The sequence below is a fragment of the Crotalus tigris genome, unplaced genomic scaffold (genome assembly GCF_016545835.1).
Source record: "Crotalus tigris isolate CLP2741 ecotype Arizona unplaced genomic scaffold, ASM1654583v1 scf7180000023772.879304, whole genome shotgun sequence".
NCBI classification, from domain to species: domain Eukaryota; kingdom Metazoa; phylum Chordata; class Lepidosauria; order Squamata; family Viperidae; genus Crotalus; species Crotalus tigris.
This window is the reverse complement of record NW_024100175.1, coordinates 626,335-770,513: the sequence shown is the minus strand read 5'-3', so window position 1 is coordinate 770,513 and position 144,179 is coordinate 626,335. Positions and strand designations below refer to the sequence as shown.

General features: G+C 38.0%; 1 protein-coding gene across 1 annotated transcript; it reads left to right on the top strand.

Annotated features, from left to right (window-relative positions):
- The first annotated feature begins 28,168 nt into the window (after positions 1-28,168).
- Positions 28,169-143,583, top strand: LOC120298189 (parkin coregulated gene protein homolog). Its single transcript, XM_039321643.1, has 3 exons — positions 28,169-28,368; positions 35,548-35,697; positions 143,115-143,583. The coding sequence occupies exons 1-3, from the start codon at positions 28,185-28,187 to the stop codon at positions 143,273-143,275; spliced, it is 495 nt and encodes a 164-aa protein (XP_039177577.1). The 5' UTR covers positions 28,169-28,184; the 3' UTR covers positions 143,276-143,583.
- The last annotated feature ends 596 nt before the right edge of the window (positions 143,584-144,179 follow it).

Here is a 144,179-nt window from a genome sequence, read left to right as displayed (position 1 = left end):
TAAATAATTTAAGAATAATATACACCTTGCAGCAATAGATTATAGGGACATACACATCTGCCATATGGTTTTGAAATGGTTTCTATAAACCACCAACTTGCTGTTTAAGGCAGGCAGTGATTTTTTGAGGCTTGAAATTAAACCTGCTAATTTTATTTTATTTATTTATTAAATTTATATGCTGCTCATCTCACAGTTTGAGGCAACTGTGAATGGCTTACAGTGTAATTAAACATACGGGTATAATAACAATTATAAATATAAAAATAGATTAAAATTATATGAGATGAAAACAAACTAATGAATAGCAGAGAGATCCAAACAATTTACTATTATTACTTTCAAAGCATGCACAGCCTAGTTGTCTAATGCCAAGTTAAACCATTGATTCAGCTAATTCAGAATTTTTTATGAGGTCCAATTGCTTACACTGATTGGCTTTACATATTATGCCAAGCTGTACTTTGCTTAATCAAAGTTTAGTGAATAAAGCATAGTAAGTTCAGATCATATAACACATAATGTAGGCACACTAGCTGGAAGTGCACTACATGCTAAGCCAACAGAAATTAGCCATAAATATGGTTTAGCATGATGTATGAATGGAGCTGCTGATTGGCAGTAATTCTTTAGATTTTCTGGTGGCAAAGTCTACCAAACTCATGAAGATAATGCAAACTGAATGTGCAACTTCTGCATACAAAGTTGATATTCATTGAGTTAATAACTTTCTTATAATCTTAACAGGCATTAAATTGAAAATAAGCACCATGTTTCCAGCAAGGTTCCGTCTTGACATCAACATAAGTGGTTGATTATCAAAATAAACTACCAACTATAAACTCTCTAAGCTTTCATATAATCTTTGGAAAACAAAATACTGTGCTTGCACGAGAGACAAGCTGTTTTTTTATATATAAATAACCTTTGCCAATTTTTCTTTGATTGCTATCTCAAAGGTTTCCATTATGCAAAAATAGGTGCTGCAGCTGTACGTCTCTAATTTAGAAGACTGGGTTTTAAAAATATCTACACTTTGAGTGCCTTAATAAGTTCCTTATTAAGAATACAAGGATCCAGTGCTTCTTCAGCAGGGAGTCCCTTGTATGAATGAAAGGTGGAGGTGATGATACAAACCATGTGCAGTGTTCATATATAGATAGGGATAAGATGGAGTTTTACCCCATCAACAGTTGTTCTGGAATCATCTCATGGTGGCAGAAGATGGAAAGAAATAGAACATCTCTCATGTCAAGAGGTCTCTGGTATTGCTTCAGTACTAACAGCCACTTTGTAGTTATAGGTGCTGGCCTAGAAACCAGGAGTTCTAGTCCCATTTTAGGCATAAAAGCAGGATAACCTTGGGTCCATCACCAGGAGACTGTAAGTTCTAGTCCTGCCAGTCACACCTCATAGGGTTGTTACTGTGGGGAAAATAGGAGAAGGAAGAAACATTAGGTATGTTCACTGCGTTGTGTTACTTATAAAGTAATAAATAGACAGACAGAGCGGCCTATTCAGCATACTCAAAACCTGAAGATGGTCAAGGCAAAGCTGAATGTAGTAAGGAACAACTGCTTAAAATCCTCCTATCCAAAGAATGAGGGCAAAATGATCAAGTTAGTCTGATTGCTTGGTCTTCTAGACAGATTCTATTCCTACATGCCTTAAAGAAATGTTCTTTTACAAAGAGTAATTTTTCATGATTCATAGCAAATTACTTTTAAACTCGGGAGAGTTTTAAATTTAATTTGAGGTTCTTTTCAGAGTTTCAATCTTGGTGAATAAATGTTTTTGACTGGGGAGAGGGTAGTAGCTTCATAATAGCAAACTTGTTCTAATTGCATGCATTGAATTGTACAATACAGAGGATATTCATGTACAGTGTTTGGTGCATGAGGCAATCTTCAATAATTTTTTAGGGTCTTTATGCACTTGTACTCAGTTGAGAAAGAGGCAAGAAGAACTCTAAACATAAAAAAGCCACAGATGGGAGAGGAATTCTAAATTGTCATTTTCTAAATGACAATTCATTCCAGGCTGGAGGAAAAGATTCAGATTGTTGACCAAGACTTCACCTTAATGAACATCTTGATAAAAATGGCTGCTGGTTCTTATTGTGATTTCCAAGAATTTGTGTATTAGTTCCCATTTGTTCATTAAAATTCCTTATTGAAGTCCATTTGATTCTTGCTTCCTTGATCATGCCTTGTGGCATATGGCTTGACCCATCAGTTGGACGAAGACACCTCAGCTGAGTGCTGCAGTAGGCAAAGTATTCAATTTTGATCCTTTCCCCCCCCATGCCTGTTTATTCAAGATGTTTGAAATTCTCAAAGGAGTGAATGTTGAATGGCAATTATCATGCAAAATATAACAATGCTCAAATTTTGCAGGATTGGTGATGATGCACAGAAGCCTTGGGGTATGTATTTTTAGACTAACTTAGCTCTGAAGAGTGACTATTCTTGGCTGATTTGTGTATCTCTCATGGTTCTGATAGATGAAACCGTTAAAAGAATTTCAAGGCAAGAATTCTTCCTTAAAGAACATTTTATTAGGAAACAAAGTATCAGCACTTACATAGTTGAACCCAAAACTGAGATTCCCTCCCCTCAGATACAAAGTAACAAGTTGCGATTCCCATCCCACAGATGCTGTCATAAATCACATTCCCCAATTAATGCAAAATGCGGGCTTTTCTCACTGATTCCTCAGCCTGCCAAAATCATGTCCTTGAATTCCCACATTTCTACATTGTTATGGCTAACTAAACCCTCAAGCATTTGCCCCATCCCCCCTTCTACATCTGAACTCTAAAAGAAGATTAAAGGCATGTTAGAAGCAAAAGTAAAAATGGCTGCTGATTCTAAGTTCTCAGAGCGACAATATCCATTGTCACAGCGTTGACAGTATCATTTGTTGAATATTTTTCTAATGTTTGCCTTTTCAAATGAATCTTATCACCTGCTGGCCCTGCACCAGTTATCACATGTTTTTCAGTCCAATATTTCAGCACACAAAAATATTCGTCATGATTATAGAGTTCCCAATATTGTGACAAGAACATGATTGTATTAACACAGGCATCCCTTTACATTTAACACACAAATATGTGGGAAGGCAGGACCAGCAGGCATAACTTCACTCCTTCACCACATATCAATTTATGCTATATTTAAATAAAGGTCTCCTGGATCTTTAATAGTTATTAGACTAACTGTTAATGCTGCATTTCTTCTGGTCCTCTTAGCTGCACCCCGAAGTTCATTTCAATTTCTAAATTCTGAATCTGTCACAACTTTATTTGGAAATCGTATAATACTCCCCCCATTTTGTTAGGGTAGAGCTTCTTTTAAGTTTAAAAAAGCAGACATAAAAGACTAAGTTGGCTCATTTGGATGTAAACCAGGAGTAAGATGCTGAGACTCTAGAAAGAGTACAGAGAGGAGCAACAAAGATGATTAGGGACTGGAGGCTAAAACATATAAGGAACGGTTGCTGGAATTCGGTATGCCTAGTTTAATGAAGAGAAGGATGAGGGGGCACATGATAGCAGTGTTCCAATATCTCAGGGGCTGCCCCAAAGAAGAGGGAGTCAAGTTATTCTCCAAAGTGCCTGAAGGCAGGACAAGAAGCAATGGATGGAAACTAATCAAGGAGAGAAGCAACCTAGAACTAAGGAGAAACTTCCTGACAGTTAGAACAATTAACCAGTGGAACAACCTGCCTCCAGAAGTGGTGAATGCTCCAACACTGGAAGTTTTTAAGAAGAGACTGGACAGCCATTTGTCCGAAATGGTGTAGGGTTTCCTGCCTGAGCAGGGGGTTGGATTCGATGACCTCAAGGTCCCTTCCAACTTTATTATTATTATATGGATCATCGCACAGTCAGCCAGATGTTCAGACTGGATTTGGCATTTTGTCTACCTATATTATTATTATTGATCATCGCACAATCAGCCAGATGTTCAGACTGGATTTGGCATTTTGTCTACCTATCGAGTCCTTACCCAGGACCTGGGATAGGCAGATGTGGATGTTTGATGGTATTACAGATATCGTCGCAGGATGGAAGCAGTTCCTAATAAGGCCGCCTTTTGCAATTGACTAATAGCGAATTTGTCAATGCCAATGGTGTTCAAGTGGTGCTCCAGTTGTTTTGGGATTGCACCCAAGGAGCCTATGACTATTGGTACTACCCTTGCTTGCTTTTGCCACAGTCTTTCTATTTCTATTTGTAGGTCTTTGTATTTTGTTATCTTCTCCAGTTCTTTCTCGTCTATTCTGCTGTCTCCAGGCACTGCCACGTCCACTATCCAGACTTTTTTGTCTTTCTTATCGACAATTGTTAAGTCTGGGGTGTTATGTTGCAGGTGCTTGTCTGTTTGAATTCTGAAGTCCCAGAGCAGTTTAATTTTATCATTTTCTATGACTTTCTCTATTTTATGATCCCACCAGTTTTTGCTTACAGGCAAATGATATTTTTTGCAGATCTTCCAATGCACCATTGTTGCTACTTTGTCATGCCGCTGCTTGTAATCAGTCTGTGCAATCTTTTTGCAACAGCTTACCAAGTGGTCCACTGTTTCTTCAGCTTCTTTGCATAGGCGGCACTTACTGTCTGTTGCTGTCTTCTCAATTTTGACTTTGTATGCATTTGTCCTTAAGGCTTGGTCTTGTGCAGCCAGAATTAGTCCCTCGGTCTCTTTCTTCAATTTTCCTGCTCTTAGCCATTGCCAGGTTTTATTATTATCTGCTTTCCCAGCTATTTTTTTCATGTATTGGCCATGTAGTGCTTTGTCTTCCCATGCCTCTATTCTGTTCTTCATTTGGTCTTTCTTGTAGGCCAGTTTGGTCTCTCCAGTAGTTAGTAAGCCTTCCTGATATACTAATTTCAGTGCATCTTCATCATTGTTCTTCAGATATTCTTCCAAAGCCATTTTTTCTTCTTCAACCATCTGATGTACTTGTAGCATTCCACGCCCACCTATTTGCCTTGGTAGATAAAGTCTATCAATGTCACTGCGTGGATGAAGGGCATGATTCATTGTCATTATTTTTCTGGTCTGCCTATCCATTGCTTTTAGTTCTGCTTGAGTCCAGTCCACTATTCCAGCTGTGTACCTAATGACTTGGATTGCCCAGGTGTTGATTGCCTTTATGGTATTTTCTCCATTGAGTTTGGACTTTAAGATCTTCTTCACTCTCTTGATGTATTCACCTCTAATCTTTTCTTGACTTCAGTGTGCTTGATGTTGTCAGCTTGAAGGATACCCAAGTATTTGTAGTACTCTTTCTCATCCAGACTCTTAATGTTATTTTCGTGGGGCATCTTGATTCCTTCAGTTTTCATTATTTTTCCTTGTTTGATAGTAAGTGTGGCACATTTGTCCAAGCCAAACTCCATTACATATCTTGGCTATATATACGGACAGTGTTGAGCAGCGATTCTATTTCAGATGATGTTTTTCCATACAGCTTCAGATCATCCATATAAAGGAGGTGGGATAGTCTGGCAGATGTTTTTGATGTTTGATAGACATGTCCTGAGTTATTCAGTATTGTTGACAGAGTAAACAGTGCAATAACAAATAGTAATGGTGATAATGAATCTCCTTGAAATATTCCTCTCTTGATATTAACCCCTCCCAGCTTTTCACCATTGATCTGCAACTGTGTCTTCCATTGTGCCATCGATTTTTGCACAAATTTTCTGATGTTTCTACTTACTCCTGTTATTTCTAGGCACTTTCTTATCCAATCATGGGGCAGAGAGTCAACATGCCTTTTGTAGTCAATCCATGCCACATTCAGATTGGTCTTCCTTCTCTTGCAGTTTTCCAAGATCATTTTGTCTATTAGGAGTTGATCTTTTGTTCCTCTTCTATTGGGGCGGTTTCCTTTCTGCTCAGGTGGAAAGAGATTGTTTTTAACTAGATGCTGTTGTACTGCATCAGCTACCACACCAGTTAGTAATTTGAAAGTTGTTGGTAAGCAGGTAATTGGCCTGTAGTTACCTGGTGTTGCCCCTTTTGCTGGAGTTTTCATTATTAGGTAGGTTTTCCCAGTTGTTAGCCACTTTTCAATTTCTCCTCCTTGTAGTATATTGTTGAACTGTTTGGCAATGAGTGGGTGTATAACAGTTAGATGTTTCAACCAAAACCCATGCAGTTCATCTTCACCTGGTGCTGACCAATTTTTGATTTTCTTTGCTCGTTTTTCTACCATTTTTTGTTGTTATTACTAGTTCTTTCATTTCAACTTCTGTTTTATTTGCATCCACCTCTTTTAACCAAGCCACATCCTTGTTGTATTTCTTTGGGTTATCCCATATCTGCTTCCAGAACTGCACTGTTTCTTCCTTGTCAGGTACTGACTGATTCCTTGCAGTTTCTCCATTGATTGATTGGTAGAAACATTTCTGATTGGATTGAAATTGGAGGTTTTGCCTATAGTTTGCAATTCGAGCTTCATATCTACTGATTTTCCTGGCTATAGCTGTTATTTGTTCCTTTATTATTTCCAGTGCTTCCTTGATCTTCCTTGTTTCTAAGTGGTATTTCTTGATTAGGTATTCTTTGGTCTTCTTGTTCTTCAGCTTCTTTTCTTTCATCTGTTCTAGCTTGCTTGCATGTGATCTTAACTTGCTGATCTTATTTTCTAGTCTAACCTTCCATTTTCTGGTGCACTGTTTGTTTGTTTTTCTTTTTTGTTGATTTTGCATCCCAGGTATTCTGTTATAACTGCAGCTGTGCTGTACATTAGTTGGTTTGTTTTTTGCAGTGAATTGGTGCTTATACTTGATATTGCAGTATTTGCATCTTTTAATGCTTTTGCTAGCTGTTTCTTTGGAACAAGCTTCAATGCAGGTAGCCTTATTCTGTTGTTTTTGTGCTGTTCTAGATGCTCATTTATTCTTTGTTTCAATTCTTTTATTTCTTTAGTTAGAGGGTTTTGTTCTTCCTGAGGAAGAAGTGCCTGGTTTCCAAATGAGAACAGTTGTATATCTCTGCTGGATTCCTTCACTGCCAACTCCCCCTGGTTTGCCTCTACATTCTTAATTACTTCTGATAAGTCTTTGATTTCTTTGCCCTGGGTAAACCTTTGCAATTCGTCCAATTCTGTTTCTGTGAATACTTTATTTCGTATTATAAATCTGCGTTGATCTGCTAGTCTCTGTTCTGTTATTTCTGATTCTGGATGTTGTTCTTTCCAGAACTGGTGCATTCGTTTTAGATATCCTCTTCTTGTTGGACTTGATCTGTAGTAACAGATCATTATTTCTTTGTTTTCAATCACTGTGTATCTGTGACGGGTAAACATCTTTTCTTCAGTAGTTTCTGCGCTCTGGTCTGGTTGCCAGCCACAGTCCTGAGTCCTGTAACCCATTTTTCACCAGATATCCAGGGAACTCCATATCTAGTGCGCGACCTTGTTAACCCGGGCGACGTCCGCCGGATGGCATTCTGCAATTGTACGTCTCACATTTTTTTATGGTGAAGAGACACTCTTTGTCTGTCTCCTCTGATGAGACCTGTCCAGTATGGTTGAACCTCTGGCATAGCTCTCATCTTCCTCAGATACACAAGCCCCACAACCACGTCAAGGTGGTGGTATTATTATTATTATTATTATTATTATTATTATTATTATTATTATTATTATTATTATTATTATTATTGTGGATCATCGCACAGTCAGCCAGATGTTCAGACTGGATTTGGCATTTTGTCTACCTATCGAGTCCTTACCCAGGACCTGGGATAGGCAGATGTGGATGTTTGATGGTATTACAGGTATCGTCGCAGGATGGAAGCAGTTCCTAATAAGGCCGCCTTTTGCAATTGACTAATAGCAAATTTGTCAATGCCAATGGTGTTCAAGTGGTGCTCCAGTTGTTGTGGGATTGCGCCCAAGGAGCCTATGACTATTGGTACTACCCTTGCTTGCTTTTGCCACAGTCTTTCTATTTCTATTTGTAGGTCTTTGTATTTTGTTATCTTCTCCAGTTCTTTCTCTTCTATTCGGCTATCTCCAGGCACTGCCACATCCACTATCCAGACTTTTTTGTCTTTCTCTTCGACAATTGTTAAGTCTGGGGTGTTATGTTGCGGGTGCTTGTCTGTTTGAATTCTGAAGTCCCAGAGCAGTTTAATTTTATCATTTTCTATGACTTTCTCTATTTTATGATCCCACCAGTTTTTGCTTACAGGCAAATGATATTTTTTGCAGATCTTCCAATGCACCGTTGTTGCTACTTTGTCATGCCGCTGCTTGTAATCAGTCTGTGCAATCTTCTTGCAACAGCTTACCAAGTGGTCCACTGTTTCTTCAGCTTCTTTGCATAGGCGGCACTTACTGTCTGTTGCTGTCTTCTCAATTTTGACGTTGTATGCATTTGTCCTTAAGGCTTGGTCTTGTGCAGCCAGAATTAGTCCCTCGGTCTCTTTCTTCAATTTTCCTGCTCTTAGCCATTGCCAGGTTTTATTATTATCTGCTTTCCCAGCTATTTTTTTCATGTATTGGCCATGTAGTGCTTTGTCTTCCCATGCCTCTATTCTGTTCTTCATTTGGTCTTTCTTGTAGGCCAGTTGGTCTCTCCAGTAGTTAGTAAGCCTTCCTGATATACTAATTTCAGTGCATCTTCATCATTGTTCTTCAGATATTCTTCCAAAGCCATTTTTTCTTCTTCAACCATCTGATGTACTTGTAGCATTCCACGCCCACCTATTTGCCTTGGTAGATAAAGTCTATCAATGTCACTGCGTGGATGAAGGGTGTGATTCATTGTCATTATTTTTCTGGTCTGCTATCCATTGCTTTTGTTCTGCTGATTCCAGTCCACTAATTCCTGCTGTGTATCTAATGAATGGGATTGCCCAGGTTTTGATTGCCTTTAGTATTTTCCTCCATGAGTTTGGACTTTAAGATCTCTTCACTCTCTGATGTTTCACCTTAATCTTTTTCTTGCTTCAGTGTGCTTTGATGTGTCAGAGCTTGAGGATCCAAAGTAATTTTATTACGCCTTCCTCAATCCAGACTCTTAATGTTATTTTCGTGGGGCATCTTGATTCCTTAAAAAGAAACGCGTCCCTGGGTTTATTATTATTATTGATCATCGCACAGTCAGCCAGATGTTCAGACTGAATTTGGCATTTTGTCTACCTATCGAGTCCTTACCCAGGACCTGGGATAGGCAGATGTGGATGTTTGATGGTATTACAGATATCGTCGCAGGATGGAAGCAGTTCCTAGTAAGGCCGCCTTTTGCAATTGACTTATAGCGAATTTGTCAATGCCAATGGTGTTCAAGTGGTGCTCCAGTTGTTTTGGGATTGCACCCAAGGCGCCTATGACTATTGGTACTATCCTTGCTTGCTTTTGCCACAGTCTTTCTATTTCTATTTGTAGGTCTTTATATTTTGTTATCTTCTCCAGTTCTTTCTCTTCTATTCTGCTGTCTCCAGGCACTGCCACGTCCACTATCCAGACTTTTTTGGTCTTTCTTATTGACAATTGTTAAGTCTGGGGTGTTATGTTGCAGGTGCTTGTCTGTTTGATTAGTGATTATAATATTATTATTATTATTATTATTATTATTATTGATCATCGCACAGTCAGCCAGATGTTCAGACTGGATTTGGCATTTTGTCTACCTATCGAGTCCTTACGCGCTGACCTGGGCTAGGCAGAGTGGATGTTTGGCTTGTATTACAGGTATCGTCGCAGGATGAAGGCAGTTCCTAATAAGGCGCGCCTTTTGCAATTGACCTAATAGCGGAATTTGTCAATGCCAATGGTTGTTCAAGTGGTGCTGCCAGTTGTTTTTTGGGATTGCCACCCAAGGACCTATTACTATTGGGTACTTACCCTTGCTTGCTTTTGCACAGGCTTTCTATTTCCTATTTGTAGGAGTCTTTGTATTTTGTTTATCTTCTCCAGTTTCTTTCTCCGCTTCTATTCTGCTATCTCCAGGCACTGCCGACGTCCACTATCCAGACTTTTTTGTCTTTTTTATCGACAATTGTTAAGTCTGGGGTGTTATGTTGCAGGTGCTTGTCTGTTTGAATTCTGAAGTCCCAGAGCAGTTTAATTTTATCATTTTCTATGACTTTCTCTATTTTATGATCCCACCAATTTTTGCTTACAGGCAAATGATATTTTTTGCAGATCTTCCAATGCACCATTGTTGCTACGAACAAGAAGACCAAAGAATACCTAATCAAGAAATACCACTTAGAAACAAGGAAGATCAAGGACGCACTGGAAATAATAAAGCAACAAATAACAGCTATAGCCAGGAAAATCAGTAGATATGAAGCTCGAATTGCAAACTATAGGCAGAACCTCCAATTTCAACCCAATCAGAAACGTTTCTACCAATCCATCAATGGAGAAACTGCAAAGAATCAGTCAGTACCTGACAAGGAAGAAACAGTGCAGTTCTGGAAGCAGATATGGGATAACCCAAAGAAATACAACAAGGATGCGGATTGGTTAAAAGAGGTGGATGCAAATAAAACAGAAGTTGAAATGAAAGAACCAGTAATAACAACAAAAATGGTAGGAAAAAGAGCAAGGAAAATCAAAAATTGGTCAGCACCAGGTGAAGATGAACTGCATGGGTTTTGGTTGAAACATCTAACTGTTATACACCTACTCATTGCCAAGCAGTTCAACAATATACTACAAGAGAGAAAATTTGAAAATTGGCTAACACTACTTAGACAACTGGGAAAAAAACCTACCTAATAATGGAAAAATCCCAGCAAAAGGGATCACTCCTAATAGACAAAATGATCTTGGGAAACTGCAAGAGAAGGAAGACCAACCTGAATGTGGCATGGATTGACTACAAAAAGGCATTTGACTCTCTGCCACATGATTGGATAATCAAGTGCCTATAAATAACAGGAGTAAGTAGAAACATCAGAAAATTTGTGCAAAAATCGATGGCACAATGGAAGACACAGTTGCAGATCAATGGTGAAAAGCTGGGAGAGGTTAATATCAAGAGAGGAATATTTCAAGGAGATTCATTATCACCATTATTATTATTATTATTATCATTCAGTCAGCCAGATGTTCAGCCTGGATTTGGCATTTTGTCTACCTATCGAGTCCTTACCCAGGACCTGGGATAGGCAGATGTGGATGTTTTATGGTATTACAGGTATCGTCGCAGGATGGAAGCAGTTCCTAATAAGGCCGCCTTTTGCAATTGACTAATAGCAAATTTGTCAATGCCAATGGTGTTCAAGTGGTGCTCCAGTTTTTTTGGGATTGCGCCCAAGGAGCCTATGACTATTGGTACTACCCTTGCTTGCTTTTGCCACAGTCTTTCTATTTCTATTTGTAGGTCTTTGTATTTTGTTATCTTCTCCAGTTCTTTCTCTTCTATTCTGCTGTCTCCAGGCACTGCCACGTCCACTATCCCAGACTTTGTTTGTCTTTTCTTTATCGACAATGTTAAGTCTGGGGTGGTTATGTTGGCAGGTGCTTGTCTGTTTGAATTCTGAAGTCCCAGAGCAGTTTTAATTTTATCATTTTTCTATGCCTTTCTCTATTTTATGATCCCACCAGTTTTTTGGCTTAGCAGGCACAATGAATATTTTTTTTGCAGATCTTCCAATCCCATTGTTTGCTACTTTGTTCATGTCGCTGCTTGTAATCATTCTGTGCATCTTCTTGCAACAGCTTACCAAGTGGTTCCACTGTTTCTTCAGCTTCTTTGCTAGGCGGCACTTACGTTCTGGTGCTGTCTTTCTCATTTTGACTTGTTTATGCATTTGTCCTTAAGGCTTGGTCTTTGTGCAGCCAGAATTAGTCCCTCGTCCTCTTTCTTCAATTTTCCTGCTCCTTAGCCATTGCCAGGTTTTATTGTTATCTGCTTTCCCAGCTATTTTTTTCATGTATTGGCCAGGTAGTGCTTTGTCTTCCCATGCCTATATTCTGTTCTTCATTTGGTCTTTCTTGAAGGCCAGTTTGGTCTCTCCAGTAGTTAGTAAGCCTTCCTGATATCTAATTTCAGTGCATCTTCATCATTGTTCTTCAGATATTCTTCCAAAGCCATTTTTTCTTCTTCAACCATCTGATGTACTTGTAGCATTCCACGCCCACCTATTTGCCTTGGTAGATAAAGTCTATCAATGTCACTGCGTGGATGAGGGCATGATTCATTGTCATTATTTTTCTGGTCTGCCTATCCATTGCTTTTAGTTCTGCTTGAGTCCAGTCCACTATTCCAGCTGTGTAATCTAATGAACGGATTTGCCCATGGTGTTGATTGCCCTTGATGGTATTTCCTCCATTGAGTTTGGGATTTTAAGATCTTCTTCCTTACGCTCCTTGATGTATTCCACCTCTAATCTTTTTCTTGACTTCTGTGCTTGATGTGTCAGCTTGAAGGGATACCCAAGTATTTGTAGTATTCTTCCTCACCAACTCTTAATGTATTTTCGTGGGGCATCTTGATTCCTTCAGTTTCATTTCACATATTTTTTCCTTGTTTGATAGTAAGTGTGGCACATTTGGTCCAAGCCAAACTCCATTACAATATCTTGGGCTATATATACAGGACTGTGTTGAGCAGCGATTCTATTTTCAGATTATGTTTTTTCCATACATCTTCAATCATCCATATAAAGGAGGTGGGATAGTCTAGCTAGATGTTGTTTGGGATGTTTGATAGCCATGTCCTGAGTTATTTATATTGTTTGACGAGAGGAACAGTGCAATACAAAAGTAATGTTGATAATGAATCTCCTTTAAATATTCCTCTCTTGATATTAACCTCTCCCAGCCTCTCACCATTGATCTGCAACTGTGTCTTCCATTGTGCCATCGATCTTTGCACAAATTTTCTGATGTTTCTACTGACTCCTGTTATTTCTAGGCACTTGATTATCCAGTCATGTGGCAGAGATTCAAATGCCTTTTTGTAGTCAATCCATGCCACATTCCGGTTGGTCTTCCTTTTCTTGCAGTTTTCCAAGATCATTTTGTCTATTAGGAGTTGATCTTTTGTTCCTCTGCTATTGGGGCGGTTTCCTTTCTGCTCATGTTGAAAGAGATTGTTTTCAACTAGATGCTGTTGTACTGCATCAGCTACCACACCAGTTAGTAATTTGAAGGTTGTTGGTAAGCAGGTAATTGGCCTGTAGGTTTACCTGGTGTTGCCTTGCCCCTCTTGTTGGACTTATTATTATTATTAATTATTAATTATTTTATTATTATTATTATTATTATATTATTTATTATTATTATTATATGGATCATCGCGCACAGTCAGCCAAGGATGTTCAGAACTGGATTTGGCATTTGTCTACCTACCTTAACCCGGACCTGGGATAATGCAGATGTGGATGTTTGATTGGTATTACAGAATATCGTCGCAGGATGGAAGCAGTTCCTAATAAGATAAGGCCCGCCTTTGCAATTGACTAATAGCGAATTTGTCAATGCCAATGGTGTTCAAGTGGTGCTCCAGTTGTTTTGGGATTGCACCCAAGGAGCCTATGACTATTGGTACTACCCTTGCTTGCTCTTGCCACAGTCTTTCTATTTCTATTTGTAGGTCTTTGTATTTTGTTATCGTCTCCAGTTCTTTCTCGTCTATTCTGCTGTCTCCAGGCACTGCCACGTCCATTATCCAGACTTTTTTGTCTTTCTTATCGACAATTGTTTAAGTCTGGGGTGTTAAGTTGTAGGTGCTTGTCTGTTTGAATTCTGAAGTCCCAGAGCCCCAGTTTAATTTTACATTTTCTCAGACCTTGCTCTATTTTTATTGATTCCCACAAGTTGTTTGCTTCACAAGTGCAACTTGTATTTTTTGGCAGTACAGCATCTCAAATGCACCTGTTGCTACTTTGTCATATGCCGCCTGCTTCACTGTAGTATTCTGTGAATCTTCTTGTCAAACAGCTACCAAGGTGGTCCACTGTTTCTTAGTTCTTTGATAGGCACGCGGCACTTACTGTCTGTTGCTGTCTTCTCAATTTTGACTTTATATGCATTTGTCCTTAAGGCTTGGTCTTGTGCAACCAGAATTAGTCCCTCGATCTCTTTCTTCAATTTTCCTGCTCTTAGCCATTGCCAGGTCTTGTTGTTATCTGCTTTCCCAGCTATTTTTCAATGTATTTGCCATGTAGTGCTTTGTCTTCCTATGCCTCTATTCCGTTCTTCATTTGATCTTTCTTGTAGGCCAGTTTGGTCTCTCCAGTAGTCAGTAAGTCTTCCTGATATACTAATTTCAGTGCACTCACATTGTTCTCATATATTCTTCCACAAGCCATTTTTTTTCTCTTAAAACCATCTGATGTACTTGTAGCATTCCACGCCCACCTATTTGCCTTGTAGATAAAGTCTGTCAATGTCACTGCATGGATGAAGAGCATGATTCATTGTCATTATTTTTCTGGTCTTCCTATCCATTGCTTTTAGTTCTGCTTGAGTCCAGTCCACTATTCCAGCTGTGTACCTAATAACTGGGAGTGCCCAGGTGTTGATTGCCTTTTATGCTATTTCCTCCATTGAGTTTGGATTTTAAGATCTTCTTCACTCTCTTTATGTATTCACCTCTAACTTTTTCTTGACTTCAGTGTGCTTGATGTTGTCAGCTTGAAGGATACCCAAGTATTTGTAGTACTCTTCCTCATCCAGACTCTTAATGTTATTTTCGTGGGGCATCTTGATTCCTTCAGTTTTCACTATTTTTCCTTGTTTGATAGTAAGTGTGGCACATTTGTCCAAGCCAAACTCCATTACAATATCTTGGCTATATATACGGACAGTGTTGAGCAGCGATTCTATTTCAGATGATGTTTTTCCATACAGCTTCAGATCATCCATGTAAAGGAGGTGGGATAGTCTAGCAGATGTTTTTGATGTTGATAGCCATGTCCTGAGTTATTCAGTATTGTTGACAGAGGAAACAGTGCAATAACAAATAGTAATGGTGATAATGAATCTCCTTGAAATATTCCTCTCTTGATATTAACCTCTCCCAGTCTCTCACCATTGATCTGCAACTGTGTCTTCCATTGTGCCATCGATCTTTGCACAAATTTTCTGATGTTTCTACTGACTCCTGTTATTTCTAGGCACTTTATTATCCAGTCATGTGGCAGAGAGTCAAATGCCTTTTTGTAGTCAATCCATGCCACATTCAGGTTGGTCTTCCTTCTCTTGCAGTTTTCCAAGATCATTTTGTCTATTAGGAGTTGATCTTTTGTTCCTCTGCTGTTGGGGCGGTTTCCTTTCTGCTCAGGTGGAAAGAGATTGTTTTCAACTAGATGCTGTTGCACTGCATCAGCTACTACACCAGTTAGTAATTTGAAAGTTGTTGGTAAGCAGGTAATTGGCCTGTAGTTACCTGGTGTTGCCCCTTTTGCTGGATTTTTCATTATTAGGTAGGTTTTCCCAGTTGTTAGCCACTTTTCAATTTCTCCTCCTTGTAGTATATTGTTGAACTGCTTGGCAATGAGTGGGTGTATAACAGTTAGATGTTTCAACCAAAACCCATGCAGTTCATCTTCACCTGGTGCTGACCAATTTTTGATTTTCTTTGCTCTTTTTTCTACCATTTTTGTTGTTATTACTAGTTCTTTCATTTCAACTTCTGTTTTATTTGCATCCACCTCTTTTAACCAAGCCGCATCCTTGTTGTATTTCTTTGGGTTATCCCATATCTGCTTCCAGAACTGCACTGTTTCTTCCTTGTCAGGTACTGACTGATTTCATTGCAGTTTCTCCATTGATGGATTGGTAGAAACGTTTCTGATTGGATTGAAATTGGAGGTTCTGCCTATAGTTTGCAATTCGAGCTTCATATCTACTGATTTTCCTGGCTATAGCTGTTATTTGTTGCTTTATTATTTCCAGTGCTTCCTTGATCTTCCTTGTTTCTAAGTGGTATTTCTTGATTAGGTATTCTTTGGTCTTCTTGTTCTTCAGCTTCTTTTCTTTCATCTGTTCTAGCTTGCTTGCATGTGATCTTAACTTGCTGATCTTATTTTCTAGTCTAACCTTCCATTTTTCTGGTGCACTGTTTGTTTGTTTTTCTTTTTTGTTGATTTTGCATCCCAGGTATTCTGTTATAACTGCAGCTGTGCTGTACATTAGTTGGTTTGTTTCTTGCAATGAATTGGTGCTTATACTTGATATTGCAATATTTGCATCTTTTAATGCTTGTGCTAGCTGTTTCTTTGGAACAAGCTTCAATGCAGGTAGCCTTATTCTGTTGTTTTTGTGCTGTTCTAGATGCTCAGTTATTCTTTGTTTCAATTCTTTTATTTCTTTGGTTAGAGGGTTTTGTTCTTCCTGAGGAAGAGGTGCCTGGTTTCCAAATGAGAAAGTTGTATATCTCTGCTGGATTCCTTCACTGCCAACTCCCCCTGGTTTGCCTCTACATTCTGAAGTTTTTGGTAGGCTTTTGATTTCTTTGCCCTGGGTAAACTTTGCAGTTCGTCCAATTCTGTTTCTGTGAATACTTTATTTCGTGTTATAAATCGGCGTTGATCTGCTAGTCTCTGTTCTGTTATTTCTGATTCTGGATGTTGTTCTTTTCCAGAACTGGTGCATTCATTTTAGATATCCTCTTCTTGTTGGACTTGATCTGTAGTAACAGATCATTATTTCTTTGTTTTCCATCACTGTGTATCTGCGACGGGTAAACACCTTTTCTTCCAGTAGTTCTGCAGCTGCTGGCCCTGGTTGCTCAGCCAACAGTCCTGAGTCCTGTAACCCATTTTTCACCAGATATCCAGGAACTCCAATATCTAGTGCGGACCTTGTTAACCCGGGCGACGTCCGAGCCGGTATGGCATTCTGAAATTTACGTCTCACCATATTTTTTATGGGAGAGACACTCTTTGTCTGACTCCTCTGATGAGACCTATCCAGTATGGTTGAACCTCTGGCATAGCTCTCATCTTCCTCAGAGTACAAAAGCCCCACAACCACGTCAAGGTAGTGCCTCACTGGGGGTGTAGTGCCTCACTGGGGGGTATTATTATTATTATTATTTAGGACAGTACAGGACTTTGGATTTAAAAACAGAAAGAATGTGCAGAAATGCATTCTCACAGAGTTCTGATTTATAATTCCTTCAAGTAGCAGCATCTTTTTTTTTTGCCTTTGAATTCAAAGAACTGCCCAGTCCCAAGAGAGAGAGAGAAAGAGAGAGAGTGTGTGTGAAATGATAGTCAATTAAAACTAATTGCTTGTAAAAGAAGTTACCCCATTTATAAAATTAATTGATCCCATTATCTACTTATGACAACCGTTCTCTTTTACGGGCAAAATGACAGTGTGCAACCACATGCCATCCCTTTTCTCCTTTCACCAGGAACAGAAAAAGAAATATTGTGATGAAATGAGGTAAGGGAGATGGAAAGGGAAGGAAAAGGGAAAAAAGGAGAAAGGGCAGAAACTAGATGAAAATGACTAGAGGGTGAAAGGTAAGTAAATAGCGAAGGAAAGAAAAGAGAACACTGATAGCAGTGTTCCAATATCTCAGGGGCTGCCACAAAGAAGAGGGAGTCAAGCTATTCTCCAAAGCACCTGAAGGCAAGACAAGAAACAACGGGTGGAAACTAACCAAAGAGAGAAGCAACCTAGAACTAAGGAGAAACTTCCTGACAGTTAGAACAATTAACCAGTGGAACAACCTGCCTCCAGAAGTGGTGAATGCTCCAACATGGGAAGTTTTTAAGAAGAGACTGGACAGCCATTTGTCTGAAACGGTATAGGGTTTCCTGGCTGAGCAGGGGATTGGACTAGATGACCTCCAAGGTCCCTTCCAAATTTATTATTATTATTATTATTATTATTATTATTATTATTATTATTATTATTATTATGGATCATCGCATAGTCAGCCAGATGTTCAGACTGGATTTGGCATTTTGTCTACCTATCGAGTCCTTACCAAGGACCTGGGACAGGCAGATGTGGATGTTTGATGTTGTTGTTGTTATTAGTCCAATCTAGCATCTCTGAAAAGGGTTAAATTCACCAGTCAAGCAGCTTTCCCAAGCAATAACTAAGCATTAAGCTAATTTTCAAACGCATCCTATTAAGCAGCAAGGTTTACAATTGTATGGAACACTTCTAATTAACTTGGCTTTTTCTCTTCCTCTGAGCAATGATAAGAGTACATCAATTTGCAAGTAATTATTTGGAAAACAAGTTTTGTTCGTGTCAGATACAATAAATACAATATATCAGTGACCCCTGTTAAACTGGATAAAATGGATCAGATTTTTATAGTTCCTCATATTTCTATTGCTCTTTGATATACCTCTGTTTGAAACTGCCATCTTTGTATTAGTAGAATAACATGAGTAACCTTCCCTGGTTGGATCCCAAGATGGAGGCTGTATTGATTCATATTTCTATACTTATTTATTTGGTTTTTGTCTTTTCTTGGATGTGAAACTCAAACCTACTACTGTTACGAACCTCACGTTTGTTTCACAGACAGATTATTGATGTGGGATCTTTAACACTCTTAAAGAATTTGAGGGTGTAAAGTAAGGGACAGTTGCATTTCATTTGCACATAGATGCTTCCAGAATATAGCATTTTGGGAATCTGGATTAAGAACAGATAATACGCCTCTTCTGTTTGGGGTATGCTTATGGATTGTACATGAAAGAGATGCAAAATTTATTAAATGGTATCATTGGGACATTCCTGTCATCTCCTTACATCAATGTTTTTATTCATTTCCTTTAATGAATAATATCAATTGGAAAAATGGCTGTAATTCCAAAATCTTTGGTAGTTTCTGATGTTACTGTGTCTATACTATATGCTAGGTATATTTGAAAAATGCATAAATGAATCAAAAATCCACTCTTTATCTAGGTACTATTCAGATAATAAGAATGGGGAAAGTTATGAAGATTCTTAATGAAATCCACAGGAATTTCCCCACTCCTGAAAGTTTCCAAGTGTTAGCTGAGTCATGACCTCAGTAATTAATTCACTGAAAATACTATCATAGGAGTCTGTTTTCTCTCTCTCTCTCTCTCTCTCTCTCTCTCTTTCTCTCTCTCTCTCTCTCTCTCTCACACACACACACACACACACACACACACACACTCTTTCACACCTATCAGTGGTTCTCGTTGCTCCATCCTCTAATTTAAGCATTACTCAGGATGAGCTTTATATGTGTTGTGAAATGTGTCAGATATGGATTTCTTCACCCTCTTCTTAGAATGTGTGCTGGCAGCCAAAACAGTTTTTGGCTTTTCCCTTTCAGACCCTCAGCAGCAGCAGGTCTGTGTCTTTATCTCTACATAAACCACACTCCGTTCCTAGCTTTTAATGAGATCCTCAAGTGATTTTAAAGAAAATGTAAGCACAAAATTAGCACTTTTTCTTTAAGGCATTGACATAGACAATACAGATTAACATATGAATACGTATTCTCATAGATGATAACAGAAACTCTCTGCCAAGATGAACAAATGTTAAACAATTCAATCTATATTTATCACAAGCAATTCAGTGGGGCTCAAATCACGGGATTAAGTTTGCATCCCTATTCTTTTGGTTAAATGTAGTCGTATAATATTTTTATGCAATCTGTGTCTAAATCACTATGGCTTTAGAAAGATACGGAACTCAGAACAAAATGAGTTTGCCTTCTTTGTTCCAGTATTTATGCCAAGACAAAACGCTAAGTTTAATGTAGCAATTGCATCCTGGAGAGATTCCCATGAATGCATCAGTGTGAAGACAAATAGGCTATTCATCTAGTTGGACTTCAGACAGTGACATCAACGACAATTAGCCAGGAAATCACCTCCAGGAAGTTGCATGAAAGAGCCATGCCAATGAACAGCTTTCAGATGTACAGACCTGGAAGAATAATTTTGGGAGCCATCCCGTGGTTTCAGAATGCTGCATTGGAAGGCTATGTTGCTTTTCCATTAGTATTGTGTGCTCAGTTATAAAATCTACATACACTCACGTATTTAAAAGCAGTTTTCTTAAGCATAGTAAGAATAAGTAAAGACGCAGATCCAAATGGGAACAAATAAAATATTGTGCGACTGTTTCAAGAAATATGTTCCTAAATTTCCTCAGTTAATATCCACTGTTTCTTGCTGAATACCTTCAGAATTTTTACATATTTAGTGTAACAGAAAAAGCCCTCCGAGTTTTGTAAGTTTTGATGGCCCATTCTCCTAGCTCAAGTGTTACAAGAATTTGCCTAATGTTTCTCTCCAACTAGCATTACATAATTAGGCTATACAGTAGCGTGTGAATTCTTTACTGAACATGAATGTCCTTCATTTTTTTTTCTGAACTTTCTTCCATTTTCTCTTTTCCCTTGTGAACTCTCACGCTATTTTTCATTTGTTTCCAAACTCACTAAACTTTAGTAGAATTTTATTTCATTTTCATTTATTGAAATAATTAGCCCTGGAATATTTTGTTGTTGAGTTTCTTTCTTTCTCGTATTCAAAAGATCCTTAGTTCATTAGAACTAAACCACAAGTAGCAGAGTTGTTGTCTTTTAATTGCTTATTTACTTATTTATTTATCTAGTCAGTCAACATACAGGGTTAGTCAACATACAGGGGTCCTGGTTTCACTTTAGACAGTGTACAAAAATTAAAAACCCTAATATAAATCACATCAGTTTTTTCTTTAAAAAAAAAAAAACTATCACTGGGATCAAAAACCATGCCACTTCAGAGCTCTGAACCAAAACAAAACACTCAGCAAAAGGGACTCAATCTCCCAGCTCAAATTACTATGGGAATGTCCAAATGTTTAATACTTTATGAAAGGCCAACAGAGCCGGGCCATCCAAATCTCTGGGGATGCTATTCCAGAGAGCAGGTGTAGTAATGGAGAAGACCTGGCTCCTAGATAAAAGATGATAATGTCTAATAGACAGGACTTAGAGCATGCCAACTCTGCCAGTTGGGATGAGCAGAGACAGGTAATCCCATAAGTAAGCTGATCCTGGTTCAAACGGTTTTATAGGAAAAACAAAATCCCAGTATATTTGATTATCCACACAAGCCCATTAAGAGCCAGTGCAGTTTACCAAACAGCATTCATGAAATACCCAAAATGTGCCGGTGCATTTTGGACTGGTTGCACCTTCTAAATGCTCTTCAATGGCAACCCTATTTGGGGGGGGGCATTACAGGTAGTCCTTGTTTTATGACCACAATTGAGGCCAGAATTTATCCTGTTAAGCAAGGTAATAGTTAAATGAGTTGTGCTCAATTTTATGACCTTTTTAGCTATGCTTGTTAAGCAAATCACTGCAGCTGTTAAGTGAATCATGCGGCCATTAATCAAATCCCCCCACTGACTTGGTTGTCAGAAGCTGGCTGAAAAGATTGGAAATGGAAAACATGTGACCCCAGGACACTGCAATTTTTATAAATACATGCAGATTGTTAAGCACCCAAATTTTCATCAGGTGACCATGGGGTCAACTATCTCATAACTCCCAGCTCCTTAAATCTACCAAGAATAAAGCAGAAACAAAGTCAGCTCTGGGATTTTCCCACAAAAACTCCCATAGATAAAACCCCTTTCTCCCATCCAAGCTACCCACAGTTCATAGTTCACCATGCATTCCATAGTCTCCCCCCTCCCTAGGAATTCACTGTCCTCCCATTCTGTTTGGCAGAATGCGAGCTGGAGTCAGGTGCAGGCAACGATGGAACCAAGTCACTTTTGACACATGGGGTTGCTGCATCGATTCTACACACAAGGACCAGTTGCAAATCATTTTTTTTCAGTGCGGTTGTAACTTTGAATGGTCATTAAACGAATGGTTGTAAGTCAAGGATTACCTGCACAGCAATACAAGTGAGAGTTGATCTAAGACTACGAGAAAGGCCACCCAATCCAGAAACGGGTGGAATTGATATAACACGGAAACCTGTGTAAAGACTTTCCTAGCCATGACTGCCACTTGCAGAAGAACAGCCTGCCTCCTGGAGTTGTGGGTGTTCTGTCATTGCAGGTTTCCAAGAAAAGTTGAAAAGTTTCTCTGGAATTGCTATCCTAATGAAAGGGCTAGGCCAGCGGTGGCGAACCTATGGCACGGGTGCCAGAGGTAGCACTCAAAAGCCCTCTCTGCAGCTCCCTTCTCACAGGAGAGTTGCCCCCGAGCACAGCCCGTGCGGAGCAGCACAGTCAAGGTCATGGCAGCCGGGCAGCAGGGATAAGACTCTGCCCTCGCGTCCCATCGCACACAGATGATACTGCGGTGCACAGGCAGAGGGTGTGGCCATGGCGCTGCTGGTCTGTCTGGGCGATCTGCAACGTGCCATGCAGGCGGTGAATGGCCCTGCGGACAGGCAGAGCAGGGGTAAAGTGGGTGGGATGGGGCGGGGCCAGTTTTTGGGCACTCGGTCTCTAAAAAGTTCGCCATCACTGGGCTAGGCTTACTTTACTTCCAGCCTATGTTTCTATAAAAATGTGGAATCTCAAAATTTAACAATAGGTTTCTGGCTATAGGTAGCCCTCATTTATTGATACCAATTGGGACTGGAAACTTTATTGTTAAGTAACATGGTCTTAAGTTGAAAAACCATCTGACTGTGCAGCTTAGCAACAGCAGTTCTGCAGTCCTGGTTACTATTGTCAAGTGAGGACCATGCAGCTTTTTAAGCAAAGAGCTCACCTGTGTGCAACTTGCAAATTCCTGTCAACTTCCCTGTTGACTTGGCTTGTCAGAAGCCAATTGTAAAGGTCACAAATTGTGATCACCTGATGTGGGATGTGGCAGTGGCTGCAAATGCAAGAAACCATCACAACTACCATTTCTTTAGTGCCATCATAATTCAGGTTTGCTGAATGAGTGGTTTATAAACAAAGACCTCCTGAAATGACAACTTTCTAGCTTTGTTATTTTTGGAAGAGATAGCAGACTAATAGCTTGGCCTACTAGTCAGCCATTATTTATAGCCAGTGCTGCACTATGAATACTTTGAAGGGATGATAGGTTGAAAGATATCTGAAAAGCCCTGAGATTTTCTGGTGCTCGCCCACCTGGATACTACTAAGCAGGCAGGGACATCCGCAAGGGACAAATTATGAAGCATGTGATATGATGTAAATTCTGCCCCTTATGGCATATGGTGGTGTGGCACAAATATAAAATGTCAAGAGTTTGTTTTGTGAAATCATGAGGCCCATTTCATTATTTTGGTGTCATTGTAGAGCTAACTGAAAGCGCCTATGTAATCAGGTCCACCTTTGCTTAAATTTTTGAGATCAGTGAAGCTCAGCTAGGGCTGCCCTCCCAGATGCACTGACCAAGTGCACCAGGTTTCTTTGATGATAAAATATCTAAGTAGAAATTCCTTTCCTAAGTGGAGGGAAGACAACTTTACCCTCCCCCAAACATGGACTCATCGTTTGTTTGTTTTTTTAATTGACTTTATAGCAAAATCAACAGATTTGGAAGGGAAAGATCATGTTTTACCCAGGAAGCATTTGGGAGCACATAAGAATTAACTTGAGTTTCTCTAACCCCCTCCCTCTTTTGCCATGGCCATTTGTAAGTGAAGAAAATCTGTTAACGGCTGCTATGCCTTTGCCCAGTTTCTGTTTTGAATGAAATCACAAAGCATTTATCGAAACTGACATGGCAAAATGCTCCATCTGGTTGGCTGATGTAGAGGTGTTGCTTTATTCAACTACTGCTGCATAAAGAAGGTTGTAGGACCCATGAGAGAGATGCATCATTTACCCTGGCTTGAGCTGAATTTCTGGTTTCTTGCTTCTTGCTCTCACCTTCCCTGTTGTTTTTTTTCCCTGTCTCCACGAGAAGCAGGTCCATTGCTGTGCTTCCCACACATTACTTCAGCTGTTTCAATAGTGTTTAGTAGGTTGAAAATCTTTTTTTGATATTTTATTTTATTTATATATGTGTGCATACATCATGATGTATTCTGTCAGCATACTTTGCAGAAATAACTGCTGAAGTAATGGAACATTTACTGGATGGTACAGCATCAGACTGCAGATGGGGAGGCAGGAAGCATTGAATGTTCCTGCGCAAAATCCCTGTGGTTGGGTATTGTGTTAAGGAAGGCATGAAAGAATCTTTAGATACACAAGCCCTTGTCTAATTTCAGAACTATTGCACAGAAAATAATTCTTAATCAAGCTGCTCTTTAGACTCTAAGTTTAGTAGATTATACCAGTGAAAAGCAATGAAAAAGCAAGCCAGAATGGTAGACTAACTGTAAGATTCTACCACAGGTTTTGTATATCTTCAGAGACTTGGCCATCTATGGTATTTATAAGCAAACTTCTTCTCCCTCCAGTTTTCCAGTTATCAGCTGGAAAAAAAATCAGATCTCAAACTTAGGAAAACAAAGAGAAACCTGAAAACTTGAAATTTCATCTTTCTCCATTATTATCCAAGGAATCAGTATGATCCTGTATTTCAGTATCTTAGCCAATTACTGAAACCCTTTATATATATATATATATATATATATATATATATATATATATATATATATATATATATATATATATATTGATACCAGCTATCTGGATAAAGAATCTCCTTGTTCTTGCTATACAAGGGTTAAGATTATTTATTATCCCATAGAAAAACAAACAACCAAACAAACAACAAAGAACTGCTATTTTAACGTTTGGATAACTATGTGTCCCAAAAATAAAAATAAGAAGCAGCAACAAAGGTACAATAACCTCTTAATTCAGGTCTTAATTCCTTCGATTCTCCTGCAGTTAGTAAAATGTTTTCAAAACTCACTCTAGTATAAGTGTAGATATACTATTTACACTTCAGCTTTATATGTTGCATTGGTTGCCAGTTTGCTTCTAGGTGCAATTCAAGGTGCTGGTTTTGACGTTTAAAGCCCTACGTGGCATGGGACCAGGTTAATTCGGGAACTGCTTCTTCCTGGCTATATCTATCTCCCCCAGCAGATCCGGCAGAAGCGGTATGCCCCAGGTCCTGTTTGATAAGTAGGTCCATCTGATAGGACCCAGAAGACACACCTTTTCTGCTGTACTCCCTGCTGTCTAGAACATCATTCTCTGGTGGTGAACCTAGCCCCATGGAATCAGGCAGTCATTAAATGAATTTAGCTTCCCCCACTGGCTTTGCATGTGGGAAGGTTGCAGATGGTGATCACATGACTCAAAGACACTGCAAGTGTCATAAATATATGTAATTGCTAAGCACCCAAATTTTGATGATAATAATAATAATAATAATAATAATAATAATAATAATGATGATGATGATGATGATGATGATGGTGGTGGTGGTGGTGGTGTTGGAAGCGACCTTGGAGGTCATCAAGTCCAACCCCCTGCTCAGGCAGGTAACCCTATACCATTTTGGACAAATGGCTGTTCAGTTTCTTCTTAAAAACTTCCAGTGTTGGAGCATTCACCACTTCTGGAGGCAGGCTGTTCCACTGATTAATTGTTCTAACTGTCAGGAAGTTTCTCCTTAGTTCTAAGTTGTTTGATCATGGGGATGCTACAATGATCATAGGTATGTGTGTGTGTGTGTGTGTGTGTGTGTGTGTCTGTCTGTCTGTCTATCCACACACACATAGATGATATATTAATAGGGCTCCTCTCACTGAAAAATGCCCATGTTTAAGCATTAAATAATAGTAATAATTTGGAATATTCCATCTTTTGGGGTTGGTAAAGATATTTCTTTCTCATTCCTGTTTTGAGTTGCTGCAAAATAGCTATGTTTATTTGAAATAATTTTATCTCTGAATAATATGTTTATTAAAGATAGTGGTAAAGAGCATGCCCGAATGTCTCTCTCTTGAAATAGTTCAAAAGCAACTCATAATATAGTTTAATTTCCTGCATGATCTTGAGCTATAAATAAAGCGAGAAAGTTCAGTGCAGCTGTTCCAAAACCATTATCATCTGGTACTTTCATTGTATTATATTAATAATCTGAGTCTTTATTTTAGCAGCTGTTTGATCAGGTGTTCACAATATGTCACATATAATCATTCCTAGACAGTGTGAAAGGTCATTGTGTTTTGAATCTAACATACTCAGGGAAACTTCAAAGTGTGTTGTCCATTTTCTTTAGTTAAAACAAAAAAAGTAAAGGACAGAATGACTAGATAATAGCATACTGTCCTTTGTGTACCTTTATCAAAATAATATATTTTCCATTGGAGCAATACCTTGATGTGTTGTTAAAAAAAATCAGGAAAAAGGGAATAATCAATTCTCTATTACCCTTTTGCTTTTGTAGATCATATAGTGTTGCATGTGTTTGATTCATAGTTATTCTTGATATTTTTTTAGAGGAAAAAGGAAAAATACACTCAACGAGTCAGTACCAATGTCTCAATAAATTCAGTTGAATGCAGCCAGAGACTTTTAGTTTTGATTCAGAATACTTTTGTGGGAGGAACTGAAAAATTTAGAAGCATGTTATGGATGTAAACAACAACAAAAATCCTATTTATCTTGAGCTATAAACTTTTGTATAATAGTTACTGTTCAAAGCTAAGTCATAAACAGAGAAGCAAAGGGTTTCACGCTGTGAAATGTAATACTAAAATATTTCTGGATTCCATGTGGTGGGAGGACATTTAACACTGTAAGAACAGTTGGTTTCACACCCTCCCAGCAGATTCTTCAAGAAAACCAATATCGTTTTAAATTTTTTTCCAAAGTAGCATGAGTTGCCAATGTCTGCAAGTTTTTGAAACAGCTGTACTTTAGAAACACAACTCTCAGCTGGGTTTTTTCAATCTGTTCCAAAGTTAATGATATTGCGAGAAAAATAGTGCTCTGTCAATTAAGCCTTATAAAACAGAAATGTATTATAAGTTCCATTAATGAAGGTTACCTAGGAAATGAGAATACATAGTAATTGTCAGGCACAGGAAGTCAGGAGCCAGGGTTGAATTCAAAAACTATGAGTTTATTCCATCATCTATCAATGATCAAGGAAAATTGGCGCTAGATAAAAGTCAACAGACTTCAAGGAAGGGGTTGACATAGGCCTCTTATGATGACACAGTGATTCCAAACTGATGATACATTTGACACTGCCCTTGCACTCAGCCTGGTAATCTCCTACAGTAATAACTGAAAATTATATAAAACAAAATTTAACTTCACTCAGAGTTGTATAAAATAAGATTTGTTGTCTCAAATAAAAAATAATCAAGAAGAATATCGGGATATTCTTACCCATCGGAATTCTTTAAAATACATTTTACAATATGATGGAATAAATACTAGTAGGACGATGTTCCTCATGATTGAAATGCTTAAACTATCATTAAAAGGCCATGAAAGTTCAATAAGAGTATAAAGTTTTTTCTCACTTTTTGTACTCATCATCATTTCAAAATAAAGGGATTGACTTTATATCATCAGCATCACAGGGTTTGTTTTCTCCTGTAGAATGCTATAAAATGCATTTTGATCATAAATTAATCACATAATTCCTTTGATCAGATAATTTCCTTGATATATCACATCAAAGTGAACTCATTCAGATTTATATGATTAATGTTGTTTTCAAAACTATTTGAGTAAATTCAGTTTAATCTTTTGTTTTTAGTAATGTCAGTAATGAAAAAAAAATGTATTATGGTTATATATAACTAGGATAATTAGAAATTCTGCACTAATGTAAATGCCAGTTTTATTATTGGTAATATATAATGTTGGAAACCACTCCTATTTTCAGTTTCAGCTTTACAATATACATTTTGATAGTCTTCCATAGTAGGTTGTTTATTAGACTCAGCTTTATTCCTCACCAGAAGGATCTATCCCTTCAGAATGAGTGGATGCAGCATATCAAATAATACTTGGAAATACAAGCATCAAATATCAGTTTCCTTTTTATTTTCTGCTTTGAAAGAGAATAACCATCATCAAGTGATATCCTAATGCAGTGTTTCCCAAACTTGACAATTTTAAGGCATGTGGACTTCAACTCCCAGAATTCCACAGCCAGCAACGCTGGCTGTGGAATTCTGGGAGTTGAAGTCCTCATGCCTTAAAATTGTCAAGTTTGGGAAACACTGTCCTAATGGATGCTAACATTTGTCTTGCTCAATAGAACATTGCAATGACACTTTTAGATTATTGTAATAGGACAACATAGTTGATAAATTTTGACTTACTTCTTTTTCTGCATGGATTTCCAGGTGGAGATTGAAAAATTGGACTACCACCACTATTTGCCACTGTTTTTCGATGGATTATGTGAAATGCAATTTCCTTATGAGTTTTTTGCTCGGCAAGGCATCCATGACATGTTGGAGCATGGTGGGAACAAGATCCTTCCTGTCATTCCTCAACTCATTATTCCAATAAAAAGTAAGTCTGAAGAATGAAATAGGGTCTAGGGTTTGGAGGCTGCTAATTAAGGAATAAAATATGGCAGGCCTTGTATTTCTAGTAGATCAGTGGTTCTCAACCTTTGGGTCGGGACCCCATTTGGGGTCGAACGACCATTTCACGGGGGTCGCCAAACAAGGCTGTCCGCCATTTTTTCCCCCTTTTCTTTGGCCACGCCCCTGGCACCCGGTGATATATAAATGGTTGGGGGTCACCACAACATGGGGAACTGTATTATGGGGTCACGGCATTAGAAAGGTTGAGAACCACTGTAGTAGATGATAAACCTGAGTCAGTTGTAAGGCCATCACCAAGGCCCAAAGAACTGTGCTGCCTGAGTTGTTCTTTTCTTACTCTAATGCCAACCATGGTACAGTATATACAGTAAGTTGTTAAACTTCTTTTCACTCTTGTTTTTATATTCCTCAAACTAAGATATGAGAACACTGTAAAAGAAATAGTTTGCAGTACCTCAACTTTTTTATTTTGCTATTTTGAGTAGCTTGGTTGTTTTTCTTTCTAAGTCAGGTTTTCCCGCATCAGGAGATCATTTTCTATTTCTGTTAAACATCTTTGTGCTCCTTAATATAGGCAGGAGCCACTGCCTGAATGCATTATTCTTGCATACTCTTCCCTTTTTCCTTCTTCAATATAATGCAAATTGATAAATCTTGGTGTTCACAATTATATTTGAACATCAAACTATAATTTCAGGACACAAGCATTATTTGGGGGGGAAATAGTGAAATGACCCTTCCTTCTTTTGAAATACGCCAGGATTTGGATTCAGTATAGGTAGTCCTCAACCTACGACCAGAATTGGGACTGGAACTCCTGTTGCTAAGTGATATATTCATTAAGTGATGCAGTCATTACGGGAGTTGTGCTGGTTTTACCTTTTTTGCCATAGTTTTTAAATGAATCTGGCTTACCCCATTGACTTTGCTTTTTGGAAGCTGGCTGGCAAGGTTGCAAATGGTGATCACGTGGCCCTCGGCATCTACAACCATGATAAATACACACCAATTGCCATGGGCCCAAATTTTGACCACGTGACCACAGGGACACTGATGGTCCTAAGTGCAATATCACATCATGTCACCCTTTTCAGTGTCATCATAACTTTAAACAGTCACTAAACAGAGGGTCTTAAGTTGAGGACTATTTGTAAAATGGTTAAAACATTTTAAAATATTTTGGCCTAAAAAGAAGCATATTGTTGTGCTTATGTCTGCACAGCTCTTATAAATGCTAATAGATCACCCCATTTTCTACGCACAAGCACAGAGCCTCTCTCCAAAGACAATTTCTCAATCTTATAATTTAAATAGGCAAATTTAGAATGGTACCTGGCTGGTTTGGTCTGCCTCTTGTGAACAAGTTACTACAATGCTCTGCTACACTTTTGATAATAGCCAAGGTTGCTGTTAGAGAAAGAAATGCACGGCCAATCAAATAGGTACCTGGGATATTAGGGCTCTGAAAGGGGAAAACCATGGCATAATCTATTCTCTCCCATAAGGGCAACCTGCTGGCATCTTACCACACAATGGGGCTCCCTCTGGCAGGAATCCTTAAGAATGCCAGATTAGTCTCTGCTACCGCAGCCAAGGCAATGAATTTAGGAATAGCTAACTAGGCTGAAATGGAACTGCAGTGGCTGCAGTGAGGCTGCCTCATCCTGTTTGCTTGTTGTAGGTGCACAGAAGTGGGCTGATGTTTTTGTTTCAAGACAGCACAGTCCATTCCCTTCTCTCTATTGAGAGACCTACTATGCACACATGTGGGTGTTAAGCCCAGAAAACCTGAAGCTGGAGAGGGCAGTAAGGCAAGAGCCTGCTAGAACAGGGGTCCCCAATCCCTGGTACGTGGACCAATACTGGGCCGCAGCATGCCAGCAACTGGGCTGCACAAACAAGGAAAGCCCCATCTGTGGGATGCAGGCAGCACACAAAACCACACCCCCTCTGGCCTGCAGAAAAATCTCTCTCCAAGTAACCAGTCCCTGGTGTCCAAAATGTTGGGGACGTCTGTGCTAGAACAAGCCTGCTGCGCAGATCACCAGTGGGAAATCTTATTAAGAGGAGAGTGCTTTGAACAGGCCTCCACAAAATCCATCTATTGACACTTCAGAAGCAAAACTCAAGAAACTTTTACAATAGTCTGGGCTACCAGGAGAGCTCAACTTCCCCAGTCTGGGGCCTGTAGATATCTTTAACAATAACACTCATTGTCTCAGCCGGCATGGCCATAATTTCTCCCTAGCATAGCCCTTTTATGATTCTACTGACATGAAAAATGATTGTCAGAACTGCTTGTTGCCTTGTTTAGATAACATACCTGATAAATAACTTGGTGATTTAATTAGGCAGCTTATCAGGCCTATAGCAGAGTATCTGGAGTTTTTGATAAATGCTAGTTTGTACAGACTATAAACTTTTGCCTTGGATTTTTTTTAAAAAACCCCCACTTTGTAATATATTCCTGATTTAGAAACAATATTTTGAAATTTATGGTGCTAATTGTAATATTTCTGATGTGCAGTGCATTGGATTATTATTTTTATTATTGGTTAATTAAGCATGAGAGCAATCTAGTTTTTGTTGTTTGTTTATCTTGGGCTGCCTGTATATGCTGGAATTACTGTAGACTCACTAAGATTAGTTCTTCTGGATGTCTCAGTAAAATAAGTGGCAGAAAATCCTACTCCTGACTCTAGTGTCTTTGCTACTGGGTATAAGTCACACAACATAAAAATGGTTTAACGTCATTAATTTCTCTGTATTTAAATTCTTTTTATTTTCTTTTGGTTCATGTACTTCGTTAAATGCGTTTTTAGTATACCTCAGTTCAAGAACCGACCAATATTTTGTATTAATTTACCTAATGGCAAAATACTTTGTTTTCCTAAAAGTCAAATCATTTATTCACTTTTTTAGATTTTAAGGCCACTTTTTGATTCTGTAAATAGAACCAAATTTGGGGTTCAGTTAAAGGATTAGTTTCATGACAGGTATCTTGTGTTTATGATATAGGCTTTATATCAACACAATATAATGCATGTTAATTGTACAGTATAAGAAAATATTTGCTCACAGGCGAGTAACAATGAGGCAAAGGTGCAGGACAATGCAGTAGGTTCCCCCATGTTGTCTAACATCTAGATTAATGATTTGGAAACTGCATTACTTCAGGTTGATAGCCATTGCCCATGTTTAACCAAAAGGAAAATGTGTACTTTGCTTTGCCCAAATGATATTGTTCTTTCTTCCATGTAACAAATAAGATTTGAAATACCAACTTGAACAATTAGTCAAGTATTGTCAAGGTAGCCAACTACAAATGAACTGTGATGAAACTAAAATTCTGAGGGGGAAAAAAGTAACTGGAAGATTCAAGATCATAGGATAACTCGAGAATTTTATCTATCTGGGCATTTTGGAGAAATACCAAGGCCTAGTAGTGGAAGAGAGGAGGGTGTTGGAGGAAAAGGCCAAAGCACTGGTGGCATAAGCAATTGGGGCTGTGACGTCTAAAGTGGGAGAGAGGCTCCAACAGATCCCAGGAATAACATCAGAGCTCTCTATCCAGGAAGAATGCAGTGCTAGGAACAGCTACGATCCTGCACAAAACCCTCAAATTCCCAGGCCTCTGGTAGAGGACTCAAGATTAAGGAACACACATACTACCTGAGGCTCTAGTTCTCAATAGATGCTTTACTCAATGTAAAGCTATTACAAGTTAATTCAACCCAGTCACAATATTTCAGTTATGGAACATGCAGCAGTAACAAGGCTTTGTGAAGAACAAAATAGCAAAATTTGACCAAAAAAAGGTAACATTTCTTGCCTATTGTTCCATTGTTAGACTAAATCACACAGGTTTACACAATTTCTCAGACACATGACTTATATAAATGTGTTTTCTTTTTTGATAATTTATTAAAAAGGGGAATTAAAGTACTATGCATACTTGTCACTATAATATAAAATATTAAGCACTTCTTTAATTACATTTGATAGAGAGGAGCACCAACTAGAATACATAAAAGAGATACATTCAAATTCAAAGGGCAGTGTAGGTGTAAAATTCATGCAAATATTAAAGATGGCATAAAAATGTGGGCTTATCCAAATGTTAGCACTGAAGTAGAAAGATCTTTCCAGTCCCTCTATGACATCTGTTTTTTGGCTCCTCTTCCAAATTAATCATTACTGTACTCCTTTAGTCTCAACCCAAGCTACAAATTTTAATGATCTGGCACCTACAGTAGGGGTTTCCAGCTTGCAGATGGGCATAATTTCAACTACATAGCCATCAGTGGTGCAGAAGTGACCTTGTTGCTTGACCAGGACAAGGAACCAGATGTACTCATTCTGTGATCATTAGCTATAATTGAGCTTAAGTCAGGTTGTTGGAATTTTCTGGAATGATCAGTTCCAGGGAGTATTTAAAATAATCTCTCACATATAAGAATTTTTTATCTGTGACAATATGTTCTATTTTAATGTCTTTTTTGTTTTAATGGAAAATGTATATTTTCTCTTTCTCTTTCTGCCCAACAATTGCCTGTAAAGTATCTGATAAAACAATTCACAGAGTAAATTTAAGAGCATAAAAACAAACAAAATGGTATCTGATGAAGCTCCTGTCTAGGAGATTGGTTTTAACTTGTCTTCCTATATTAATGCTGCTGCTTGATTAACTGATGCTCTTTAGAGATTCTGAATCTGCGTCAGCCATGGGAGAGATTCCAAGGCTGTCTTAGAAGAATGCTATACAGCAATTTGGCTGGATAAAACTTACATCCAAGAAATGCAGGAAGGGGGAGATGTGCTTCTCATTCATGTAGCTAGATATTCTGTGAGCTTCTTTCCCTACCACGCAGTAACAGTGGGAAGCCATGATTTAAAATTGCCGGCTTCTCCAGTTCATAGATGTCATTGCTGTTGTTTTTTTTTAAAGAAAACATAACAAAATGCGCATTTCATTCATTTTCAGTGTTGCTGGAAATAAATCCGAGTAGTCACAGTAATAGAAGGTATTACACTGCACTTTAATACTGTCTAAGGAAACGGAGCTTCATCACAATTTCAAGTAGTGCAATATAGGAAATATAGCTTTATTGCATTTTCAACAAGCACAATACTTACTTATTGAGTTAGAAATGAACCAGCTTTATTGCAAATAGCTGACTGTTAACCTGCGCCATGTTTTGAAATATTTCTCCTGCAACAGGGTAAAAACTCAGTTGAACTGAAAGGGAGAAAAACAGTTATTTTAAAGAGATTGGATATAAAGAAATGGGTGAGCCAAAGAATTCAACGTCTTTAAAATATTTTCTTAATGTCTCTGAATTAATTTAATGCAGCAGTGCACAATTGTGTTTGAGCCAAAGGCTACATTAACCTTTCAATATTATACAAGAGGCAACACTACAGAAAATATTTCACATTGTGTATTTGAATTAAGTATTGCATCCACCAAACTGCTTAGAGCTTTCTAGTTTTCCATAATGGAGATCTAGAGGTTTCCTATTGGGACTATTGGCAAGAAGCATAGTCCTGTTCCTTTAACTAATGATCTCTAGCCTCTCTCCAAAATGATGGGTTTGAATGAAATCATTGAGAACCCATAATTTAAGGGAAATTGGGTAAAGGGCAACTCCTCTTCCCATTTCCTAAACTCTGTGTTTTTCCGAAACCATGGCATGTTTTCCAACATGGAAAACTGCATTTATATCATTTTTAAAGCCAGGGGTAATTGAGAAGTTGTTAGTCCAGACTTTTTTGCTGAACTAATTGGGAGGAGGCACTCAAAAATCTTCAGATATGTACAAATAAACAGGCTGCATGTAGTAGGATGGTTGTTAAATAATCAGAAGAGAACTCCCGCAGTTGCAGCTTCGCTGGGGTTTTGTCAGCCTGTTTAACTGATTGCTGAATATGGGAATGGAATCCTGGCAGAGGGAAAAACTCGGGCAAGTGAATAAAATTGTGCAGAGAAAGAGATTGCTTAGCTAGGCTTGCTACTGTTTTGCAAGAGAAGAAGAGGTAAAAAAGGAAGAAGGATGAGAGTGAAGAACAAGCAAAAGGGGAGCCTGGGAGCTGGAGGAAACTTGGCAGTTCTTCCTTTCCATCCCATTCTATATTCGCAATATTCATGCTTATCCATTTTTGCATTATTTCCCCCTTCTAGTTTCCTTTTGGAACTTGACATCTGTAATAGATAGAATGTGGTGAAAGTTTTTGTTTGTTAGTTGGGGGCTTTGCACTTCGCAACTGTGCAACTGTTCTCTGTAATGGAGCTTTTCATAACAATCTACAGCTGGTGACCTTTACTCCCTTACTATATCACTTTGGAGTGGGGAGCAGGAGCATGAAGAAATTTTAATTTAAATTCACATTTGAAAGTATAATTTTGAAATATAAAGGAGAGTACAACATTATTTTGTTTTGAATGAAACCTGAAATGGAACAGGACAAAAGGTGTTATTGATTTCAGTAGCAAATTCCAGCTGCTTGACACTACACAGAAAATTCTCAAGAAGGCAGGATAGAATCCTTTTTTTTAATCAGTTAGATTTTTTTTTAAAAAAAAAATAAAGTTTATTTTTTGTAAACATTTTCTTTGTAAACATTTCTATCATTGTTCTTTTCTCCGAATAGTACCAATTGTTAATTGAAAAGAATAAAATGATTTCTAAGCAAGCAAAAATAAACAGGCTAATTGTTAGAGTAGACTGTCCTGTCAACCTTCATCCTTTTGCCTTTTCAATTCCCTTAGTCCCACTGCTACTGGTGATATGTTTCCCCCCTCCTTTTTCTTTCTTCTCTTTCTGGGGGTGGGGTGGGGTGGGGGTGGCAGGAACCAGTAAGGCAGGCAGCAAGAAGGAATAATAAACTTCATTCTTGGGGTTACTGAAGAGTCAGCACAAATTGTGGGAACAAATAACACTCAGACAAGGCAGTGTTTTATAACATTGGGACTGCAATCCATCTCTTGGTTCCTTCAAAGCCAGGCTAATAAAGGCCCACTTACAATCCCCTACAGAGTACAGTTTAATTAAATTTGTCTATTAGAGAATTTCTCCCCTTCCCAATACGTTCTTGAAATTAATTCTTCTGTTTTCTGCTTGTCTCTTTTCCTTCATCCAAGATGCGCTGAACCTTCGAAACCGACAGGTCATCTGCATCACGCTCAAAGTCCTTCAGCACCTGGTGGTGTCAGCTGATATGGTGGGGGAAGCTTTAGTGCCCTATTATCGGCAGATTCTCCCTATTTTAAACATCTTTAAGAATAAGAATGGTGAGTGATCCTAGCAATGCCGTGTCTTCAAATCCTTCAGTATAGAGGGGCTCAAGGCAATGTAGTAAGAATTTACTATAGTATATAAACTAAGATATATTTGGCACTTTCTTCTCTTTTATTCTCCAGGGAAGCTGTGAAATTAACACCAGCATTTATTACTTCTTATGTATACAGCTTATTTAACACATTACATAACCACTGGAGCAGTTCTATGATTTTCCAGTAATTAAAATTACTGTAGCATTCTTTAAGTGGATTGATAGACTGTATTTTTTCCCTTTTTAGTAAACAAATCAAGCATTGGCCTTTTAATTTGTCATGAAGGTTGGATACCTCCGCACAAGAATTCTGCACAGCTCTGAATGCCAGTCTTGAGATCTGAATTGATTTATTTGCAGTTCTTTTTTATTAGCTGAGTGATTATAAAACTAGTTTGAAAGGCTTCTGATTGGAGGAAACCTCTGTTTCAGCCCCCACTTCAGTGGGCTGAATATAACCAGCAGAACCTTCAAGAGCAAAGTGCCTTGTCAGCTTTGCTGCTCCCCATAGGAATTTAGCAAGACTGAAACAAGCAGGTTCTATCAATTTTTTGGTTCCCCCCCCCCTTCCATGTTCATTCCCCCATGACTGGAATGAAAGGCTTTGGTTTTCTTCATAATCTGCATTGATTAGGGTAGGACAGGATGGCGATTTTCAGCTTTATTCAGTGTTCTCAGTGTTTCTGAGTCAAACCATTTCCAAGTTGCATTTGTAGTTTAGAGTAGAAGCAACTTTGATGTAATACCATTACAGTACTTGCAATTGGTTGATTCAGTTTCAAGGGCAATGTGCTCATTTAAAATTTCATTATAAAATGGTCAAGCGGTTTGGTGATGTGGGTAAACAGAACAGTTCGGTAAACAAAAAAATCCTGTTTATCACACTCCAAGTGTGTATTTTTTTAAAAAACGTCTTGACTTCTTAAAATGAAGGAAACTTTGCATGCATGCACCTAGCAGCTTGCCTTTTATCATTCTTGTAAAAATATTTATTATATGGCATATAATGTGAATGGGTTGAAAGTTGAAAAATTATTCTGTGATTCTCTTTGCATATTGAAGCACATTAAGGTACCATGATTACAAAGCATGCTAATCAATTATATGATTTGGCAGCTGTCCATAAAATCTCTAGTGTTTCAGTAACAAGTTTAGAAGCTTTAATAATAACTACATTGGTCATTACCCTTTAAAACTCATATTGCCACAGTATACTTTATTCCTTTATTCAAATTTACTTCATAGAATTAAAAAAAATGATTGAGGGTTATAAAAAATGGTTGATGCATTGACAGTAGTTATGAAGAAAAAGCTTCTTAATGAACCCGAAACTCTAGATTTGTGTAACATGTCCATTAGAGAATAATTTCTGATATAGCTAAAAGAATGTGAATTAATGCTAGCTATGTGCAGCAATAATCTCTTTAGTTTTGAACCATACACTGAATGACTATACAAATAGTTTTCCTATTCCCTTGAACGAATGTTACAGTTTGTTCATTTCTTATTACATTTGTGTACTTTGTGTTTGTTTTTCTGAAAAAAACATGTTTTCAAATAATTAGTGCCTATTTATTGGATCTTACAGGGAACAATACTAATATTTTTAGGTCTTGCACTACCTTCTGGATTTTATGAATCAAACATCAGATCCTAACCGGCTCTTCTGAAACTTTTAACCACCAAGGTTTATGCTTAGAAATTAATATTTCAACCTATAATACAGGTTTGCTCTGATCAAATAATTATAATTATGCAAAAAAGGCACTATGGCTTTACAATAGGTATATCTTTGTTGTATTATATTGCTATATTATTTATTATCAGCTAGTCAAAGCACAATAGCTACCCTTCCTGGTTTAATATTCGCTTTTCATAGGTTTGTACCTGAGGCATGAATTAAAGCTGTTGTCAACAGTATGATATTATTCAGTGTCTTTCTTGAAATTAATAGGGTATAACCTGTGAGCAGTTTTTCTTAAGATCTCTTCATATTTGACTGTATCATGACACAAGTATTTGTTACCATCTGTTGTTGTTACTACAGTAGTAAAAGTTATGTTATTCATATTTTAAATGTAAATTCATGAAGTCACCTAAGTTAAAGGTAAGAAGGTAAAAAGAAAAAGTAAAATATGCTTTACTGTTTTGTATGCAGAAAACAGAAGATGAAAAGAGATCAAACAATATCTTCAAAGCTTAACATAAAATTCCATCAAGCCTCATGCTGAATGGATATTAACATCAGCATAGGGAGCAGAAATTACTTTGATAAGTGTTAGATAGCTGTGCCAAATGTATGTGTTTTTAAATGTAATGTTGTCGGATGAATGAAAACATCGGCATTGTCCTTTAGCAACTATAATATGCTGCCAAATAAAAGCAGTCATAATGTCTTTATGAGCTTTTAGAAAGCAGAAACATTTTGTCATCAGTATATTTTATTCAAAAGTGATCAATAATAGCTTGTGAAGTGCTGTGCAGATTAAATGATGCAGAATTTTAAAACAAAGCCCTATAAATCTCAACTGCAGGCAGAAAACAACATAGATGAAAATGGAATGAATTTGATCATTTTGTTCTTGTTCTCCTCAAACAGACACTGTTGATGAATTTGATCATGTTTGTTCTGCTTTCTTGATCTCCTCAAACAGACACTATTGGTCAATAAAATGGTGGCTCATTCAATAAAAGTTCAGTGTCAACAAAGTAATGTCCATTGAAGATAAATAAGCCAGAGGGATGATTCAATAAATGCTGGATATATATATATATATATATATATATATATATATATATATATATATATATATATATATATATATATATATATATATATATGTCTTCCACAAATAAATTTATGAAATCTTTACTATGAAAATGTGTATGAATATCCAGGTATTTCATTTGTTAGGTTATGGGAGACAGCGACAATGTTCATACACAAGTTAAGCATGAAATTGTTTCATTTAGTGGATCCTTTGAATATGTGCTACTGTAGAGTGTCTCAGTTATAACCTACAAGCACAACTTAGTAAACCCCACTCTAATGTGTTGCTTAAATCTGTATGAGATCTCAATCTAGTGCAGGTAAAAACATGAAGCAGATTCTCCCTGAAGGTATCTCTGCTCTTCACTTTGTTTTCACCCCTCCCAGATATGTGCACAGTAAACGTAAGATTCAAAAAGTTAAGAAGGAAGGACTCACTCCATATGTGTGGCTCTGACTCTAATTGGGCAATGGCATGTCTTTTTTGTTTTTTGTGTTGCCAGAAACTTTTTTTAAAAAAAAGTATTGGCAGAAGAGGCAGGGAATAGCCAGTTGGATTTAACGATGTCATCTTGCATGCATTTCCAGGATGAAAACATGTTAAACCATGTTGAGTGCATCAGGGGGACATGGTCAGAGACTCCCTTTGTGGTTACAGAAGATTTACAATCCCAATGATACAAGGCACACTTGATTTGAGTGTCAGTCATTAAATTGGAAAACACTGATCTGACCAGCACTCTGCTCCTGAACACCATCATATTAAAACATATTGAATTTAAATCCATTGAATTCATTAGTACTTTCATTCATCTATTGGCCGCCTTAATTTTTTATTTTTCTTATGACATTTCTACATACTATCAATTATATTCTTATATATTCTTTAAGGAAAACATATATTGATAGTCTGTTGTAGTGCCAATAAAAATGTTACCTGCTTTATTAAAAAAATAAAGTCTCAGGATTAATTCCTTGCATTTTCAGGTTATATTAGATTTAGGAACATTCCCTATTCTATGAAGATCTATTACCAAATCCAAGTAGAAGATACCAGCTAGATGGATAAATGTTGAAACAGCTAAGATGGTTTCTTACGGACTGAATAGAAGTGAAATGAAAAAAATCATTATTAATTCATATGCCAGGTCCTTTAATTAAAGTGGTCAAAGATTCTTTATTCATATTTTTTTCATTTATTTCATTTTTAAGCCTAGTCTGGGCATAGGGCACAAGACAGAGGCAAGAAATTCAGAGTGTTTTGGGGAAAATAGAGAACATATAAAAAAATGATTCAAATGATTTTTACAGTGTTCAGCTATAGAAGAAGGCAGAAAGGGAAACAGAGATTCTTGCTGAAATGAAGAAAGACTATAGCAAAGAGAGATGTATTTGCAAAGTGTAATTTTCAGATACTATACATGTGCTAAAAGATGATATCTTAAGCCCAGGTATCACTAAATGGAAAAATAGAATATTTTTGGATTAGAGGGGGAAAAGTAGAAGTGTACAACTTGTATACAATACTGGTCCTAGATCAGTGGTTCTCAACCTTCCTAATGCCATGTCCCTTTAATACAGTTCCTCATGTTGTGGTGACCCCCAAATATAAAATTATTTTCGTTGCTACTCATAACTGTAATTTTGCTACTGTTATGAATCATTATGTAAATATCTGATACGCAGGGTGTATTTTCATTGTTATGAGTTGAACATAATTAAAGCATAGTGATTAATCACAAAAACAATATAGCAATGCTCGCTGGAGAAGCTTACTCTTCCTTGCTCAAAAATGTTGGGAGGGAGGAAAGGGGAAGGAAGGAAGGAAGATTGAAGGGGAAAGAAAGGAGATGGAGAAGGAAGGAGATTGAAGGGGAAAGGAAGGAAGGAAGGAAGGAAGGAAGGAAGGAAGGAAGGAAGGAAGGAAGGAAGGAAGGAAGGAAGGAGAGAGATTGAAGGGGAAGGGATGGAGATGGAGATGGAAGGAAGGAAGGAAGATTGAAGGAAAAAGGAAAGAGATGGAGAAGGAAGGAGACTGAAGGGGGAAGGAAGGAAGGAAAGAAAGAGAGATTGAAGGGGAAGGGATGGAGATGGATGGAAGGAAGGAAGGAAGATTGAAGGGGAAAGGAAGGAGATGGAGAAGGAAGGAGATTGAAGGGAGAAGAAAGGAAGGAAGATTGAAGGGGAAAGGAAGGAGATGGAGAAGGAAGGAGATTGAAGGGGAAAGGAAGGGAGGGAGGGAGGGAGGGAGGGAGGAGAGAGATTGAAGGGGAAGGGATGGAGATGGAAGGAAGGAAGGAAGATTGAAGGAGAAAGGAAGGAGATGGAGAAGGAAGGAGATTGAAGGGGGAAAGAAGGAAGGGAAGGAGGGAGGAAGGGAGGAAGAAGAGAGATTGAAGGGGAAGGGATGGAGAAGGAAGGAAGGAAGGAAGGAAGGAAGGAAGATTGAAGGGGAAAGGAAGGAGATGGAGAAGGAAAGAGATTGAAGGGGAAGGAAGGAAGGAAGGAAGATTGAAGGGGAAAGGAAGGAGATGGAGAAGGAAGGAGATTGAAGGGGAAAGGAAGGAAGGAAGGAAGGAAGGAAGGAAGGAAGGAAGGAAGGAAGGAAGGAAGGAAGGAAGGAGAGATTGAAGGGGAAGGGAAGGAGGTGGATGGATGGATGGAAGGAAGGAAGGAAGGATCAATCTTTGGAGAGTCATGTTTTTCCAGATGGTGATGAACTGCAACTCCCAGCATTCCCCACTTCTCCACAGCCTGGCAGAGAGCCAAGCTGAGGCACCTCCGGGGCCTTGGAAGCGGCACGGACAATCCATGCACCTTGGAGCCGCCGACCGCCCTCTCGCGCCCGCCAACCTGGAGCCCCCCATCTTCATCCCGGCACCTCTTGTCCTCTCCCAGCTGCTTCCCGGGACCTGCCCACCCCTCCAACCTCCTGATCGTCATCGCAACGGCAGGGTTGTGGGAGCCCCTTTCCATGCTGCGCAGCCTTTCACCGCCACGACCCTTCCCCGACTCGTCGCACACGAAAGGGTGCTGCTTCTCCCCTCCTGGCCTGGCCGGCTGGCCTCTGATGCACATGCGGGCATCGCCGCTACCTGGCCACTTCCGCCGCCTGGAGCCTGGCGAGCCGGGAAGGAGCCGCTCCTGCCCACCAGCCCCAGGGCCGTGTCAGGCAGCAGAAGGCCGAGGTGGCCTCCGACGGTGAGGGAGGTGGGCCGGGTGGCGCGGGGGAAACTCCGGCATGGCACGAAGGGCGACCAGGGTTGGAGCGCGGCCGGGCAACCAGGAGGCGTGGGGATCGGCTCGGCGCCGCAGCTCAGTTCAGCCAGCAGCAGTGGCAGCGGCAGAGCAGCCCAATGGCAGCCTTCAGTAAATTTCCTATAAATAAGCCATTGTTTGTCTGGCTGAAGACAGTTTTCTGCTTGGATGGCTTAACAGGGCAGCCAAGCATTGATTTATGGTGTGTAAAAGAGGCTGTGTTCCCATCTGAGAGGGCCAGAGAATACTTTTTATTCTAGCTGTCTCTTGGAAAGCTAGAATTAGAGAAAGGATAAATCCTAAATCTTGGCTGTTCGGCTTGGCCCGGCTGCCCACGCAGCTGAGCCGGCTCGGGGCGGTGTCGGGGGCGTGCGCGATGGCACTGCGGTGGCAGGAGCAGGCACTGTCAGAGAAGAAGGGTGCCCTGGAGGTGGAGGAGCCAGTGGAGGAGGAGGGTGGTGTTGGCAGCCGGATAGAGGAGCGGTGTCTCGGTTCCTAAGACCATGGGAAATATGTGTTTTCCGATGGTCTTAGGCGACCCCTGTGAAAGTGTCATTCGACCACCAAAAGGGTCGCGACCCACAGGTTGAGAACTGCTGTCCTAGATCAGTGGTTCTCAACCTGTGGGTCGGGACCCCATTTGGGGTCAAACGACCATTTCACGGGGGTCACCAAACAAGGCTGTCCGCCATTTTCCCCCTTTTCTTTGGCCACGCCCCTGGCACCCGGTGATGTATAAGTGGTTGGGGGTCACCACAACATGGAGAACTGTATTATGGGGTCGCGGCATTAGAAAGGTTGAGAACCACTGTCCTAGATGATCAATGTTAGATGCATCCTCCAACAGTTAGGAGGAAAGGAAGAGCTATATTTTTTCTAAGTAGTATGAAAAGACAAGAGCAACAGGGCAAAGCAAGAACCAGATGAAATTCAAGGTAGCTGAAGGTAGCCAAAAAGGTGAGGGTTTTTTTCTAATCATCATCATCATCATCATCGTCGTCGTCATCGTCATCATCATCATCAGAAAGTTGGAAGAGACCTTGGAGATCATCAAGTCCAACCCCCTGCTCAGGCAGGTAACCCTATACCATTTTGGACAAATGGCTGTCCAGTTTCTTCTTAAAAACTTCCAGTGTTGGAGCATTCACAGTTTCTGGAGGCAGGTTGTTCCACTGGTTAATTGTTCTAACTGTCAGGAAGTTTCTCTTTAGTTCTAGGTTGCTTCTCTCCTTGATTAGTTTCCATCCGTTGCTTCTTGTCCTGCCCTCAGGTGCTTTGGAAAATAGCTTGACTCCTCTTCTTTGTGGCAGCCCCTGAGATATTGGAGCGCTGCTATTATGTCCCCCCTCGTTCTTCTCTTCGTTAAACTAGACATATCCAATTCCAGCAACCATTCCTTATATGCTTTAGCCTCCAGTCCCCTAATCATCTTTGTTGCTCTTCTCTGTACTCCTTCTAAAGTCTCAACATCTCTTTTACATTGTGGTGACCAAAACTGGATGCAGTATTCCAAGTGTGGCCTTACCAAGGCATTGTAAAGTGGTATTAATACTTCATGTGAACTTGATTCTATCCTTCTGTTAATGCAGCCCAGCACTCTGTTGGCTTTTTTGGCAACTGCAGCTATCTTTTCCAGAATCTTCCCAGTATTGAGGTCAGGCTGATAGGTCTGTAATTTCCTGGGTCCATTTTCCCCCTTTTTTGAAGATGGGAACTACATCAGCTCTTTTCCAGTCCTCTGGTAGTTCCCCAGTGCTCCAAGATCTTTGAAAAATATAGTTCAGTGGTTCTGAGATCACATCTGCCAGTTCCTTGAGAACCTTGGGGTGTAATCCATCTGATAAGAGGTTTTTTTTGTCCCCTGAAACAAAATTATTACTAGCCAAGGTAATTCTGTCTTAGGGAAAAATGGGGAAGTCAGGGCAACCCCCCCAAAAAAACAAGTGATCTGACTCCTGTTAGATAACGAAGAAATTTCAGAGATGAGCAGATGAGTCATTGATAAGCTTAAGCCCTTTGCTCTAATTAAGAAAAGGAATGGTCCAGGAAATGTCATGGTTCTAGCAACATTGCATTAGCAAGTTAGCCTTTCTTATACCCACTATTGTTTTACCAACTATCAAAGATGCAAATGGAAGTCAAGGGGAATGTCTTCTCAACCTTAGTAAGGAAAGGTCACCTTTTGGTTTTTTTTCCTAATGCCATTTACACACACACACACACACACACACACACACACAAACACACACACATATTAGCTGTAATAAATTCATGCAAACCTTCAACCAAATTGGAAGTGTAATTTAGAAAGGGGGAAACCAATTGCATAACAGGACTTATTTCCATTTAAGTAGGTTTAGGATTGTAATTTTACTCAACCTTCATAAATATCTGTATTTAATACATTCAAAGAGCTAAACACTTTTCATTTATTCTTGCTGTATAATTTGTAATTACTGGATAATTTCTTAAATAAGAATATGGTATTAGTCTGCATGAGACAGAACTGACTTAGTGGTGATTAATTTAAAGTTAATAATACTTAACAAGTTCTTGTGATGTGCTAAAAGCCTAATTAAAATGTGTTCAGCATTTTAAGTAACCGAACAAAAGAAAATAAAGAGTAAGTAGAGTCAAAGTAGGTGCAATCTTTCAATAAATTCAACTACATGCAGTTATTTAAGACAGTTCTGATAAATGCAGAAGGCAGAATGATATTAGTTACTAACTACAAAGTCCTTCATTTGTACCCAGGAGTTGTGAGGTCGGTATTAATTGGCACACAAGTCTTTAAAAAACCTTAGCCAAAATAAAGTTTGGATCACTTTGTACATCTCTATTATGTATAGAAACACACACACACTAAGGATGGATGAGTCAACCAAAACAACAAGTTGTAATTTTAACTAACTCAGGATTTAATATGATGAAAATTTTGCCCATAGGCTATTACCTGAAAGCATTCAAGCACCTGTAGATGCTTTACTTTAGGGCAGATTGGAATAAAACCTTTCTGAAGGCTTTAATGTTATAAAACTTTATCCAAGTAGTTTTAATGTTTCCCAGCAATTTATTTTGAAGTAGTCCTTCTGTAACTCTTTAAGACAATGATAGCAGGCATGGAAAAAAAATCAGCCTCAGTATTGAGGATGTACTAGTTTAACTTAAAAATAAAAAAATTCCAAAAAATGTTTAAAATTTAAAAAAAATCACCACCCTCTGTCTTCTTCTGGGTTAGCAGAGCAGTTGGCATAGCTGATTGGCCAGATTATTTAGCTTCTTTTGTGGATGCTGCATTTTATATACTGCTATTAAGATGTATGTGGATTTTATTGGAATGGGATGGGATGGGATTATATACTATCATTAGTGACCACATAAATAGATCTTCTTTTGGATGATCTGTCCACAATTTGATTCTTCAGGTCTCCCAGTAATCCACTCAACCCTGCTGTAATTGATTTCATCCACCTTCTTCTGATTGACCTATATTTTTTTTTCTTCCACCTTTTCCAGCATTATGGACTGCTCAAGAAAGCTATACTTTTGCCTATGTCCAAAATGATAATTATCATCTTTGTCTATATAATATGACATGAATCAATATTATATAGATGTCATGTGTAATACTCTAATACAGGGGTCCCTGACCTCTGGTCCATGGATCGGCACCAGTCTGTGGCATGCTAGCAATTGGGCCGCACAAACAAGCAAAACCCCTTCCACAGATGCAGTCAGCACACAAACCACATTCCCTCCGGTCCATGGAAAAACTTTTCTCCATACAACCAGTCCCTGATGCCCAAAAGGTTGGGGCCACTGTTCTAATAGCAAGCACACATTGTTATCCATGTGGTGAATAAGACTCACAGTAGGAGACAAGTCAAAACAACAACATAAAGACAAGATTTTTGAAGAGACACAACGGAATGAAGGAAAGAAGAAGCTGGAAAAGCTAAATAACAACAGACTCAATAGAAAATAACAGAGACTAGACTATGGGTCAGACAAATAAATTGAGAGGTAAGGAAGAAGGAGCTGAATAAATTTAAGCCTTCCTACTTGCCCTCCAGTCTGCCATAGGCAGAATTTAGAGATGTTAAAATTCATTGATTCATGCCAATATCAAAGAATCTATTGTATTATTAACAGTTTTGTCCAGATATAGAAAGACTAATCGCCAGATTGCATTCATGTCTGGCTGGACAAATCCAGAATTAGCTGTCTTGATTTCTTGAATCAATCTGATGAGGAGTGATTTGAGTGAATCTATTTCAAATTGAATCACCCTTTTGAACCTGGGCATAGCCCTAATAAATACATAGGGTAAAATCCTCCCTTCAACTCTTTAGAGCAAGCAGAGAAATTGCCCTATCTATTCTGCCCCATGGCTGAAGGAAGGGTAATAGAATACAACTTCTGCCTTTCATTCTCTAGCAATTCTCTCACTTCCTTTATAGTTAAGGAAGTAGCTTAATTCCAGCTGCAGTTACACTTCAGTACATTATTAATAATTGAAATTATACAGTCCAGGTAATCTAGAATTTCTTAAGTCTCCCACAAATCCTGAAAATGATAACATAAGTTATATGAAATGTGGAATTATTAAGAAAAAAGTAAGTCCTGGTAAACCTCTGCAACTGGTTAAGTGGTGTCCAAAATGTATTAGAAAAACCTGGTACATACAGTATTTTAAGACAGAAGTTTTATGATTGTATGTGATCCAAGTCCTTGTTGTTTGTAAATCATTGCTTATAATACAATGTGTTCTGTGAATATGGCAATTGTGTTGCTCAGTAAACCAGGATTAAATAAACCATGGCATATTGGGATGTGTGTGAACCTAGCCATTGTATAATCCATTCTTTTAGTAGAGCTGTTGGCAGAGTTAGTAAATTGTATAGATCACAAAATCAAAAGGACTCAGAGAAAGCTAGCCTCTTCACTTATTGTTAGAACACTTCCGATAAAACCTGACATGATCATCTAAGATTGTGTTACATTATAGAGCTAGATCAGGGGTGTCAAACTGCCAGCCTGTGGGCCGGATGTGTCATGGCAAAACCACGCCCACCCTATTTCCGGCAATGAAAAAAGTCACGATACGTCGTGACACGTCACGTGATGTTGCGAGTTTGACACCCCTGAGCTAGATATTATAATTCTGTGAATAATACAGTTATATCCCTCTCTCCTCACAATTTCTGAGTACTGTGTGGTCTTTGTTGGAGATCATATGTGGCAAGCTTCTTGATGTACAATCTGCATTTATGTCACAGCTGTCATAAAACTGTGGGGCCCTCAGACAACTATTTTAGTTGGCAGTCCATCTTTATGGTGACAGTAATAAAGAAAAGCATAAAAATGTGCAGCCTTTGGGACTATATTTTAAAAAGAAGCAGGAGCTAGTACTGTTACTACCTCAAATTGAATGTTTCTGCACACATGACTGCATGTAGCTGAAATTTTATAAAGCAGTTCAGTACAATATTTTTTTTCCATTCAACATGATGGCCTTTGGATAGGTAGATGGAAAGATAAATGTCCTCAGGATTGCAGCTTCAGAACATCACTTACATAAGCTCTGTGCATTTTCAACCTTAATATGTTCCGCACGAAAATAACTTTACTATAGTCCTATATTTGGACACTGAGCAACTACTGTGTTCCTCATGTGTATATTTGCCAGAAGGGTCTTTTAACATTTTATGATTTATTACATGATGGCTCTTTCCTTTTAGAATGCCTTCTGGAAAACAGGTTAACTGATTTACAGGAATCTATGTTTATTTTCTGCACGGTTCTTCACATTTTATTAATGTTTGTAAACAAAATATGTTACATTTTACAGGGACATATGGTTTCAAATTTGTTTCAGTTTTAAAGTGACATCTTTCTATGTTAAATCTGCACCGAAACGTTGTCTTCATTTAATGATTCAAATGGGTTGCATTTATTTGTCACAGATATCTCGAATTAATGTACCCAATTAAGATTTTAGTCTAGGGAGGATATTTCTGTGAAAATTACTAAGCTCTGAAAAATTGGCCTAGCTGTATTTGCACCTGGATTTCAGATTTTTAAAAGACAAACCTGACTCTAGGCCAGAGGCACGTGACTGATGATATCCAGAGTGAAATCTCATCTAACGTATGATCATTGCTAAATTCCAGCCCAATGCTAAATTTTTTAAATTTTCTTGTGGATCCCTACTTTATCTCCTCTGCAATTTCTGGGGCTGCATATCCCTAGGTGGTTTCATGCTCATAGCCCTTTTATGTAGTCATGGACGCTAGTGGAACATGGAAAAATGCTTTGGCTATTTTGAGAGAAATGATGGCAAAGGACACATCTGTTACCTTGCTTCCCAGTTGCGTAAGAAATAGGACTGCATTTCTTTAGAATGTGACATTCACATCTCTCCTCTTACCATTAAATGTCCAAGAGCTCATTAGGACCTTGTCTACTGAATGCTTCAGAGGCTGCAGCATTTGTTTTATAAACTTATTATTTGGTCCCAAAAGTTCAGAGAATCCAAATGACCTTTTCCGCTTGTAGTTGCATTTCTATATACTCTTGTTTTAAAGCAATATTTTGTTTATTTCTGTAGTTCTTCGCCACTTTGATTGATCTTTCTAGCTCATAGTTCTTCAGCACCGAATACTTTGTTTGCTAACCAACCGCTGCTATGCTTCCAAGGCAAACTTTTGTAGCCTCTAAAAATAATTATTGTTTAAAGAAATGTCAGGTGTTTGTTTTTCCTTTTATCTTGTGTTTCATTTTTCTTTAAAACTTTCCATTTTGTATTTAAGATCCTGATTAGTCTTTCAGCTACAACAAGTACTCCTAATTACATCCAAACCCTCTGTATATATAGGCTCTTCAAATCAGAGAGAAAATTATATGTATTCAAGTTTATATTATGGTAGATATTTTGCTGAGATTATTGGTAATCTTTGGAGGGTGATTGATAGAATTCATGCTTGAAACAATCACCACAACTGGAACCAAAATGTCCGTTGTTAAGCAAGGTAGTTATTGAGGCACACCCTGTTTTATGACTTTTTTTGCCACGATTGTTAAGTGAATCACTACAGTAAAGTGAAATCATGTGGTCATTAAATGAATCTGACTTCGCTCATTAAGTTTGTTTGTTGGAAGCCTTCTGAGAAGGTTGCAAATGGCAATCACATGACCCTGGGATGATGCCACTGTTGTTTATGATGGTTGCGGTGTCCCGGGGTTATATGATCACCATTTGTAACCTTCCCAGCTGGTTTACGACAAGCAAATTCAGTGGGGGAAGCCAGATTCACTTAAAAACTGCAGTGATTCATTTAAAAACTGTGGCAAAAAGGTCATAAAATGGGACACAACTCAACAACTGCCTTGCTTAGCAACGTGAATCCTGGCTTCAATTGTGGTCATAAGTCAAGAACTCTACCTGTATGTCTTAATAAAGAAGAGAGATGGCACGAGTATCCTTGAGTGTCACAGTCTTATTCCCAGGACTCTTTGATCCCTTTATGCACTTTGGCCAAGTCCTATCTTACAAAGGAATAAATGCAAGTGCTAAAGGAGTTAGTTAATAAAATATCTACTACTGAACTAAGGGCAGTTTGTCATACTTATAAAACATCAGTTGTGCTTCTTGAATTGATTAACAACATTTGTTCAACATTCTTATTTCTATTTCTGGATTTCAAGGTGTATTAAAACAGTAAAATATATGCAATACATATGCAATGCCTTACTTAAATCTGCCCAATTTATTAAAAAGTTTTATAAGTTTTACAAAAAGAACAAAACAATACAAAAACAAAAAACAACATATACAAAAAAAACTAAACATTACACAACAAAACCCCCCTTCCCCAGCCCCAATTTAAACAAAAGTTTATCTTCAAGTTTTCAAAATCATTCTATTTCAGAGGTTTGCTAACTATGGTATTTACTGTAGTTTTTGAAGATCAAGGTGGAATGAATCTTGGCAGCCTGTCCTTTCCTCATATGATTTTATCTGGGAGGAAAGTTTTCTAAAGTTCTTTTTTATGCCAAAACATAAGGCTCTCATCACAGTTTATAAATACATGTGTTCCAGAGAGTCAGGTGTGAAAATGTTTTATTATAAGTAAATTTTAATATCCTTTTCATGTGACAGTCTTTGCATTATATTCTGAATCTTTGAAAGTAATTCTACAATAACAGCATCACCTATGCACCTAATTAATGAATTAAAGTATGAAAAAATACTGCATTATGAAAAAATGCCACTATAATTGTATGAATTCGTGTCATCCTCACCAGCATTACTTTACTTCCTCTATATTGTCTATTTAAATTAAGTGATGGTTACATAAAAAGAACACCTTGATATTGTTTGGCTTTCGGAAAGGTTAATATAGAACAGTCTTTGCCGCACAGCAGGTCATGTCTACTTTTGTTAGAGATCTAATACATCTCTTTATTCCCATCTGTTGTAGTCATCAGTTCCAAAATTAATGTGACCAAAAAAGAGCTAACCTATAGCTGGTAAAATCTTTATATGTTTCCAGTCATTCGTTATTATTTTTCAAGGTATCCAGCATCATTATATTCCTAAATCATTGTGTGATTGTGTGCACAAGCAATAGAACACAGTCAAACTAGAGTCTTGGACTCTAGAGCTAATTTCAATAAATTTAGAGAGGCTTTGGGAAGGATTCCATGGATGAGAATCCTCCAGGGGAAAACAACTCAAGAGGCTTGGGAAATTTTGAAAAGTGAGATAATAACGGCCCAGTCTAGCACAATACCAACAAAGAGGAAAAATAACAGCTCTCAAAAGAAACCAGCATGGCTGCATAAAGAATTCTCTGATCAATTGAAAGATAAAAAGTATAAAGTGGAAAGAGGGACACATAACTAAGTCAGAATATCAGCAAATAGCCCGAGCCTGCAAAGATGAAGTAAGGAAAGCTAAGGCTCAAAATGAACTAAGGCTTTCAACCAAAGTCAAAAATAACAACAAAAAAAAAGCTTCTTTCAACATGTAAAAAACAAGAAAAAAGTGAAGGAAATGATGGGTCCATTAGTGGGTGAAAGTGGCAAGAAGGTGACAAGCAACAGGGAGAAAGCAGAACTATTTAACTCGTTTTTCACATCTGTCTTTACACAAAGGGAAAAAAACAGACCAGCCTATCAAAAATAGTGCCATAAAAAACAACATAGAAATACAAGTTAAGATAGGCAAGAAAATGGTAAGTGAACACCTGTCCAGCCTAGACGAGTTCAAATCACCAGGACCAGATGGATTACATCCCAAGGTTCTTAAGGAACTGGCAGGTGTGATCTCAGAACCACTGAACTATATTTTTCAAAGATCTTGGAGCACTGGGGAACTACCAGAGGACTGGAAAAGAGCTGATGTAGTTCCCATCTTCAAAAAAGGGGGGGGAAAGGACCCGGGAAATTACAGACCTATCAGCCTGACCTCAATACCTGGGAAGATTCTGGAAAAGATAATCAAACAACGAATCAGTGAACACCTAGAGGCAAACAAAGTCATTAGTAAAAGCCAACATGGGTTTGTCAAAAACAGATCATGCCAGACAAATCTTATTGCATTCTTTGACCAAGTGACAAAATTAGTGGACCAGAGGAATGCTTGGATATAATTTACTTGGACTTCAGTAAGGCATTTGACAAAGTAGATCACAACATACTACTTGAGAAGATAGAAAAATGCAGGTTAGACAGCATAACCACCAGATGGATCTGTAGCTGGCTGACCAGCCTTACTCAGTGTATGGTCCTTAATGGAACTGCATCTACATGGAGGGAAGTGTGTAGTGGGATGCCCCAGGGCTCTGTTCTGGGCCCAATGCTCTTCAACATCTTCATCAACAATCTGGACAAGGGGATAGATGGGGAACTCATCAAATTTGCAGACGATACCAGACGATAGCCAACACTCCAGAAGACAGGCTTAGGATACAGGAGGATCTGGACAGACTTGAACACTGGGCACTCTCTAACAAAATGAAATTCAATGGTGAAAAAAGTAAGGTTCTACATTTAGGCAAGAAAAACCAAATGTACAGGTATAGTATAGGGGGTACCTTGTTCAATAGTAGTAACTGTGAGAGGGATTTTGAAGTCCTAGTGGACAATCATTTAAATATGAGCCAGCAGTGTGCTGCAGCTGACAAAAAAGCCAATACAGTGCTAGGCTGCATTCACAGAGGGATAGAATCAAGATCACGTGAAGTATTAATACCATTTTACAATGCCTTGGTAAGTCCACACTTGGAATACTGCATCCAGTTTTGGTCACCATGATGTAAAAAAGATGTTGAGACTCTAGAAAGAGTACAGAGAAGAGCAACAAAGATGATTAGGGGACTGGAGGCTAAAACATATAAGGAACGGTTGCTGGAATTGGGTGTGTCTAGTTTAACGAAGAGAAGGACAAAGGGGGACATGATAGCAGTGTTCCAATATCTCAGGGTTTGCCACAAAGAAGAGGGAGTCAAGCTATTCTCCAAAGCGCCTGAGGGCGGGACAAGAAGCAACGGGTGGAAACTAATCAAGGAGAGAACCAACCTAGAACTAAGGAGAAACTTCCTGACAGAACAAATAATCAGTGGAACAACCTGCCTCCAGAAGCGGTGAATGCGCCAACACTGGAAGTTTTTAAGAAGAGACTGGACAGCCATTTGTCTGAAATGGTATAGGGTTTCCTGCCTGAGCAGGGGGTTGGACTAGTTGACCTCCAAAGTCCCTTACAATATTATTATTATTATTATTATTATGGATCATCGCACAGTCAGCCAGATGTTCAGACTGGATTTGGCATTTTGTCTACCTATCGAGTTCTTACCCAGGACCTGGGATAGGCAGATGTGGATGTTTGATGGTATTACAGATATCGTCGCAGGATGGAAGCAGTTCCTAATAAGGCCGCCTTTTGCAATTGACTAATAGCGAATTTGTCAATGCCAATGGTGTTCAAGTGGTGCTCCAGTTGTTTTGGGATTGCACCCAAGGAGCCTATTACTATTGGTACTACCCTTGCTTGCTTTTGCCACAGTCTTTCTATTTCTATTTGTAGGCCTATAGTTTGCAATTCGAGCTTCATATCTACTGATTTTCCTGGCTATAGCTGTTATTTGTTGCTTTATTATTTCCAGTGCTTCCTTGATCTTCCTTGTTTCTAAGTGGTATTTCTTGATTAGGTATTCTTTGGTCTTCTTGTTCTTCAGCTTCTTTTCTTTCATCTGTTCTAGCTTGCTTGCATGTGATCTTAACTTGCTGATCTTATTTTCTAGTCTAACCTTCCATTTTTCTGGTGCACTGTTTGTTTGTTTTTCTTCTTTGTTGATTTTGCATCCCAAGTATTCTGTTATAACTGCAGCTGTGCTGTACATTAGTTGGTTTGTTTCTTGCAGTGAATTGGTGCTTATACTTGATATTGCAGTATTTGCATCTTTTAATGCTTGTGCTAGCTGTTTCTTTGGAACAAGCTTCAATGCAGGCAGCCTTATTCTGTTGTTTTTGTGCTGTTCTAGATGCTCAGTTATTCTTTGTTTCAATTCTTTTATTTCTTTAGTTAGAGGGTTTTGTTCTTCCTGAGGAAGAGGTGCCTGGTTTCCAAATGAGAACAGTTGTATATCTCTGCTGGATTCCTTCACTGCCAACTCCCCCTGGTTTGCCTCTACATTCTGAATTACTTCTGGTAAGGCTTTGATTTCTTTGCCCTGGGTAAACCTTTGCAGTTCGTCCAATTCTGTTTCTGTGAATACTTTATTTCGTGTTATAAATCGGCGTTGATCTGCTAGTCTCTGTTCTGTTATTTCTGATTCTGGATGTTGTTCTTTCCAGAACTGGTGCATTCGTTTTAGATATCCTCTTCTTGTTGGACTTGATCTGTAGTAACAGATCATTATTTCTTTGTTTTCAATCACTGTGTATCTGCGACGGGTAGACACCTTTTCTTCCAGTAGTTCTGCAGCTGCTGGCCCTGGTTGCTCAGCCAACAATCCTGAGTCCTGTAACCCATTTTTCACCAGATATCCAGGAACTCCAATATCTAGCGCGGACCTTGTTAACCCGGGCGACATCCTGAGCCAGTATGGCATTCTGAAATTTACGTCTCACCATATTTTTTATGGGAGAGACACTCTTTGTCTGACTCCTCTGATGAGACCTGTCCAGTATGGTTGAACCTCTGGCATAGCTCTCATCTTCCTCAGAGTACACAAGCCCCACAACCACGTCAAGGTAGTGCCTCACTGGGGGATGATGATGATGATGATGATGATGATGATGATGATGATGATTATTATTATTATTATTATTATTATGTTTAAGGGGATGGAATATCCAAATAAATTTCATCAACAAAGATACCCTTCAAACCCCAAACTATAGGATTTAACAATAATAGGTTGCCTTTATAACAGGCTTCTAAATGTTTGCCATGTTGTATAGAATGCTTCTGGAGAAAAGTAAATTTAATACCTAAACAAAAATGTCATTGCTAACATTCAAAATCACATAGTTCTCTGTTGGCATACAAATAAACTGCTGGTCTAGGAATTTGATCCTCTAAATTCCTTTTCATTTAGAAAGCAATGGAATCACACAAATGCAGACACTGTAGAAAGAGACATCTTTTAAACAGGTTTTCTCTAATAAATATATTGTGCCATAGATGATACCATTACAGGAAATGAAATTTTATCTTCAAAGATGGTGTTTTCAAAAATAGTAACCCATTTCTAACTCCTTCATTTTCTTTGCACTTTCTTAAACTTCAATTGTAATAGACCATTGTGCATGATTTATTACAGTGCCTTTGAGGAGGAGAGCAAGATTAAAACTCCAAAAATGAATGTTCGTATTTTAGCTTTGATTAGTACATAATGCAGAAATGAATCACCTTCACTCTTCAATAGCTAATAGAAAAGGATCTTCCTGATTCCTTCTCCACAGCTCAAATTATTGTAAGACTTAGTTGCTTTGATAAAAGCACATCCTTTTTATTTAGGTTTTAACTTGTAGACTTTATTATATGGAGTCAAAAATGGTCTACATTTGAAATTAGAATGTGAAGATTTTTCAGAGAATAGGCTTGCAGTAATTGTCTCCTTCACCTGCACATTAAAGTGTTGTGGAAGACATGAGACCAAGCAAATATGGAAAGAGAGGAGGGGCAGAAAGGAGGGGGAAAAGAGAGAGAGAGATCCCTGAAAGTTTATTCGGTAGCTAGCATGACTATCCTACCTTTGTGTTCTGAAAATTCATTAGATTGGACCCAGACTTAGAGTTGAATCGAAAGGACCCCCCAAACCTTTGGAACAGATTTGCAAAGCACTTAATGGAAAGTCCATTGCATAGGTAAACTCTTGTTCATGTAATGTTGGATCCATCCTTGGTCACTTAAAGCTGCTTTATTGAACTTAAGACATATGGTATCTATTCAAAGCTTGATTAACTATAAATCAATTCAAAAAAATTCACAGATCACAGTACCCCTAATGATTAAGACACACCATTTAAATTTTCAGTTTGCTATGTTGGAAAACTACTTGATTCACGATGATCAACTTGGTTCTTGTTTTTCCTTTTCCTGTAATATTTCATATCGTTATTGATGCAGCTTACCTTAAGAACACATTTTTTGGGGGAAATTATTAAGTTGCTTACAATGTAGTAAAAGTTACTCTGTAGTCTAATTCTGTACTTTGGTGTTTTTCAATTTGTTACTTTTCAGGCCTGTTTAAAACTTTATATTTTTTAATGGCTCACAAGAGAAAAAAAGAATGGGTTGAAATGTGTTGTAGTCTTCACAGTGTAATTAATATTTTCTTAGCATTTTACTCCTTTTTATTTACTTATTGCATTTCATTCAGCATCTTAAAGCAGGATATATTGTATATGTACTATACATCTAGTTCCACTCAGTTTTAATTCAAATAATATATTATAGAGTAAAACTGGTTTAATACAAGTTCCTCAAATATACATTTGCTTTTGATATTCATATGAGTGTTTACTTTAAAAATTCTTCTTTCTGGATTCTTTTCATACATATCAGAAATTTGGGGGCAATTGATATAAAATATACTAAACTGCACCAATCTAAAAAAAATGAAAATTGTCTGATCTTGAACTGTAGCATAAACCTGTTTTTAGATGAGGGGCAGTTTACTTACTAAATCTGTTTTCCTGGAAAATATATATCCTTTAAAAAAAAGCCCATTGAAAAATGTATAACAAGCATATTTGGATGAGATTTTTCTTTTTATTTCTATAAGAGTGTTTTAGAAATGTGCATAGTAAGTAAATAACTTAAATGTAAATTGAGAATGTACAAGTGTGTTTCTCAGCGGTGAACAAATTTTTCCTTTATGCTATATAAAATTTTGTGAGTTCATTTTTTGAATTTGTATCCTGCTATAGTCTGAGAACAGTGTACAAGATATGAAAAGAAAAAATGAAAATATTCACAGTGAGATTAAAACACAAGAGAATAAAAAATAAAATAAATATAAACAACCACCTATACTAGAAAAGTAAAACTGAAAAAAAGGAGTCTGATCTCTTGAATTTTTGTTTGATGGACTAGAAAGAGCTAAATGCCTTTGTGATCTGGGAGTTTGAAGAAATGCTTCTCCCTAAATTAGTCTGCTTATGTCACTAAATGAGAGATGGGGAGCTTTCTCATTATCCCATAACTAGGAGTATATCGATGGCACTCAAATATAGTAGAATGTCTTAATGCTAATATATTTCAGTATTGCTGGAGTGTATTTGATATATGAGTTTCTCAAAATTCTCCTTTACAATTGCTGATATTTGAATATTCCACAATTATTGGATATTTTTATTTAATATCTAGTGAAGTTTATAAACATTTCATAATCATTAACTTGATAATAATTGACATTTGAGAATAACTTTGATAGTAAATGTGATGGTAATCTTAATAGTAATGACAATTGGCAGGAAGTGGCATAGCATTTTGGATAATTCTTGTTATCTATTATTCAATGATCTATCACTGTATTTGTAAGGTCTAAGCTGAAAGATGACACAGTGAAATCCAGTTGACTCCAATCCTTTATTTGCTTACACCTAATGGACAGCATCTTGCCAAACTAAAGATATAACCTTCTAAATACCTCCTGAGCTATTCTAGTGTAACTACCCTGAACCTCTTCCCAATTTTCTCATCCAGCTTGGGAGTGCACAGTCTCTTAATTTGAGCGTGTAAAAGTTCAAATGATGTTCCAAAAAGTCACACTAGATATTAATATAAAAATCACAGGTATAATCAGGGCTTTTTTTCCTCATAGAACGCCCAGAACGGAGTTCCAGCACCTTTTTTGCGTGGAACCTTGTAGGGTAGGCAAGGCGGGTTGTATGATGTGTGTGAGTTCCGGCATCTTTTTTTTTTTTTTTACAAAAAAAAGCACTGGGTATAATATATTCAATAGTATGTGATGACAATCATTTGTTAATATTTAATAATTAACAGAAAGTAGTCTTTGGCAAGGCATACTAAACATCAAACAAATGGAGTGAATCCACAAGGCTCAAGCTTGTGCTTAGGTTTTGAGTGTTATGTTGGAAAAAAACAAGAAAATATTGAAAACTTAGTAAATATTATTTTGGGTTATAATACATACTCACTAAGCAATATAATTAAATATATAAAACCGTAGTTGAAATTGGAATGATTATAATATAATATAGAGTCATGTAATAAAATCTAGAAAACCTTATTATAAATGTCAAAGTATCCTTTCCACCTCACCCCATAAAGTAAAGAATATGTTTCTGTTGAGAATTATATACTGTACATCCAAAGCTACTACTAATTGACCTTGGTAGCATTAATCCAAACAACAAAAACAGACATAATTTGCTTTTCCATGCAGATGCTGATCGCCTCAGAACTATTACTGTAAGCAGGAAGTCACAAGCTATTTTAAAAAATCAGCGTATCTTTTGATGTACATTCTATTGCTCCGTTAAAAATATTCTGTTCCAGTGGGAGCATGCACTGGCGAAGAGTGGTGCTTGGGGCACAGTCAGGGTTATGCAGTCTACTGCACTAATTATAGAGACTTGCTGAGATTGTTAAAGGACAATAATGAAAAATGAGAGTGTTTGCAATATGTATGGACAAATTAACTGTTTGTATTTAATTAATTGATACATCAAGCAAAATTTATGCAATAATAATATTCAAATTTATTACACATGTACACCAACAATCTTGGATGGGTAACACCAGCCAAGAGACTACAATAAAATAAATAAAAATGAAGGATATGAAGATAAAAGATGTCAAGTGTGATAGGCCAGATGAAATGAAGAGAGGGATGTCACACTCTCTTGCCGATGGCCTGAGTGAAGACCCAGGTCTTCATGGCTCTTCTAAACAATAGCAGAGTGGGGGCCATTCAGATCTCTGGGAGATATTGGGAAATAAAATATTCCAAGGTTTCTTAACAGTTTCCCAGAGTTTTGTCAAAATAATATTAGCAATAATTTCATAAGATACAAAATAATTATTTGAAAACATTGGGTCTTATGGTTACTCTTTGTCTTACTTAATACAAATTGGAAATGTGTAAAAAAATATTTTGTGTCAGAAAAAAGACCCAAGAAAAGTTGGTAACTCATAACATTATTTTTTTAGTGCTTTTCTCCTTCAGTTTGGAATTGTAGTTAGAAATCATCTTTCCTGTATCTTGATTATCTTATAATGGATATTTTTCTCTGCCTAACATAGCATCAAAATCTAAACTGAAGCGGTCTTTCTCAAATGTTTCAGCAATAAAGCATAAAATGATAAACAAATATATGCAATGCTACTCCCTCAATAAAGGTAATGACTTATTGGTTGGGCAAGAAATAAACATTACTAAATGTCCATCTATATATCACAGGGGTTTTAGATATGGACTATGGACATGATCTTGGAAAATTTGGAGCAAACTCCAGAACACCTTTTTATAGTATTCCCATTTTGCTTGTACAAATCTGCCACGATGCAGAACTGAGAACTTAAAACTAATGTATAAAATCAGTTACCTAAAACATTTCACTAATTTGATACATTTTTTTAAAGAGGATGTTAACTCTGAACTTAGATGAGCACAATTATGTAATCACAAGGGATTAAAAATGGGGTGGGGTGGTATTTGTTGCATTTTTTCTATAGTCCATTTCTATCAGAGAACAACTAATTGGTTCACAATGATGGTTAGATTTTAAGGGTAGTCCAGTAAATGCTTCCCAGTATGCTGAGTTTTCTATTTCTGTATGAGGCATGATGCATAAATGGTACTTCATCTGTTCAGACCTATCCAACAGTGATATATAACTAAGGGATCAAATAAATTAAAAGCAGATCCAGAGAGGCATGTGGGTTGCCAGGAATAGGAACAGTGTTCTTTTCTGCAAGACAGATCCAGAAAAAGAAAGCACAATAGAACATCACTTGTGACCACCTACAGCTCCAAGTTAAAATCCCTCAAATTACAATCTATGATCTCAAACCCATCTTGTACAATGATACTTCCAATTAACAATCTTTGGAACGTGGGCCGGGGTTTATTTCTCAATTGCTACATCACTTAAAATAGCTACTAACCAGCAATTATATATCATACCATCATGATGCATACTGTACATATGGAACCAAATCCTCTTGCTGTTCCAGATGCTAATTTTTCCCGGACATCTGGACTGCACTGCTTAGAGAATTGAACAACATCATGCATAGCATCAGGGGGACAAACACTTTCTCAGCCTCCAGTGTGTAGAATGGGACAATTTGCCCCAGCCAACTCACTCTGGCCAGCTCACCCTGGTCATCTTGCCACAGCTGACTCACCCCAGCTGGCTCATTGTGTCCAACTTGCCACAGGATAACTCTCCATAGGAAAATTCAATGCAGGATGATTCAAGAGAAGGACAAGTAGAATTGCAGCTCACCTCAGCCTAATTTGAGAAGGTTCAAACCTAAAGCAAGACAAGGCCCACTGCAATTCACTTGTTCCTCTCTTGGGTTATCCACATTGAATTGTCCCATGGCAAGTTGTTCCATGGCGAGTTGTCCTGGCAAGTTGGTTACAGTTGTCAAGTTGGTCAGCCAGGGCAAATCAGCTATGGTGAGAAGGCCAGGGCGAGTTGGCCAAGGCCAGTCAGTTGTGGCAAATTGTCCTAGACCCACAATGTGATATATGCCTGCTTTGTCAGCAGTGTGGGACTAGACTTATCATTAAACAAGTTCATCACTATGCAGAACTAGGCCTTGTACTTATAAACCCTTATAAAAGATGACATGACATAATGTAATATCTGTATCCCTTTGCTCTGGCAGAAAGGTAGGGTGTGTATACCATTCTAAACACGGACTGTGTGCAAAATAGTGTTTGAAGAATGGATACAAATCAAATATCAGGAATGATAATATCCAGAACCCACCAGGGGAATATTTTGGTTCTTTGGGGTCTCTGACTTGACCATAGGGAATTACATTGCAAAATGGTGGAGTTGGAATTCATTAGATAATTTAACAACATTTCTCCCAAATTAAATAAAAAAACAAAATTTCTTATCTAAGTATTCAGAATAAGAAACTGTTTTATTTACTTACCTAATTACTATAGGTAATTTCTACTATCTCTCCTGAACGTCTAGTATACCAACAAAATCTATATGTATATATAATACTCTTTTCTCTGAACCATATTCCAGGGCATCTGATAAATGCAACTATGATCCACGAAACCTTAAGCAATAACATTTTTTTAAGACTTCATGCTGCCTGGAGGCTGATTTTTGTGGATTTTGCTGAAAAAAATACAGGGTTACCCATTTGGAAACTGTTATTTCTCATGGTAATGAATTATATGAATGCCATGATAGTATAGATATACTTGTAAGGCTGACAAAGTAGCATGTTCACCATTAACATGATAATCATTGCTAAAGTTCTCCAAATCTTGGTTTGGGGTGACCAAGTTCTACATTTATGTATCAACCCAGGCTTAAATTGAAATAGGTTAAATGTTTTTGAATCTCTGTCAGTATACTAAAGTCCTTTTACATGAGTGCAAGTATGGGGACTAAATTACACATATATTCAGAAAACAAGCTGAATAAATTATTAGTCGTATAGTGAACTATCATTTGAACAAATATTGTATATGACAGTTTCAGTTAAATTACATGATTGTGGTTGAGAAGTTTGACAGAGAATGATAAACAGCCTTGAGCTATAGTTATATGAACTTTTCCTGAAACTCTTTTTTAATATTTTATTTCATTCTTACTAGGCACTCCTTTCCCCCATTATCTGTTGACTATATCACAGGAAACCTATTATATAAAAATGCCAAAGTAAAATCCTATCCCCCTTTCTAAAAACATTTGGTCAGACTAATATGAGCTAATGTTGAATCTTCGTTAAACTGCAGGGGAGTACACATATGATTAAACATGGATAAGTTAACTAAAATAAATTTCCCAGGTGTGGCTAAGCTATGTATAATACTTAAATCACCAATTAATGTTAATAATGAAAGAGTTTGGAAAAAGTTGGGGAAATCATTTGGGAAAATTTGGATGCTAGGACGAAGCATTGACGTTGAAGAGTTAATTAAAAGTAATGTTATGTCCTTGCTTGCAATAATATGTCTAAACACCAAAATCGGAATCTACAACACAACAAGAAAATGAAATAGCAGTAATACATCTAATAAAATCAAAACTATGACTCATTAGATAAAATATAGGAAAATATGTCAAGGTTACCAATTTTCTCCCTTAGCCGTTGATTTCAAACCTCTGAAGCAGAGGGCCTCCTTACTGTAATCCATTAAGCTGACTGCCGAAGAAGGTGATAAAAACAATGAGTTGACTATATTTATCCTAGGGGAGAGGTCATTTTCAAATACTTTGAATGCTGCCACAGATATGTGGAAGCAGGGTTTTTTTCCTGTTAACATGGAGTCAAGGGGGGCATAGGATCTGAACTTTTAGGCTCAGATTTTACAAGAAAGAATTCAGAGACGAGTTATCCAACAGTGGATCAGATAGCCCCAGAAATGAAAGGGTTTTTCTTCACTGGATGGTTTTCCGTAGAGGTTGATAGGCCACGTTACAGGCGAATATAATAGTAATATTATATACTACTATATATATTAGATATATTAATAGGTGAATATAATAGTAATAGATTTCCTGTATTGCGTTGGATTGGGCTAGAATAATTTGAGGTGCCTTCCAACAATGAAACCATAAGCATTTATATCCTCAAATCTTCTGTTACCTCAAATCTTCTGGGAGAGTTCTAAGTCCTGATCTGATCAAGGAACAGTCTGATATTGATTGGCAAAGTAAGGAGTAATGAAACTCTTCACTGATATTTTCAATGCCTCTTTTCTTTCAGAGTTTCCTCTTTGTGAACGTTAAAAAGCAATACATTTTTTTTCTTTCATCCACTCTTTTCGTCAGTAAGAGACAGTTCAGTTCTTCATCTGTCAAGTGCAGTGTTTACAGCAAAATCTGAAGCATTGTTTAGGTCCTCTCAAAGTGGATTTTAGCCACGGGACAGATGTTGGCAGTATAAGCAGTCTTTCCATTTTCTAAGTGAATGGGAAACAGCCAAATGACCAAATAGCTAGAAGACCATCTATTGACATTCAGTTCTTTCTATAGGTTAATATGCAGAGCATTAGCCTAGACAATGTTTATTTGTGTAACTAAGGTCAAGTTAAATATCACTATAAATTTCTGTCAACATGTGAGGGAGCTGTGATGGTATCTGGTGACACATATCATAGACTCCAGGATGTAGACTTATTCCTAAAGATCTCATTCTTTCCCTCTTCTTTATTTAGCTACTATGTACTGTATAGAGCATCTCCCAAGTCTTGCTTGTTAGCAAGATTATTCAGCTGCACTAATGTTCCCCCATATTTAACATCTTCCTATTCTGAGAAGGATGATCTTCGGATTCTTGTACATAAAATAAAGGATAATCTTTTGCTAATGAAAGGTTTCAACAGAGTCATAGTATACCCAGAAGTGTCATAGTCATCATAACTGGTAGAATTACTTTTAGTGGATTTGCAAAGCCATTCCCATAGAAAATCCATTGAAGCAGTTGAACCACATTCTAGTTTCCTAATATTTCAGTATATTAATCAAACAGAATACTGGAATAAGAAATAATGATCATGTGCACATTTTAGGATGGCCCAGTATATTTGCTGTTTAGAACAATATATAGAAACACTCTACTCAAGGTATTCAGTTATAACTGTCTTTCAGTTTGCTTACCATTGAAATGATGAAGTAGAATCAGTATGTTTAAAGTTCTCTTGACTCTATCAAATTTAAATAACTCATGCTGTGTCAGGCAGTACTAACTTCATTACTGAGAACCTGAAGTGAGGCTGTATTGTATCAATAAATATTGAAAATCCATCGACCCCAGAGCTGACTCATTACCTTCACACTAAAAATATTCTGAGTCCTGTCTACAGTATATTGGCCTTGGGATGAGTTGTCAAGTGCAGAAGAAAGTCTGGATAATTAATTTAGAATTTGTGGTGCAAAATTCATATGTGAAATATGCAGGTGGCATCAAATAGTGAGATAAAGGCCACGGAAAGGCCTATGCCAGTTACGTCAATCTAAATAAAACTTACCTGGCAGACAGATCTTTATGCTATTATTTCTATTATTGTAAAATTTGTAAATTTCTTTGGATCTTCAGGAAAAGCAAAACTGGGAAATTATACATTTTCCATTTGTTGTATTATTAATAATTTCCCGTGAAAGCATTTATATGATTATCCTCCAGTGACTGGTTTCATGATATTCCTTTCCCATAGTTTTGCTTTCCATCTTTTGACATCAAGAGACAAGATCATAAGCCGGAGATAACCTCAAATCTCTTTGTAACGATAAAACTGTCCTACTTACATGGTTATCTTAAGCAATGTTATTTTACGCTCATATGCCAACCATTAAAGCGAGAATAATACCAGTGGCTTTGTTTTGGGGCTGGGCATTTATTTTTATACAGTTTTTAAAAAAGGGTAAAGGAGTCCCTGAAGATTTTACTCTGCTAGTCGTTATCAGCACTGTCCAAAGACATTTTCGCAGTCACGTAGCCAGCATGATGTCACGGAGCACTGTTATTTTCCCACCAAAGTGCCAACTATTTATCTACTCGTATTTGCATGCTTTCGAATTGCTAGGTTGGCAGAAGCTGGGGCGAGGACGGGAGCTCACCCAGTCACATGGTGCTCGGGTCTTGATCCTGGGCTACCAGCTTTCCAGCCAACAAGCCCAGCACCTTAACCACTGAGCCACCATTGTTTTTATACAGTAAGCATTCTAAAATCAGAATGAGAAAGTACGCCAATGATGCTGGATGTTTTTTGATGGACACAGATGTGTTTTGGCTCAATCCTAGCTATGTAAGTCAAAAGCCTGGCTTTCTCTGTTTGTTTTAATAGGCAAACCATTTCTAGGGATATGGAAAAGGGAGATCAATGCAAATAATGGTTTCCAGGCAATGGAGGTATAATGCTAGGTTGTCTTAAATCCCCATGCAATCAAACCTACAGGAACCACAGCAGGAAAGAGAAGCATTTATACTTGAACAGATCTATTGGCAACATGCCTTCTATGATCATTAATTCTCCCCTTTCTTCCCAAGTAAAAGGAAGAGTTTCCAGGCTGTCCCATCATGCATCAATTACTGGATGCAAAACACAATGTATGTTGTATGAACATTGTATCTATGAACAAATGAAAATATTGCTTGATTCCAATGTTATTCCAGCTAAAGAGTGTATTGTTTTGTGAGTCAGCTTCCGATAGTCATCCTGGCTTTTGAATTCAGGTTCTTTTCACTGCCAGAATGTGAAAAGTATTTGTGTGTTGCCATTTCTTGCATATTGCATGTAAAGGTTTATTGTATTTGATACCACTGTGCCTGTCCAGAACTGACAGACTGGGTTTATCTCTCCCATTCCTCTCATTGTGTTGCTTGTGTAGATTAGAAGCCATCATTTGTCTACTCAGAGGTAGAATTATTTTGTTAATTGGCATACTGATATCTGAAGAATTGCTTCCTGTGTCATGTTATTAAGAATAAGTACATAAAAAGCTATTTAAATTGAAATCACCTGTTGCTTTAGGCAAACTGCATGAACCAAAATGACAGCAACCAAATGTCATAATATTTACACCGCATATACAATTTATTTACTAAAAGAAAATGGGGGAAAGCAGCTGATGAAAGATGTGAATGTTTTGGGTACAAATTAGAGGTTGGAAAGCTCTGTTTTCTATGCTTTTCAGCTTAATTAAAGTTATATGAAAAAAAAGTCTCACAATGCAGTAAAGTGCATTTATTCCAGCCACATTCTTCCATGGCATGACAAGTCATCTGAGAAACAGCATTAAGCGATTCATTCCAATTGCATTTGCAGGATAGACACTTATAAGCATTTTTAATACATTACATGTAGACTACTAATTCCTTTCAGCATTTGAATAGTCTACAAAGACAGCCAGCCATGGTGCTTAGCACTATTTAATCCATTTCTCAACTCTAGTGGCTCTTTGAGTTAAAACTTGCTCATCATTTTATAATTTGCTTTACATCCCAGACCAGCAGGATTTTACAAATGTTCCTTTATCTAGGTAATGTGTCATCTTATTCTTCTTAATGGAGAGGGAAGAAAGTTTAATAATAAGCCAGAAGTCTTAAGCAAGGCCATTTCTCGTGAATAGTGACCTTTTTTCTTTCTCTAATTTCTCATTTTAACCATTTAAAAATGTACTACTCATGGATAGCCGCATGTGGAATCTTTGCCAAGCTGGGTTTTGGGCTAGATCAGAGATTAAACTGTTGTTCAGTCATTCAGTTATTTCGAGTTTTTCATGCCTAAGGAACAACAGTTTGTCAGGACTGATAGCGTTCTTGCACACTCATATGTGTGTCAGCAATGATAGAATCCAGCTATTTGATTTTCAGTTGGTCTCTTTTTCTGTTGTCTTCCATTTTTCCAGGCATCAAAGTTTTCTCGCGTGACTCTTGCCTTTGCATTATGTGTCTGAACTTTCAAAGCTATACCTAGATTATTATAGCTTCCAGCAGTCTGGTTTTACTTCATTTACTTTTGAATTGTTTCTTTTTCTTACTGTCCAAGATATTCACATCCATTTTTTCTAGGATCACAAATCAAAGATATTTGTTTTTCTTTATTCAGCCTTTCTGATGATATAGCTTTCACAGCCACGTGGATAGACATATGAAGGCTAAAACATATGAAGAACTGTGGCAGGAATTGAGTGTGTCCAGTCTAATCAAAAGAAGGACTAGGGGTGATATGATAGAAGTGTTCCAATATTTGAGGGGCTGCCACGAGCAAGAGGGGGTCAAAGCATCTGAAGGCAGGACATGAAGCAATGGATAGAAACTGATCAGAGAGAGAACCAATCTAAAAATAAGGGAAAATTTCCTGATAGAACAATTAATCAGTGGGGCTGCTTGCCTTCAGAAGTTGTGAGTGCTCCATCACTGGAAGTTAAAAAAAGATTGGGTAGCCATTTGTCTGAAATTATATAGAGTCTCCTGCTTGAAGACCTCCAAGGTCCCTTCCAACTCTGTTATTCTGTTAACTCTATTAAGTTTACTGGATTACCATTTACTTCATAAGATAACGATGGAAGGCAACAGGGTTAAAATCTTTCTGTTTGAATATACACAGTATGTAGTCTCTGTCACTGGACTCAGTACCACATTTTAAATGAAAGATCTTGAGATTACTAGAATTGAGAAGAATAAAAGATAATAAATCCATGACTACAACTATAAAGGTTTGTGGGATGGTATTTTAAATTAAAGAAATATGATTTTACTCCCTCAAAATCAAAACACATGTTACCTTTTATACCAAGTTGCTCTTCATGCTTAATTCTGTAAAAGTGAAATTAAAAATTGAGCTGATAAAGAAATTAATGTTGAAGAAATATACAGCATAGTAAAGAATTATTCCCATGTGTAAGATACAGATTCAAACACTGCCTTATTTGATATCTCAAAACAATTTTATCTGATGAGTGAAATAAAATGTTCATCACTGAAAAGTATTTCTTAATATGCAGATTTAATTTTATCTGCTTATTTCTTATCCAGTGTATCTGAGAGCCATGGCATTTCAGTTTTTGAGCCCTTGAACAATTTCCAGACTATGTGTTATAGTACTTTATCTTTCACATTGAACTCTCATTTGTGCTTAGATGTAGAAACAGCTGTGATGGGGTTAGAAGCTAAGAAAGGAAGAGGCATCAGAGGCACAATCTGAATTAATACCAAGTGCAGTTTCATTGCTGAAAACAGTTTCATAGAAACAAAGCATCATCCTGTAGCTTATGGAGCAAAGGAACTGGATGAGGCTGTCGGCAGGGCCAGAGGAAGAGAGAGAGGCTTTTAGAGGAGTTGGTGGCGGTGGCAGCTTGCTCCAGGGGCAAAAAGAAGTAAGGCCTCTTTAAGGAAAAGGTGGAACAGTCAGGATCAGAAAAAGGAAAGGAGGCAAGATTGTCGTACAGGAATACAACATAATTTGAGAGCTGATCCACATAGAGCTCCATTTCCATCTGTCCTGTTTGCCATCATTTGCTCCCTAGAGACTAAAATGGACGATCTGAAACTTGAACTGGCCATGAACAAGCAGTGTATATCGGAGGTGGTGACCCTTTGAGAGCTGTATGCAACGAAATTTCATTTTGATGTATGCCGATTGGTGTACATTCAAAGTGACAATAAAGTTGTTGTTGTTGTTGTTGTTGTTAGACCAGGGGCTGTCCAAATTAAGACTTGTGGACTTCAACTCCTAGAATTCCCTTTGGCTGGCTGGAGAATTCTGGGAGTTGTAGTCCTCACGTCATAAAGTTGCCAAGGTTGGACACCCCCACTCTAGACAGAGATCCAGTTTCTAGCAAGCTGACTGTTGTAAAAAAAAAATTGGCTAACCTTCCAGTCAATTATACTGAGAAAGTGGAAAAAGGTCAGAACTATCAACAGCTTATGCTACACCAGTGACTATCAGCTGGGCACTAAGTTTGTGTAGCTGTGGTGCCATTACTTCAGCTTCTTGACTGAAAAGAATCCTGCGTAATATCTTCACATCCTTTACAGTTTACATGACATTAAAACTGTGAGAAAGAAATAATAGGAGCCCTGCTGAGGAATTGCTGTGTGAAAGGCAAATACTGTAGGCCACCACAGTCAATTGTGATCCCCAGCCTCGGATATCTTGGCAGCTACATATTCATCTTTCACATTAGCCAACTCGCTTGGGACAGTGTGACAGGAGAGCAAAGAGGGTGACAACCATTGTTAAATATACAGTACTAGCAATGGAAGCCCTGCTTCTCTATCTTTAATCTAAATCAGAGGGCTCAATTTATTCCTGAACTCTGCCCAGGAAAGCTCCTTCTTTCCCAAACTTGTTTTAGTTATCTGGAAGAAAGTAGAAGAAAGATCTTGGGCCACTCTAGGCAATATTCCCTGCCTTATTTTTTTTATTATTATTTTATTTACAAATATTTATATGCCGCCCAATCCCAGAGGACTCAGGGCGGCGTACAAGGTTAAAAACAGTCATAAAAAAATAAAATAATCCAGTCATACCGCGAGTCCAATCATATCCCGCCCCCCCGGGGACATCAGCCCCAGGCCTGCCGGAACAGGAGAGTTTTAACGGCTTTCTTAAAGGCTGGCAGGGTGGGAGTAGTTCGAACCTCGGGGGGAAGTATGTTTTTGTCTTTTCTTTTTCCTCTATTTCCAAACATGATACATTACGAATAAGAACAGTCAGTGGTGGGATTCAGCCGGTTTGTACCACTTTGCAGAACCGGTAGCTAATTTTTTGTTGCCCAGGCCCAGAATGGACTTCTGGAAGTGACATCCACACGGGGAACTGGTTGTTCACATATCTGAATCCCACCACTGAGAACAGTGCTTAAAGATAGATACACATATTTTGATTTAAGAACTGTCATAAAATAACCAAGGTCATGCTTTGTTCCACCAGATCTAGTTCATCTACTTTGGTTCAATTGTTTCAGCTACAGTTTTGTCAACACAATAGGAAGGGACATTTTATAGGGTATAGAATTTTAAGGTTTCATGGCTTGGTTCTTTTCTCGCATTTGATTGCCCTCTTTTTAGGCACTTTAATCAGAACTGAACTGCATCCATTGTTAGGATTATCCTACCAATCATATGAAGCTGTAAGTTTGCTTTTCATCGTTTGTTATTGTTATTTAGTGCACCTCAACATTCAGTTTTTTAAAATGCTTACAGGTTTTGCAATGAAAATTGTAATCTTGGGAGCTGAAAAATTCTTTTGAGTGGAACTTTACCAGTTGTGAGGCTTATACAGAATAGCTAGAAATATTTATACAGAAATATAATGTAGATTTTGTTTGAGAGAATAAATGTGTTATATATTTTTCAGTAAGTAGCATTTTTATATAGAAGTGTATTGTTGAATAGATTCTAAACAGGATACTGCCATTGTGAAAATAAGGAGATATTCCTTTTTGAAAAGGTATTTTATGAAATTTACATCGTATTAGATTTGCCCTACATACAGCAAAATGCAGTTACCAAATCTGACAATCACCTTAAGAGACTAATCACTAGGATATTCATACAGGTGGCCTTCATTATTTGTGGTGATCCAGTTCAAGTGTACAACTGTAAATAACAAGATATTGAATCAAAAGGAAGTGGGGTTTTATCTTCCAAAGCCTATGGTCATCATTCCCCCCTCCCAATCACACGTTCTTGGTCTTTGTTCCTGGTGGTGGTAAGAACAGCAGCAGCCGTGAATGTTACCACTGCAGATAGGGGCTTCAGGGGAAAAAATAAAATCCGAATCACAAGCACTACATTAACTCTGAAGTATACCAAAACTGAGTGGTCTGCAGGCAGTTTTAGTATCCGGCAGCGCAATCAAAAAGCCCTCCCACTGCAGACATAAAGGTGATCTAAACCTAACCCTAAAAAATGTATTATAGACATGGCCAAAGGGCCATCTGCCAATTTGTGTGTATGTGAAGGCCAGGCCTTCAGAAATGTGAAAACCTTTATATATATATTGAAGTCTGAATATATCAAAAGCAGAGAGACGGAATCTCAGATATCAAGACTTTGCATAATAACAACTGTACGCACAGGTTTTTTTTTACTTTTATGATTTTGTGATATGTTAATTTAAATATATGTGGTCTATTAGAGACCCTTTTGGCTTGAGTGCTTCTGGGTACTCGGTGTGTTATGAACATGAGAAGGCTGATTTTCGAATAGTTCTCATTACTAAGTGAGCACTATAATTATTTTCTACAAACAAACTAATTGCACTCTATTTTTTTAAAAAGAAACACAACACTTTCCCTGTTAATAACCTGATATGCTAGGTGGGGAACTGGTATGAAAGGAGCACAATAAATAATCAAATATGGAAGGTCAAAGCCTTCTTTAAATAAAATTCAAAATAAATCCTGTAAACAAATTTTAGATAAGTGGAACAGACATCCATGGGGGAAGGGGAGCATATAAAAAATCAAGATGGCCTCTGTAAATGCGTAAACAAAGTCCCAGTTTTGTATATGTGTGATGTCTATGCAACATACATTAAAATAAAAAGATGGAGATTTTATAGCATGAGTGCAGCCAGTTTCTTCACTTTCATATCATTTTGGGTTTTTATTTTGTTGAAAAATGCATTCTAATGGATCTAATATAGCAGTGGAGAAGTGTACTTTTTGGACGTCTTTCCCCCCATTTTTGAGAGCCCCCCCTCTCTCTCTGTGTGTATGTGTGTGTGTGTGTCTGTGTCTGTTTATAGAACCTACATAGCTTCCTATTTTATGTACTGTAAAAATAAGAGGCTCATTCAACAGGCACAAAGGCATTGACTAAATTAAAGTCAAGGCATAAAGGCATTGACTAAAGTCATAACTAGCTAACCCCAAATATCTTCTCTAGCAATATGTAACTGTACTGAAGTTTGGGTGAATTTTGGTATATTTTGGTATATAAAGCAAATTTCTTGGAATGACAGTATTAATAATAAGGCTCAACAAAAGTGGCCACAGAAACAAAGTGTGTCCCTGAATAAGCAGTAACTGGAGCTTGTTAAATGGATTAATATGCATTTTCCATGTTATAATCCTTATATTGTTGTCCCTTGTTTCCTTCTTGCAGTAACATCAAGGGTTGTGCAAAGAAAAGTAGCCTTCTAGGATTTAGGGCACAATTCCTCCCCTCTTTTATGTTTTTTTTTCTCCCTCTAAGGGCCATAAAGGACATAGCAATGATATGGTAATGTTATCAGAAGAAACAAGGACAGTTTGTTGTCCTTTTCAAAGAACTATTTAAAAGAATGGCTATGCTAAACCTATCAGAGGCTTAACACAGAGCTTTTAGGGGGGTTGTCTTAGGAAAAATTTCACTACTTTATCTGGGGGAATCATAGCTTGTTTGTGGCCATAGATCAGATACTAAATTCACCTTGATTGGACCGATGCATCTAAAGAATCTTTCTGCTTTGACTTTCTCATCAGCTGGAATCTGAAATGGAGACACTTCTTGTGCTGTAGCAATTAGCACATTCCTTTCTTGGGATGTACACTTAGTACTCTCTATATTATCTTTTCAAACGTGTTTGTTTTTCATGTTTAGAGGCTTTGAGGTTTGATTTCCATTTGGCATGTCTATTATGTTTTGTTTCTTGCTAATATTTTTTTTTTTGTGTAATTGACATGCTGACAAAAATGTCCTAAAACTGATATCAACTAGTATTTTTTCTCATTCCTCGCCTTCAGATGTTCAATTTTTAAAGTAGCATTATAGTAATTGTTTTGTAAAACAGTTGTAAAACTATATCTGATGGACAGGCACCCATTCTTTAAATAAAAGCATTTCCGGAGGGAGAAAACTTTCAGACCTACCTTTTAAACAGTTCTTTGTGGCATCTAAAATGATGTAATTAGCAGTGATCTCTACATTAGCATTGTGCATTGATTAATACATTTTTATATTTCATTATTAATAGAAATGTTTAATTATATATGCCTAGAAGAATCCAGTACATTATCAATATTTAGTAATACACTTAAATGCTCTTCATGTAAATATATATTTGTTTATTAAGCCAATGATAAAGTCAAGATGTACCTGACAGATTAATGGATATGAAGAGCCGAGGTGGCGCAGCAGTTAGGGTGCAGTACTGCAGGCCACTTTAGCTGACTGTGTTCAGCAGGTCAGCGGTTCAAATATCACCGGCTCAAGGTTGACTCAGCCTTCCATCCTTCCGGGGTAGGTAAAATGAGGACCCAGAGTGTTGGGGGCAATGTAAATATATATAAATACATTGCTTACTGGTGTACACCGCTTAGAGAGTGCTTGCACTTAAAGCGGTATAGAAGTCTCATAAATAAATATGGTATAAGCATTTTAAAGACATATCTTGATTTTAGTAGTGGATAAAATCCTTTGATGATTTCTTTAAAAATAAGTATTTCTGCAGATTTGAATAAATGTTTTCCATTTGTACTAAATGTGTTGTAGCATTAACTCTTTTGCAACAGCTGATTTTAATATATGCTTTTAACATAAATATAAATGCAATTTCAATTTCTTCCTCTACCCTCCAAAAATATTATGTGTTCTGTTCTTTCAAAATTAAATTTTAACATTTGAGAAAAGGAAGTCATAAAGCAGTACTGGTCCACGGACCAGGGGCTGGGGACCCCTGCCCTATACCATTTCAGACAAACGGCTGTCCAGTCCCTTCTTAAAAACTTCCAGTGTTGGAGCATTCACAGCTTCTGGAGGCAGATTGTTCTACTGATTAATTGTTCTAACTAATTTCCTTAGTTCTAGGTTACTTCTCTCTTTGGTTAGTTTCCATCCATTGCTTCTTGTCCTGCCTTCAGGTGCTTTGGAGAATAGCTTGACTGCCTCTTCTTTGTTGCAGCCCCTGAGATATTGGAACAGTGCTATCATGTCACTCCTCATCCTTCTCTTCTTTAAACTAGATATACCCAATTCCAGCAACCGTACTTTATATGTTTTAGCTTCCAGTCCCCTGATCATCTTTGTTGCTCTTCTCTGTACTCTTTCTAGAGTCTCAATATCTTTTTTACATCATGGTGACCAAAACTGGATGCAGTATTCCAAGTGTGGCCTTACTAAGGCATATTAAAATGGTATTAACGCTTCACGTGATTTTGATTCTATCTGTTAATGAAGCTTAGCACTGTGTTGACTTTTTTGGCAGCTGCAGCATACTGCTGGCTCATATTTAAGAGATTGTCCACTAGGATTCCAAGATCCCTCTCACAGTTGCTACTATTGAGCAAGGTACCACCTATACTACATCTGTATTTGGTTTTTCTTGCCTAAATGTAGAACCTTATTTTTTTCACCATTGAATTTCATTTTGTTAGATAGCGCCCAATGTTCAAGTCCGTCAAGATCCTTCTGTATCTTAAGACTATCTTCTGGAGTGTTGGCTATTCCTGCCAGCTTGGTGCTGTTTGCAAATTTAATGAGTTCCCCATCTATCCCCTCATCCAAATCATTGATGAAGATGTTGAAGAGCACTGGGCCCAGAACAGAGCCCTGGGACACCCCACTACACACTTCCCTCCATGTAGATGCAGTTCCATTGAGGACCACATGCTGAGTACAGCCGGTCAGCCAGCTACAAATCCGTCTGGTGGTGATACTGTCTAACCCACATTTTTCTACCTTATCAAGTAGTAGGTTGTGGTCTACTTTATTAAATACCTTACTGAAGTCCAAGTAAATTATATCCACGGCATTCCTCTGGTCCACTAATTTTGTCACTTGGTCAAAGAATGCAATAAGATTTGTCTGGCATGATCTGTTTTTGATAAACTCATGTTGGGTTTTGGTAATGACTTTGTTTGCCTCTAGATGTTCGCTGATTCATTGCTTATCTTTTCTAAGATCTTCCCAGGTATTGAGGTCAGGCTGATAGGTCTGCAATTTCCTGGATCCATTTTTTTCCTTTTTTGAAGATGGGAACTACTTCAGCTCTTTTCTGGTCTTCTGGTAGTTCCCCAGTGCTCCAGGATCTTTGAAAGATATAGTTCAGTGGTTCTGACATCACACCTGCCAGTTCCTTCAGAAGCTTGGGGTGTAGTCCATCTGGTCCTGGTGATTTGAACTCATCTAGAGTGGACAAGTGCTCACCATTTTCTGCCTATTTTAACTTGTGTTTCTAATCTGATTTTTACTGTACTGTTTTTGATAGGTTGGACTGTATTGACTTGGCCCAGGCTGGCTGAGAAATTCTAAGAGATGAAGTCAATACATCTTAAAGTTGCCAGGTGTGAAAAAAAACCACCGTTTTAAACATACTCCAAAGACCGTTTCTAAAACACAATTGGTTCCAGTGTTCAAAATGTGTCAGGTTTGAGGAATTTTGAAAATCCGACAATTTAGATTTTTTAGACTTTAAAAGTAGCTGATTCAGGTTTCCTATTGTGAGTTCAGAGTCGCCTTCATCCTACCTTTGGATCAATCACTTTCTGGTGTCGAGCATTCAAGAGACAGTCTTCTTTTTTCTTTGGAAATATTCTTTTTTAAAAAAATAAATAAATAAGGAATGCAATTTTCTGTAGTATATACACCTACACATTGTTAAGCTCTTCATAATTTTACAGACTATGTATATTTTATGCCATAAAATTCTTAACCTCTTTATGCTAGTACCTACAGTATCTGATCCGTCCTTTCATGCTGCCTTTTAAGTGAAGCAGCTAGAGGGCAATGTAGATCACTACATACACTGTAGAATGTAGTAATCCTGAAGGTTAACAGCAGAGGTCTGAGTCAGGCTTTCTTGGCCTAAAGCTATATATCAACTTGGCTTTTTTTTTTTTTTTGGTCCCAACCCAACCCATCCCTACCCAACCCTCCCTGTTCTTGGCTGGTGAAACAACGGGTCATGTTGAGCTGCTAAGGCAAGCTGATACTGTATCTATTGGTATTGGCAAGGGAGATGACAAGCTTACTTTTCAGATCAAAGGGGATAGCACAGATCTTGCAGCTGTTGGGAAAGTGACTGAATAGTAGGCGAGAGTTAAAATAGTATGCAGTGATCTTCAGAGATCAGCTGACTGTTGGTCAAGCCAGGTGCCGAGAGATCAAAATTCCTCATTGATAAAAAGGGAGAGGCAGAAACACACAGTCATAGGGGTGGGTGGATGAACAAACCATCCTTTCTACTAATCTCTAGAATATCACCCCCTGGAAAAAAAATGCAAAGAATTAATCCAGTTCTCTTGTTGACTAATTTGTGCGTTCTTCCTACTGCTATTTTGTTTAAAGGGCCTATTGTTTGTTTTGCTGTCTACTGACACAGTATCTATTGTTCAGAACAGTAATCACAGCAACACATAGCTGTGAGTGTGGGACAATGGGACCAGCAGCGTTTCTCTGCTGGCTTGTCAAATGCTAACACGGTGTACTGTATCTTATAACAACTCTTTTGTCGGGAATGTACTTGTGTGGAATGCTTAGCCCAATGTATGTTTTTAGCCTAGCTCTTTGGTGCAATATCTTTTGAGCGCTCATGTTTAACATGGTTACGTGTTAAGAGTTTTGCAGGCTCTATCTCAGGAAACAGTAGAGCCAGGTCCCTGTAAATATTGCCCATTTGAGCTCCATTCACAAACTCTGACCTTATCATCTAATAACTTTTGGTTAGTCCCCCCCCCACTGAAGTCTTGCGTATATATGCATATACCCTCATGCAGAAAAAAAGAATCCCAAAGGGATAATCTGAAGCGAAGTATTTTGTCTTTTTTCTATTTCCTGTGTTTCAATTTTGTTTCCCTCCTATTATAAGGTATTTGAAACCAGACTTCCTAAGAATGAAAAGCTAAGTTCAAACTCTGACAGACATTGTAGGACAGAGACAAACCAGGAAGGCATCTCTGAATGTAATGGGAGATGTTTGCCTGTGATTTGTTTCGGATTCATTTAATTCATTGTGGGCAGCATGTGACTTCAGAAATACTGTTGATTTTCAGCTCCCATCAATCATAGCAAGGTAGATAATGATAAGGAATGGTAGAATAATAGATTTGTAAGCACTTAGGGGGCCACCCACCCATTGCCTGATTACTGAAGCTACTTCTGCTGGTGAGAGGAATTAGTTATTCATGAGTGCTAAGCCACAATTGGCAGCAATTTTGCTTTATTATGACTGGTTTCACTCTTAAGAATTTCTCTAAGACATTATTTATAATGTATGGTATAGTACAGGGGTCTTCAAACTTGGCCCTTTTATGATTTGTGGACTTCAACTCCCACTGCCTGGCTGAGGAATTCTGGGAGTTGAAGTCCACAAGTCATAAAAGGGCCAAGTTTGAAGACCCCTGATATAGTAGCTTCCCCAATCAGGAACTCTTCAGATGTGTATACTTTAACTCCCATAACTGTCAGCATGGGCCATGCCAGCTGGAGAATTCTGGGAAATGACCTCAATACTTTTAGAAAGTACTAAAGCTGGCAACATTTTTCATATAGCTATGAAAGTTTATTCTTTCTCTATTCAATTCTGCACATGCTATATCTGGAATTAAACTCACTTAAATGCCATAATTACTTAAAAGCAAAAAGAAAGGGCTGCATATATTGCATATATTGAAACTGATACCTTCTAAATCAGTGTTTCTCAACCTTGGTGACTTTAGAATTTGTGGACCTCAACTCCCAGAATTCCCCAGCCAGCAATGTCGGCTGAGGAATTCTGGGACTTGAAGTCCACACATCTTAAACTCGCCAAGGTTGAGAAACACTGTTCTAAATACTAATTTGAGGATAGTGTATAGAAATCTTAGTGGTCATGAAGAGTATAAAAAAAGCAGTAGGAAAAAGATTTTTAAAAGAGATAAAAAGCATTACTGAAATATGGAAGCAAAAAAAAGAGATCAGAGACAGACGAAAAAGCTAAAGCAAAATGCACTAAAGTTAGCATTCAGCAAGGGTGCCATTTCTGTTTTGGCTCTTAAGCAAAGAAGGGTTTTTCTTTCATAGCCTCATCATTGTGACTTTTTGGAACAGTTATTTAATACACAGGCTGGTATTCTGCAGCAGAGTTGATTCACCAAAAGGCAAAGGAAATTTAAAAGATTGTTTACTTGCTTTAAGGAACAATAATGATAACTGTAGTACATGTGCATTTTTCTAAAAAGTCATATGCTGAACTTTAAGAAGAAAAGCCTGATCTTTCCTCAAAGTGTATAGCTTCCTTGAGTTCAGTTTTTGAAAGGTTTGAGAATGCTATGTGTAGTAGAGAGAGTACACAGTATTTAATGAATATTGTTGCACACATATTAATGAGACTATTCTTACTAGCAAAATAGCCATAAACTATACGTTTTTCTCACAGTCAAGATAATTTACATGCTTTTAATTTCAAACTATGTAAGTTTTAATCTATGTATACTGGACAATGATAAAGCATCAATAAATAAATTTACATAGACAGAAATGTATATATTTCAGAGATACTATCTCTGTATATTTAGAGACATTAAATATATGCAATCTGTAAGCATTTGGTTTTTCATCAATTATTCCTAGCTGCAATCTTCAAAGGGTACATAATTTTTTTTTCATCTGAAGTCAATAAAAGAAAGGAAATGCTCAGTATCTTCCCTATAAAAAAGAGTTTTGTTAATTACGTGCAGACTTTATGACAATAAAGACTAGGCTATGCAGAGATGTCACTGGGGACAGCATAAAACAACTGCACCATTGTGGGCTTCAATGGCTGCTCCCTTCAACAGATGCATGCTTCAGGGAAAAGAGTGGTTTGATTTAAAGCAGGTATTAGGTGCATACCGGTGCTGCCCTTTTAATTTGGATTGCTGAATAACCCTGTTAAGTATGTGTCTAATATCCAATTGCAGTTCATCATACCATGATGACCAAGAAATATAATTGTAAGTGGAGCTGCTGAGATAGAAGACTTGATTCTTGATTACTGTGATCACAAAGAAAAGTTTCACCCCGGGTGTTATCCTTGATTATACCATTTTACAACCTCTCGTAGAAATGAATTGCTGTTTGCAGCGTGTATCCAGAAATAGTACCGTGTTGCATTTGGGAACAGTATAGTATAGTTCAGTAGTGGCAAACCTATGGCATTGGTGCCAGAGGTGACACTCGGATCCCTCTCTGTGGGCACACGCACTGTCTCCCCAGCCCCGCCTCCTCCCATGGACCCCTCCTCACCACCAGCCACCCCGGAGGAGAGTTGCCCTTGGGCGTGGCCCACATGAAGCAGCACAGCCAAGGACATGGTAGCTGGGCAGCGGGGACAAGACTCCGTCCTTGCACCCCATTGTGTACAGATGATGCTATGGGGCACAGGCAGAGGGTGTGGCCGCCATGGTGCTGCTGGGCTGCCTGAGTGATCTGTGGCGGGCCATGGAGGTGGTGGGTGACCCAGTGGGCAGGGTGGAGCAGGGATGGGGGGGGGTTTTGGGCACTCGGTCTCTAAAAGTTAATACCATCACTGGTATAGTTATTTATTAACTTATTTTCATATAAAATATTTGGGGCTTGATAAACAATTTGAAACTTCCTGAAGGATCAAGGAGCTGGGAGAGTTTGGTAAGGACCAATGGATAGTAAGAAAAGGAATGGAACTTTCCATCCTTCTTTCTTCTCTGCTGTCCAGCTATGACCACCTCATTTGTGTTTTATTTTGGAAACAAATTTCTGGGTTGAAGAAAGCAAGGCTTTTCATGACAAGTTGCCATCCATCCTGCTGAAATGGCAAACATTTATCTTTATCTCTGAGTGGAGGAAGCTCCTGAAAGGAACAAAAGGGTAAAGCAAAGAAAAAGGATACTGACAGCAATTGACAACATTCGTTTTCTCAGTTATATTCCCAGAATTGAAGAAAGTAAAATGAAAATAGATTTTAGCATCTTAATGTAAGATGTTAACATGATGTTAAAGGTTTTTTTCCTAATGTATTTCTACAAGTGCTTCATTTTCCCAAAACGCAGTGCTCCTGGCAGAGATCCCAAAGTAAATCCAAAGTCCAATTAAAGCTGTGCTGGAAGTAAACCAAATGTGATGCTCCTGTTTATGTTGCCGTGCTTGAAATAGCAATCCCCACCCCAATGAAAAACAAGCTGTAAAGAATGGGATGACAAATGTATCTCACTAAATGGCATGCTATCATTAGCTGCTATCAATCAGGAAGAATCCTAACAACTTTAAAACAAGATACTTAAAAACTGCTGTTTAACTAGGAGTTCATATTGAATTGTTCCTTAACCTAGATGGGATAAAATATTCTGTGCTCAATGTTTATGGAGATTCTCAGACATCCAGGTCATAGTTGTCCCAAAGGTGCTTTCTTTCAAAAGGCAACTGGACTTTCTTGTTTTGCTGGAAGAAGAATGGTGCAGGACTATGAATGGATTTCCAGGAAAAAAAAATCGCAGACTACAGGATTCATGTGACCCTGAGGGCACTGATAAATCTCCAAGCAACCTCAATGACTCTCAGAAAGAGTTCTAATGACCAGATGACTGCAAGGAATATAAATCTTTCCATTCTCCACCGTTCAGTCAGAATGTCTTGGATGTGAAGTGAATCATCTTCTAGCAAAACAAGAAAGTCCAGTTGCCTTTTGAAAGAAAGCACCTTTGGGACATTCTGTGCTAGTTTTCCCTCTCTCACTTAAAAAAGAAATAAAAAGACATCATGATTCATGCTTAAAAATGCCTTGGAAAGGATTGTTGAAAGAAAAATCTTTATCAGGGTCCAGTCCAAGCCGGGAATAAACAAAAGGGAGACTGCTTTAGAAAGAAGGTTGTAGTTTATTGAAGAGCAGAGCCAGGCAGAAATGTGGCTCTGGGAAAGCTGACCACATGTAGCTGGGAGTGGTGGGTTTTTGTATCTTCTTGAGCTTTTGTTTGGAGTTGTTTCCTGTTTCTGTGGCATGAACTTTGACTTGAGCTTTTCATATGTCCTTTTGGTAGTCTGATGGTGGTGGGTTAATCCTATTATGTCCTAAAAGTTATGTCCTCCTTCTCTGGGGCTGTGGCTGGTGGCTTACTTTCTATGTTGGATTTCTTGGGTGAGGGGTTGCTAGTTCTAATCCTATCACTCTGGTATTGTTAGCTGTCAGTTTTGCTGAAAGGGATTTCAAAAGATCCTATCTTGAATGGGCTTCTGCCTGCTAGTATTTGTTCATGAATGGGGCCTCAGACCTTCTGAATGGAATTATCAAATCTGCATTTCTACAGACCTGGCCTCTGCCTAGTTTCTGCTTAGGGCCATTGAGAAAAACTGGGCCTTCTTTTCTGCCTTTAAGATGCTTAAGATGATAAGATAAGATAAGATAAGATAAGATAAGATAAGATAAGATAAGATAAGATAAGATAAGATAAGATAAGATATCCCCCAAAATATTTCTTTCTCTGGGAGGGGGTGCTGTCTTCCCACAGGATGTTTATTCATTGGCTTCTCAAAAGCATTGCCTTAGTTTGGTTTGTGATCTACAGATTTGTTGGGTTGTTTTCACTTTATCTTTTCTCCCATAATCAAAATTAGGAATAAGGATAATTTATTTCCGCTGCTTAGACAGACATGAAGGTGTAGACACCTTTGTCTCTTTTCTTTTTCTCATCACTGCTACTATGGCTATTTGGATTGCACTCTTGGCTTAGGGGAGCTCTCAAATATCCTCATTTTCTCTGTCATATTAGCCTGCAAACTTGTTTTAATGTCATATTTTGTGGGTATGTTGAGGGTATGTTGAAACATCACACCTTCAGCATGAATATGCTGCCTCAGCAAATAATTAGATTTAGCTCCATATGTTTTTGGGATATTTGTTTATTTCTAAAGAATTTTGATTGCTTACAGAATTACTAACATAACAAACCAGAATGCTCTTTTCATAGAACACAGCTATTGTAACTGGATTCTTTAATTTCTTTCTGATTTTTTCTCATTTCGCTTTAATACAAAAAAATTAATTATCACTATGTTATGTTTACGCTGCCCTGCTAATTTTTCTCATGAAATTTCATGAACCCCAAAATAGAGTGGAACATCCTCAATGAGAAGGACATTTGACCTCCAAAATAAGCCCTAATCCTGAAATTCCTAGCTATTGTTTAAAAGAAACAGATGTATAGCACACTATTGTGTTACTCTTCTACCCATTTTGAAGGAAAAGCTTCAAATGATTGGTCTTAACAGTGACAGATATTTTTAAAACTTTCATTAGTGGTGGGAAGTTATTACCAGGTTCTAGAAAATAATGTGGAAATTTGAGGGGGGGGGGTTGGTATACTAACAATTAGACAGAGGATGTCTCTTCCAAAGCAAAACATAGTTGCCAAGAAATATTCAATAATCCCTCTGACACAGTTCTTTTTAAAATTGTGAAGCTTTATTTTTAAAAATTATTTTAATTTGAATTCACTGTTGTATCGATTGATTATATGCTATCAAGTCATTGTTAACTTTTAGTGAACACACAGATAGACTTTCTCCATTATGATCTGTCCCTAAGCTGGTCCTTCAGTTCTTCCAGTGTTGTCCCCATCAGTACTGTAACTAAATTCATCCACCTTGCTGCCTGTTGTCCTCTTCTTCTCTTTCATTTTGCCTTTTTCAGTATTAAAGACTTTTCCAGAGAGCTGGGAATTTGCCTAGTGTATCTGAAATAGGATAATTTTAGCCTCGTCATTTGTGCCTTGAGTGAGAATTCTGGATTGTAGGCATCTATGGGAATCTATGGGCAATAATACCATGCCATCCTTGTACAAAGGACATATTACATAATTTGCATCATTAAATCATGGCATGTGTGATGGCTTTGTCCTGCCAATTGGATCCCTATAGATAAACTGATGAAGTTTGTAATAAAAAGTAGAAATGTCCTGCAATCATATGATTCCCATTTGAAACCTTCACTGCTGTGAAGGGGAAGCCATCAGGAAGTTACAAATCGCAGCCAGGTGATGCCACACTTAATGACTGTGGATGATTTGCTTAACCGTCACAGCCAGAATTGATATCATAAGTCAGTGAATTCATATGAGGTTTCACTTTATAACCATATCGCTTAACAACAGAGTTGCTGATTCCAACTGTGGTTGGTAAGTGAGAATTGTATTGTATTGTATAGGATGTGAATATAGTTAGTCCCTAGAAAGCAGAGTGTCATAGTTCCGACTAAAGAAACACTTCAAAGAACTTCCAGGCATGTTTATCCTAAAGCCTTTATTACCAGTGTTACAAATTGATGGCACATCATGGAGGTTTATGCCAGAATCTGAATTCCTCTTGCTGACATCTAACTTTTCTTGCTAAACCCCTCCCTTATCTTGCAGTCACAAGTCACATCTTCCAATTAGCCCAGAGGGCAGAGATTCACTTCTGTTCCTTTCCCCTGGCTTTTGTTATTTCCTCTGCCTTTTCTCTGTCATCTGAATTAACTCTAAAAATACCAGACAGTTCTGCATATTTTGTCAAAGCAAGAATATTCAATATTAGCAGCGTTGACACAGAGCCTAGATATGATCTGCAGATGAGATTAAGCAGCAATACATAGTGGAAAGCAACCATGAAAATGTATTTATACCAGACAATCCATGAGCCCTTGGTCATTGATTTCAGAGAAGATTCCTTATCAGATTCAACAGTGACAGAGTTTTTAATGTGAGTAGGATAATAAAAATTCTTAAATATTCAAAAATGTATCTGTCCTGAACGTAGCCCAGGCTGAACTGTATAGCACAGTAAAATATCAGATATTGGTATGGTTTATGATGTTTTGTGTCATAAAATATTTTATGATAGTTTTATATCATAAAACATTTTATCAAATTTACCAAATTTTAATTCCGTGGAAGTCATGGGTCCCAAATTTAGGGTACATTCTATACCTTTCCCTATTTGAGATACCTTGGTTGAAAATGTTTTGCCCTATGATGCACCCTTTCATTCAGTTAAAAGTTACAGTCATGAGAGTTTTGCTAGCATACAGATAGCATAAGGCTACAATATTTTGTGTGTATTTCTATTTTTCTTCCAAATGATGCTAGCATTAAGCACAGATTTGTTTTTCTTCTTTAGTTAATGACTAATACAGCCAGCTTTTAAGACTTTAACAGCTTCCTGGGAATTTAGCCTTGTAAGATTTAAGCCAGTGATTAGAGAATATTGCCTGGATCCCATGTTTCCCAATTGAAAAAGAAATGAAAGAAACATGCAAAGTAATTTTGCAGGGCAAACATGCTACTTAGACTGTGTCAGATAGATGATCTATTCTTTAAGAGGGGGAGGGGGAGGAGAAAGAAGAGGAGAAGGATTGTATATAGACATAGATTAGCAGTTGTTGGGAGAAAATATGCAATTGTAAGAACATTTGTACAGTATAAAATGAAAGCAATGGGAATGTTGCACTGTACTATCTGATAAAAAGGTAGCTATTAAAATGGAAAAGTAAAGGGACTGCCAGATCCTAGCTAAATAGATACATTTCTCCCTATTTCCCATTTCAAAGATCATTCTCCATGAACTCTATTGCTGCTCCCTAAAGAAGGGTTGGGAAGAGAGGGAGGGAGGGGAGAGAGAGGGTGTAGCTCAGTGAAATTTAAACCTGTAATTTAGTTAAGAAGGGGTAGAAAATAAAAAGGAAACTTTCTACTGGGCAGATTTGGTAGTCCTGGGCGAAATGGACAAAGGGACTACTTTAACAGGAATCACTTCTCAGAGTCTAGAAAATGGGATTCTTTTCCTGAACTTCAATATGAAATTGTAATGTTGATGGAAAAGATGGTGTTGCCAAAAATGCTCCACAGGAAACACTCAAAACAGTTATAAAGATACTTTCAGCATGTGAAAATTGCAATTGCATTCTACCTTGCAGTTTTGCATCTCCTCAGAAAAATGCCTCCAGATACTCAGGATCATAATTCATATGGCAGCATATGAGAGCTACAAATAGAGTCAGATAATTTTGCTTTGTTGGTGTGTCTAGTACATCTGAGATACATAGAGCTGTGCCCAGGAACATACAGTATCTTAGTCATCCTTTCCACATGAATCATCTTCCTGAATTGAAAATGAAATGTTTCCAAAAGTAAACTGGACTAGAATTAGCTAAAGCTGAGGTCTGGATAAATCTTACCTAATCAGACATGTACAAATCAGATAGTTCACATGCAATAAACAAAAGAGAGTTTTCATTCATTAATATATAACTATGCTTTGTGAAGTTCTGATATAATTTGATAATATACAGAAGGGGGGGGGAGCCATTGGGATTTTTTTTGTAAATCATTAAGAATATAATTTCACTATGCCTATACATCTATTTTTTTAAAGAATAGTGGTAGACTCTTTGCCGTGTCATAGTAAACTAGATAAAATACTTATCTGTAATATTTTGTTAGTAGCCAGTTGCAAAGCACTTTGCTAACATTTATTGAAAACATTAATTGCTAAGTTGTGAATAAGAATTGAACAATGTTACTTAAAAAGTGATCCACCTTGAACAGTTATCTAATATATGTATTATTGTTTTTCTGTGTGCATTCTATTTTTCTGTTTCTGACAAAGAGTACAAGATAAGATAAGACAATCTTTATTGTCATTTTTATAATGTGGGCACAATGGCACACATCAAAAATGAAATTTAGTTGCCCGCTCTCAAAGTGAAACACATACATGACACACACCTAAATATACTATGAACAACATATGTATAGACCCACATCCCTACATATACGTAGCAAATAAATATTAAATATTGTCCATCTTGAATATATAACAGAAGGAGGAAGCTTGAGAGTTTGCATGGTTAATGCTGTATTGAATGAAACTCTGGCTGAATCTGGATGTTCTGCTTTGGATATCACGAAAACTCCTCCCGGAAGGTAACAAGGAAAACAGGTCGTGAAGAGGATGTGTGGTGTCCCAGATAATCTTATGGACCCTGCTCAAGCAATGCTTCTGTGCTATGTACTGGATGGGAGGGAGGGAACTGCCAATGATCTTTTCGGCCATTCTCACCACTCTCTGCACTGCTTTCCTGTCTGAAGCAGTGATGCCTCCAAACCAGACTGTGATGATCCTGTGATGATCCTATGACAGGATGCTCTCGATTGTCCCCCTGTAGAAAGTGGTCAGGACAGGGGAAGGATGATGTGCTTTTCTCATGCGGCACAGAAAATGCAGGCGCTGCTGTGCCCACTTCACCAGTTTCTCACTGTTGAGTGACTACGTCAGCCTACTCGTTAGCTGCACACCCAGGAATTTGATGCTGATAACCATCTCCACAGGTGAATCATTTATGCACAGAGAAGTGTGGCTATGCCAGCCTTTTCTGAAATCAACAATTATCTCTTTGGTTTTTCCAATATTTAAAACTAGGCTGTTTTCCTTGCACCAGTTCACCAACCCTTCAACCTCCTTGTGGTAAGCTTCCACCTTGTCATACTGAATAAGGCCCACTACTGTTGTATCATCTGCAAACTTCACAATATGGTTGGTGGCAAACCTAGCACAATAGTCATGGGTCAACAGGGTGAACAGCAGCAGACTTAAGACACAGCCCTGAGGAGAACCTGTGCTCAGGAAAATGGTATTAGAGGTATTTGTTCCAACTCGCACATATTGGGGCCTGTTGGTAAGAAAATCAAGAATCCAGTTGCACAAAGGAGTGTTTAAGCCTAAAAGGCCCAGTTTGTCTACTAGATGCTGGGGAATGATTGTGTTAAACGCCAAACTGTAGTCGACAAACAGCAAACATACATGAGTATTTCTTTCCTCTAAGTGCTTCAGGCTCAGATGGAGAACGGAAGAAATAGCATCCTCTGTAGAGTGATTTGGTCGGTAGGCAAACTGAAGTGGGTCAAATGCTGACGGGAGACTAGATACAATAGTGTCCTTTATCAGGACACCATTTCATGATGGTGGATGTCAGTGCAACCGGACGGTAATCATTGAGGCCTGTAGTTGTGGACTTTTTTGGCACTGGCAAGATGATGGCTGTCTTAAAACACGATGGGACCACTGCCTGCTGCAATGAGAGGTTGAAAATATCTGTGAGAACACAAGCCAGCTCCCCTGCGCATTCCCTGAGGACACGTCCAGGGATATTATCTGGGCCTGCTGTTTTCCGAATGTTAACTGTCTGCAGTGTTTTCCGGACAGAGGTGACATCAGAGCTTGGCACTTGCTCATCAGGATGGGGCACTGCTTTCCTAGCAGGAGTACTATTTGATGCCTCAAATCTATCAAAAAATGCATTCAGTTTGTTTAGGAAGTCTGTGTCATCCTTGCATCTTGATGGAGCCACCTTGTAATCCGTAATGGCCTGGATCCCTTGCCACATTCGCCTGGTGTTTGTTGGTTCCTGAAAAAAGTTCTGAATTTTCTGGCAATGAGCTTGCTTTGCACCTTTTATAGCACTTTTCAGATTTGCTCTGGCTGTTCTAAGTGCCAGCATGTCACCAGCTTTAAAAGCCGACTCTCAGCTCAAGCCACCTCACAAATTTGTTGTGGGGAAAATAGGAGGAGGAAGACATATTAGATATGTTGGTTGGTTGAGTTATAAAAAAATAATAAAGATGGGATAAAAATCAAGTAAAATAGGTGGGATTAGAATTCACTTTCTCCTGGTTTCTAGTCTGGTGCCTTTTATTTTAATTTTAGTTTAAAATTACTGCAGTACGTCCCATTAAAAGAAACCAAAAACTGTCTGTTGAATTATTAAAAGGGTTCTTGAAAAGTCGCAACACAAACAAAGCAATTCAAATGTATTGACAATTCTCACACAATATCCATTTTTGTCCCCTGTGAATATCTTAACACATATTCAGAATAGCATAAATTCCTCTGTCTGTAAGTACTTTAAGTTTCATTTTCAGATGTCAGCTTTATGTGCTCCATGTCATGTTGCCTTGTACCATGATTGCAATGTCATTTTCAAGCACTGCGCTATTTGCTCCAGCAGGTTATCATCTATTCTTATCTTTGTTTATGCTTTCACCCTGCTCTGTTCATGATAGCAGTCTTGGATACTTGACAGAATTGCTAATGTCTAGGGCTATTAGTGGGAAAGACTTCTAGACTCCACCACTTTCTAAGCTTACTTCAAAATGACAAAATGTTTCATGTGTATCAGCAGCCATATAGCATATTTTCACCTGGGCTTTGATGGCAAGGTCCAAGAAAAATAACAGGACATAATCGTCCACATCTCTGGTTTAATGACTGCTGAAACTTCAGCTGCAGTTCCCAGGTCCCTGTTCATCTCTTCTATGACAGTAGTTGAGAACAGTTTAGGAAAATATATCCCCTCAGGCCCCAAATGAGTCCTGATTCCTTTTCCATTCTCTGTAACACATGGTCTCTAAATACTGGTATCCTCAATTGATCTCAGAATCCACACATTCATGACTTTTGAGTAGGGGTAGGTACAAATCAGGGGAAAATGTTTTGCCTTTAATCCCAAACAAACCAGATTAGTCAAAATGCTTTGGTTGTTTCAGGTTTTGAATAGAATAAAATTTATGCAGGCAGGGCAAATCTGATTTTTTCCTCCCTTCAGTAGTATCCTGCCTCCCCTACATCTTCGATGCCTTATTTTTTCCTGGCTTCTTCCCCCACATACCCACAAGTCACTTCTGCCTAGATTAAAGCATCCCTATTTTATTCTATGTACAAACCAACACTTCAACCAATTTGAAGTGTGTGCTTCAAATTAGGTACTGACCTTCCGAACCCATATATTCGGTGTGTGAACATTTTGCACAGCCTTACTTCTGTGGAGGGGGGGGGGGCTTGATGTGTCTGCACACTGGAAAACTTTAAAATTAAGAATGGTGCCTAGCTGCAGATACAAGTCTTGCACTTGTAACTATTCATAGAATGTATTTATCTATCTGGTTTAACCTCTAATAACAGTTTGAAAGGTGTTTTCTTATCTACAATAGGCCAGCACAATTTTCAAGCCACTAAGCCGAATGTAATACTGCAGTACATATATGGCCTGCAATCAAAGGGCTGAAACTGCAAAAATAGACCTATCACTTCACACTTGATTCCCTGATTTGCTTTCTAATTAGAAAACAGATCAGTGATTGTCACAAGGTTCTTCTGACAATAGATAATCAAATCCTCAAAAGATTCCTGTTTCTAGTCACTTTAATCACAGTATGTTGACTGTATCAGAAGATGGAGAAATCCTTCTGTTCGACCCAAATAGAAAGATGAATGTATGCCATTATGTATTAATTCAGTGAGAAGTGCAAATCAAAATCCTTCTTACATTATAACCTTGCAGACACTCTTAAATAGGCATCTCTTCCTGGATTCAAGACTGTGTTCTTTCCCAACATATGCTGAACTTATTCTGTGTGAGTGGAATCCAGCCTGCCACAAGTTGTCCATATCTTACGAAAATATTTTTTATTTTTGCCTTTTTTTCAGTCTTTGTCTTTCCACAAAATCTATGAGTAATTTTGTAGATGTACAAGGAAGTAGAGGGAGGAGGAAAGACCTCCATCTCACTGATTCCACTATTGGAAACATGTCATTGGATTCTGCCGCAGGAATCCAAGAAATAAGTGATTGACAAGCTTAGGGATTTATGTAATAGATTATCACTGGTTCAGCCAAATATAACTGAAACTACTTACTTATTTATCTACTTATTTACTGGACCTATGTGGCCACCTATCTCATATAATGATTTTAGGTAGTTCACAACAATCCCTAAAAATAAAGATAAAAATAGGTACCCTTTCCCCAGGTTATTTTTAGATTTTTATTCCATAGTTAATATTCCTGCCTCCTTTTTCCACACCACAAGAATCCTGTGGATTAGGCGGGGGATAAGAAAGTGGCTAACCCAAAGTCACCCAACCAGCTTTGTTTAATTAATTAAATTATTTAATCAATTAATGCTATCCCTGTGTAAGGACATTGGGATATAAGCCACATCCTTAGCTGTTTTCTGAGTCTGCTATTATATGGTCTGGTGTAATTCATCTTTTACCCAATTGATACATGTACAGCACATTTCCATAATTATTGTACTATGGGTTTTTAAAAATGTAATTAGCTATGTTTAGGAGCACAGAGAATATGGAAGGCTAATTATACTGGTAGCATGTAGTGTGATGTAGTGATTTAGGAAAGATGAAGGGAGATGACTTGAAGTACATTAATACATTTGGTAAAAAATTAAAATTGGTTACACCATTATTGTTATAAAGGTTTGGTAATGAATGCGTCGGGGAATGATTGATTACCTAGCCTGCCTATTGGATAATTTCCAAATAGCAAGGCTTTGGACATGCCTCAAAGGAATTGGTTGTATGGCCACTAAGACTTTCAGATTTGTTTGGGGACCCTTATATAGAGTGTACCATACTGTTGACCTTACAAATGGATCTGTCCATCTGCTCCAGTGTCACATATACATGTTGTGACAAATCATCTCTGTACAGTAACCAAAAATAACACTGAATTGGATGTGAATTGTATGGTTAGAAGAAGGCAAACCCCCATCCCACCCCCACAAGTCCAAGGTCAGTAAGCAAACGGATAAAATACATTCCTAGACTTTTTTATTAGTGACCCCTTCCTCCTCCCCAAAATATTAGAAGAGTTGGTCATGGCTGAATGAGGATTTGTGAGCTACATGAATAACCTTTCACATAATTTCCCATTATGTCATTTCTAATTACGTGAGCACAAAGGCAGCCTGTATTGTGAAGGTTCCTGTCAATTTCTCTGAACATCTTTATGAACATACCCCCGCTGGAACATTGCAAGTATTGGCATTATATAACCAAGAAAAATTAAAAATGATTATTTCCAAACAATGCAAAATAAGCATGATTGTAACACTCCAGTACATAGCATAGCCCCAGTAGAAACTCTGTTCTGTTTTGTTCTTTGTGATGCCAGTAATTATATGGAGAAAAACAGCTGAATCACATCATGAAGTAAACTACTGCTAACATTAGTTGAACTGTACAGCTATTTTGTTGCACAAACAAGAACTGTGTGTTAAAATGTTATAACTGTAACTAAACCATTGGCTGAAATGTATCTAAGGCAGTGTTGTTTTTTCAAACTTGGCAACTTTAAGATGTTTGGAGATCAAGTCCCAGAATTCTCCAGCCAGTATGATTTCTTTGATACCTGAGATCTCTTGCTGCTATTAACAGCTATCTCATAGAATTGTTGTTTTTTAAACCTAGGTAAATTAATTATCCTGTTCCACAGTCTTCACTGAATTGGCTCCTTTATGACAACTAAGTATTATTTATCATTTGTATGTATCCATCTTCAATGTCAGCATCAATTTATTCTCACTTGTATAGATTAGCTAAAAAATTATCCAGAGTGCTCCACGATTGATCAGAAACCAGAATCTGAATATAATTAAATCTTATTCTGAGGGACATTTACTTTTATATCATAGTAATTGTTCAATCTACTGCCGTTCTTTTAGGTTCCCATTCTCTTTCTGTGAAATATATAAAATAAATGTAGACCATTGCGCTTATGATGTCTACATTTGTTTAACTTTTACTGTTATACATTTTTTCTTATGAAATGAGCACAAATGAATTGTGTAACATATTCGTGAAAGGGTGAACATTTTTTTTTCTATATCCAATCGCCACATTGTAGCTATATCATCACTTGCTATATATCTCTGAGGTCATAAAACACAAGGAGATACATAGTCATGTGATGAACATACAAATAGTTCCTCACTCACCCTTTTGTTCAGTCTTCAGGTTGCTTCTTACAACTCTGTGATGCCAAGATCAAGGCCCTGTCAAATTATTCTGATCTCAAAGGAGGAACATGTCTGAAGAGTAACTTGGAGATCCCACTGGTAGACAAAAAGTTAATGATATGGAAAATCCACATACATGATTTGCTCCTCTGCTTCTCCAGATAGTGATCTGCTGTTTTGCTTCCACTATGCTGATACTTGTAGATTAAGCAAATGCGGCACAATTTAGAGAAATAAGTGATTAATTAGACAACCCTCTATTCAGCAGTGGATCTTCCTGTTGGAGGTGACCTGAATGACAGAATGGGGCCAAATATTGAGATCCTATTTACCCAACACTGTAGCTGCCTCCTTCAACTGCTGCTGCTGAGACTTGTTAACCTGCTTTCTTCTCCAATGACATGAGGTGCAATCTGGCAGTATTTTGCTTAGTCCAGGTGACAAATTGATTGGATTGACAAATCAAATAATCCAGAGAGAGATAGCCCAGAAGAATTTATTTTCTTGTTGGGATCAAAATGTCAAATCTTAATCATTAGCTGATAGTTTAGTAATGCGTGCCAGTTGTCTAGAGGTATACTTGTGTCTGGATACTGATAATATTTTGCTGACTTTGATTCTTAACTTTTCCCAAGGGCAGGGGTAGGCAACCTTGGCTCTTTTATGACTCGTGGACTTCAACTCCCAGAATTCCTGAGCCAGCATGGAATTCTGGGAGTTGAAGTCCATGAGTCATAAAAGAGCCAAGGTTGCCTACCCCTGCCCAAGGGCATTTACTGGATTTTATCCTGATATTGAATTGGAGACTGGAAACGTATGGATTAAATGGAATGAAGAGATGTGTAGGAATGCTACTGGTTTGCTCAGCTTGTCTGATCTGTCACGTTAAGAATTAATTACCCATGCTGATCTAGGAAACTCAGTTATGGATTATGATAGCAAAATCATCCAGAGAATATAGGAGTGCATAATTTTTTAAAAGGCATAAATTAATTGTAAGAACTAGCTTGTTCATGATTGTGAGGATGCTAAAAGAAGTATTTATTGCATCTTGCATAGGCTTTAAATCAATCTGCTGCCATTTCCCCACAAAGAACTATTCAAAATGAAAATGCCTTTAGGCTTTTTTGAAGTCTAAAAAAAAAGATGAACAAATGCTATTTGGCAACAGAACAACCTATTAGGGTCAGAGCTTAGCCTTTTTCCAGTTTATTACATTTGGAGACCCAGGTTAAAATTCTTCAGAGAAGGTTTACCATTTTGGTCCAGAAGTATGGGATTTCAGTCATTTTATAATTCCCAGGATAAACTCATGAAACTCATGAACCTTTAGGAAGATGACCAGCTGAGTGGCCAGCTCTTGTGACTGCTAAGATAAAAATCTGATTGCTCATCCAAAAGATGACAAAGCTTTACAGATTATCCAGGTAGTCCTCACTTACTGACCATTTGTTCAACAACCGTTCAAAGTTACGGCAGTGCTGAAAAAATAAATGTAACAGCCATTTACAACCTTTGCAATATACCAGCCACACGATCACTATTACAATCAATATATATTGTCCTGTAGTTCCCCCTTCCCTTACAACAGAGAGATTGGAGACAAAAGTTCTGCAAGAGAATAAGCTTCTACAAACAATGCAGGAGTGCAGTTTATAATATTCTCTTGGAATCTTTCTCTCCAATCTCACTGCTCTGTGATTGGGGAGGGGGAGAATAGAGAGGAAAAAAAACCAAGCAATTTCTGTAGGCAATCTCTCCTTTGCTTGAGCCTATCCTATTGTCAATTACATTAATCTTAGTGTGTAGAAGAGAAAACAGCTTCTCCTCTTGGAATCCGTCTCCAATCTCTCTAATCTCTGGAACATCCACAATATTTTTTTTAAAAAATCATTAATATACCCACCCTTAGTGACTCTGATACAGGGTATATTTGAAGCTCTTCTGGTGAATCATATATATTCTTAGCTGATTTGGGTTTCCCGAACATTTACTGAGTCTGTCATCACAATAAGAAAAAAAAAGTACCGTAGACAACTCTATAACATTAATCCATTCCACCTTGAATTTTTGCTGGCTTCTTGTTTCTTTGTTGTGTTCTGCTAGATTCAAGCTATAATTATTGCAATGGGATTAGAATATAAAAACAGTAAGAGATAAAAACCAATTTAAAAATAACCATAAGGTGGTAAATGTAATGGTGACCTCCCAGACAACTCTTGTCTTTAATGGTTTCCAGAAGGCCAACAATGAAGGGGCCAACTCTAATCTCAAGAGAGAAAATATTTCATAACATGGGGGCTGTAACAGAAAAACATAACTTGTGTCCTGGCTAATTTTACCAGACACCTGGCAAAAGGAGAACATGTCCTCCTTTTTGTTCACATAATGACCAGCAGGCATAGCCTTAAAGTTAAATATCATCCATTTGAATAGCTAATAAGCTTATTTCTTCCTAAGCAGCTTTTCTACCAGGCAAGGCACTTCCCTAATAAGTGCTAACTGCAAGTTAACAAGCAGTGCTCTGGGACCTTTATGTGCTGATCAGAAACCGCATGTGGGTTTGCAGTGCTGCCTGAAATTGACAAGATCTTAATCAGTTATATGCATCCTAGCACATTTCTGGGATTGAAAAACCAGTTTTTGCTGGAAAAAGCAGTTTCATATACATGTATAATCCTAAGTATATGAAGGTGCTCCTGTATGTTCCTCAATGTCAAGCCATGGAGGACTTTATAGGTAAAAATCAACACTATGAATTACAAGATTTTTGGTAACCATTGCAGCAATGTAAGATGGGTATCTACAGTGACTTTGATTGGCTAATATATGGGCTTCTGCATTTTGTACCAATTGCAACAGATTGCTTAGAGTCCTTTCCCATATAATGGCTTTTCTACAGCATTCTTAGGCCATTATTACCCCATATAATAGTTTTCTAGGTGCAGTTTTGAAATTTAAGAGATAGCATGGATTTTATATGTACTACTAGAATTATGTATATTATATACAGTATGTATAATGAGTTTTATTGGTGTTGAATATCAGTGCTTGCATGACCTCTGTAGATGCTATATGCTAAATAAATAAATAAACTGAAATTATATTAGTAGTCTAACTTCTGTTTCCAAATTACTAAAAATAACATAGTCCTAACTGTTCATTAATGGTCATGAATTTATTAAAGGAATGCCTGTAGTTTAAACACTTACAAAGAAATGATCAGTTTTATTTGTTTATTTCTAAATAAAATTAGATTCTAATCTTTTCTCGCCCTTTCAGAGTGTATTTGTGTGTTAAGATTATGTTTTGTTTTGTTTTTTCTCAGAACAGTTGAGTTAACTTCTCAGCAATCCATACCCTCATTAATTAGTAAGATAGGCTATTTTTTTCCTTTGGTCTTTGACTATGTTTAGGAAAAAAATAATTGCTGGTAAGGCAAGCAGCCTCTTTGTGCAGCTACAAATAGAAGTGCCAGTTGCATCTAATCCATGCACAAATACTTCTTGCATTCATTTACTAAATAAGGTTGTGTGACTAGGACGTGTATGTATCCCTCTGATAACCTTTGTTATGTTCAAGGACATTGATGAGGTTGCTGATGAAAGCATGTAATGGACTATTGTTACCATGTAAGACGAAGCTGGAAAGCAGCACTACATTCTGCAGTTCCCAGTAGATTGAAGAGAACAAGTTCACAATGTTTTCAATAATATCAGTGCTTCTTTTACATTTGATTCTGTAACACATTTCCGTAACAGTTGAACAACTGCCAGGGGTGAATTTTGAATGTATTTAATTTCATTTTTTTTGTGAATCACTCTCTACATTTCAATGGATTCTGCAGAAATAGAATATGTCCCACTGAAAAAAGGAATTTAGCATCAGGAACTTATAGTATAAAAGTGTTTCATAGCTCAAGTTACACTACATGTTCAATCTACACTAATAAATTATTTTCAAATTACATAAATCAGTTTAATCATTCTTGTATGATATACATAGAATGTGCTTTATTACATATATTGGAGTATCTTTCCATGTCATTTGATGCTTCATTCCTATACATTCTTTGTTCAAGCAGTTCAAAGGATTTTACCAATTATGGATCTGGATTCTACAAATTATAAGGCTGTCTGTCTTGTAGCAGTTTTCCTTTAACCTGTTAATCTTTTTCATTTAGTTATAGAAATATTTATTCTAGTTCATGTTTTGTAATCTAGTTCTTGTAAAGTAATGTAGAAATAGGACATCAAACAAAGCAATATCAAACAACAAAATGAATATGAATATCTTAAACCTAAACTAGAATGTCATAATGTATTGGCATAGTATATGTGCAGATCCAAGTAGTGTGGCCTTTTGCAATTGGCAGTGTTGTCAAGGCACAGATTTTCCAAGTGTTCTCCAAAATTTTTTGATATGAAACCCAGCATGCCAATAGCCAGGGGGACCACGACTGCCAATTTATGCCATGTTCATTCAGCTTTGATTTTCATATCTTGAAAGTTTGTGATCTTCTCCAATTAGTTCTCTTTTTTTCAATCACAATTAAATTTGGTGTGTGATGAGCCAAGACTATCAGTCTGTGTTTGAAAATCCCACAATATTTTAACCTTCTTATTTTCAACTGTTTATTCAACTATTATGTTCCCACCAATTATTAATATTATTATTATCTGGAAGCTTCTTTTTTTTCAAATACTGAAATGTAAATGAATGTCCAGCAGTAGTATTTTGGGATCCTATGTTAAATAGAATCACAGATATATTACATCCCACTCTTTCCTTTCATTTTCCTTGGCTTATGGATTTGCCATTAGGATCAGAATAACTATGCTACTCATGAGAGTTTTGATTTTTGTATCCTAAAAACAAAAAAGTAACCTTTGTTTCTTGAGCTTCACATGATCTGTGTTCAGTTAAGAAATCAGATTTTTGCAGGATCCAATCTGGGTTGGTCACGAGACTAGAGGTTTTTTCCCTTAGGAGCTTTTGGGCTCACGCTGGAGCCCATCCTCAGGGAACTTCTCTCAGCTCAGAAGCTCTGAAGACAAAAACCTCTGGTCCCGGTGACCGACCCAGATTAGACCCTGCAACATTATCCTGGGATATCTATATTCACCTTTATTCATGAAATTCAGATAAATCTATTTCTCTGAATTCTATTTTTCCAGTTCTTATTACTGTAGCTATATGGTAGATGGGTTGTTGCTAAAAGGAATAAAATATTATTTATATAAATATTTATAGTAAAAAAAGCAGTATTATTGCTTTTTAAATATTTGTTATTACGGTAATTAAAGTATTTTTAGTTACTTTTATAAAGTATTTGGCTAATATAAAAATATGGATATATTTTGTTTCTCCTAATGCTAACTTTTAAAAATCCATTGTATTAAGTTTTATTCAGCTGAAAATCATACATTAATATGTGTGCTTTTTATGAGCCATGTTATTGGATGTTTGCATCACGCTAAGACTTGAGCAACCACAGCGCTCCATATTTTCTGTTATGAAATAATTTCTCAGACAGCATGCATGATAAAGGTCAACATTTCCACTGATAAATATAAATAATACAAAAATACGTCACTGACTAATGCCATCAGCAGTTTTGCCATCAGAAGCCATTCATTGCTTGATGAATTGCTGAGGTAAATTATGAAGATCTAATAAATTAGAGTAAAGACGAATGGCTAACAGATGTAGACCCACTATGCACTCTATTAATTAATCCTGATACAGATTATGTGGAACTAATGCAAATCACTTGCATTAGGAACATTTGTATATTTCATCAGGGCATGTCATGTAGCTAGGAAAAGTGTTTTCAACATTTTCAGGAGAGTGCTGTGAATACAATCTCTGCACTATTTATTTTTATGATTATAAACTAAAATTAACCTCTCCTCTGCCATAAATCTCATGTTTTCTCCAAACAGGGGGACTGCCACAACAATGCTGGCTGTGGAATTCTGGGAGTTGAAGTCCACAGGCCTTAAAATTGTCAAGGTTGAGAAACACTGCTCTAGAGCAGGGATGTCCAACTTTGGCAACTTTAAGACTTGTGGACTTCAACTCCCAGAATTCCCCATCCAGCCATTCTAGCTGGGGAATACTGGAAGTTGAAGTCCACAAGTCTTAAGGTTGCCAAGGTTGGACACCCATGCTCTAGAGTGTGTGAGACTGAAGCTGCACTTGATCCCAAAGGCAGCAGCCTGTTTTCTGACATATAAACCCTTGTGCATTTAACCCTGGATATGGTGTGGCATTGGTTGCCAGTAGACATCCAGGTGTGAGTTTATTTATTTATAAAACTTACATACACCTGGCTTATGTACAGTAATCCTAGGCGGCTCCCAACAAAACCACAATGTCAGTAAAAAGCAAGCTAAGAACAAATCCAACCATTTCAAAAAACAATCCACAAGAAAACAGACTGTACCATCTGAAAAAAGGGTGGGGGTAAGGGTTAGGGTTAGTTATGTAGGCAGGATGGAAAACAAAATACGGGACAGTTTGAACCTTGTTTCTAGTTCTTAAATCAGGTTGTTGGGAGTTGTTTTGTGACTTCAAATTAGCCTTCAACCAAATGAGGTCTTGCAGTTTTCTTGGCAGCATTTTCAGATGTGATCTGCCATTGCTTTTTTCCCAGGGCTGAGAGAGAGTGACTGGCCAACTGGTTTTGTACTAAAGGTGGGACTCCCCGTTTCTAGCTTGACGCCTTAAGAATTTTTTTAAATAAGTAATAAGTAATAATAGTAAAGTTGGAAGGGACCTTGGAGGTCATCTAGTCCAACCCCCTGCTCAGGCAGGATAACCTATACCATTTTGGACAAATGGCTGTCCAGTCTCTTCTTAAAAACCTCCAGTGTTGGAGCATTCACCGCTTCTGGAGGCAGGTTGTTCCACTGGTTAATTGTTCTAACTGTCAGGAAGTTTCTCCTTAGTTCTAGGTTGCTTCTCTCCTTGATTAGTTTCCACCCGTTGCTTCTTGTCCTGCCTTCAGGCGCTTTGGAGAATAGCTTGACACCCTCTTCTTTGTGGCAGCCCCTGAGATATTGGAACACTGCTATCATGTCCCCCCTCGTCCTTCTCTTCATTAAACTAGACATACCCAATTCCAGCAACTGTTCCTTATATGCTTTAGCCTCCAGTCCCCTAATCATCTTTGTTGCTCTTCTCTGTACTCTTTCTAGAGTCTCAACATCTTTTTTACATTGCGGTGTCCAAAACTGGATGCAGTATTCCAAGTGTGGCCTTACCAAGGCATTGTAAAGTGGTATTAACACTTCACGTGATCTTGATTCTATCCCTCTGTTAATACAGCCCAGCACTGTGTTGGCCTTTTTGGCAGCTGCAGCACACTGCTGGCTCATATTTAGGTGATTGTCTACTAAGACTCCGAGGTCCCTCTCACAGTTACTACTATTGAGCAAGGTACCCCATATGCTATATCTGTGCATTTGATTTTTCTTGCCTAAATGTAGAACCTTGCTTTTTTCACCATTAAATTTCATTTTGCTAGATAGCGTCCAGTGTTCAAGTCTATCTAGATCCTTCTGTATCTTAAGCCTGTCTTCTGGAGTGTTGGTTATTCCTGCCAGCTTGGTGTTGTCTGCAAATTTGATAATTTCCCCATCTATCCCCTCGTCCAAATGGTTTATATAGATATTGAAGAGCATTGGGCCCAGAACAGAGCTCTGGGGCACCCCACTACACACTTCCCTCCATGTAGATGCGGTTCCATTGAGAACCACACGCTGAGTACGGCTGGTTAGCCAGCTACGGATCCATCTGGTGGTGGTGCTTTCTACCCCACATTTTTCTATCTTGTCAAGTAGTAGGTTGTGATCTACTTTATGAAATGCCTTACTGAAGTCCAAGTAAATTATGTCCACAGCATTCCTCTGATCCACTAATTTTGTCACTTGGTCAAAGAATGCAATAAGGTTTGTCTGGCATGATCTATTTTTGACAAATCCATGTTGGCTTTTAGTAATGACTTTGTTTGCCTCTAGGTGTTCATTGATTCGTTGTTTCCAGGATCTTCCCAGGTATTGTGGTCAGGCTGATAGGTCTGTAATTTCCTGGGTCCATTTTTTTCCCTTTTTTGTAGATGGAAACTATATCAGCTTTTTTCCAGTCCTCTGGTAGTTCCCCTGTGCTCCAGGATCTTTGAAAAATATAGTTCAGTGGTTCTGAGATCACATCTGCCAGTTCCTTGAGAACCTTGGGGTGTAATCCATCTGGTCCTGGCGATTTGAACTCGTCTAAGCTGGACAGGTGCTCACTTACCATTTTCTTGCCTATCTTAACTTGTGTTTCTAAATGTTACTTATTCTAAATGGTGAACTTCCAAGTGGTTCCATCTTATTTAGCACCAACAACAAGTCAAAGTTTTGATCATTACCTATAACAGCTGATACAGCTTGGCATCTATGTAACTGCAAGACTGTCACATTCAAGTGGAACCAATCTGTTTAGTGTGTACTTTCTAGAGGCAGATATTGGAGATCTTGCCCATGTGAAAACTATCACAGAAATCCAAGATTATTTATTATTGCATTTTAGAAAAATCACCTGGATTTAACCAGCGCTATGTGACATGAACCAAATTTTCACTATGATAGTTGTGTAGATGCCCTCTATATTGTGATTGTGGGGCCAAAAAACAAGCTATCCAACATATAATGACAGGGTGTCAAAATATAGTCTATAATGGAGACTTGATTTCCTAGCTGTAATAAATGAAGCAAAAAAACCTGTAATCTGACTATCGGTTTATAGTATTTTAGACTTTATATTTCATATTTTGTATTTTTATCTGTGTTTTTTTTTATCAAAATGTGATGTGAATGTGCCATACAATAAATAATAATCCTTCTGGAATAAGTTCTCTGTTCCCAGTCTGTCACTTTCCCTGATGGCTTTTAGGAAGGTCAAAACAGAAGTGTTTAACTATGGATATTTTATTATTTTTATTGTGATTTTATGTAAATGATGATATATAAAAGATTCTGTAATAATTCTCTGAAGTGATAAAATTTTCAGACCTTTACAAATATATACATTTGCTGAAGTTGCCCTCAATTATCTCATTCAGTAAAGTAATTTTAAAATTTTTAACATGTATAAATTGTGTGATCATTAGAATCCTGAATAAATAGCAGAAGGCACCATGCAAGTAGTTTGGTCTCAAAGAGAATTACATTTATAATCTTTTTTCTGCTCTTCTTTCCTTAATGTAATATTGTTTTCTATGTTTTTCATCAAATTCAGAGTAACATTTAAATGCTTCTCAGTTCTAAATGAGAAGATTTAGCAGAACTGAACAGTGTTTTTATTAATAGCTTATTGAAAATCCAATGGTTTGATTCATGATAGCAGTACAAATAGTTTAGTAAATGCCTTTTTTGTACTAACAAGGACACACTTGTTTAATAAATGCACATCTTCTTTGGGTTTAACAATTGGTGGCTTTACCATTTCTTTCATCAATGTTAGTCAAATATTTCTTAGAAATGTTAATCTGATTATTGGAAACAGAATTTAATGGAAAAATGAAGGATGTTGAGGATTTAAAAGTTACTGGCCTTTATTTTGAGAATAATTTTAGGTAGTGATGTATGAAGACTATTGGTGACATCTCAACTGGTAAAACAGAATGGAATTTATTATTTGTGAATAAAATGTACATACTTTACAAAGACCTTTTTTTTAAAAAAAATGAAAGGTTTACTTGTTTACTGTTTAAATGTCCTTCTCTATCTGTGCTTCTGTGGTTGCAAATCTTCCATAAATAGTGCCTGTATCTGCACAGTACTATTCATTAAATATCAGGACAAGTAAATGCAAAATGCTTTACTTTGTTTGAAATGGCTTCTTTTACTAATCAGATTTGAATAAGATAAATATTGACTCTTTTAGATTACTTTTTAAGCTACTGCATAGAATGAGTTCTAGCTGATTCTTGAATTTCTAAACTGATGGCTGTTAAGCAGTTCTTTATGATCCATTTTAAAGATACAGCAGCATTCTCACATCATGTCTTGTCTATTTAAATGTGTCTGTTTTTATATAACCCAGGAGTGGAGCAGAGGAATGGCTTGTACTTAGGCATGTAAATTGCCAGTGATAAGAAACAACATACTATAGATTAGCAATTAAATGGCATTGACAATCACCTAAATATGAGCCAGCAGTGTGCTGCAGCTGCCAAAAAGGCCAACACAGTGCTAGGCTATATTAACAGAGGGATAGAATCAAGATCACGTAAAGTATTAATACCACTTTACAATGCCTTGGTAAGGCTACACTTGGAATACTGCATCCAGTTTTGGTCAGCATGATGTAAAAAAGATATTGAGACTCTAGAACAGGAGTGTCAAAGTCAATTTTGGAGGGCCGTATCAGCATTGTGGTTGCTCTCGGGGGGTGTGTGTGTGTGGCCAGAGTGGGTGCAGCCTATTGGGTGGGCGTGGATGGAGTAGGTGTGGCCTACTAGAAGGGCGTGGCCAATTCTACATCATTCGCATCAAGGGTGACTGTGGGGGCCTGGGCAGGAGTAGGACAGATCTGAGGATCTCTGGCAGAAGGGAGTGGGACCGGGGCAAGTGACAAGGCATGGTCAACCGGGGCAAATGCCAAGATGGCCACCACAAAATTGGACCAGGGCCAAGGCAGCAGGGGCCGTTCCATCACTGTTTCCAGGATGGCTTTGCAGGCCACATGAAACCACTTTGTGGGCCGCATCCGGCCCCCGGGCCTTGTGTTTGACATGTCTGCTCTAGAAAGAGTACAGAGAAGAGCAACAAAGATGATTAGGGGATTGGAGTCGAAAGCATATAAGGAACGGCTGCTGGAATTGGGTATGTCTAGTTTAATGAAGAGAAGGACGAGGGGGGACATGATAGCAGTGTTCCAATATCTCGGGCTGCCACAAAGAAGAGGGAATCAGACTATTTTCCAAGGCGCCTGAAGGCAGGACAAGAAGCAATGGGTGGAAACTAAGCAAGGAGAGAAGCAACCTAGAACTAAGGAGAAACTTCCTGACAGTTAATTAACAATTAACCAGTGGAACAACCTGCCTCCAGAAGCGGTGAATGCTCCAACACTGGAGGTTTTTAAGAAGAGACTGGACAACCATTTGTCCGGAATGGTATAAGGTTTCCTGCCTGAGCAGGGGGTTGGACTAGATGACCTCCAAGGTCTCTTCCAACTTTACTATTATTACTTATTACTTATTTTAAAAAATTCTACAGTGGGAATACAATCAGGAGAGAAATTTATGAGAAGGGAATGATTTTTTTTTCTGAATGCAGTAGCCCTCAGAAGAAATTTTATTATTTAAACCAAGATTGTCCAAAGTGGTCAATATTGACTCCCTCCCAAGATCAATGGGACTATCCATTATTATTATTATTTGCAGTATTTTTAAATAATATTTATTAAATTATTTTCTTATAACAACTGTTTGAATGTTGATGAATAATCTGAAATTTCATGAACAGGTTGAAGAGCTGAACAGTTTGGGGACTTTGATTTAAACAAAGACCTGGGTTGCTCTTATGTATTTTTCCACTTAATGAGTTTTGGAGGATTAGTTTAGCACAGGGGTATCAAACTGCTGGCCCGTGGGCCAGATGCATCATAGCGAAACCGCGCCCACCTCGTTGCCGGCAATGGCAAAAAAGTTGAGATATGTCGCGAAACGTCACGTGCCGTTGCGAGTTTGACACCCCAGGTTTAGCACAAGCAGCATTTTTAGGTGAATATAAAATGCCTCATTATTTAATTTAACATGAAAAATTATTCACTGTATGCTTGGCTGCCCCTTCAGAAGCAGCAACATTAAGGTATCTGAAATAGGATCGCAACCCATCATATATGACTTGTACGGTGTGTTTGTAGTGCTTTCCCCCCTTTTGACTACAGAAGCTGCTTTCTTAAATCATTTCTGTAACATCCCAAAGCTCCCATAATCCTTATCTGCCTTTTAAGTAAAGCTCCACAATGGTTCCAACCTCCTCCCCTCCCAAGATCTGAGACTGGCAACATGGCAATTGTACCACACCATAATTTTCTATATGGCAAAACTTTAGCATTAAAAAAAAACAGAATTGGAATTTTGTTGATGCTTTTGAATAAAAGAACCAAATCAGTACTCTTTAATATTTAATATAAGAGGTGAAATCCAGTTATGTAGTTTCATTAGAAGTACTATAAATGGTATATTAGTCCAGTGTTAGGTGGTTGGTAGAATATGTCCTAATAACATTTTTTCCCTGCATATGCTGATTTTAAAAATGAAACTTGTATTATTTGCTAGTTGCCAATGAGCTAACTTCTCCATTTTGAGAAAGAAGTTCTGCTGAAGCACCCAGAATTTTCAGGTGTGTCAGGAAAACGAGTGGCCCTCTAAAATGTCCGTCTGTGAATGAATGAAGTCATGTCGAACAATTAAATACATAAACTAACAACATGCAGAGACTATTTGATTATTTTCCCCATGAGATGGCAAGACTGTGAGAATTGGCCTGACCTCTATAGCAGTGCTGAGAGCCAGCTGCATTTACAGTGGTGTAATGTCAATATGCCACAGTTTGATGAATGCTTTCATGTTCATCCAAGGAAGAGTTCTGAGTGGCTTGAACTCTTGGTCTCAGCATTTTAATTATTGCATTGGCCAACTATTGCACTCAACTATCAGCATTAGTTTCTGATTTGGATTTTCCTTGCAAACCCAGAGGCTCCAATGATCCTGTAGACAGCTTTTGATAAGATACAAGCTTGGTGCAATTAAAGTATCCAATCTCACTGAATGCAGCACAGATTGGAGCAGAAAATGTTATGAGCCTAATTGGCAGTTTACACTGCTTTCCAGAGATGAGCTTTTTATCAGGAGAAAAAAGGAGGTTACAGAAGGAAACACCAAACTATAGGAAGCAAGTTATAACTGGCAGGTGCCTGTTTTAAAAGTGTTTTCTAGAGATAAACAGTAAAAAAAAAACCAAACCTATATCCAAACTTAAGCTTATGGCTGACAGAAACATTATCTCTTCTGTTAGGAAAACATTTGTCATTTTCAAAATGCATAGTATCTGTATCTAAAATGTCAACATTTGACATTGTTTAAAAGCTCAGTATTATTTATTTTTGGCCCAAGTAATCTACTCTGCCTCAAATGCTGGTGTTAAAGTACTACTGTATTTCCCTTTTTCAAATGCATGTCATTGTAATTAATTTAAGCTGAGACAGGGCTTGATGAAAGATTCTTCTGTTGCACAAACACACACACACACACACACATACAAATACATACATTCAGACTGTTACATTCTTAAGAGAAAAGCTGAATTAAAAGTTGTCAGTGCTGTGGAGAGAAGAAGGGAGACCAGCTGATTTCAGTAACTCTCTCTAAAGCAGTGGTTCTCAACCTTTCTAATGCCGCGACCCCATAATACAGTTCCCCATGTTGTGGTGACCCCCAACCACTTATACATCACCGGGTGCCAGGGGCGTGGCCAAAGAAAAGGGGGAAAAATGGTGGACAGCCTTGTTTGGCGACCCCCGTGAAATGGTCGTTCGACCCCAAATGGGGTCCCGACCCACAGGTTGAGAACCACTGCTCTAAAGAATGGAACTGTGCCAAACTTTTTGTTGAAACATAAATTTGCCATGAGAAATGGCAAGAAGAGGGAGTTTTTTTTTCTGGAATACTAGTTCATGCATAACATTATCCCTAAAGAACATCAAAAATTTCAGGAACAGCTGAAGCTTTCATGTGGTAAAATGAACTTCCCTGTTACATGGTTCTTTTAGAAGCTTGGTGTTAATGATACTAAGCAATGTGCATATTTAGATTAAATCAGTCTTTATTTCCTAAGAATGTCTATTTTATTTCTGTCTCCATAGATAGATGATTTCTTCATGTGTCAACAATGATCAGCACAATATTCTAAGATCTTATTATTTATGATCCATTTAAGGTCATATAGGAGTCCTACATTCCCAGGAACTGCAAATGCTGTGCCTATTTCCTTGGAATTAAATCTAAAATTGTCATCTCAGAATCAACTTTAGGGAATTTCCTGAAAGATTCTGCACTTTGATCCTTGTCATGAGCTTACCTATTTTGCTATTTCAAAATTGGGAAATTTTCTTCATATTCTTCTTTTAGTTCAAGTGGCTTGTCATTGATATATTTTGTTTCTACTTTATTTTTTTATATATAACTAACATAAGTAGAACATCAGCAAGAAAACAAGTGACCTCCTAATAAACAAAAGATCCTAATTTATTTTTAGCAGAATAAATAAATAAATCACAATGCCGTGTCTGCCATCTTGTTTGCTTTGACCACCTCTGCAAACTGCTGATCTCACCCCACTTGGGGTTAGTAGCAAGAACAGTAGCTAGAAGTCCCAAAGTGAAACTGCTATGATTAGTTTGCTTAGAGGAATTTTTCATACTGGACTAAAACATAACCACAATGGCTATTTAAGTCTTAGGAGCATATTTGTTTTAAAGTGCCAGAAAATAATTTGCCTTTTTAAAAAGGAACCTTTTGTCTTTCTTTCAAAAAAAAAAAAAGTATAAGCCCAGTTGATTGGTATAAGGCAAAGTATATTTATGCTGGTTAATTGTATGACTTTCAGCAAATGCATTTTATAAGCAATGGGGAATTTGAAAAATAACACCTTTGGTGTATTAGTTTTTAATTATTGGTATTATTTAAATAGTAGCTCACCTCCTATGGTGCCATAAAATTTCAGGGACATTTTTTATTCTATCCACTACAGGAAATAAAATCCATATTATTTAATATTTACTTGAAATGAGTTTTTTGCTTTTATAATAAAAAGAAGTTAATTAAGTACAATAGAATATTGGCAAATTAGAGGGCAAACCACCTGCATGTAATTTTTAACCAGTCTTCTATATAAAAATATTAAAAATTAAGAAAGCATATCAATTCCCTTATTAAAAAAAGGAAATAGGTTTGCTGTTAATTGATTTACTCCATATTTAATAGGGCTGTATTTAGCAGAGCATGAATTATTTGAGTAACAGATTCACAACCATTTCATGTCATTTGTGTATTATTTGCTTAAAAGCAATGTTGATAGTGTTTAATGTTAGACTACACAACATAGACTACCTTATTTTGATACAGTAGGCCAGTGATGGCGAACCTTTTAGAGACCGAGTGCCCAAAAACTGGCCCTGCCCCTGCTCCACCCTTCCCTTCCCCGTTCTGCCCCCCATCTATTGCCCCACCTGCCCACAGGACCACTCACCGCCTCCAGGGCCCACCGCAGATCGCCCAGGCAGCCCAGCAGCACTATGGCGGCCACACCTCTGCCCGCGCCCTGCAGCATCAACTGCATGATGGGGTATGAGGGCAGAGTCTTCTCTATGCTGCCTGGCTGCCATGTCCTTGGTTGTGCTGCTCCATGTGGGCCACGCTCGAAGGCGAGTCTCCTTCAGAGGGGCTGCTGGAGAGGAGGGGGTCATGGGGGGAGGCAAGGCTGGGGCAACAGCATGTGTACCCACAGAAAGGGCTTCAAGTGCCGCCTCTGGCACTCGTGCCATAGGTTTGCCACCACTGCAGTAAGCTAAGGAAACCCATTAAAACTTGAGGTACCTGTGTATAATATATTCATCTTTTTTGATTGATAGGTCAATCTATTAATAGAGGGTTATTTAATTATAATGAAATTCCATTTCCAAACATTGAATTATGTTAGACAAGAGTGGAAAAGATGCACAAGAATCATAACGGTGTTTTAAATATAGTTTAATGTAGGGCAAGAAATGTACCTGCCATTCAAACTAAGGCACTGAGCTTTTTGGTGTGGCTCTGTGGCTATAAAAATGCAACAGCTTTAGAAATAAGGTGTTTCAAATTCTTAAGACCTGTGCTTCAAGTTCCACCTTGTGTGTCAAATGGACTTCTCCAGTTGAAATGAATTCTGCCTCAGTAGTGGCCTGCATGAGACTCTGTCAACTGAAATGCTAGCTAAAACTAATTTTGGGGCTGTTCTTAGTTCATTCATGCAGCATCCGCTATGGGGGATGGGGAGTGGGAGGCTTTGATCAACACTAGCAGTGATATTAATAATAATAAGTAGCAGTGTTAGCCATTTTAATTCTAATATATGATGCCATACTAAAATGCTATTCTTTTTGTATCAAGTAAAAAAAGTATGGATATGTTTCTATATAATATATAAGCCATTGTGTACTTTTTACTCACTAATGGATATTGGTGATGAGTTGATATATTTCTCAATGAGCAAATAACCATAGTTCATCTTTTCATGGATAAGAAAGATACTTGGGATTCATGTTATCCATCTTCTCTTGTTTGTCTATAAATCTTTATTTATTAGATTTATACCCTGCCTTTCCTACAGGAAAGAATCTATAAATCTAATTTTTTTCTTCATGTGGGGTAACTGGAAATAAGATGATTGAGAATGACAACAAGCAAGGGAACATATTTTAACATTACAGTTGACCAAAGAAAAGCTCTATCTGCTCAGGTATTTTGTCCATGCTTGGTGGATAGAAGAGGAGGAGGACAAGGAGGAAGAGAGTTTTTAAAAAGTTGTATCTCTTCAATTTCCTCCATATGTGTAGAAACAGATTTTAATGCCTCAGAAACTTCCTTTTTGGACAAGTTTGCATATTCACAACAATAGTTTATAACATAGATCAGGGGTCCCCAACCCCCAGTGTGTGGACCGGCACCGGTCCGCAGCATGCCAGCAAGCGGACCGCACAAACAAGCAAAGCTCCATCCTCGGGATGCAGGTAGTATTCAAAATTACCCACCCTCTGGTCCACGGGAAAAACCTTTCTCCGTGGCACTGGTCCCTGCTGCCCAAAAGGTTGGGGACTTCTGACATAGATGGTGACATTTTTTTTAAAAAATGAGCTGTTGTGGTTCATAATAATACACAAGTAAAACCCATGAACAGCTAATTTTTATGTAGAGGTTGTTCTTTTGTTACTTCATTTAAAAGATAACATTACAAAGTTAGCCTGAGGTAGCAGCCTTAAGACCAAAACCCTTGTTTTATTTAAGGCATGATTTCATCAAAATATTATCTTTATAAGGGTAATCTTTGTAGTTGTCCTGGCACTGGAATCAAATTATGATCCTGCTGCCAAGTGAGCAGGTAATCTTGAAACACAATGTTTACTGAAATCTCTTGGACAAGATTCATGAATCTTCTATAGAGATCTTCCAACTCTGAGAATTCCCCAGCCAGTTGCTTCTTAGAGTTGCTAAGGTTCTGAGCAGTTTAAGAAATAGGTTTCAGTCACTTGATCTTTGCAATTCTAAACAAAATTTATTGAATAAATCACACTTGACCATGTTAACACATTAATGAAAAACCATAAATTAATGTCTTGTGAACCACATAACCCACTAACCCCAACTACCTAACCATATAATGGGTTAGTGTAATATGTGAATCTAGCCAGAGGCTCCAATTCTTGTCACTATGTAGGAGAAACCTATATTAAAGAAATTGATAAATACAAGTAATTTCTAACAGAGCCCCTGATTGCCTTCTACTTACTTACCTCCTCCAATACAGCTAAGAGGAAACATTGCAAAAAAAAAAATGTTGACACCAGATGTTATGTCATTTTTTGTATTTTTCCTCACAACTAAATCTACATCTTCTGTTAAATAGCTGGTTCTGGAATTCCTACTTTTTATCACTCTCCAAAAGGGCATTGCAATATACCTTTTCATACAGTCTTCTTGAAAAGAATCCAGTGTTTAGTTACTATGTTTAACTGCACCCCATGTCTTTAAAGAATTAAAGAAAATATATCATAAAACAATATTGCCTCTGCACTTGCAAGAATTATCCTATCATTATTTCATCATCTTCATTTAATTTTCTTAAATTTCTTAATTGGGGCAGGCCTGGTGTCAGTTGACTACTTAATATCAATGTGATTACTCTCCTCTCTTCTGAAAAAGCAAGGGCTACCACTGATTTCAATCCAGTTTCCAGCAAAGGGCAAAGTGTTCAGACCTGACAGAGATCTCCTTTCTCCTATTTTTTTTTCCTCATGTGGGGTAGCTGGAAATAAGGTGACTGAGAATGACAACAAGCAAGAGAACAGATTTTAACATTACAGTTGACTAGAGAAAAGCTCTATCTGCTCAGGTATTTTGTCCATGCTTGGTGGATAGAAGAGGAGGAGGAGAAGGAGGAAGAGAGTTTTTAAAAAGCTGTATCTTTTCAATTTCCTTCATATGTGTAGAAGCAGATTTTAATGCCTCAGAAACTTCCTTTTTGGACAAGTTTGCATATTCACAACAATAGTTTAAGTTATAATATAACATAAATCAGGTGTCCCCAACCCCTGGTCCGTGGACCGGCACTGGTACGCAGCATGCAGACACACAAGCAGCCCACATGCACCATTTTAATGATTTTGTTGCCGACCTGCTACACTCGACAGGGCAATTCAAGTCCACATGGACCAAACATCAAATTTTCAAAAGTTACTTTTAAAACTTGGAAAATCCGTCGAAAAACGGTGCCAGAACTCTGTTCCGGTGCATTCTATAACCAAAAAAAGCACTGCTAAACAGTGTTTATTAGATGACATCTAATAATGGCCTAGCAGAATACATATTCAGTTGACATAAAAAGTATCATATTCTCTCTCCTGGGCTTTGGGCTCTAGATAGCCTATCCTCAACGTTTCCCTTGTTAAAAACAACAATAACAATCCAACATGGAGAAAACTAGCTTGTCTGAAAGGAAGTTTTTCCCTCAACAACATTTTTTTCCCTTTAAAAGTCGTGGAGGTATTTTAAAATATGCTTTTCTTGTGAGATTTTGCAGAATAAACATTTCTACTTGGATATAAGAGATAGGCTATTTTCTTAAAGTCCCATATTTCAGTGCAGCTGTCATATTGATGAGATGTCTTAGTATTATGTGGTTGTGTGTTCCTGATTAGCTCCAGTGATGCTGAAAGTACCTTTAAATGACCCAGCCGTGTAGGTCAGAGAGCTGTGTGGAATATTATTGATAGTTTGCCTGCTGCTCTGGGGGAAGCTGCTGATTCTGTGGGAGACATCAGATGAACATCGCCCATTCCATGGCTGACATCTCACTGAAATGTTCCTGCATGATACATTGGAGTTTCTCGCTCCTAAATAGTTCCCATGTGATTGGAAAGCTATCTAAATGCCATCTTGATTTTGATCGCTCCTTGTTGTAGACAGTCATTTTTATTCATATATCGAAATAATGATTACTCTACCTCTTTCACAAAACAGCTGATATTTTTTTCCTAACATAGAAAATCATTTGCTTCCTGAATCTTATTAGAACAGTTTATATGTAATAGATGTAATTGTTGTTTTCGATTACATTTCCGGTCAAGTGAACTTGTTACTTAGCTTCATTTGGTTGATTAGCAAGGCTGTAAACCTTGGTAGCCAGGGATTACTAGGATTTCAATCAGTGACCCAGAATTTCTGAATCAGACAATTGGTTGACATAGTTGTGCGAAGGTTGTGAGCCAGTCTGTGCTTTCATATAAATGTGATCATGCACATGTATTTGAAGGCATAGGCTACACAAACTAATCTGAACAGGGAGCTTACACTAAATATAATCAATACTGTAGAAACTAGCATTATTACTGGAAGGAATTCATGAGTGGACAATGTAAATGAGATGATATGAACACAGGCTATTTTGTGTATGAAACTTCTTTGGGGATTATACATATCTGTGATCAATGCACGTTTGCTGAATTCTTATCACATTGATGGGTTCACAACTGTGATTTATTTTGTCATTTTGGGTATATCTTGGTGCCTCTTTATGAAAGTATAGAATCAAAAGTACTTTTATGTTTGTGCAAAAATGGATAGATGTTAACAAACAGAATCTAGAAATACTGATATAAAATCTCCAAAATATATTATGAGTGTCCTTCATGACATGGTCTGGATTAAAAATATACATCCACTAGCTTTTACTGATAGTTAAATTTTGATCAATTTTATTTAAGACTAACTGCAGTGAATGGAATTTCAGATTTTTGGATTGTAATATGATACTTTATTTTGCAGATTAAGTATAATCCAGATGAACTACACTAAAAGATGACATGGCTACTTATTCTCAGATATTGTCAATGAGAAAGCAACACATTTTGTATCCAAATAAGAACTTAAATAAAATTGGATATGACATACTGAACACATTAAATAAACACAGATATTTAAATAATGGATATAGGCTACTTAGGATTGATATGGTTATACATCGGTAATTATCACCAACAAGGTTTTTTTTCCTTTTTCTTTTTTACTAGCAATCATAAATGAATTTCAGCTGCCCATAGTACAGAAGCCTGTGGGAAGTTCCCTTGAACAGTCTCTGGTGAAATGAATGCTTCTGGTGGATTGACTTATCTAACCAGAATTTGGCAGTAAGGGGGGAAAAATCCCCATATTACCATTTATTGATGTTGCTATTTTCTTTCTATATTATTTCTTGCTAAAATCACATTTTCCGTCTTCTCTTTGTACCTTCTGTAACTTGGGAGAAAAAAGTGTGTTTGCAATGCTTTTTATCTTTCCCAGTTTCCTAAATTTATTGTCTTGTGAATGGGCGTTTTGAGCTTTTGGAGATGTGAAAGATTGTATATTGTACTGTGAAACAGAAAATTCAAAATAAATGCCATATTGTCATCACAGATGGCTAAGGGAAGATACTGTGAGCGCTCTAGGGAACCCCCAAAAAATTACTGGGGAGGGAAGGCAGGAAAGGGAGTTGTTACATGTAGGGAAACCAATAGCAAATGCAATTTATGACTGAATCATGTTAATGATAAGAAGCCTATGATAGAGGACATAAAAAGCCAGTTTTTCTGTCTTGAAATATCTTATGCCAAAACAAATGCTTAACAGAATTCTTTTAGATACTCCAGACCAGAGGACAAAACATTAAAGGATAGGATAGGATAGGACAGCAGACATATTCCTGGAAAAATGGCTGTGTACAGGCAACACCTATGCTTAACTCTCCTTAATTAATCTCTGGGGAAAAAATGTTTGTGCGCACACACAGACTAAGAGAACACCGTGTTACACAGAACAAAATGCAGATGCCTGTTATGGCCACTATTAGTATAGGAGTTGGAAAGAATTCTAGAAGCCATGTTTTGCATGTTTTTTCTACCTTGTTTAATATGTGTCACTGTATCAATGAATCCATAGCTCAATTCTGCAAGACTTCTGCAGCTGAGAACCGAGCTATGTATTGAATCCATTGCTCAGTTCTCAGCTGCAGAGGCCTTCCGGAAAGGCCTGGCTGCACAATGCAGGCTGGAATGCAGCTGCAGAATGAAGCTGCTCCTTCGGCTACAGAAGAAGTGGATTGGCTGGGCGGGGCTGTCGGTGCCAGAGGTGAGTATAAAAGACACCCCCCATAAATAAGACCTGGTGCCTCTTTTGGAGGCAAAAAAAAATCTGATCTTATTTTCGGGGAAACACGGTAAGGCTGTAGAAGTTGGATTGAAATCATTTTGTATTTTGATCAAAGCTACGTATTTGGTTGGTGACACAGTGACTCAAGGGTTAGGGTGCTGGGCTTGTCAGTTGGAAAGCCAGAAACCCAGGTTTAAGACCTGAGTGCCACATGATAGGGTGAGCTCCCATCCTTGCCCCAGCTCCTGCCAGCCTAGCATGCAAATGCGAGGAGATAAATAGGTACCACTTTGATGGGAAGATAACAGTGCTCTGCGACGTCATGCTGGCCACATGACCATAGAGATGTCTTCAGATAGTGCTGGCTCAGTGGCCTTGAATGAATGCCCTGCCCCCCTATAGTCAGCAACGACTAGCAGAGTAAAATCCACAGGAAGTCCTTTATCTTACCTTTTTATGTGTGTAGAATAGGTCCTACTGATTTTGACTGAGTCTCCTTCAGATTAAATTCAGGTATGATTGAGCTTTTAAAACATATTTGCACTTTCTATGGGATGACAAATATATTAGCGTTAACAGTATCATAAAGAGATCAGATCAGTTGAAGTGGTGGTTTCTCTCAACACTTGTAGGTAATTATTGACATTCTTTCAGGTGGCCTGTTTTTAGGGTAAGAGGTGGCAATAAAATAGAGGACATTTTCTACAGCGATGTCCTCTTGGGAATTACTTCCCTCAGAAGACTTCCCTAACACCCATTTATTACCTTTTGACAACTGCCAGCAACTGAACTGTATGTCCAGGTATTCAATCTAACAAACCAGTTTTATACCTGGCTTAACTGCTAATTTGTTAATTTATAAGACTTTTCCTTTGTTTTTTTGTTATAATTTTATGTGCAGATATTTCTTATTCACTATATAAAAATAACTCCCTTTTGGCAACTAATCTGAAATTACTAAATTCTAAATAAAAAAGGTAGATATAATGGAACATTATTCACAGATTGTAAGAACACTAGGTACTGTTTAACCTATTCTTATTAATATATAATTTAGGGGGGAAATTAGACTTTATTCCTAGGGTGCTTTCTCCATTAAATCAAACACACATGCTGAAAACATGCACTTTTCACTTTGTGATGCATAGAGGCCCAGTGTATTTAATCACTTTAATTGTGCAGCTAAAGCAATGAAATGTCCCATAAACATAACAATATAAATCAGACCAACCCTTACAGAATGCAACAATGTATCAGACTGCATATTTTCAATAAGTATATTTTTGATTACTCATAGTTAGAGAACCCCCAATAATGGAGAAAAATGTAGGAATTTAGAACCCGTACCCAACTCAGGAGGCTTGATAAGTCATGGGGATATGACACTAAGCTTCCTGGAAAATTGCTTGGGGACAGAAACTTGCACAGGTCAAGTAGAATGTTGTTCAGCAGTCATTTGATCTGGGTAATTTCATTAAGCCTTGGAACCCTCATCTTTTTGCAATCTCTTCTGGCTTGGCTTGATGAGATGTCTGATGTGAACTCTATTCAAAGTTCACCATCATATCCATTACAGATATATAATCTTAGCTTTTCTTCCCATATACTTTCTATTACTATAGAAATTCCCCTGCATTTCTGCATTCCAAATCTTCTTCCATGCTTGGATATTGCTTTAAAATCTTTTCTTGCTTCATTTTATGTTGATTTGCTTTTCAGTTCAAAAATTCATAGGTTTAGTGACAGTTAAGTACTTGGAATAAAATAATAAGCTAGAATCAAAACATGATACTATTGATTTCTAGAAATTTCTTGCAATAAAGGAATAAACCGATAACCTCTTTTGATTGATTGTATGTGGCATCATTATAACTACTGTGCCATAAATAGATCTACTTCTAGCATACTGTGTTTGCAAGTAAAGAAATATCTTTCTGATTAATATTTGTGAGTTGTGGAAAAATATAAAGGAACAAAGCAAAGACATAACAGAGTCTGAAACCAGGTCTTGGATCCACATTTCATTGTGACTTGAATCATGCTGTGATTATGACACTCCTGATGGACATGGAAGCTTTTGTGTTCTGTTGTGGTCAAAAACTGGCTCACTTGAATAAACCAAATCACTTTACAACATAAATGTAGGTAAGCACAAAAACAACAACAGTGTACACTGTACTCCCAGCAATGCAGCTTGCTGACAGATTGCTCAGTAGCACTGAACAAAATTTAAAAAAAACAATTTATATAACTTGGGCCTACTGCATTACAAAGACAAGACAAAGAAAAAGACAACACAGTGGGTCTCTTATAGGATATGTAGTGGTGTGTATGGAGGTATGTGTATACAGGTAGTCTTTGACATGACTGTATTGGAGTCTACACATCATAGTCTTCATGATTGTAAAATGGGACAGTTCCAGATATTTGATGCCACAGCTGAAGAGATTGAGCTTCTAGCAGTTCTCCAGATTTCATATGGGAAAGGCACTCTCAATGTTCCAATCTCATATGTATTATCTGGTTAGGGTGGATTTTATTTGGAGTACATGGTCTTGCAGTATGTATGTGTGTGTGTGTGTGTGTGTGTATACCACCAGGAAGTAAAAGCAATCAAGTATTTAATAGATAAATAACCGAGCTTTCGATGGCTGTATCACTGCCATCATCGTCAGGGTGTAAAAGCCAGAGGGTGGGGAAGCTCGCTTATGAGTGCAACCGCGCCCGCATTCGGCTCATAGACCTCGTGACGGGGCCTGGTCGGTTGATCCTTGCATTACTCATGTAAGACGTGCTTTCAAATTCTGCACTCCTACGGTTGATTTCTTCTTTACTACTCACGACTCCTAGGCTGGGGGGGGGGAACATCTCCTATCGCTTTGCATCAAAGTAACTTGTATGATGCTAGCCCGATCATCTGGTGGGGTCTCGGGCCTGGCCACCTCTTCCCCCTGTGCCAATCAGAGCACAGCCAAGCCCCTAACCAATCAGAACACACCTCCACCCAATCAGAACACAGCCAAGTTCCCACCCAATCAGTTCATACCCCCACTGGCAGTTAAAAGGAAGAAACAGCTAAGACCACACATTGCTCCTCGAAGCACGAAGCTGAAAACACCAGCCTGAAGATGATGAATGGGACTTCGTCGAAACGTCGCCAAGACACTTCCAATTTTACGCGGGAGAAAACCTGAATAACCAAACAAATATATATATATATTTGTTTTCTGATGTTTTCGTGAGTGTTTGTATGTAGGTCTTTGGTTATTCGGGTTTTCTCCCACGTCAAATTGGAAGTGTCTTGGCGACGTTTCAACAAAGTCTCGTTTGTCATCTTCAGGCTGGTGTTTTCGGCTTCGTGCTTCTAGGAGCAATGTGTGATCGTAGCTGTTTCTTCCTTTTAACTGCCAGTGGGGGTATGAACTGATTGGATGAGAGCTTGGCTGTGTTCTGATTGGATGGAGGTGTGTTCTGATTGGTTAGGAGCTTGGCTGTGCTCTGATTGGATGGGGGGGTTGGCTGTGCTCTGATTGGTTGGAACTTTTTTTAGGGGCTAGTGACAGCAGGGAATCAAGGCAAGTTCTGAGAGAAAAACCCGTGAAGCAGTATATTAAAAGCAACATTCAATACGCCTCCCCCCAGAGTCTCAGAGTTCATTTGAATCCCAGCCAATCCACAGGTGTTTTGGTAGCTGGTCTTTTCGGCGGGCTCCTCAAGGTCTTTCTCACTTTCAATTTCTTCTGGCTCCAAGTGCAAACCATCTCTGATAACGGAGAGACATTCCATCCCCTGGGGCAGCTATGCTGGCTCAGGAATTCTGGGAGTTGAAGTCCATGAGTCATAAAAGAGCCAAGGTTGCCTACCCCTGCCCTGGGGAGCTTCTTGCAGACAGTGCAAAGCAATCCCAAAAGCTCCCCCCTCCCAACAGAATGGCAGGCCACAAAAAAAGGCTACAGAAAGGTAGAAAATAGGCATAGGGTTAAAATGGGGACCTGACACGTGGAGAGAAATTCCAGGGCAGGCAACCAGTTTCCTAGATGATGGGAAAAGGCACACTGGTAAAATACCTGAAAAAGTAGAAAACATGTATTTGTTGTGAAGTGTTGTGACTGATTACATAATATTTTCATATTTTTGTTACAAGTAGCTATATTTGTGAGAGTTCTTGAATCTTACTTTTAATAATATGTATTAGATATGTTAATCGCACACAGTATGAATTTTCAGTAATTTCCATAGTATTATTGCTAATGTACTAGGAATCATCCAACCCTTGTTTTTTTTTTCTCATAACAGTGAGAATAATGACTTTTTAAACATAAACCAATGGTTGTCTTAAATGAAGACTACAAGATATATGTATCTAATTTATTAATTTAATTTATTTATGTAGCTGCCTTCTCAAAAATGACTTTGAATAGCATACAAGTAAAACAAGAAAACAACACACAGTGATTTTCAAACTTGACCTCTTTAAGAGTGTGGACTTCACATGCTGTCTGGGAGAATACTCAGATCCAAGTGTCTTAAAATTGCTAATGTCGAGAAATGCTTTGTTTAGAGTGATCAGATAGAGATAAAATGCGCTAAAATGTTTGGTCAGTTCAGCCACTATTCAGCAGTGTGTATTATTGATTATACTTATGTAATTTATTTGATAAATACCAGACTCAGAATGTATACAGTTTGCCTCCTATGCAGTTCCACAGCCCTAACAAGATCACTTTTGTTAACACATAATCCAGTAAGCCAGTGCAATCATTTATTCTTATGTGGTGTATTTGGCATGGAGTCATTATAGTATTAGTATTAATATTAGTGTTTGATAAGTTCAGTTTGATGCAATGAAATGAAAAACAGTCACTTTGTTTTTATAATAACGGTTCCATAAAATGTTTGCAAGGTATTGTTATAGCCCCGTTGGAGCCCGGGTCCAAGGAGGAGGAGGAGGGGGGATGGTGCAGTCCCTATGGTTTATGAGGAATGATCTGGAGCAAGAACGAGGCAGTCCTGGGTCCCTCAGGCCTCAGAAGAGTAGGCAGGGAGGAAGAGAGGGTGCAGGCTGACCAAGGTAAGGGGGAGGAGATGGAAAGGGCAGGCAGTCGAGCAGAGGAGCGGCATAGCTCTGGAGAGGAGAAAATACCTTCCCCGCCCGATTCCCAAGCACGAATGGAGAGAAGGCAGAGTCAGTGCAGGGCAACCTGACTACTCAAGAGGAGAGTGCCCTGCCCCTCCTCATAATGATCACCTGGATAGTAGCATTTAAGGAGACACTATGAGGAGGTGCTTTTGTTGGGAACAAGTGTTGTATTTTGTGCAACACTCTCCACAGCTCCGAAAAGAACTTTGTTCCAGAATCCTTGCTGTTCTGGACTTGTGTTTGGTTCTTTGCCTTGACGTCTACGGCCTAATGGCAACACGGCTACGTTCCAGGTTTTTGCTGCATTCCCGGTGGACTCTCCATGCCGCGAATTTCCAAGTCATCCGTCGTGAAGTTTGTCAAGGTTGAGAGCAGGACTTGCTCCCAGAGCATTGCTGCTTCCTTGGCCTTCCATTGCCAGGAAGTTGCACAGAGTGTGTGCATGTGCGTGTGTTTGAGCTTTGCTTTGGGACTGTAATTAGTGTGCAGATACTTTAGGAACAGACTGGGAATTGCTGTTTTGTGGGATTTGGGAGGATAAATGCTGACAAGCCTCCGCCTAGCATGTGCTGTTTGCGCGCCAACCCTGAGTCAGAACATTTATCTTCTTTTTACAGTATTCCTGAAGATAACTTGTCTGTTTTTTCTTTGAAAATACCAAATAAATTTTACACCTTTCTAACATGCTTGTCCTCTGGCATAACAGCTTTTATGCTATGGGTGTCCATAGAAAAGCCATAATGGTGCAAAAATGGTAACACATATGGTGATGTCATTACAGAAGACCTGTTCTGACATATTTGCATTCTGAATATCTGATGCATGTATATAAATCATGCTATTTGCACTATGGTGCCTATTTTGTCATTTGCCCCCTTGACTCCCTTACAAGTGTACATTTCTTGTGTTCTCATTACTTTGGGTTCTCTCCATAGAGTTGTTTTTCAAAATAATTATTTTCATTGTTTTCAGCATTTTTTTTAAACATTTGCAAACTTGCCAAATTATTGCCTAATATATAATTTAAGCCTAGAGGTCACCACTTTTCATGCTGGCGGCCCGGAGGAAAAGGGAGCAGCTGGGAAATTTGTGCACGTGTGCATGCATATGCGTGCAGAAACAGGGACGTGTGCACCCACATGGCTCTAGTGGCCCCATTTGTGCATGCAAACAGGTGCTAGCCACCGCTGCTAGCCCCCGTGCACAGGCGCAAATGGGCCATGCAACTCATGCATGTGCTAGTAGCCCTGTTTGCGTAGGCGCTAGCCACCACCGCTAGCCCCATGCACAGGTGCAAATGGGTCCATGGGCACTAGCACGAATGGCGCACACTGGCCAGCTTGTCCCGCGGCCTGGTGGCCAGTCGTCCACGGCTAAGTAGTGGGCCACAGCCCATAGGTTGGGGACCCCGATTTAATCAGCTAGTCTCTCCTGAGAGCCAGTTTAATTTAGCAATTTAGGGCATCTGGCTAGAAACTAGGAGACAATGAATCCCAGTCCTACCTTAGACACAAAGCCAGCTAGATGATCTTTGGCCAGTAACTCCTTTTTAGCTCTAGGAAGGAGGCAAGGGCAAACCATTTTCTAAAATGCTGCCACAAAAACTGCAGGGACTTGTCCAGCAGTCATCGGGAGTCAGACACAGACAGATACCTCCCTCATGTAATTGGGGATGGAAGAGCAATTTGTTTGGGTGTTCTATTAAAGTGCACTTGTTATGTCCCACATACTGAAGTGAAATTATATACCAAATGGTGAGGAAAAATACAGATAAAATGTGTTCATTTCAACAGGCAATATTCATAGATGGATATGCAAATAGGACTTTAACTAGGAAGAGATTGATTTGCTGATCCCTACATGTCACACTTGGGAGGCATGATTTATAATCACCTAGCTCTCTGTTTTATTTTTAAAATTTGGATTGGACACAAAATGCTCCAAGTAACTGCTGTGCAAGTGTTGAAGAGCATTATAACTTTTTTTTATTAATTCATTGCAAATTCAATTTAAAAGATAGAATGTATATTGTGCTTTTAAAAAATATCTGTAAAACATATAATATATGCAGGCTGCACACCATGTCATCAATTGGTCTAAATAAGGATAGATTAACTAATGAGACTGGGAACATTTAAATTAGCATTTGACCTGATGTTTTATGACATTGTGTTTTATTTGTTTGTTTATTGGACCCAGATACATTAAATGACTATGCATTGCTCAAGAGAGCAAGACTAAGGGGGTAGATAACATTGCATTTCACCAATACTGGAGTTTTGCCAAAGAACAACACACTGAAATGTAATAGCTCAGTAAACAATCAGCTTCACTTAATTTTAAGCATTCTAATTGAATATCATTCAATTACACAGTTGTAATCCATATCCTATTACAAATGCCAGCTAGAATATACATGCCTTTTAAATCACACATTTAAATACTATTGCAGTTTGCAACTAAGTAATCAGTTGTGATTGTGTATTATTTAGCAAATAATTAATCAATTGTAAATATGCACAGTCTTTTATTTTCCATTCCACAGATCATTTCCCAGCAAAATCAGTCTTACAAAAACATCTGTAACTTGATTTTCAAAAGTCTACTAGTTCTTTTTATAAGCTCCTTTTTGTTAACGGAAAAAATAATTTAGTTTTCTGAGTTCAAATATCAAGAAAAGCTATGCTTTTGGCAAAATTGGGAGCTAAAATTTAAAATATATTCCTTGAAGATAGAAAAAGAAGGCAAAGAGACCATATAATCCTTGCTAACATTCAGTTTTAAAATAGAACAAAGGCAAAAAAGAGTAACCATTGAGACTTTATATAAAATCCAAAGCATTAGTACCTAATTCACTCTGGAATTTAGCAAGCGAGAAGAAAGAGTCAATTAAACAGAGTACAACATTTTGGATTATGCTATACAGCTGACCAAAATAAGAATTGCTAAGAAAATAATGGGAGGTTTAAATATGGTCTCCTTTCTCTGCAGATTGTCAAGGCCATAACATAAAAACAAGAAAATTAGGTTACGTTTTCTTGTTAATTAGTATTGCTTCTCATCTGGGAAATAAGCCTCTTTCAGGTAAAATCAATATGGATGTTAACTTTAGAAAATTGTATTGGCTCAATCTTTAACTTGACTAAACAGGAATTCTCTGCCTCCCCACTGCAGCCCCTTGCTTTCTTCAAAAACAGTTCCTAGTGTGAGCTTTAATATAAAGTGGTGGAAATTGCTCTGTGAGCTGTGCTAAGCTGAGCCAAGAAACATCTTACAATTCTAGACATTATCTTAATTTGAGAGCCATTATTTTTCTCACACCTTTTGTTCTACAATCACATGCTGGCTAAATTATGCTTAGGATCATGCAATAGAGGTTAGAGCCCTACATGGAAAAAGAAACGCCAGATAGTCAAGCTGGCTTTAGAAAAGACTAAGGGACATGAGACATTGTTGTTGTTGTATGCTGGATAATGGAGAAAGCCAAAGGATAGCAAAAAAAAAAAAAAAAAGTCAGAATACTGTATATTTCATTGATTATAGCAATAATACTTAGACTTATATACAGCTTCACAGTGCTTTACAGCATTCTCTAAGCAGTTTACAGAGTCAGCATATTGTCCCCAACAATCTGGGTTCTCATTTTATTGACTTCGGAAGGATGGAAGTCAGTCTTGAGCCAGTCAGTATCAAACTGCTGGCATTGGGCAGAGTTAGCCTGCAATACTGCAATCTAATCATTGTGTCACCATGCCTCCTATAGAAGAAAGTCCTTTGATTAAGTTGATCACATCAAGCTATGGAATGTGCTTAGAAAAATGGGAACCAGTTCATTTTGTTCCTTTCATGCAAAACTCATATAGTGGTCAGGAAGCCACAGTATGGATAGAATATAATGAAACAGAGTAGATCCAGGTGGATAAAGAAGTAATGCAATCAATATGCTGGCTTGGAAGAAGATGGTGTAGTTTTAAGAATGAAGGGAGAAACATCAATAAACTGCATTACACTGCTGATACCTATCTGATAGACAAAAATTTGAAGGCTCTGTAACCTCTAGTAATATATTTCAAGAAGCACACTGAAAAAATAGGAATAATATTAAATATTAATTATTATATTTATATTAAAGAAGATCAACCTAACAACGACGGTACAAAACTGGTGTTATAACATACTGAAGCTTCTGCCTTTTAAGATCAACCATCGACAATGAAAGAAAAAGCAATCAAGAAATATGCCAGAGACCAGCAAACTAGAACAGCCATTAAGGTATTGAAAAAGATGTTCAGATGCATCTATACTTAAAAAAAAATCAGAATAGTGCAAGCAATGGTATTCTCTGTGGCACTTTGTGAAAATAAAAGTTGGACTTTGAAAAAAACCAGATCAAAAGAGTCTTGACACTTTTGAACTTTGGTGTAGAAAAGATTACTAGAATACCACGGATAGCCAAACATAAACAAACAAACAAACGGATCATCAAAAAAAATCAACCTAGAGTTCTTAACTCAGAGCACAAATGATCTGAATAAATTGTAATGATGGGAAAAATGGAAAGAAAGGGAAGAAAAGGGAGAGCAGCAGCAAAGTGAATGGACTCAATTATGGTCAATGTGCCACTGAAAGACCTGAAGGACCAGGTTAGGGAGAGATGGTCACGGAGAAAATCTTTCTGTATGGTTCCTAAGAATTGATACCGACTTGATGGCTCGTAATACTCAATATCATTTTATTCTACAAAGTATTGCAAATCTCAGATTTATAGCAGTTCATCAATATTAAAGAGTAAAGAGTAAAGATGGAATTACAGCTTTATAGTTTAATAATACAATGCTCTCATGTAATCTAATATAGCTATATATGATTGTAAAAGTCTTAGTATTTCAACAGAGCCATTAACACAGCATCTTTCCTCTTATAGAATTATTTCTGATTTCAACCAGCATTCTAAAATCTGCTAGTTTCTTATTGATTTTATAAGCAGAACTCTTTAGTTTTTAAAGGATAGTAATTGAAAGAGTATAATGATATAGGGCCCTCATATCCATATGAGTCATCCAAAGACAGTGAGTTTGTGCACTTGCTTGGATGGCTGTAATCATATTTCTTCATGTATTATAATGTATGAAATATGTAATTGTGCCCCAAAGGTAGCCCCCTCAGAACTGCATTAATAGCATTTAAAATTGCACATTTACATTGTTTTTCCTCTTCCGTATATTTGTGCCATGTTCAGCAATACCATTTTAGACTTTAGGCATATTATTTTTACTTATGCTGTTAATAAAAATGCTTATTGAATTACATTCTTGCTTGTCTTTAATTTTAGAGTTATATTTTAATAATAAAGTACATTACAGTGATACCACATTGAGCTCTATAGAAATACAGTTATAGAAATATAATGGTCCAGAGGATCAGTTATAAAGTCCTGTAGATGCTATATTAATTAGATTATAAGATTAGGCATCAGGGAGAGTAAAACTGATGTCTGGGCCCGATTCATAATTCACTTCGCAAAATGAACATGAAAATGAATCCGTTGGAGATTAATACGTTTGTAAGAGTGTGTAATTCAGTTTGCAGGTGGTCTTTGTCGGCTAGGCGTTTGGTTCTGGAGATGAGGGTCTTGGCTACGGAGTTGATCTGTGCAGGGTGGTGGTGGGATTGTGCGTTTAAGTAGCGGTTGGTGTGTGTTTTTTTCTGGTAGATGGTGTGTTCTAGGGAGCCATTGGGTTTTTTGTAGATTAGGACATCCAGAAAGGGGAGTTGGTTGTTAGTTTCTATTTCCATCGTGAATTGTATTTTGGGGTATAGGCTGTTGAGATGTGTGAGGAAGTTGTCCAGTTTTTCTTTCCCATGTGGCCAAATTACAAAAGTGTCATCTACATATCTGAGCCAGAGTTTGGGTTTGTGTTCAGATTTGTCTAAGGCATTGGTTTCGAAGTGTTCCATGTATAGGTTTGCGATGACGGGTGAGAGGGGTGATCCCATAAGTGCTCCTTCTATCTGTTTGTATCTTTGTCCATTGTGGATGAAGTATGTGTTGGTTAGGCAGTGGTTGGTCAGATCTAGGATGTGCTTAGGGGGATTGTATTTGTTTTGGATAGCTGTCAGGGCTTCTTTGATAGGCACTTGGGTGAAGAGGGATGTGACATCGAAGCTCACGAGTAGGTCGCTGGGTTGTAGGTTTTGTTTCTTTATTGTTTCTATGAAGTGGAATGAGTTTTGTATGTGTGAGGAGATGGATTCTGTGTAGGGCTGAAGTTGTTTGGCGAGAAATTTGGCAAGGTTCTGTAGAGGTGAGCCTATGGAGCTGACTATGGGTCTGAATGGTGTTCCTTCTTTGTAAATCTTGGGGAGGCCATAGAGCTTGAGGCATCTGGATGATTTCTCTCTGGGTATGATTCTTTGCTGGATCTCTTCACTGATGGGAGAGGCTTTTATTTTGGATTTGGTGTTTTTTTCCAGGTAGGTGGTGGGGTCTGTGTTTAGAGGTTTGTAAACGGGGTCTTGGAGTAGGTTGGATAGTTTGGCTTGGTAGTCTGATGTGTTCATCACCACCGTGGCATTGCCTTTGTCTGCTGGGAGAATGATTATGTTGTCTTTCCTCAGGTTGGTGAGTGCTTTTTGTTCTTCTTTATGTAAGTTGCTTCTAGGTGGATTGCTGGAGAGGAGGACGTTGGTGACTTCAAGTCTGATTTTGTTGGCCTTATCTGGGTTGATTTTGGTTAGGGTAGCGTCAACTCCGCATATGATGTTTTCAGTGGGGATACGTTTGGGGGAGACTGCAAAGTTGAATCCTTTGGAAAGGACAAACGTTGCCAAGATACTCTCAATCTTACACAGGAAAAGACCCAAATACACCAAGACCTGCAATATATATATATACATATATATATATGATAGAGCATATAAAATATTTAATATGCTAGATAGGCAAAAAAAAGTTATCAGCTAAAAGTTCTGCTCCATGAATTCTCCCCAGCAGAAGTCCTGGGAATTCTCATCAATGTGGAGAGTGCGTTTAATGCTTTCCAGTGCCTTCTGTAGCCGTCTGCTTCTATTTCGATGCCGCTAACCCACAAGCACATTCCTTGTACAGGATTACCTGCCCTTGGCTTCTTACTAAGAGGGGACCAAACAGAAAAGAGCAAGTCGAGAAGGAAGTTTTGTGGATTACCCCCCCCCCCCAAAAGCAGTACAGTTGATGAATGATTAAGTGAGAAAATAAAAAAAAAGTCTTGCTCTGGGCTAGTTTGTGCATTTATACAGCTGGGGGGGGGAACAAACTAATACAAGAAAATGTATCCAAGGTAACTTTTTTTTAAAAAAGATGATCTGCCTGGTTAAAATGTATTTCACATCAAACCTTTCTGTAGGTTTTATTAATTGGTATGTGCTGTAAATTCAGTGAGATTTTTGGAACAGTGATCTTCAAATAAAGGGTTCGGACATATGTAGCAATTGTGCAACTATGTACAGTAGTTCTTTCCTGCCTAGTGAATGTGATCAAATGTTTGTTTCCCATTCTTTAGTGTTATTTTTTTTTAATTTGTCATTTATTTTTTTATTGTTTTTATTTGTGTTTTATTGGGGAAAATAACAAGACCTGGGACAGGATTGTTTCATCCTACACACCTTTACAAATAGAAAACTCAAACTGTCCTCCTGAGCGTGACAGAGCGAAGCCCCCCTTCAGAGAGAAGCAGAGAGAGAAGACAAGGGACTACTAGAGAGGCAAGGTCTCAGGGAGCTACCTGCTCCAGGATCTTGTGCTTGAAATGCTTCATGCCCAATTTAATGCATGCATATTCTGCTTTTCCTCAAGGCAATATCCATGGGGCTCAGTGGTGGGATTCAAATAGGTGAACAACTGGTTCTCTGTGTGGATGCCGCTTCCGGAAGTCCATTCTGGGCCTGGGCAACAAAAAATTAGCTACTGGTTCTGCCGAAGTGGTGCGAACTGGCTGAATCCCAACACTGATGGGGCTCCCATAGAGCGGCAATGGGTTTCATTAGCTGAAAGAGAAGAGTTGCATTGTATGCTTCTTATGGTGATTCCCTTTGGAATGAGAGAGGATCCTATTTGTAAGAGGGGGAGATTCTAGGCCTTTTCATTTACTCTCCTGAGCGATATAAGCAGGAGGTGGGATTATGGAGTCTCCAATATACATTCTCATGCTGTGAAAATAGATGTTCCTTCATGCCATCCAGATAAAGACAGTGAAACATAAAGGATTGAAATGTGTTGATTTCCGAATATGCAGATTTTTCATTGTTATATGATTTTGAGCCTTGTAGTTGTTGTGGTAATAAGGCTTATGGGTTACCCTGAGCGACACAAGCAAAAAAAGACCCTCCTTTTGGATTTTCCAAATCCTTACATTGTCCACAATGGTTGAGCTAGGAGAGGTCCATCTTAAATTGGAATTAAACCATTCCCTCCCCCTGACAAATATTTTATATTTCATTTGCCGTGATTTATGTGCAGTTCAATCAAAATTCTGAAAGAGTTGCTGCTAAATGGCTGGTCCTTCATATTACATATTCTTTGAATTTTAAAATTGACATTCTTAGCCGTGGAATAGCAAAAAATTACAGAAGCCTAGCCTTTTTTCTTGCTGGATGTGTGATTACTTTTCCCCCCCTCATTTGTATTCAAAAGTAATTAAAGTATAAGAATAGTGTGCGATGGTTGCTCTTTTTGAGGTGAAGCAGAAACTGCAGCCTCACTGTGGAGGTGGGGGTATTTTTTTCTGTTGTAACTTTAAAGAAGGTAGAGAAAGCATGCAAAGCACCACTTCGGGAATCCTTTCCAACCTATTTATCCAAAATGCCCACAGGAAGCATGTGTACAACAAATAACATGTTATATCTATGCCTTTCTCCTCTCCATCAGTGTGCATGAATGTTGAACACGTGCACTGGAAACACAGGCTGAGCAATGTATCATCCTGTCTGGATCATGTGGCCAGAAGGAAGCAGGGAAAGGGTCACCAAAATTCCAGGAAGCTGCCTCTTCCATAGGAGAATTGGGAGAGAAAAAAATCTGGATTTTTTTTCCACCTGCAGACTCTTGGCCAGATCCAGCCCATTTATAAACTGGGGTTATTGGTACTGTTCTTCTTAGTGAAAGAATAATTTGACAATAGTGACATAAACCAAAGGATGCATGTGTTATGAGAATCAGGTTCAGTTCTAAGGCTCCAGTCTACCCTGGAGGTCTTCTTGCAGATATGTCTGGAGCGGGTAATCTTCAGTAGCATTCTCTTCAAGGAGCTCCAAATTACTTTCCCACAGTGGCTCAGAACATTTTAAAATCATCATCATCATCATGATGTCTATCAAGCAGCTTGTTAAAGATACCAAAAAGTAAGGGCAGAAAGCCAGAGTTGTGTAATTGTATATGTGTGTGTGCGGGTGGGTTTTAAGTGTAATGAATAAATAAATAGGTCAGGAAAGAATCAAGCTAAGTTTCTGTTTTGGAACATGAATTCATAGTCTCAGCATTGTAGATTTCTTTCTTTCAAATATAATTAATTATTTTTTTTTGCTTCCATGTACCATTTTGCCTCAGCTACAATTACTCATTTGTCACTCATCTTTAAACCTCACTCTGCTCTTTCTCTGAATAATTAGAAATTGCAACTCTACCAGTTGAGTAAGAGGTATATTAGAACACTTCATCCAACATAATTTATTTGAGATGATCAAGTTGACATTGCTAAACATTTGGTAGTGTGTTTAACGTTGTTGTTAACACAAGCGGTTTTGATTCTAAGTGCAGGTTTGTGCATGTTGAAGAAGGAATTTCCAAATGTACTGAAGCGTAGTTCCAGTTAGTAAACTTAGCTCACAGTGCATTCCTTTCTGTGTTACAACATGACTAAACTTATCCTGGCAAACATTCAAAGAGATTACATTGTGTGGTATGATAGTGATTCTTCCCCCCCACCCCCCCAATATTGCTGGAAGGAAACAAATTTTAGTAAATAGTCAATATTGATTAAAACAATCTCATCCATATCATAAAGTGCCTCTCATCTGTGTGTATGTGGGTGTGCAATTTAAAAGTTTATCTTCCCTTAAAAAAATGAGACCCTAAGGGTCATGAATGATAGTACAGTAGTGGCCAAAATTGTGGAAACCTTTTGGAAAAAGTGTACAGTAGAAATGCCACCTTTGGTTAAGTTTCCATCAATTTTTCTTCTAATTTCTTTATAACTTTAGCCTTGTTCACTTAATAATACTATTTTACATCACTTTCTGGGCAACCAGTCAACTCTTTGCACCATTACTTTAATTTTATTACGTTTTACAAGCTCACTAAATGAAAGAAGAAAAAAACCCAACCAACTTGATAGCGATCACACAACACACTGACAAATGTCCTCCTCTCAGCTTCAATACATGACATCAATAACTGAATCCTACTGTGATCTGATTAGCTGATTGCCAAAACAAGATGACACCTAATTGGCTCTCTAAACACTCATGCTCATTGGCTACAATCAGATGAAGTAAAGCTACCTGAAATCAACCTAAGCAAGTTGTGCTTCCTTTTTCTGGTTATTTGGCTATACCTTTTCATAGACTACAGTACAGATTATTGAACAAACTTTGTTGCATTACATTCTTGATTAAATTATCTTTCTATTGATATATAATTTTATGGTGCTACTCCCAAAAAAAGTGGTGTTATTAGCCATCAAACCTCAAAAATACACTTTTCCCAAAAGGTTTCCACAATTTTGGCCACTACTGTATACCTTTGAAGACCAAAACAGTTTGTGAATTGCAACCCCTTTCATAATCATGTTCTGAGAGTTGCTAATGGAGGAATGGTGGACTTTTGTTAAACAGAACCAGGACCATACCTTGCTGTTGTATCAGAACTAAATCTCAAATAGCATTTATTTTTATACAAGGAAGTGCCTTTGTATGGGAGAAGGTGTGATGTAATTGGACTAGACAGAAATTCCAGAAACCTGTCCAAAAAGAAAGCAATTGTTGAAAGCATAATCAACATTGTTAATTTATTTCGTACATTTGCAAAAAAAAAATGCAGAAAATGCTATTTCATCTCAAACTCTGTATATTCAGTCTGATCTACAAAGGGAATCATAAATGAAACCTTGCTCACAGATACCTTGCTGGATGGAGTTGCGATCTGAGGAGTCTGTATGAAGTTGGGCAGGTTACAGGAAAACGAGGTGAGCTCTGGCTTTGTCATTCATGGAGTTTCAGAACTTTAAATATGCTGATTGGATTGGAGAGTGAACAAGAGTTCTCTCTATAATTTTGAGAATTTTTCGTTTTTCCTAACTAATTGTAAGTAAATACTACGTGGTCATCGTATGACCAAAGGCAAACCATGTGTACACAGTGTTTATATTTGGAAAGGAAAAGCTATTTTGACTGCAAGCTTTTTGGAATGAACATGAATGACTTTCTCGAGATGAAGAAACTTTGAATCATCATTCTTTTATTGTGACTTTACTCTTAAAATAACTAGTGCAATGAAGACTGCATACTTCTGAAAGTGAACATTGATTTCTGTTGAAAAACAGAAGAGAAGCTATATTCAGCAGGAATGCCTTGTCAGTTTAAAAAAAAATGTAAAGAAAAATAGTATAAAGAATTATTTCCGGTCCCTTTTGCCTGCCTGCAAAGGTCAGAGTTAAGGTTATTGCCATGGATTTATAAGGAAACTCATATTACAACTGTCTGGACTATACCTGGCTTGAAGATAAATCAGCCCAGTAAATTTCCACTGCTGCCAGTTCTTTAACCTTCGTAAGTACAAGTGTTCAACCCATGTCTTGTGCTTTTTCAAAAATGGTCTCAATGCCTACACGGTCTATTTTTTTTCCCCCACTCAGGTTCAGATATTCTTAGTTCCTATGGAAGGTTTTTAAGATTACTCTTCTGGACAGCACAACATAAAGATAAGCAGGAAATGCTCAGCTGTTCTTAATAACATTTTTTTCTTTTTTTAAAAAAAACCCCTTAAAGTTGCATTGATCAGAATTGAAGACATTGAATTTCCACTGATGATTTCTTTGAGAGAGAGAGAGAGAGAGAGAGAATAAAAAAAAATATGATTGATTAAGTCTTGGGATGTAACTTCAGTAATAGGTTCATGACTGTGGCTTTCATGAATTTCAGGATCATTCTGTTCATAGCAGCTATTTCTTGACACAGAAGAAGATATTTCTGGGAATGGAATAATCATTTCTGGGCATCTAGGAAGCTTCAGAATAGTTGGATCTGCTATTTAGAGCACGTTTCCCAGTAGAAAGACTACTCTTTCCTCCCTCAGATGGGATGATATAAGAAAGCTTAGCTGTGTGGAAAGGATCAACTGTACCTTATGTCTTCTTCCTACAAATGTCAGGACTTTGGAAATGGGAGTTAAAGAGATGAGGTGAAATTGCAGCATAAATTTTTGCCTTTGGCCTTCATGGGAAGAAGCAACACTGTTGTAGTTCACATTTTATCAGATAATATGTGAACTAAAGCACCACTTTATAGATTCACAAAGGAGGTTGGTTGTTAATAAGAAAAAATACACAATTATAATGTTTGTTTTTATTTCCTGTTCCTGGTTTTCTTTCAAGTCACTTGGTCTGCCCTCGGCATTATTGTCTTACATTATCTTACGAATGGAGCATTTGTTGCAAATTGTTCTCAAGTTGCTATCGTAAGTTACAAATTAATTCAATTTCTTTTGTAAATGAATACAAAGTCAAATACAATTTGGTATAAATACAAATTAAGTCACTGGCAATCAAATACGTCCAGTTCTTTTTTGCATAGATAATATTTGTAGTTTTGGTATATGAGCTTTCTTTTTGTGTAAATTCCAACAGATAACATACAGGGACAAAATGTGATCCCTCTGGCTCTTTCAGCAGGATTTGTGCCTAGCTTCATTGTTTTGCAACAACAGTACAAACACTGTACCAAGGCCACTGAGAATTTTGCTTCATGTCTCTGTCTCCTGCTGAGCAGGCTATTTAGATTGTTGGAGAAGAGCAAATACTTCCAGTGATAATCCAAAGATTTTGTTCCTCCCCTATTGGTCTTTTCCTGAGACGAATATGTTTGCTGAATGTCGGATTCATTTAAAAAAAAACAAAAAACCTTAAAATAGAGTGTTATTTTCAGTGTAACACCCCAATTTAAAACAAAGCAGAAAAAAAGATTCCAATTTAAAAAGAACTCCTTTTGATCTGAATAATGATAAGGGCTGCTATCTTAGTTGATTCTGAAGTAACAATGCATGTTAAGCAACGGCAATTTACAAGGATTCAGACTATGTCAAATGCAGTCAAATTGCCACCAAAATGTTGTATGTCATTTAGTTCTTCTCTCAAGTTACTGAAATCCATATAACCAATGAACCCAAGAGTGTGCCACAGCCTTATCCCACCCTATAAAGTCAGAGTTTAGGCGTGTGAGAGAGGGTGGGGGAGCACAGTTATATTTCCCAGCATCCTTCCCAGTGTCTCAGCACTGTGGAGAAGTTAGTGTGCTGTATGACATACTTCCAGTGACTTCATTGTTGTGTAAGGGTGATGGAGTCTCTAAATATGTCCTTCATAGAACATCATGGCATGGCACTGGAGAGAATTGTAATAGTAGCTCAGGATTAAAACATTTGGTCTGCATGCTTTTTTTTTTTATGAAACTTGCTCCAGGTTAAGTTCTAGGCATCATGGTAAATTCCAGTCTATGCCAAGAGGTTGAGACACAAAAGGAACTAAATAAAAATCTGACCTAAACAAGTGACATTGGCAGAGACATTCAAAAAAGCAATTGATTTCCCCCCCTTTCAGTAGGCAATTGCTTTTCCCCTTTCCAGTGGGCTTTTTAAAAGAGGAAGGACTTGCTCCATTTTGTCTTACCTTTTGGCTTTGCCCCATTAGCATTCATTCCCATGTTTTGCGGTTTGGTTAGAGCTCCAGAACATAAATATACAAGTTATGATTAAAGAATTATATAGCAAACTAGGACCAATTTGGGCTAGCTGCAGTGTAGATCCAGTTTAACTTTATGATTTGAGGTCTGTGTGCATCTGTGTATGTGGAACTTCCTGGTCAACAAGACTAGCAGCTGAGATCAATCTCTTTAGAACTAACCCCCCTCTCTTCTTTTTTCCCTCTGTGCTTTTTCATTTCCTTTTAGTTCTCTGACTTTGGCATACATAAAAAGATTCAAATTCTTAATGAATCAATAACAGTCACTGGGGGGGAGGGGAAAGCCCTATTTATTTATTTCTATCCCACCTTTATTATTTTTATAAATAACTCAAGGTGGTGAATATATCCAGCATGCCTTCTTCCTCCTATTGTCCCCAAAACAACAACCCTGTGAGATGAAATGGGCTGGGCTGAGAATCATTAGCCCAAAGTCATCCAGCTGGCTTTCATGGCTAAGATGGGTCTTGAACTCATGGTCTGCCACTTTCTAGCCTAATGCCTTAACCACTAGACCAAAATGACTCTTTTAGCTCATATCTTTCCATTCAAACATTCTCCTTACCAAAAGAAGGAGAATTACTACTTACCTCTTCCTAAGTAAACCAAATATGAGAAAGAGTTCTTTGAAGACAAGTGGCTGATGGTAACATTGCTGAATCTGGTACTCCTATAAAGAAATTGTAGGAAGGAAACATTAGGATTAGGCACGGAGCATTTAGATATCCCCTTCATGGGAACCAGCAGGACGTAGTCTCCACATCCTGTGCCCCATTACTGCCTCTCTATTTTAAAAAGTATCATCTAGATCAGGGCTTTTCAACCTTTTCATCCATCGTACCACTTTTAGGATATGGCAATATCCGAGTACCACCAATCGCCTAGAAAGGTGTCAAAAACTTGATGACCAAAAAAAAAAAAAAGAAAAGAAAAAGAAAAAAGTGATAAAGTACAGGTAGTCCTCGACTTACAACAGTTCACTTAATGACTGTTGGAAGTTACAATAGCACTGAAAAAAGTGCCCCCCAAGCCACAGCTGAGCAAGACATCTGCCTGCCCACCCGGCAGCGCTCTTCCTCCTGTCTGAGGTTTCCATTGTTGTGAGCATTTCTGTTGAGGATTGGCAGCGGGGGTGGGGTGGGGGAGATGTTTGGTTTTTATTCCCCCCGTCTGCTGGGTGGTTGCAGCAGGTTTTGGTCACTTCACATGACCCTGGGACACTGTGACCATCATAAATATGAATCAGTTGCCAAGCATCTGAATGTAAATCACAAGACCCTGGAGAGGCTGCAACATTCCAGCTGATCGGCACTTCTTCTGGGCTCAGCAGAAGCACTAGGATCAGTGCTGCTTTCCAGCCGATTGGTGCTTCTTCAGGGCTCAGCAGAAGCTCCAAGATCAGCGCCGAGCTCCAACTGGAGCCTGGCGCTGATCCTAGCACTTCCACTGAGCCCTAACAGTCCTGAAGAAGTGCCAATCACTTGGAAAGCGGCACTGATCCTGGTGCTTCCGCTGAGCCCTGACAACCCTGCAGCTCCAGCCATCTCTCGCTCAGGCTTGTGCGGTGCTGCCACTGGTTCAGCTCATTCCCCTCCCCCGCTACCACTTTTCTAGGATGGTCACATACCACCTGCCAGGTGCCAATGTACCACAGGTGGTACCCATACCACTGGTTGAAAAGCCCTGATCTAGGATTCTAGGAAATCTCATGCTCCATATCTCTCATGCTCCATATCTCCAATTAGGTATAATAATTTTTACTGAGCTAGACAAGAAACCATAACCTGAGTCAACAGAAGGCTATATACATTTATGCATTTTGGATTACATTTGCACATGTTTCTATTTCTTACTTTCCTTCCAAAGGTAGGGATTTGAGTGATTATTCATTACATACACTCTTCAGCCAAAATTAAATACTTTCTAGGGATTTTCCATAGGCAGTGTTTGACCAGCTGCCATATTGGTTAATTTTGAAAGTTGAGTCATTTTTTTTTTCTAAGCCTGTACAGCATCAGTTCTTCTAAAAGCAGCACAAGCTGGGTTTACTTTCCTTACTTCTTTTCCTCACAACGGTTATGTTTTGTGGGAACCCTGTTAAGTTTGCTCCTCCTTTTCCATGCCTCATGGCATTTGGACACATGCTTCCTCAGCTCTTGCATTCTCCGTCTGCTGCAATCGATTCTAGGAAAGGAATAATGACAACCTATCAGTGAAGTTGATCTTAAACCTTCTCATTGGTTTCTAGTTACTTTCACAATACTTTTATATTAAAAAACAAGCCTGATTGATTTTCCTTATTTATATAAGCAGGAGTTATCAGTAAACATAGTCTTAATCCTACTTGATTTCTAGTCAGTTTCATAATCCTGGTAAAAACAGTACTTACGGTAGCTTGATTTTCCCTGCTTTGAAAGCAATAAATAACACTTGCCTCACCTCACTTTCCAGCCTCTGGACTAAGGGTATGGCTACTTTTTTTTCTTTCACACATAGCTAGGGGTTCTATATTATATGCTATAATCATGACTAAAGCTATTGTGAACCTGGCTGCAAAAATGCCCCCTGCCAGGCTGTCCTTCCTGCATCACAACTAGCAAAGGCTTTTTAACACAAATAAACAGAATGGTGCCTTCAGAGAAGACCAGCTTTCTCCTTAACAATTGCAAAGACTTGTTATGTTGTTGTAAATGGCCAGACACAGGCACACAATGAAAATGTGAATGGGAGATAGGTTTTTCTCTTTGCTTTTGAGGAATGGAGGCAAGAAGACTTTTGTTGCTGAGGAGCAGGGAGCAGTTCAATGCCCAAACACTAATTTTTAAGAACCCCCCACACCCATCATTTGGAAGAATTCAGCTTTCATGTTCTCAAGCTTTTAAGGCTGGAAGAAATGAAAATGATTGAATCGAAGAGCAATGGAAATTTGGGCGAAGATGATAGTGAGAGTGAATATTTAATGACATGTGATGTGAGAGTGAGAGAGGTATTATAGATAGTTTCTCCATAAAATGGTTGAATCCGGGCATCAGGGCTCCTATCTTTGTAAGGAAAAAAATTAAGCTGGAATTTTGCCATCTATTTCAATGGCTCTTCAGAACTCTGTTTGAATTCTCTTCTTTTCAAAAAGAAGCTGGGCGGGCTCAAACTATTAAAATCCTGCGAGGTGAGTTTTCTGTCTTTCAATCATTCCAGTTTCAATTTATTTCTTCCATGATGTCCGAAACCTTGAGAAAAAGAAAAAGTCAGCTGCAAGGTCAAGTGTGTTGTCACTGCTTTAACAGATGTTTGATCACAACCTAAAGTTTAAATATCTTGAACAGACAACCGTCACCCCTATAAGTAGAAGAATAAGAATAACTATAGAACATTTTCACTCTAAAAAAACTTCTGTAGATATGAACAGATTTTATTCAGTACTGGAACTCATTTCCTTCTAACAAGCCTTATGTCCAGCAGCAATCTTTCCCAAAAATGGTCTAATCTAAACCAATAATTCTCAACCTTTCCCTTTTTGGATCCAGCTCATTTTATTAAAAATTCAGCCAAAAGGGGATATAAGTTTAAATGCATTCTGAAGGTCAGGAAACCACTTACCGAAACAATAAAGTATAGCAAAATTATTTTAATAATATTATGTCTCAATGCAGGTTTGCTTTTTTCTTGTTCCTTATCCTTTCTTGTAAAAAAAATATGTAAATTGGGTTTCACTGTAAAGATAGAATATTTCTTGCAGACAGGGGTAGGAGGAGACATTGCTATTTTTTTTTAAAAAAAGGGGGGTGGAATCTAATTTATACTAATCCATTTACTGTACTTCTCTGTATCTTTTTTATCCTTGCCTGCCATCCTTGCTTCTATCACATGCCTATGCCACCTAAAGAACTGTCATTATTCTTTAAATTTCTCACATTACTTTCTTTGAGGATCTCATTAACTTCATCCATCCACCTGCCTTAGTCTTCCCCTTCATCTTGACCCATTCATTCTTCCTTCATATATCTTCAATCAGCTTCTTTATAACCAGTCTATTGGCTTTGCTTCTTTTGTGTTAGTCACTGACTTTTGAATTCAATACATATTCATTCATCACACATTTATACTTGACCTTATTTCTTCTTGCTTAATTGCATCCACTTTTTAAGTAGCCCATTTGATTGCATTTAACTTCTATGTCTCTTGACATACTCAGCTCTCATTTCCATATAAGAAGTGGACAAAAGCATACTTCTTACAGATAGCCAATTTTTTTCTTTTACATTCGTTTCTCTAGACAAATCAGATACTATCTATTGTTCATCTGCCTTTCTGCATCACAAAGATTCTGCATCTATTTCTGTATCTTTGGTAAATGTTCTACCAGGGTATACAAATTCACCTACTTCATTATTATTTTTTTGCCATTTATATACAACTTGAAATCATTCAGTCCACTTTCCATTCTTGGTCTCTGGAACATTGTTAGAGCCATGCTCCTGATTGCCTTGCGCAGCAGTAATGTGGCTTTCCATCATACAAAATTTTGCGTACGTTCACATCCACAACTGACATAACATTAAAAGCACCACAAGTTATGTACAGTATACATTTATCAATAAATATATTAAGCAATGAGTGGAATTTTTACACTTGTCTTACTACCTGCTTAGGGTTGAACTATTCCCCATGTATTCCATTTATTCTTATATATGCTTTATTTCCATCAAATAACATTTTTGTGGGATTTGGGAAGCAGTTCCAACTCCAAAATCCACAAAGTTTTAATATATTTATATATTCATATATGGCTGAAGAACAAATCTCCAATCTGCACATTCCCTCCTTGGCATAAAGCCAGACTGTATCTCTAAAAATTTTGCTCAGTGTCACCTCTCATAACATTTCAGTGGAGATTTTATTACAGACCTTCTGGCTACCCTGAAAAAAAATAATAATTCCACTATAATTTTTTTCTTTCACTCTTCCTCTATTTTCCTTTGCAAACTGGAATGGTGTCAGTATTTTTGAAATTATCAAATACAGTTACAGACTTCTCACAAACAATAAGCAAGCTAGATAGCCATTTCATGATCATTATTTAATGTTTCTCCTGTTACGCCAACTACGCCTTCAGTCTTTTTCAATGTTTTCACAGCATTTTTTTTTTACTTTGCTTTTAGCAACTTTTACTCAATGTTTTTTCTTAGATACTGACATTTATACTATTTCTTTTATTTTTACTCTTCAACATTTCACTCTCTTTCTCACAGAGAATATTCCTTCCAACCTTCCCTCACATTAGTTTTATCACCAATAATTTCCTCAATTTTCTTCTTATGTTGTTAGTCTATGGGAGGTTCCTTGTTTAGCCTTTTTCATCCGTTTCCAAAACAATTTTTTTAATTCCATCAATACTGATCTATATTTTCTCTTTTATTTCTTTCTTGTTGTCTTTTATTATATACTTTGCAATCATTTTTCCTCCTTGTACAACATAATTCCCTTGTCTTCATTTTTACAGCAGCACTTCCCTTTTATGCCTTATTTCTCTTCCACAATCTCTTTCACATCATTATTTCACCAACTTTTTTCATACTTTCCTTTAGCATAACACACGTCTATGGCATTCTATAATATTGATGGTGTTCACCAAACCATTGTCTTGAATCTCCAAATGGCCTAATCATTTTTTGTATGCCGTCATCTTATTCTTACCTAACTATTTATGGCATTTAAAAGAATGATTCCTCAAGCCCATCCCATTTGTTCAAAATGTTGCACAGTTTTTCTCCAAAGTCACCTGTGAGTTTTTGATTAGTACCATTAATTGGAGTGTAATATGTAACTATCATCAGCCTGTGAATTCCTATTTTCTTATGCTCCTACTTCTAGATGGCAACATTGCTTACTTTCTCATCCACAGTTTACCTATTTTATTCTTAATTAAAGCTACAGCTTCATTTCTTCCACTCCACAAGATCAGATCATTTCATTCAGATCCATTACATCCTTAGCTTATCTTAATTTTACCTATAATATGCCTGTTTTTCTTTCTTTCATTTAAGGCACTAATTCATGCACCTTTTACATTCCAACTCACAATCTCCAATATGCTACAGTCATCAATGACCTCATGAATATTGGTCTCCTTTGCCTCATTGACATTTTCAAATAATGGGTTTTGAACCTTAGTTCATCATGCCACATGCAATATTTCTTGCTAATAGTAAGGACATAGTGCTGGTCATTTTGGATAAGTGTCAGAAGTGGAATCAAAGCTCAATTTTATCCCAAACGTGTTCATGTTATGTTATGCAAGTTAAAATATCTAATTTAAAGATTAATTTGCAAGTCAGCATATTGTCGTCTCATCCCTGCAAGAGGGAAGGAGGTGCATGCAGCGTATTGATGCAGAAATGTCCTCTTGTGGTAACGGCAATGGCAACGGATGTCTCCTCAACCAAATCCCCCAGTAGTAGCCACTGACTCCTATTGGTTCCCTTTAGTCCCAATTTAAATATTGCCTTACCTCACCACCTGAAACAGTTCTTAAGAGATAAGAAAACAGAAGCTACCTTTAAATATAATAAGCACCTTTATGCAGGTAATAATCTGGAAATTGTTGACTCTCTGAGCTCTCACTATTTCTAATTCCAATGGCTTAAATCAGCAGTTCTTTTATGTGTTGAATGAGTATTTTTTTTCCCTATGCATAGTAATAATAACTGTTCTGCTTCCTAGGACAAGATCCTTTGCTTCATGCTGTGTCTGCTAGACATTTCACTTTGGGAGCCTGGCAAGACAGATGTGGCCTCCAAATTTTTCTTCATGTTGATTAATTCTCTGCCACTGAGGGAAACTTCAGTAAACAGCTTGAATCCAATCCAGGTTCTGGCATCATACAGACAGCTATTTCTTTTTAGTTGCCCACATGTTCACTATACAATAAATAACCCAGAAATAACATTACACCAGAGACAGGCAGACTGAAAATGTTGTGCATCGGTGGCAGGTTTTTTTTTATGCTCTCCCCTCTTCATGTTTTCATTCTAATTATTATTATGACTAGATTCTTAGCCTTAGGTGTGCAGAGGAAATCAGTATGACTCATCTGTCGAGTGCTGGCAAATGCTGGGGTGGATGTTGTCCTGGTGGGTTAATCGTTCCCAACTTTGCCTTAAAGATTTGCTAATTCCTATCGCTGTGCAAAGCAGCTATTGTGGGCTTAGTGGGTGACTTCTTTGCTGAAATAGCCTTTTGGCAATGTTGTTTATAAACTGGGTCATGAAATTAGAGAAAACAGTATAGCTGTCTTGAGGAGAGGAGCCTGGCACACAACATACATTGTCAGTAACGATTGTCTGAGCATAATTTGGTGCCATTCTTTATGTGGCTTCTCTTAGTGTCAGATTCTTTCACCTTTTTTTTTTTTTTTTTTACTCAATCCTCCAAGCCGCAATATCTTCTACAGTAGAGTGATTTTGCTACTCTGGCATCTTTCCCCTAATTTTCTGGACAGGAACAAACTATTGCCACATCTCACATAAGTACGATTACAATGATTGTTAATTCCCTCTCCCTCCAATACACACATGCAAAAGTAATTCTGTGTTTCTTTTCTGTAAAATAGCTAATATTTGAGGGGGGGGGGGACATGATCCATTACCCAGATTTAAGGAAGTCATCCTCAAAATATTTGGGGAAGGTTGAATCACTGTATGTTTTAGCAACCATTGGCATCAAGTGAGCCCCCTGGCAAATGATGAGCAACTTGTGGCCTACAGTACATGCTGCTTCCGAACTCCAAAGGAGTGCATTCTGTAATGAGATCTCTCCTCTTTCTCCTTTTCCTTTAGCACCAGAATAACGATAGCACTGGGTATATTCAGACTGAAGTAGGCATACCATACCTATTCTGAGATGTTAAAAACAACAAGCCTGATGTTTTTAAAATGCCATGCCCTTCTCTATCAACCCCTGACTTTGCCAAGCAGAGAAAATGGGGATTGCCTTGAGATTTCCCCCAGTTTGATGCTCTTGGAGCATTCCCAGTCACGTCCATCTAGCTAGGATGTAATCTGCAAGCTTAACCCAATGAACTTCAACTTTTTTGAAAGGTTTAAGTTTCAAGCCCCAATTGAATGCTCTTCCTTGCTCTTTTCATAACAAATCAGTGATGCCCATGCCATGCTAAAAAAAAACAACCTCAAATTAGAAAACCTAATGATCTGAGGGAGACGCAGTGATATAGTGTTTGTGTTATGATACCTATGGATCTCTTTGTTCAATATAGTTAGCATTTTTTTCTAATTCTGAAATATTTTCTGCTGAGAATGTCATTTTTAAAGACCTATGAACTAACTTTATATAGTTGAGCTTTAGAGACAGAGATGTAGACTGCATAATGCTTTTGTATTTAGAAAAGTGACTGGATCCAGGGCCAATTTGTAACTTGTATTAGCATGTTGATGAAATCAGGTCCAGCCTTGAAGGTCATTACACTGCTCAGCTTTCAGTAGTATTGTCCTACTGGATGTAGATTGAAACAGAAACCAAATCAGAGAAGGGCACCGTTAAATTGGTCCATGCCAATCTCAAGGCTGGGAAAGGCGTGGCTAAGAGTATGTTAACTCAAAAGAAGAGGATGAAAATGCGTAAGATTTAATCTCTGGGGGTGGCAGAGATATGGGTTTGATTTCTATATTCTGTCCCTAGCTGTTCTTCTGCATATACTGTATGTGACTACTTTCTAGTCTAGAGTGAAGACATGTATCTAGAAATATGAAATCACCAAAGGTTTTGCAATTAGTTCATGAATGTGAGGTTGAGTTTCCAGAAGAATAAATATTTATAAAAATGCCTGATTCTGTATGGTCTTAGCAATATGAAGCTTAAATGACTAACCTAGACTGGACCTATCCTCATTGTCCAGTTTTCTCATTGCTAAAATGGCAGGCAATAATTTCTGAAGGGCAGAAAAGGATGGCACCTCTCCCCATTATTCCCCTGTTCACCTTCAAATGACTTTGAAGGTGTGTTTTTCTACTTTGAACATCATTCTCCCTTTTATGTTGTCTTGAATCCTTCTGTCCATTTGCATTGCAGCTAGAGCAGAGTCTCCAAACTTGGCAACCTTAAGACTTGTGGACTTCAACTCTCATAATTCCTCATCCAGCCATGCTAGGTGGGGACTTCTGGGAGTTGATATCACAAGTCTTAAAGGTGCCAAGTTTGGAAACCCCATTTGCTAGAGCAGGGGTAGTGAACCTTGGCTCTTTTATGACTTGTGGACTTCAACTCCCAGAATTCCTGAGCCAGCATGGCTGGATCAAGAATTCTGGGAGTTGAAGTCCACAAATCATAAAAGAGCCAAGGTTCACCACCCCTGCACCAGAGCATTTCTGTAAGCTAATCTCAACAATATATTAGCAATGCTTACCCTGCATTCTAGTCAATGCTTACCTTGCATTCTAATAGGTTCTATACCTTCTGCTCCCCCCTTGCCTCCCAAATAGCATAGCAGTTAAGATCTTCACTTAGATACAGAAGGTTGCCTGTTTAAAACCTAACAGAAACATTGTTTAATTACAGTTTTCCATTTTTTTTTAAAAAATCCAGGAGCTTATTTTTTTAAAAATTCAGACACCTGAAACAGAAAAGCGTCAGCTGCAGCTCCCAGACAGAAAAGATTATGTGGCGTCTTTCATAGTTTTGTTGACTTCTCTAATATTGCTACTGGAATGGATGAATTGTGTTAGAAGAGCTCTTGAGTTTTATGGTTTAGACACCTGTCTGCTATTAACAAAAGTGAGCTCACTTAATGTCACATGAGCCATGAAATAACCTTCCAGCAGTCACCTCTCCAGACAGGGTTAGAGCCAAAGATATAAGAGATTGAAAAAGTCAGTGTCTTGCTGCCAAATGTCTAAATCATCCAGTGCTTATTGCCAAATTATTTTTGGTATGATTCTGAATATACTTCTGCTTCACGAGTTGTAGGATGCTCCCTTATATGGCCGTGATTTATTAACATTACTCCAGCATTGTCCCATTGACCATCACTGAAACTGTACAGAATATTAAAGTAGAAGTTGTTTATGTTTCATTGAGATCAATGGCACTTTTCTATATCTTTGAGACCTATTTTCAAATACATGTGTGCCATCAAAATCCTAAGAAAAAAGGTTGTTGTCTACATTTTACATGTATTCCATATTTGCACCAGTATCTAGAATGTCATCTTGCAGCAAATATGTGTTCCCAATAAGCTCTTGAGCTGCCTCACTGCAGAAGAGATGAAAAACACTGCTCTGATGTAGAACTTCTAATAACTTTTATTCTTGACGTTGACTTCATTCAATACATTTTTTTCAGAAGAAAATTGAGTGAATTAAGATGATATTGTATTTTCTTCAGTAGAAGAGTTTTTTAACGAACACAGCATCTTCTGTGCCAGTTCTGCAGTCTTGAACTCATTCTCCCTGAACAACTAGTTCTGGTGTTTGGCAGCGGCCAAAAGCCTTTGTTAGGTATCCAGTTCCCTGCACTTCACTCATCAACTGTAAGCTAGAAGACAGCTTCAGATCCTGAGACTGAAATCTGCCTGGCCTGTCATCTAGAACCAATTCATGATTCAGAATCTTCCTGGTATCGTGGAGGGTATTCTAACACCGTCAATTTCATTAAGACAGCAGCAAAAGGCCCAGCAGAGTATTAATGAGAGCAGGATGGCCATATGTTCTCTTTTCCTGGAAACATTTCTCCATTTGCAGATTATCCTATGCAAGTCCAATTTAAATATAAAAGGGTTAATAAACTAGGGGAAGCCATGGTCTTAAGGTTATCCTGAAAAATGAGCAAACAAAGCAGAATCCCAGCTCATTTGGTCATTGTTTTCTTTACTCCAGTGAGATGTATTTTACTATGCAATATGGCAACCAGATCTGTTTTTCAAAACTAAAAGACCATGACATAGCAACAAGGATAGATAGATAGCAGTTATTTCTAAATTTGTATCCATGCACTAAGATTACCATATACAAATATTATGCAAATCAGTTTTTATCTTCTTTCTGGGTAAGTCTTCCCACCCCATTTTTTGGCAATAGTCTCAATCTACTGACAATTTATAGTAATATAGTCATTATAATACGATATTGTACTTCCTTCTCTTTTGTTCCTAGGTTTGAGCTTACTCAGAACTAATTGACTGCCTCGGTATCAACTCATTATCAAGCAAGGTTAAATGTGGACCAAAACACTGGCATGGATATGAAGTATCAGATTCATGGCAATGTCCCTACAAATAGATATTTAGATATTGGGCAGCCCCCTCACTTATGTAGGAGGGAATGCCTGGAGCCCTGGATTTCAGGCAAACTCTACAGCATCAAGTTACATTTGAAGTGGCTCTCATTTTCTTTAGTCTCTGTACTCCATCAATGCATCCACATTGCCATACACACCAAGAGTAACCTATTGGTTGGCAGAACATGCTCTCCTGTCAGCAATATGGCTGGAAGAAACTTTGCAGTCTGCCTGGGAGGTTTTTGCTGAATAACTTGCAAGAAGATAGAACTGTATTTGTTTTAAGACATTCCTTGCTTTTCTAGTTGTACCAAAAATGAGGAAGTTACCCTGTGAAAGTACCGTTAACCTACACTACCAATGACACGTAGCAGAAAAAGGTTGTATTAGATACAATGAATCCTGCTAGTCTGTTTTGAAAACCCCCAGTGTTGGAGCACCCTCAACCACCACAACTAATTTTCTTTCTTTTTTTTCTTCAGTGAATTCTGGCGATGGCATTGACTACAGCCAGCAGAAGCGAGAAAATATTGGAGACTTGATTCAAGAAACACTGGAAGCTTTTGAGCGCTATGGTGGTGAAGATGCCTACATAAACATAAAATACATGGTCCCAACTTATCAGTCATGCCTGTTAAATTAACAAGAATGATGCCATGAGCATTTTTCAACTCTGTCTGATGTTTTGGTACTCATTCCATCCCCCACCCCATCCCCAATTTATTAAAAAAAAAAGCAGCTTCTGGGACCTTAGACTCTTTAGCTCTTCAGTACAAATGTGAGCCTGTCTTTCCGATGCATAAATAGTGCCTGTTTCTTGGATTACAATGGTGTGCTGTGCTTATTTGTTTGGTGAAAGAATTGCTTCTTTATCACAAAAGCAGAGCAGAGCGGGTGTCAGAGTCAAACCTTCATTTGTACGGACAATAAAACTATAATTTTCATACGCAATTCGGCAATTGCTCTTCTGTGTACGCTTGCCCTGGAGGCGATGTCCCAGGCTGTAACAAGGAGAGTTTATGCTGACTGCTTAATAGGAGAGACAATCGTTCAGCAGTGGTTCTCTAGCAGCTGGGCAGAATAATGGGCCCCGACTTACAATAAAACTGTTGAGCATCTCTATGAATTACAGGAGGGACTTTTGTGCAGCCCATTAGAAAGCGCCTTCATAAATGTAATTAATGAGTCAAACACATGTGTCATCCAAGCTTCCAGGTGTTTGCCTTTTTCAAACAAACAAAATGCCTTCTTATTTCTTTCTCCCCATTTTAAAAAAGTAGCATGGCAAGAGAGGAAAATGGATCAGCCTGCAAGCAAAATTTTATAGTAACAGTGTTGCCCTGTGGTTTGTGTCTAGAAAGGCAATGGGTGTTGTTGGCAAGCATTCTAAACCTTTGTGATTGGCTATTTGTAGTCCTCCTCCAGGATGTCTGCCTACTGCTTCTGTTGGCTGAAATATAAGCATATACCATGTTTATGATGCATAGGCACAACAATTTTTTCCCCTCAGGCATGACACACCTAGCGAGTGAACTGGCAGGTTGCAA

Coding starts and splice junctions, on each gene's coding strand:
- LOC120298189 (XM_039321643.1), top strand. CDS start 28,185: ATGGATTTCCAGGTGGAGATTGAAAAATTGGACTACCACCACTATTTG. Junction 28,369..35,547: donor ACTCATTATTCCAATAAAAA/GTAAGTCTGAAG, acceptor CCTTCATCCAAG/ATGCGCTGAACCTTCGAAAC. Junction 35,698..143,114: donor CATCTTTAAGAATAAGAATG/GTGAGTGATCCT, acceptor TTTTTTCTTCAG/TGAATTCTGGCGATGGCATT.